The sequence below is a fragment of the Ammospiza nelsoni genome, chromosome 2, assembly GCF_027579445.1.
Source record: "Ammospiza nelsoni isolate bAmmNel1 chromosome 2, bAmmNel1.pri, whole genome shotgun sequence".
Lineage (NCBI taxonomy): Eukaryota > Metazoa > Chordata > Aves > Passeriformes > Passerellidae > Ammospiza > Ammospiza nelsoni.
Window position 1 is genome coordinate 115,907,522 of NC_080634.1, and position 144,179 is coordinate 116,051,700.

The 144,179-nt window shown below is 42.9% G+C and overlaps 2 protein-coding genes across 5 annotated transcripts in view; both read right to left on the reverse strand.

Annotated features, from left to right (window-relative positions):
* Window positions 1-262, reverse strand: part of FAM3B (FAM3 metabolism regulating signaling molecule B) — an 11,223-nt gene extending 10,961 nt beyond the window's left edge. For 2 of the 4 annotated variants that reach the window (XM_059466370.1, XM_059466369.1), the window contains exon 1: window positions 196-262. In XM_059466370.1, the coding sequence (XP_059322353.1) occupies window positions 196-214 (19 nt within the window). In that variant the 5' untranslated portion in view covers window positions 215-262. Of the gene's footprint in view, window positions 81-195 lie in introns of those variants that run through there. The other 2 variants (XM_059466371.1, XM_059466372.1) reach the window with 2 other exon arrangements.
* A 6,429-nt stretch (window positions 263-6,691) lies between these two features.
* On the reverse strand, window positions 6,692-66,380 carry BACE2 (beta-secretase 2). The gene is made up of 9 exons (XM_059465997.1): window positions 66,044-66,380; window positions 39,086-39,174; window positions 32,051-32,267; window positions 29,913-30,041; window positions 28,526-28,660; window positions 25,682-25,783; window positions 21,259-21,408; window positions 19,841-20,009; window positions 6,692-13,042 (listed from the first exon to the last, which is right to left on the reverse strand). The coding sequence occupies exons 1-9, from the start codon at window positions 66,362-66,364 to the stop codon at window positions 12,789-12,791; spliced, it is 1,566 nt and encodes a 521-aa protein (XP_059321980.1). The 5' UTR covers window positions 66,365-66,380; the 3' UTR covers window positions 6,692-12,788.
* Between the last annotated feature and the right edge of the window lie 77,799 nt (window positions 66,381-144,179).

Here is a 144,179-nt window from a genome sequence, read left to right on the forward strand (position 1 = left end):
ACACACACCCATCTGCACACAGCTAGGCTTGAACACAGGAAAAAAACTAAAAAAGGACAATATATTTAAGACTCGAGCATGACTTATTCCAGACTAAGAGCTGGGTTTTGAGCCGGCATCAGCCCTCTCGCCCCTTCCCCTTGGCCATGGGGGTCTCATCCCGCCCGGAGCGGCTCCGGGGCGCATCCTACTCACAGTGCCGGGTCAGCTTCATTATTCCTCCTCTTCCTCTTCCTCCTGCCCGTCCCTCTCGCAGCCTTCCCCTGCCAGCACCGGGAAGACAGCGGGAAGGGGAGCGGCTGTCTGTAAGCGCCGCACCGCCCCGTTAAACAACTTTAAATTACTCTCCGCAGAGAGCACCCAGCTGGCCCGCGGGACAGGAGAGCACATGTGCCACTCATTTCCTTCTTTTTCCTTTTCTTTTTCCCTCATCTTTTCCTTTTCCTTTCCTTTCCTTTCCTTTCCTTTCCTTTCCTTTCCTTTCCTTTCCTTTCCTTTCCTTTCCTTTCCTTTCCTTTCCTTTCCTTTCCTTTCCTTTCCTTTCCTTTCCTTTCCTTTCCTTTCCTTTCCTTTCCTTTCCTTTCCTTTCCTTTCCTTTCCTTTCCTTTCCTTTCCTTTCCTTTCCTTTCCTTTCCCTCTTTTTTCTCTTTCTTTCCTTTATCGCTTTCTCTTTTTCTTTCCTTTCTCTCTTTCTCTCTCTCTTTTCTCTTTCTTTCCTTTCTCTCTTTCTGTCTTTCTTTTTCTCTCTTTCTCTCCTTGTTTCTCTCTCCCTTTCTCCCTTCCTTATTTCTTCTTCTCCTTTTCTTCTGTGCTGTGGGTCCTCACAGATCATCTGCTCCCAACCCCACTTCCATGGCCAGGGAACGTCCCCCTGTATCAGGTTTCTCAAGCTTTGGACACTTCCAGGGATGGGACAGTGCCCCACCACCCTCTCAGGGAAGAATTTCTTCCTAATATCCAACCTAGACCTACTCTCTTTGAGTTTGGATCCATTCTCCAGGTGAACCAATTATTTTTGAGTCTGCTGAACCCAACCCAGGGCTTTTTCCATTGGAGACCCCTCCTCCTTTTTCCACAGCTCTGGGATGACACAATTTCCACCATGAGCCCACCCTTCCTTGGCTCATCTTTTCTTGTGTACCAGGTGTTGTGCACCATCACCTGGGGGTTTCCTTCCTGCTGGGGTAGCTGGGTCACTAATTTTCATTTAGAGAACTGTGGCAGTACCAGTTGTGGGTTTCTCTGGGTCTGGATTGAAGGCACTTGAGATGGTGTTTCGTGTTCAGACTCAAGTGTTTATTATTTCTTATCAGTAAAACAGTCTCACTGCTGTGAGTTCTGCAGCTTTTCATCAGAAGGCACAAAATGGCAACAAACTCTTGGTACAAGGGCTTTTAAGACTAAACTATCCAATGAAGAACTGACACCTGGATTATTTTCCCTTTTACCCCAATAACTGATCCCACAGAGCTGCAATGGGGACTTTTCTGCCCAATTACAAAATGCCACCCAAACCCATGGAGAAGGAGGAAGAAGCAGCATGAAGAGGAAACCCAGGACAACACCCTGTGCCCTCCATCTTGCTTCCATCCACAACATACTAAAAACCCCAAAACCTCAATTTCTCACCAAGTGATACACCTACACTGCTCTCTATAATCTATTTCACACTTTTGTGGATTCTGGTCTATCTTGAAGTCTGGGAAACTTTTTCCATGGATGAGGGTCAAAGTCCCTGAGCACTGGGTTTCCACAGAAAACCACTCAAACTACTCTGTGATTCTGCAGTTGCCCTTAAAACCTCTCAGATTTAGTTTCCACTAAGCTCTTTCATTCCCTCTGCCTCTAATGATGCACAGGAATGATGTTTAGCTCAGCAAACAAATGAATAAAATCCTGCAGGAGGGCTCATATAGGAACTGCAGCCAGAGTGGGGCTTTTGCATTCCTCCCAGGGCACTGCTGAAAGCTGTAAATGTTTGCAGTCCCTGCAGGAGAGGTGTTTCTTGTCCTTGTCTGTGAGTTGTATATTATAATACCCTGTAAATTGCAGGTAAAACCTAAGGGAGTAATTGCTGCAGGTTATTTTCAAATGTCCTGGAGCTTGCAAATGAAAAAGCAACGTCCCACAAAACCTGGGTGTGTGAATAATTAAAGAGGTAACATGGGACAAATAAACTTAAGCAATGAGAAGCATTGGACAGAAAGTAAAAAGAGTTATGAGGTGGCAAGAGGAAGTTAAGGACAACACTAGGCTGACATACTTTTTAAAATATGCAGTTACTTCTGCAGGAAGTGTTAACCTGCATAAGAAAATGATGCCTCTGTTAATAAATGATTGAAACTGCTGAAGACTGCACTTCTAGCCCTTAAAGTAACAATAATCCAGCTCTTAACCCAAAACACTGTATGGTAAACAAATGAAAAATTCATATATTTTTATTAAAGCAAGGAATATTAACTAGGAGTTGGGATAATTTAGTTTTGAAATAAATTTATTGTTTGAGTAGTGGTGGGTCACAGATTCCATAGGGAAAAATTTTAAGCCATTAGGAACTTTGTCACCACCTCAATACAGTGAAAAACCCACTTCACTGGCCATCAGTGTCTACAGGAAAAAATGAAATTTTGCCTGCTTTTACCCACAAGAAAAGTGTAGCAGTATCTTTTTCATTACTGCCTAAACTACATGGAACTACACCCGGGCATTTGCTCCAAATCCTGGTTTGCTGGCCTGCCAAATCCCAGGGACCCAGTGGCTGAGGAGATTTTAAGTGCCTAAGGAAGAGGAAACTCTAAAATGCTTTACTTCATGTATCTCTTTTGTATCTGCAAAAAAACAAGCTACACTTCTTTCTTTAGTGATTAATCAAAGATGCGAGGTGCAAAACCCTTCTGAAGGATCATTTCTGATTGAATCCTGCAGATTCCTCTAAGATTTCAAATTCATTCTGTACTTTGAAATCTTAGAGGAAAAACTTACAAAATATTAATCTGCACTCTCAACTCCTGTGAGGCTGTGAGACCCTTTGGTGATAAGCAGGACAGGAAATCTACTCAGGAAACAAATGACACCGAATGGAGCAGCTGAGTGCATCTACAGGGTCTTACTCTTGTCTTATCACCACAAGACCCAGTCAGCAGAGGAGGTTTATGGTCTGACCCAGTTAAAACTGCACCAGCCAGTTCCTGCTTGCCCTTTGAGCCGTGGCACCAACAGAGAGATTTTCTGCATCCACCTCACTTGACTAACAAATGAGCAGAAGTGTCATGCCCGCCCTTGTAAGAATTTAATTTGTGTTTTCTGCTTGCCCACAAATGGCCAGCAGTGGATTTTCTGTCCTGCCAGGACAAGTTCAAAGAATTTAATGATTTAAAAGGAAGGCAGAGTTAGCAAGGCAGGGGGAGAACATTGGACTAAATCTTTGCTTGTAGAGATCAGAATAACTAAGAAAATAGATCTCTTACATAAAATGTGCAACTGGTGTCTAATTTTACCTAAGACTCGGGGCAGACAAGAACATGCGCATGGACAACAGGGGCAGCAGTGTGGAAAAGCAGTTATTTAATTCACCCATAATTCACCATGTGCCTGTGCCATAACTCAGCATCCTGTGTGCTGGTGACATGAAGGGGAACATAGAGAAATAGAGATGTAAATGTGTATTGTATTAAAATTACTGTTGATTTTTGTTTGATTTTTTCTGGTTTTTGTTTGTTTCTTTGAGTTTTTTACCCTCCCCCCTTTTTTTAAATACCTTCACTGTCTTCATGAAACCCAGGACTATATACTTAAAACAAGATGAGAACTTTTAGATACTTCTTTTGTGGATATAAAGGATTAAATTCACCTTCCCCAAGATAAGCAAAAATGGGTCATTTAACAAAGGGTAAAAAGCAAGCATTGATTACTTTCAGCTGATAAGCTGGAAAACCTGTAAATTTGTGAGTCTGGGGTATTTCTGGCCTGCTGAACAACGAAGGTGGGGCTAATTTGTGTGTTTTTCTTCTGCTTTGTTAATCCGGAGAAACATATGGAGAATATATTGAATTGCACTTGATCCAGATAGAGGGGATACATCAGCAGTCAAAAATAAATCAGCAGTTAAAAATCAGTATAAACGACAAGCCCAGAGAATGTTCAAGCTGTCCAACAATAAAAACAATCTCATTCAATAAGAGTACAGAAAGATGAAAGTAATGTTAAATTTACAATTAAAAAGCACTCAAGGGAAAAGTAAATAGCATTCTTACTCATAGTACTTCAGAACAATTCTGGGTGCATGAAAAGAATTTGAAGAAACATAATACCTTGTCTATTCATAGAAAGCAGTCTCATCTAGCTAACAGCTGTAAAAATCAATACTCTAATATTTGTGTAGGCACTGGCAGCAGAGATCCCTGTATTCTTTGCAATAACCTGTATTTCTTGGGAAGAGCTATTGAATTCCCTAGCCAAACAGATGATGAGTCAAGGTGTAGGCAAGTGGTACTTGTCAGCCTCTACAAGGAAAAAAAAAAAAACCAAAGAAACCACAAGCCATTTATTTTTAAAGAGTTTGTTTTGGTGGAGAAAGGGGAGAATAGTAAATGTTTACTGTTTTAGTAAATGTTCACTGTTTAAATGGCCATCAGAATTACACATTGTACTGGAAATTACACAGAGCACTTACATTGCCAACCTTCACGTATTCGTGTACACTCCACTGTCATTATCAAAAAAAGCTGTATTCTTGCAACAAATTCTTGCTTTTGTGTTTCACACACAAACTTAAAGGCTGTTTTGTCTAAACAGGCCAGTTTTCATGGGCAAAGATGAGCAAGGGTGTGGTGGTGTTCACAGGGGTCCCAGGATGAGGGAAAAGAGGGGAACCTCGACTCCATATTTCAGAAGGCTGATTTATTATTTCATTATATATATTATATTAAAAGAAAATTATATATTAAAACTATACTAAAAGAATAGAAGAAAGGATTTCATCAGAAGGCCAGCAAGGAATAGAAAGGAATGGTAATAAAATCTTGTGACTGACCTGAGAGTCTGAGCCAGCTGTGATTGGCCATTAATTAGAAACAACCACATGAGACCAATCCCAGATGCACCTGTTGCATTCCACAGCAGCAGATAATCATTGTTTACATTTAATTTCTGAGGCCTCTCAGCTTCTCAGGAGAAAAAATCCTAGCAAAAGGATTTTTCATAAAAGGTGTCTGTGACACAAGGGAAGTGTGAACAAACAGTTTTACAGTTTTGGATTCAATGAGCCTGAAGTCCGAGGGCGCTCTGAAGATGATGGTAATTCCAAAAGCATAAGAGAATTTTAAGCACAAGAAAAAGAATGAAAAGTTATGAGCAGAGTTGTGTAACAATGGGATCATGGAATGGTTTGGAAGTGGATTTTAAAAATCATCCAGTTTTGATGTGGGCAGGGACAATTTTCTCTAGAACAGGTTACTCAGAGAGAGCCCCATCCAACACTTGAACACTTACAAGGATGCAGCATCCACAACTTCTGGGGGACACCTGTGGCAGTAATGGAGAAGCTTTGCTGAATATCAAGACAGAAATAAGCAAAACCTGCCAGCTTTGAAGGAAAAATATTAAACAGTTGGTGCCACTTCTTGTTACTTGACTAATGCCCTCCATTTGCAATATTCACAATAAATATACTGTGCTGCCTGTAGAAAGCTCAGGGCTTAAAATAATGGACTTTGTAAAGAGGTGTTTAGGTGGGGGGAAGAGGGAGATGATAAATGAACAGAAGACCCTAAGCTAAGGACGTCTGAGGATGGATATTCAAAAAAAAATGAAAGGAACTTTTAAGGGAATTCAGACAAAAAACCAGAAAGTTCTGAAAGGGCTTGAGGCCTTGTGCAGGCTGCCCTAGAGCAGAGGCTGGACAGAGCTAAAGAATAAAGCAGGGATTTATTAAAATGGATGCACCTTGGGCAGCAGCAGAGCCCAGCCAGGGCTGCACCCAGGATGAACCAAAATGGCCCCAAAATGCACGGCCGGGCACGGGCTCTGTCCCTGGGATCAGTTCTGCTCCATTTGCACCTTGCAGTTCATTGTCCCATTCCAGCTTTAGCCCTGCAGTCCCACCCTGCTTGTTTTTCTCTCTCCAGCCCACGGGGTTTGTGCTCCTGGGCTGAGATTTGGGTCATTTGTCCTTGGTGCCCAGCTGGAGCAGGAATTGTTTTGTCTCCCTGCTCTGTGCACAGAGCTCACCATCCCGTTTAGTGTGCAGAAGTTCACACTAAAGCAGCTCAGAATTTGAAAATAGAAAAGTTAAACCTGAGGTTTCGAGTTTCCAAGAGCTGGAAAACGCCGCTTGGGCTCCACCTGGTGAGGAAAGAGCGCGGAGCAGGGATTGGGGACAGGGATTGGGATTTGTGTCCCTTCCCCATCCGCATCCAGGGCAGGAACAGCCCTAAGTCTGACCCGAACCCATCAGCAGCTCCACCTTCTCAGCTTCACGCTTTCTCTGCTCTGCTCTGCCCCGTACTGAAGCAGGATTATCTGTAATTCGGGAATAAACAGGAAAAATCACCTCGGAGCTAAACTTGGCTGCCTCCCCCTCCTGCCAGCATCAGATGGGATCTACACAGCCAGAGAGTCACAGGAGGAATTTGGATGGATATAATTTATCAGCTTTGAAGTTCTTCTTAACAGGATTTTAAAAGACACAGGATAGGTTGAAAGAATTAATCATTTATTTTACGCAGCATAAAATCTGATTTTTTTTTACATAGTGTTTATCTGAAAATGGCAAGACCTGAAAGTACAAAGTATCAATTTTTGGAAAATTGAGTAATGAGGCTTGACAGTAAGTGGGACAGAGATCCTAACATAACCTGAAGATTGGATTAGAAAGACTATACCCCTTTGTTCCAAAGTTTGATCCCATTTTCTTTTCAGTCAATGTTAAAAACATTGTCTAATAAAAACAAAACAAAACAACAGGTGAAGAAATGCCTCTGTAAGTTGACCTTAAAGGTGAAATCCTTTCCACACTTCCTGAATAACATAACAGTTATTGTAGTGTTAAAAGCCTTAAAAGATCTCTGCATCTCCATATAAAATTTGCAATAAAAAAGGTGAACTGCCTGTTTTCAGGTAAGTCTTCAACACTGAACTTTGTGTAGTTTATGCACACACAGAGTATTGGCTACCAAAGCAATTTTCCCAGCACATATTGCAATAATCCATGCCTTTGTGCTATCAAGAAATTGTTAGCTGTCTTTTCATTACCTCTAAGCATTCTCAACTCTGGTTTTTATACCACAGAATTTTCCAAAGGACAACCATGCTGCAAATAAAGCCATTTAAACATTCAGCTCCATAAACCCTCTCTGAAAACACAGGAATAAACATGCCCTTTTCAGGTTTGACTTGTGAAAATGTGAAAATGTGAAAATTTCCCTCATCAGAGTGGGACAGGATGGGAGGATTGTTACAAACAATGTCTTTATTCAAGTGTTTTGCCTAAATACACATTGCTGTAAAATCAGACAAACTCCGTTGCTCAGATGGAGTTTTTAGGACAAAAAATGTCATGGATGGAGCTCTCAAAGCTCCTTGTGGTTCTGCTCTCCACCTCTGTACTTCCGAGGATGGAAAAAAAGAAGATACAGGACCAGGGCGTATTTCCAAGTGGGATGTGAAAAAAGTCCAGGGAATGTAGTCAAATACACAAAGGAGCTCTTGGCACACAGTAAAATTCAGGGACCATTGGCACAGGTAAAGTTCTGGCTCCAATTCTTCTCCTAATGGCACTGTGAGTATTTTCAACCTACAGTTAATTTTTAAAGCATTGAGGAACTACTTTAAAACAGGCCTGTGAATGGTAAATAAGAAAAACGTATTTTTTGTTAGAAAGCTAAAATTGGAAAATGGAGACCCTAATCTTTTAGCAACTTTTTTTTGGGGAGGGAATGAAAAGGGGTGAATGGCCTAGAAGACAAATCAGAAAAATCAGAGTTACAACCAGCAAATTAGTAGGACAGCGACCATGCTAAAATATGTTTAAGTGATTGTTATAAAATTAAAAAAAAAAAAAAGGAAGAGAACACTTATTAAGGGCTACTTCTTTTTAAATTCTAAAACTTACCTTTTGTGTTTTACTTTTTGCCTACCTCAAAAGAAATTCTGTGTGTGCCTTCATGGTCCAATCTAAAAAATTCCCAGTATTTCAAAGACTATCTGACCACAAAGATCCAGGCAGATACAAACCATTCTTATATTACCACTGCACAGTCATTGATATCAGTATGTTTTACGATTTCCTGTCCTGCTATTTCCCAGCTGGGGGGAAAAAACAGCACTGAGTTACACGGAGAGGGGAATATTCAGCAGCTGGGCAATGATCCTACCCAAAGATGGTTGTGTCCTGTGCTCACCTGGGAGGGGATAACTCCCAGGAGCACCAAAAGGCACCTTGGAGTGCTGGTTTCCAAAATATTCAGGCAGGTGGAGCCTTGCCAAAGGAAATGGGGGCTGTGGGATGTTGCACCTACAGCAGCTGCTGTCTCCATGTGGCTTTTGTGGTTTGGAGCCACCGCGCCCAGGGGTTTGGCTGAAGGCAAGTATTTCTGCTAGCATTCCCAAAGAGAGGGAATAATTCCCATAACCAGGATGCTGGATTACTGCCAAGCCTGGATTAACACCTAATTAAGCCTCAAAAGCCAGCAAATCGAACTGGCTCAGAAGATGGCGCCTATCCCGTTACCAACTTGTCTTCACTTCTCTCAACAGCAGCCAGAAATGAACAATTTATCAGTCAGAGTCAAGTCTGACAGGAACTAATGTATTGGTAAAAAGTACAGCCCTTTCTGAAAAGGATCAATCTCTTATGCTCTTGCAATTTTTAATAAAGCTAAAGGCATCCTATTTATTTTTCTCTCTGTAATTCCTTTTAATTGCACCTCCATAGGTCACTGTACCAGCACCTTTCATTACATCACTGATATTGCTGTTTCTGTTTGTGTCTGAGATGAGGATATGACAACCAACACCAGCCCAGTTGTTGGAAACCCTTATGGAAATCAAAGAAACTTCCAGCAGCACAATCATGTTTTAATATTGGAAAATTTAAGGATCTCTCTTTCTCTCCCTGGCAATGTGCAGTGCTATGCAACTCTCACAAGCCTTTTAATATTTAAAAGGAAAAGCTTGGTAGACAAATGGCTCATCCTTCAGTAAGACAAAGGCAGCCAATACACAGCAAGGAACTGGATCAGGGTGATTTTTTGCTGATGAATTTTACAGCTGTTGACAACAGGAGATACCAAAACCCCTTGATACATTGCATTTAGGATGACTCAACATGCACATCCTAAACACAATCCTTCACCTTAAAAACAGAACAATCCCCTCCACCTAACTGCTTTTACAGCGCCTTTTACAGCCTCATTAAAATGCTTCATCTGTTTCCCTTAGCATTTAAATTGCTCCAAAAAGCCCATGACAATATTTCTAAAAGGCAGCGGGATAGAATTAACCTATTCCCAGGGCTGGGCTCGGGTTTAACCACTGGAACTCCAACCACACTCCCTCCAATCCCTGGTGATGGCACCAATGGTTTTAAATTACCTGCAAGGCTGCAGCCAGGGCAATGCAGCTTCCTGACACTTTCCTGGGACGTGGTGTTACATCAGGGGAGAGCTGTGTCAGCAAGAAATATTGATATTTCTTGCAAGGGATGGTTTGGAGAGCTGTGATTTGGAGCATCCTGTCTTTCATAATAAAGGATATTTTTCTGTACCATCTTTATTCAATACTCTTTTTTTCATTCCCCTTCCCTCCTTTTTTTTTTTTTTTCTTCTTAAGGTGTGGTTTATTCTTACACCTGAAGTTAACAGGTAACAGGAACATAATATACCTCACAACATATATATTTTTTTGAAATATATCAGGGAAAGAGATCACTGAGAGTTACCAAGTGACTACACTTGGTTATGGTGTAGTCTATCACTGTGTTTCATCTTCCACACAAAACTGCTCGAGAGCATTATTTTTCTTAATGTGTTGTAGGCTAAAAATGAACCCTCAAGGGTTTCCATTGCTCTCCTTGTTGCCAGAGCAACAAAGCAATGCTCACCTGAATTTCTGCCACTGTAACTATCAATTTACAAGCCCAGATGAAGTTTGTGCTGCTCGCAGGTGTCACTCACAGCATTTTTACTACAAGCCACGTTTTTAGTGTGAAGGAATGCCAGGAAAACTCAAGAATATATCAGTATTTCTACTTGGTTATTGCTCCTCTTAATTCAAGTGTTTCCCTTCAAATATCTTGACCAAGGACATTCAAAGGGAAAGGGTAATACTTAAATCTTTTACATGAAATCCAGAAAGTCACGATGCAGGGTATTTGGTGGGATTTTCAACAAAAATTTGTTCACCAACTCAGAAGAAATCTCTTTAAAAAGCCTACTCAGAACCTTTCCCAATAAATTCCTTCCTAAAATTCTTTGTGGTGAGGACATAGGAGGTTCTGAGGTGAGGGAGCAGTGATGAAACTTTTTAAGAGCATACAAGTTGTTTTCACTTTCTGAATTGAAAGAGGGTTTATTGTTTAACACTACCCATCCAAAATCCATATGGTGTTTCTGTTTGAAACAAGTGACAGAAGCAGAACTTCTATTGCCATACTGTAGAAAAAGGAGGAACACAACTCTCGAGTTATTTGTTTCGTGTAAAACCAAAGCCAGGAGGACGACGTGGAACTCTTAATTAAAAGATATTAATAAAGAGATATGGAAAATAGAACACTGAGACAACAGTTAAGCTCTATGGCTTATTTCATGTAATTCACAATTTTTCTCCTCTTAGAAACTAAGAGGCAGAGGAAGAAGGAGACAAGCTCAAAATTCCTTCCTGTTTCCAACTTCAAATTCCACGAGAAATCATTTTCAGACGTTGGATCACAGCATCAATTATTTTACTCCACTGAGCCAAGCAATCTGAAAGTGCAAGAATTGAAAAGAAAACCACAGGCACTTCCAGTTATGACATAAAAGACGTAAGGTAGTTAAAAAAAAAAACCCCACAGTGTTTTATTTTCACACACTTGATGTGCACCTCTGTAAATGCACCATTCCTGAAAAAAAAAATTAAAAATCTTTCCTTATTCCATGCAGAGTCAGATGCAGAGGCAGTGTGAATCACAGAGCTATATGAAGGGATTTTGGGCAGAAAATTGTCTAGGCAAGGGATTGAGAAATTCAGAGCTAAGCTTTTTTTTTTATTTCCTCATTTCCCATACAGATATGCAAACTGCTCTGCTATCAAAATGAAAACAAATATTTTTTCCTTTTTTTAAATGTATAAAAAACCTCACAGCCTTGCACTCTTTTCAATCCAAACACTTAGGCCAGTGTTACAGAGAAGCCTGAAACTAGAGAAAAGAAAAATTGTCCTATCTGCAAAGAAAACACCTCATTCCTACCCCAGCATGAAGATCTGCACTTGCAGGATGGAAGCCTGGTCAATACACCCTCCCCGGCTCTCTCCCACTATTGTCTCCAGTCCCACCACGTGTTTGTTTTCAGGCAGGACACACACACACTTTTCATTTGATTGATGCCAAACTGAACATCTCAAGCTGAAAAACAAGCCAGCATAAAGACTTTCACTTCACAGCCTGTCCATAAAGACAGGTGCTTCTCCTTTGAGTTTCTAGGTTGCTGAGCTCAGCCAAATTAAAACAAACCAAAAAGTTGTCGTTCTTATTTTGTTTTCTTTCTGTTACACTCTCTCTAGAAATACAGCAGAACACAGACCTTGCTGTCTTGTCTGTCCATACATATGCAGATCAGCCTTTTCTAAATATCAAACTCAGAAAAAAAAAACAACAAAAACCCCACACAAGAGGGGGAAACTGAAAAGTTTCTTTTTTTTTTTTTTTTTTGGTGCACCAAAGTGGAAAGTCGTGAAGTATTGATTTTTATAAAATCCCAAAAAATTCAAAGCCAAGTAGTTCCATTTGGTTGTATGGAGCATCTTTTGTGCTTCAAGACCAGTTCTAATCCACACACTCACCAGTGGTAGCATCCTTGTAAATTAAGAGAGGTAGTCTTGTTTTACTCTAAGGCTGAACAAGTTTGTTTCCCAGTTTTCACCACCTTGGACTATATTTTGTTACAGCTCTCAGGGAGGGTGACCCTCTCAAGTGGCAGCAGTGATCTCGAGGGAAAGAAACCACAAACCAACACTTCTTCTGGATCTCCCTTGCTTTTTCTCTGCTGCTTAAGTCTGACTTTTCTCCCTCCCCCAAACCATAAGCACAGTTTCAAAATAAACTGATGTAAACAGAAAGCAGTATTCATTTAATGCAATTAATAAGAAAGATTATTATTTTTTTCTCTTTTTCTACAGTCAGGGCTCGATTAGTTAGAAAATACTGACAGCTCCTTTTTCTTTTGTGAAAGAGAGATGGACAATTGTGTTCAGACAGTGGAAGAACATCATGGTGTGGCTTTTTATCTTTTTTTTTTAACTTTTTTCCATTTTTTTTTTTTTTAAGAAGGTACTGTAGAGAGCATAAAGGCTCCTTTTACTGCAGTAACAAATCCAGTACCGTAGCACTTCAGAGGTGGTTAACAGTGCTTTGGTTCAGAACCGGTGTTAGAAAATAAAGCTATAAAAGTCACAATGCAGGGGATTTGGTGGGAATCTCAACAGCGTTTTCTAGGAACGTAGGAGGGACTGAGGAGGCATTGGCTTCTTCCCCTTAGCAGAGCTCTTTGTCCTTGGTCCCGTTTTTGAGTCTGTTTTTGGGATCCAGCCCCTCACTTCCAGCGGTGGCGCACGAGGGAGGACTCGTCGTTGACCACGTCGTTGTCGGTGTAGCGGTGCTGGCAGCGGGGTGGGATGAGCAGCAGCACGATCAGCACCAGCAGGATGGCCCCACACAGGCTCATCAGGGCGTAGGAGGCGATCCAGAGCACGGGCTCGTGGAAGGAGACGCTGGAGACGCAGTTGCTGGCCACGTCTGCCGTGGTGAAAGGGCCCTCGATCTCGGAGACGGGCGCACCGTCAACTTCTGGGGAGCCACAGAAAGGAAAGGATCAGGCAGACATCATTAAAAAGTACTTGTACATCCCCCTGTCATCACAAATCTCAATACACTAGAGTTTTACTGTCACAGACATCTTTTATGGAAAATCCTTTCCTTAGGATTTTTTCTCCTGAGAAGCAGGGAGGCCTCAGGAACAAAATGTAAAAAATTATTATCTGCTGCTGTGGAATGCAACAGGTGCATCTGGGATTGGTCTCATGTGGTTGTTTTTAATTAATGGCCAATCACGGCAGCTGGCTCGGACTCTATCCAAGACAGAAGCCTTCATCATCATTCTTTCTACTCTATTCTTAGCTAGTCTTCTGAGCAAATACTTTCTTCTATTCTTTTAGTATAGTTTTAATGTAATATATATAATAAAATAATAAATCAGCCTTCTGAAACATGGAGTCAGATCCTCATCTCTTCCCTCATCCTCAGACCCCTGTGAACACGGTCATATTTTACTACATTTCTCATTGCAATTAAAACGTGTCTTAGGTTGAAAATGGGTGTGTGTGTTCTATTCCTATCAGTGGGGCAGTTCTCTGCTGTTCCTGGGGCAGTTTTTCCTTTCTCTCTCCCACAGCCAACCCTCCCTGCAGGAGATCTCTGCTGTCCATGGCCACTGAGTGTCCCTGCAGGGCTGATCCAATCCCAGCATCCCATGGGGAGATGCTCCGCCCAGGGGAGGAGCCAAGCATTCCTGCCTGGATCCAATCTGGGCCTGGCACAGCACAGCAGCCTTTGCCCCCTGCATTGCCAGAGGAGCAGCTTTCTGCTGCCCTGCATGGCCAGAGGGAGCCCAGGCCCATCTGCAGCAGCCCTGGAGCTGCAGAGGAAAACTCCCCCCTTGTGCAGGATCCCTGCTGCAGCAGAGCCACAGCTGGCACTGCAGGAGGGCTGAGCCCCCCTGGGATGGGGCTGGGACACCCCCTGACACACAGGGGGCAGGGACTGCTCTGACTCTGGCAGGGTTGTTTTGTATTACTGCATTTTCATTTTATTTTTATTTTTTTCCTAATAAAGAACTGTTATTCCTATCCCCATATCTTTGCCTGAGAGCCCCTTAATTTCAAAATTATAATAATTCATAGGGAGGGGGTTTACATTTTCCATTTCAGGGGAGGCTCCTGCCTTTCTTAGCAGACACCTGGCTTTTCAATGCAAGACAAAACAAAAGAATCCCATGTTTATGAAAAGGGACTCTGAAGCATAAGGAGACTGTGACTCTCCCACATCTCCACAGGCTGTCCAGGAGAGGACAGACATTTCAATTAGTCAAAGCCCAAACCATTGGATCACTTTTTTACCTCTGCACTAATCATTCAAAAATATCCATGTAAATATCCTACATCCACCCTGCTGTAGGGCAAGGCTTGGGAAGTTTTTTGCTCGTTTCTGGCACTTCCAACAACTGGAAAAGCACCTCAGGTGAATCTTTGATCTGTGTTTGCTGTCTTCTTAGGGAGCAGCAGGAAGGTTCATCAGTTTGACAGATACCTGAAAGGACTTTACCCTGAACACAAGGTGCATTGTGGAAAGCAGCCCAGACCTTCTTGTGGATGAAAATCCAGAAGGAAGGGGAGGTGAGGCAGGAGAGCTGGGTGACAGATATCCACAAAAGGGGAGTGGATGAGAGGAAGGTCAGTGTCAGGAGTGAGGAACAGGCACATGAAGGAGCAATGGTGCTGGGCTAGGAGAACTAACCCAGCAACTCAAAAAATGATGACAAAGTTAAGGCAAGGAAGCAGTCATAATTCACTTCTCTAATCAGCCACTTCCATGGCACATCTGAATATTTTTTCATGAGGGCCCCAGTTTTAACTGTCCTGTCTATTTCTCACACATTTTACATACAGGCACACTCTTGCCTGATTGGAAGCGATCCCACTACTAAAAACTGCATCTCTTATTTTCACATATCTTAGTCACAACTGCTGAAACCACATTTAAAGAGACTACCATAAACTACCCCCTTGGAAGGAAGGAGGGAGCCTGGATTTTGCAAAGCTAACCTTTAAGGTTCTTCAGGTTTAAAAAAAATGCAGAATAGGTTGGTTCCTTTAGCTGCATAGATTTTGGTCGTCATTCAGTGCCTGGCCTCACAAGACCTTGTATTATTTTAAGATTTAGGTTTTGTTAGATTCAATTCAATTCAATTGTGGGCTGGTGTTGAAAGGGGCAATCCTGCACCCTCACTCCTGTCCCTCACAGCCCCGTTGGTGTTGGAGGAGGGAATGGGAGGCTGCAACTTGCAGATCAGATGGGACACCAGCCTTCACAACAAACAAAATGCCCAAACAAGGAATTTTCTGTGGAATCACTCATCTGAACCAGCCCTTTCTCCACCCCTAAGTGTGGGAAGGCTCCTTGAGCAGGAATATGCTGTGAGAGCAAACTGGGGGCACCCGAGGCTGCACCCACGAGGACCCTGGTGCTGGTGAATAACCAAACACCCACTCCCCAAACTCATTAGATGGTAAAAACTCTGCCTAGAAAGGTCTGTGGAAGAAATCCTTTTTGTCCAGAGCCCCAGGATTGCACTTTGCAATTATTTCTTGTGCAATTATTTCTAATGCAATTATTTCTTCTGGACATCTCACCCCCTCACACCATTGGTTTGTCTCTATGAAGTTCTGCAGCAACACCAAACTCAACCACATTTAACACCAATTTCAAATGCAAGGCCTAGATATCATTATTTAGTTGTATTTTGAAGAAGTGAGGGAGGAAAGCAAAAGCAGCACAATTTTCCACCTTGAAAATTACTTTGAACATAAACAGTCTCTAATTACTCATTATTTGGCTCCAGCACAATAATTACGCCTATTAAAGAAGACAATACAAAACTGTTGCCATAGTGGCTGACATTTTAAATTGCATTTTGAGAATGCTTGATAGCAGCACAGCCTCTGCTTTCTTCCCTCCAAAAGGGAAAAAAGTTTTCCCTCACACTCTTTCACCTTCAGGGAAATTGAGAGGAAATTTGCCTAAATTGTTCAAAGAAACCCTTAACATAAACTAACAGTCACACACTCAGCATATTGCACATTAACTGAATTAGAGGATTTTGATGTATTATTTTAGAATATCTGGTGGTACCTAACTACAGTACTTGTATAACCTTGAATAAATGAGATTTTCTTCATTGTTGGTAATTACAGGACAAAAAAGGTGCCTCTGGAAAAATGCTATTTTCTAACATTTGTGTAGAACTCAACACATGCTAGCTCACCCACTTGGATGGTGACAAAAGCAGTAAACCTGGAATCAGATAAAATTCATAATAGAATTGTGAACTACAGCTTGAAAGGGGCCCCTGGAAGTCACCTAGACCAGGATCCTACTCAGAGCAGGACTGTCAGAATCAACAGATCAGTTCTGCTGCAGGTTTATCCAGCCAGGCCTTGTAAAACCCCGAGGATGGGGACCCTGTTTCAGTGCTGTGCCACCCACCTGGTGAAGAAAAAACTCCTCATGTCCAATGTTCCTGAATGTCCCTGGTAGATGTTGCTCTTTCTTATGTAATTTCATTTTCACCTTCCTTAGCTTGCATTCAGCTAAGGGCCTACCAAACCCCAGTTCTTTTCCCACAGGGTTATTTATTTCTTCCTGATTTTTTTTTTTTCTTTGCTTGGAAAGGGACCTTAAAGATTATCTAGTTTAAATCCCATGCCACGGGCAGGGAACTTTCCATTAGACCAGGCTGTTCAAAGCCCCATCCAACCTGGCCTTGAACATTTCCAGGTTGCTTCACTAAAACCAACTCGTTGATCTGAACATCCTGTCTCAAGAAGGAACCTGATCCAAAAATCTGTCCTAGTCGTCCTGTAAATACTAGATTATCAACAGGCAACTCATAATTATTTGTCTGAATAAGCCTTAAAGGGTTTCATGTAATGAGTTAAAGGCAAATTTCCTGCTGCAATGGAAGAGCTTCTTGCAACTATCTAACTTTCCTGTCACAGACATCTTTTATGGAAAATCCTTTCCTTAGGATTTTTTCTCCTGAGAAGCTGGGAGGCCTCAGGAACAAAATGTAAACATTGATTATCTGCTGCTGTGGAATGCAAAAGGTGCATCTGTGATTGGCCAATGTTGGTTGTTTCTAATTAATGGCCAATCACAGTCAGCTGGCTCACTGTCTGTCCGAGCCACAAGCCTTTGTTATGTTATTCTTTCCTTCTTTCTCTATTCTTAGCTGGCCTTCTGAAGAAATCCTTTCTTCTATTATTTAATATAGTTTTAGTATAATATATATAAAAAAATAATAAATCAGCCTTCTGAAACATGGAGTCTGATCCTCGTCTTTCCCCTCATCCTTGGACCCCTGTGAACACCGTCACACTTTCCTCATTCTTGGTACATCCTGGAGAATAAAAATGATCAAAGGAATAATATTGAATAAGCCAGTTCTCAACTCTAGCCAGGCAACCTGGAAGTAACCTGGAAGTTCAATGAAATTAAGGTTTTTAGTGCTGTTCCCATAATTTGTATAATCATCATGTACAGCTCTACCACCTTAGAAAATCAATTGGATTTAATTTAATGCTCACACTAAGAAAGCAAAAGTCATTGCAAAGCCACACTGAACAGTCTTTAACATTCCTCTGTTCCTGAAGATTGGAGCCACCAGTAATTCAGTTTAATTTATGCTCACGAGCTGCCTAGAAGGCTCCCAATAAATGCCATGAACACAGTTGCTATGGAGGGCAGGGCTGGCCTCCACGGGAAGCTCCATCCCTCATCCTGCACTCACAGCCGTGGCTCTCTCATCCAAGGGCTGTTAAATATGGAAACCACAAGCTGTGAAGGAGTAAAACTCAGCATCACTGGCACAATCCAGCAAAATGTCATCTGCCTCATGTGAGTGGAATCTGGCAGCTCCGTGCATCTCGTCTCAGCTGATTCCTCAGGAAGCCGAGTTCCTGTGATGCTGGTGAGACATGTGCAGAGAACGTGGACAAGGAGACCAGGAGGAAATGGCTTGGAGCACCAGCTGGGTGTAATCCCATGTCCAAGCTCATGGAAATTCCAGTGGCAGCTCTGTTCAGCAAGCTCAGCTCTTCCTCTCCGGCAGAACTACCTGAAGTGGCCAAACTGTGCTTGCAGGGAGCAATACGAACACCACAATGTTGTTATTATGGTTCTCAGATTATTTTTCTCACCAAAGCAGTTCCAATGCACAGCAGCTCCCCTGCTGACCATGTGTTCTCTCTGATGCCCCTTCCTCCCCACACTGATGCCTGCAGCAGGATGGGGCAGGAGGCAGCTCCACTCTTGCTCCAGCTGCAGTCAGGAGGCACCAGGAAGAATGAAAGGCAGGGAAACCTGGCCTGCAGCATTTGTCCAGTTACACTCTCCTGCCAGATGCAGTCAAAATGTGTCTTTCATCACTGCCTGGCACCTCACAGAAGTGTCCATAAAGCAACTCGTATCAATATCCAGATTTTCACTGAAAGCAAGCTGAAAGCCAACAAGTCTGAGCTTGTTAACAATGGCGAGAGAGAGAGAGAGAGAGAGAGAGAGAGAGAGAGAGAGAGAGAAAGAAAGAGAGAAAGAAAGAAAGAAAGAAAGAAAGAAAGAAAGAAAGAAAGAAAGAAAGAAAGAAAGAAAGAAAGAAAGAAAGAAAGAAAGAAAGAAAGAAAGAAAGAAAGAAAGAAAGAAAGAAAGAAGAAAGAAAGAAAGAAAGAAAAAGAAAGAAAGAAAGAAAGAAAGAAAGAAAGAAAGAAAGAAAGAAAGAAAGAAAGAAAGAAAGAAAGAAAGAAAGAAAGAAAGAAAGAAAGAAAGAAAGAAAGAAAGAAAGAAGGAAGCTTTAAAACTGCCCTAGAGCTGCAACTCAGCCTGCCAGTATCTCTGTTTTTCCCTTCATTAAGCACTCCAGTTCTAACTACCTTTACCTTCTCTAAGACCTTAAAGAAGCACTGCCACCTCCAGTCCTTTGTCTCACCTGAAGTTTGCATGAGAAATGTTTTTCAGGGCATAGACCATTCCTGTTTGGGACAGAGACCTGAATATGGGTGCAGATCCTTCCCCTCATCTCCCACTTGTGATGTCAAAGCAATGTCTGAACAACAAGGGGAAGAAACCCCAAAGCTTTTGGGTTTTAGCTGCCTTTGGTGAGAAAAGAGAAATCATGAAAGTTAACCAGCACAGTAAAATCAGCCAGAAATGATGAGCTTCCTCACAGCTAATTGATAAATTAATGGCTTTCAGCTTACAATGAGAAAAGTAATTGTTTAGAATTAACACAAACACTACACAGTCTTAATGTGAGTCCCATTTTCACCTCAGTTCTTTCTTTGCCAATTTCTGAGGGGCTGAACAGGCTGAATTTACATTAAGAGAAAAGTGTGAGCAAGGCACTTCACTGCACACTTCAAGAGTTGGTTGAAGAATCCATTTATGCACAGCTCAGAGCAGGAACCAGCCCAAAATGAAGCTGCATTAAAAAAAACCAGGGACTCATCTGATCTAACTGTTGGGGAAAATGCACACACAGACAGATGTCCCAGAAAGATCATCTCTGTGAGAGGGAAGAACCCAGCAGATACCCAGAGCTGAGCCTGATTCACTTCATGCCAAAAGATATTGCAATAGTTTTCGGTTTTATTTATTCTTTTCTTTCCCCCCTTCCTTTGAAATGTGAATAACTTGGAATTTCTTCAAAACACACCCTTCACACTGCAGGAGTACCCGCACTTTCTGCCAACAGATACGTGGCAAAGGTGTTTCTCTGATTTTCCTCACTCCCCAAATCCTGAGAAATTTTCCTCTTACCTGCACAGGGACTCACTGCGAAGCCCACTCTCCTCTGGGCTCTGTCAAAGATGACATAAAATCCTTCCATGACTGTAGCACCAATGACCAGAGCGTTTGTGGAGGAGGAGATGCCGAATCTGTAGCACTGCAAATTATCCCCTATCACGAGGATGGGTTGAATGTAAAGCTGTTAAAAGGAAAATATAAAAAAAATATATTACATATATTATAAAAATAAAAATAAAGCCAGAGTATAAAAAGCAATACCTTACAGCAGGTAGAAGTTCAGACTTTTTCATTTTTATAGTTCAGGCATGAAAATTCCACTGGAAATGGAGAATGGATAGGGGCAAACAGATTTTTGTACATGATTTAAAACTGGTCAAAGCTAACAGGCAGGTAAAGAGGTAAAGCTGGTGGATTCTAAAATGAGTTTGAACACAGTCAGTCGCTACATGCAGGTCAACAGCAAATTCTCAAGATTCTCACTTTTTACCATATTTTCTATAAGGGAAGGATGGCTGAGGCAGAGCCTGGGAGATGAACTCAAATTAGAGAATTAGTTATTAAAAGAATTATTAGGATGGAGTTGATTCAGAGAGCATTCACTGTCAGCTGCAAGGTTCTAGATTTTATAAATTCAAGTCACATTTCACCCCCTGTCTCCTCGGGGAAGATGAATGATTGTCAAGCTACATGATCAATACAGAAAAAGCTTATCATAAGGCTTTACTATATTTCAAGTTAAAATGTACTTAATAGGTTCATTCTTTCCTTTGCTCCTGCCTGTCCCTTGAGGTAAAAGAATGTATTAGTAATGTTAGACAATACCAGCCTGTACTGCAACTGACACTGGGAGGAGAAGCCAGAGAAGAAAAACAAAAGTGGCACATTATACTCTAAATATAATGGAATAGATGGAATATTAATAAAAGATAAACCAGGCGAGTTGCAGAAACTGGTGAAGAGCTCACAAAGGGTCATTGCCAAGATTTTCATATTCAGAAGAAGTGCTCCAACTCAAAATGCCACGAGAAACAAATCAATTCCCTTTCCCAAACGAGAAGATCAAAACGAGCAGAGACATTCTGTATTGACATCTGATGTGGCCAAAGCTCACGAAAACAAAACAGAAAGTTGCCTGTTTTTCCAGACAAATTGAAAAAAAATCATTCCCAACTAGATGGACTGCACTGAGAGGGAAACTGTGCTTTGTCCCTTTCTTTTTTGCTTTTAGGTTTGAGAAGTTTGTTATTTTCCCTATTTAAAAATTGATTTTTAAAATTTGATTAAAAAAGGTTTCCCTTTGCACGCAATAAGCCAGTTCTCTGTTAATGCTAAAAATAGCTCTTATTTCTTAAGAGCATGTGCTTCATAATACTATTTACTATTTTATAATAGTAAAAATAAATGCAAAGATGAATAAACAAAGAGACCTGTGGTAGGATAGAGATCCGAAACGACCTACTGGAGTTTTCATCCCTCAGGTAAATGGAGAGTTTGGGAAATAAGGACCAGGGTTTTTCACTTCTATCCCAGCATGCAAGCTGTGTGCCAGTCCAGAATTCAGAGGAGAATTCTTGTATCTGTAAAACAAACCAACCAAACAAAATTATGCTTAAAGGTTACAGCTATTTTGATAGGTTTTTGTGAATCACTGCCAGAACACAAATCTGAGCTGCTTCTTTAAGGACCAAGGCAAAAACCCAAACCCCAACACCCAAACTGAGATGTGTCATGACCCAGCATGACCTGGAGAAGGGGGAAGAGGCAAAAGCAACTTTAGCTCTCCCTTCCCTCCCTGTTTTTGTCCCATTATTTCCTCTACAACAGTGAACACGTGGCCTCCCTGAGCAATCACTTCCACAATGGGATTTTACTGCCTCCCTCCCTCCCATCTGACCAAGCACCAATGGTTTTGCATTTTACATTCTATAAAAAACACAAACCAAAGCACAAACCACGTGAATGTGTCATGAGATAATGAGGTCACCTCCCTTCCTCATGCACCTACAGCTTCAGAGCTTTGAAGCCAAGGGCTAAGCCAAAAATCTCCTGGCATCTGAGGGAATCAAGGTTTGCTGTAAAGGAAAGAAACACACCCTCTGTCTCTTCTGAAGCCCTGTCACTCCCTACCAGTACAACCTGGCATGCTTTTGAAATAAAACCGATTAACAGCATTTTGTAACACATATCAATGGAACTAACAAAACAAAAAGCCAACCCCTACAGAGATTGTTTGGCTAAGACAAACATCTTGCTCAATGTTCCTGCTCCCTGAAGCTGACCTGCTGCCAGATCTGAGCAAAGCCCTTCCTTATTTTACTGCATTTCTTTGGCTGGTTCTTGTTCCCCCACAAGGCAGCAGAAAGGAGGAACTTGGTCTGAGGCTGCACAGCCAGAGGCTCCCATCTGGATGAAGGAAATAATGGAACCCAGCCTCTGCACTCTGCTCACTTGTATTTATCTGTGAGATGGATCATTCTGTAAGCATCAGCTCATTCATTAAAATATGGCATTTTACAGGTGGCAGGCCCTCACCATTGCCACACCAGCCAGTGAAGGGTTTGTTAGGGCTGCACAGAGACTCCTGTTGGGAATTCTGCTGGTCAGAGTGACCCTGAGGAGAGTTGGAAAGTCTCTTTTCTGAGCCTGGCACTTGAAGAAGGAGTCAGGGCTCTTCATTTCTCTGTCTCAAGGCTGTTTATTCTATCTTATCTATAAAAAAGTTTTCTCCTGCCCTGCCGTGGTCCATCCAGCAGGACAGTCCAGGCACTCTGCCTGCCCCAGGGCGGTGTTATCTTTATATACTAAAAACTACGTGTACAATGCTTACAATTACTTTCCAATACCTATCACCTATGTTAGACAGTGAGCTTCTACTCCAAACCAATCTGAAAGTGCCAAACATGACAGCAGAAGATGGAGGCCCAGAAGAAGAAGGAGAAAGGCTGGTCATGCCCAGATTCCTCCATCTTGCCCCTCTGAATCCCTATTCTACAAACCCAAAAATCTACTTTTCCACCCCGTGATAACTTCACTGTTATTCTACCTAAACTGTTGTGGCTTGCTGATCTTCATCTAAGGTTGGTAATTTGCTCCACGGGTCATAATCAGAACCACAGGGGCATCTTGGGCTCTGTGCCAGGGTCTCTGAGCCCCTGGCAGGGTCTGGGCTGCTCAGCACAGCCAGAGGGGTGTCCTGGGTTCCCACAACTCCTTCCCATTTCCAGGTGCTCTGCTCTTGGGCCTCAACAAGCAGAGACTCATGTGAACAAGGAGATTTCCCACCATGAGAGGCCTTTTACCCTGAGCTCTCAGCTCCTGCTGAAGGGCATCCCTTGGCACAGAGCAGAACACTCTTCCCTCACAGCTGAGTCCCAGGCCAAACCTGCTGAGAAATACAGTTCTCCTCTCTTTCCTTTTGGTCTTGAAAAGCAGATCTGAGAAAAATTGCAAGGTACCACCCAGCCAGGTCAGGCCAAGCCTACAAAGTGCTCTGTTTTAAGGGCCTGCTTTAATTTCCCAGAATGATTGCTTAATGCACTTCATTTCTTTCCCTTCCTTCTGCACACTGCAGCAATGCAGGTGGGAGATTTGAGTGCATGATCCCCAAAAGGCTGTTAAAATAAAGATTTTAGGATTATCTGAGCCTTCCTGTGTTTAACTTTTTAATTGAACATTGTATTCCTGCTGTCCTGACCTCAGCTCAGTGAGGTGTAGTAGGTGTAGTATCTGCCAAAATCACCACCCTTCAACACCAAACTGCATCATGACAGCTGCTCCCTGAAAGCCTTCAGTCCAGATAATTTAAGTTTAAAAAACCCATCTGCACCACTGAAGAGCTCACAGCCTTGTTTTTGAACTGAGCTGAATAAAGAAATGTGTCACACACAGTTATCCCAGTTTGTCTGAGGGGGAAATAACACCTGGCTGGGTGCTCATAACAAGCTATGAGGAGCAGGAACTTGTTAACCTGGCTCACCTGTGGTCAGAAAAGTGTGTCTGACCACAGCAGATTATTTTATTGTTTTTTTCAGTGGTACATCTCCTGCTAGAAGCACAGAGCTGCAGTACAATTGCTGAAAATACCCATTTTCCTGACATTGCTCCTACACAGCTGGAATCCCATCCCTGCACCCCATAACTACTTTTCTTATTTAGCAGACTATCTCCTTTGTTTTGAGCTGTCAAGGTAAATTCTGGGCTGTGTGGAGGGAAAGGGGTCCTAGAGATTAAAAAGAACTCAGAAAAAAACGCTGCTTTATGCATTTTTAATAGGAAAAAAAAATTAAGTAGAGTGAATGTTTCCCTTCTAATACCTTATTGATCTATGCACTGTTTCCTTGGGAGGTGGAAGGCCCCAGTTCAAATGTCCTGACAGCATCAGAGGGGGGTGTGGATCACTGTGACATTCCCCAGGAGGATTCCTTATCCACAGGGTGACATTACAAGAGTTCCTGGGCTGGATTCTCTCAGTTCTCCCCCCAGGGACTGAAATTGTTCCGGCCAACATTTGAGTGTTGTGCAAAGAGGAGAACTCGTAACTGGTACATTTATTTCAGATCCTGGACATCTGCAGGCAGTGAAGGACACTTCATGCCAAATCTCTGCTCTCCATCAAGCAGGAAAAAGGATCTCAATCTTGAATTATCAGCACACAGGCAAACACTGTCTTTGGGGAAGCTGCTTTACTGTGTTCCCTGTGATTTGCATCAACAACCACTGGCTGATTGTGTGCCCATGACAAAAATATCAAGTTTGTTCACACTGAAATAGCTGGTGTTTATTCTTCCTCTTTAACCTCCTTGGTGCTGTTGCTTGTATTGAACAGAAATTTATGAATAGTTTTTATTAAGCAGAAAATGCTGCCTCAGCCACTCTGCACACAGAGAACTCCACCATCCCCTGGCCCTACTGCTAAAGCCCACTCTGTTCCCAAAGAAAGATGCTTTTGAACATAAATAATTCAATAATGAAGGTCAAAAGCAGCTTTATTGATATGAATAATCCTAATGAATGGCATTTATTCTAGACAGCACTAAGAATTATACTTGGAAAGGAACTGCTTGCAGCAGCAGGTTCTCCCACTTTACAAACACTCTGTTTTGAATGAAAAGACTGAGTTTTGCACTCTTAATACTTTGAATCAGAGCAATGGGGATTATGTCTGTGTTTCTGAAATACTTAGAATAAAATACACCATTTTTGCCCTATTTCTGATGCATTTCCACACTCACACTTCTTGTCTGCACTTGTGTGTCACAAATATCTTCTCATGAAAAAATCCTTTCCTTAGGATTTCTCCTCCTGAGAAGCTGGGAGGCCTCAGGAACAAAATGTAAACAATGGTTATCTGCTGGTGTGGAATGCAACAGGTGCATCTGTGATTGGCCTCATGTGGTTGTTTCTAATTAATGGCCAATCACAGCCAGCTGGCTTGGACTCTGTGTCCAAGACTGAGACAGAAGCTTTGTTATCATTCCTTTCTATTCTTAGCCAGCCTTCTGATGAAACCTTTTCTTCTATTCTTTCAGTATAGTTTTAATGTAATATATATAATAAAATAATAAATCAAGCCTTCTGAAACATGGAGTCAACATTCTTGTCTCATCCCTCATCCAAGAACCCCTGTGAACACTGTCACACTTGTGCCCTCCCTTTTTTTTCCACCTCTCCCTTTCCACTAAAGTAATTTCTGCCTTATTAACAGGGCTAGACAAGGGAAATTTCTGCTCCCCTCAGGTGTAAAACCATGACTTGCAAGCCAGGCAGCACAGCTGACACCCCTTTCAAAGCCCCTGTGATCCTTGAACTGGAATTTCACATTTCTAAGCAGGTCTCACGACATTTTCTTACCAGGGATGTGCGAGCTATTGCCTGCACCACAGCACTGAAGACTTTCTCTGGCAGTCGAAGCAGAGTGGTTCCACTGTCTACTATGGCTTTATCAGCATTGTACTGGGCAGGGGAGAGAAAAAAGAGAGAGAAGTTGTAAGCTGTAGTTACTGTAATGCAGATCCCAGTGTCTCCTGAGCAGAACAAAGCTGCTCCTTTTTGGCAGCTGCCTTCCCAGAACTGCATGTCATACTTGTCAGCAGCTCTCTCCAGCTGACAGCTTCAATTCCAGTGAAATCTGAGAGGAAAAAAAAAAAAAAAAAAAGGCAAAAAAAAGCAAGATACTATCAGATACTATCAGCCTAGACACAAGAGTGGGTTTATCTGCACCGGTCAGGAAATTACTGTGTCACCACAGCTGGTGCAAATGGCCTCACTGCTGTGAAAAAGTGGATTCTGGCCCCTCTCAGAGGGAGCAAAACCACTTTGATATTCAGCAGAGAGGTGTTAAACACCCTGATGCAGATTCCAAGCACTGAATCAGGGTCTCTGCTAGCATGAGAACAGCTCTAGTTTAAACACAGCATCCTCTTTTATTGGCTGGCATATCTAATATAAGAATAAGCAGAAAAAATTAGGTCTCATTACACATCTGTACTGGTTCAAGAGTAGAAATGTCACACCTTTATCCCTTGACTGCAGAAAACCCCTAAAACACAAAAAAAACCAAACCAACAAATACAAAGAAACTTGAAGTTTGTCTTGCTGCCTTAAAATCTGCATAAAAAACCACCCATAAGAGAGCAAACACCTCTCTTATTACTGTAATGCTGTTCAACCCTAAAATTAAGAGACCTCAGCAAACTTCAGGTACAGTCAATGAGGTATAAACTTTTAAAAGGGTAAATCCTTTTTCATGAACTCCTTAAAAACTATGATTAAATGTCGGGGGGGGGGGGAAGCAAGTAGCAGTGGCAGCTATTTGCATTAACTACATTTGCTGCCAGCTTAGGCAGAAGGATTAATATAACTGAGCTGTGAGATGTTTATGGCATAATCATAAGACACAGGATGATATACAGCCTAAGCTACTTAAGAAGAGGTCAAACAGCAAGTGAAATTTAAATACACTGGTTTGGATGTTATCAAGTCACATGGAGTCCCTTTAGGGCAGTGACAAAAATAAAACCCACCAAAAAAAGTCAGAAAAAAGTAACTCTTGACAGTTATTTCCACTTTTTTTTGAAAGAGCTGCTATGGGGCTGCCATACAGAACTGACAGAAAAGCAAACAGGAAATAATTTATTACACACTTGGGAATACTTCTAAAGAGTGGAAAGAAATGCCAAGGCCTTTTGGAGTCCATTTTAACAGGTTTGTACCACAAAATACACAATCACTGGCATCCTGGAATACATGGAAAAAATGTATTTTTACCACCCTTGGGGGAAAAAAACCAAAAGCAGTTATAAGGGTTGACCATTGATATAAACCTGTGCAAAAATCTGGGAGTAGTGGGATTGCTCACAGGGATACTGAGCACCTGGTCTTGCCTTCTTGGCTTTGCTGGTTAATATTTAGCTGTGCTGGAGTCCTGGACACATTCCCAGCACTGGACCAAGGGGACAGCTTTTCCCTGGCATGGAAAGGAAAGGAGCAGTCCCTGGTGATGGCTGTGAAACCAAAATGTTCCATTTCCTATGAAACAACAGAGAGGAGAGAGGGCACAGAGCTCCTCATCCCAGAGTGAATCATGCATCCTCTGCATGCTGCTCCTGTTTCACTGCTCTTCCTCTGAATTTCTCTGGAATTTCTGTGGGAAGGTCTCCTTTGATCCTTCTGCAGCAGTGAGAGCAACCCCTGGCTCAGAAAAGAGCAACAATTACAGGAAACCTTCCTGACACACCGCTGAATTTTTCAGCGAGTTGTTTTCTGGCAACTGCATGTATTAAAGCACTGAAGGGCTCCCCTTCAAAAAACATGCTGGCTGTTTTTTAAGGCAAGAAAGAAAAGCAAACATTTGTTTTAAGGGACCAGTGGTTTTGCTTTCCTAACTGCACAATAGAGAGAGGCATTTAAATAGACCTTGTTCTGCTTGTTGAGTTGAAAGGTGCTGTGACTCATTTTAAATAATTGATATGGCAATATGATTTCAATATTTTGCATGGGAATGCAATATTTATGCACATGTAATACTGAAATAATGAATTTCACTTAATTTATACGAACTATAAAAACTTTAAACTTATCACATCCCATTGATCTCCAACTAAGAGCATCAGTGTAGAATGAAATTAGGATGTCTAAAGAAATTGGGGCATAAAAAATACAGAACTAAACTCAAAACATGAATACCAACAAGCAAGAGTAAGAAAGAGATAAAGCACAAACATACACATATAACCTCCACAAAAAAAAAAAAAAAAAAAGAAATGCATTTGGAATAAAAATTGCAAGAGCACAGCCTCATTAGACTGATCTAGATACAGCAGAACATTATTCCTAACAGAAACAGAAAGCTTATCCATCAGGAATAATAACCGCCAGCCTCAAGAGAGCAAAAGTTGATTTTTACATAAGAATAAAAGAAGAACAAGAACATAAAATAAAAAAGGCAGCCTAGGATGAGAAGTTCAGGAAGCAACCCAGGGTGACTCCTGTCCACTGCCATCATGAGCTGTGAGCTCAGACAGCTCTACAGGGTCAACCCAAACCCTCCCGTTTCCCTTGTTTGACCAGAATTGCTTTAATTCAGTTCTCAGGACACTGCAAAGCACATCTGCTTGCCAAGACAAAACTGACCAATCAGTTTTTTGGTTTTTTTCCCCTCAGCCCAACTTGCATTTCACATCCCAGGGCCAGTACCTCTCTGCAGTCCAGCTGGAGGTTCTGTCCCCCCACCTCCAGCCTGAGGATTTCCACCTGGTAGTACCACTCCTCCTTGATGGGTGTGTACCAGATGTCCCCTGTGTACAGGCTGGGCTCAATTCCACCCAGCACCTAAGGGACAGGAGAAAAAAAGTCAATTTAAAAGAAGTCACATGTCTAGTTTTACAAGAAGTCACATGTTTAGTTTTGGGGCAAGTGCACACAAAAAGGGGGATGTTTAATTTGTGATACTCAGGGGCATCAAAGTTTTAATTTAGCACCATTTGTTAGGATTTTGGTGTCAAGTTCTCTGTCAATAACAGAGCAGTAAGAAACATTAAACAGACTGTTCTTCAAACAGAATTCCCACACTGGGCCAAATTATCAGCCAAATTATTTTTATCTACAACCTCACACTGATTCTATTATGAAAACTCCTCTGTTTTAATTTTAAAACCAGCATCTTCAGTGGATAAATCTAGGCAATGTATAAAAATGGGACAGAATAATAAACTTACATGTGAATAATTTGTTTTATCAGATCATAAAAACTTTAATACTGCCTAAAAAGATTTTATTTTTTCTTACACACATCCAAAATGGAATCTCATCCTGTCACTGCTACCACTTTTAGCTTCCATCAAAACCTATGCTGAGGAGGGCTGGGAGTGTTTGTGGATGCTCTGACTCTGAACTAAAGAAAGTTCTCTCTTGGTCTTCAGTTATACAAAAAACATTTACAATATAAGAATTCTCCTCAAAATAAGTGTTTGTGATCAGCTCCTGTGCTGAGATGTTTATTCCAGCATCATGTGGGAACAGTTATTCCATCTCCCAATTCCAGATACAGAATTCATGGGCCAATTCATGGTCCCACTGAAGATGATGGAAAGACTTCCCAGAGTAACAGCCAGCAGGAGATCTGATCTACAGATTCTTCCCTTTAATATGTTGTTGACAAAAAAAAAAAAAAAAGAAAAAAATAAAAGACCCTTGATTCCTCTCCCCCTTTTCACATCACATAAAACAAAAATACTGTAGCATTTTGATGAGATTGAACAAATTTATCAGCTGCATAAGGGACTACTCAGTTTGAGAAATATAGCAGAATCTGCCCTGAGGAAACACCACAACATTCACGTTTTTCTTTGTTAAAAGATGAAAGTTTACTCAAACTTGAGAGAGGAAAAAATAGAATTGAGAATGAAAATAAATAACAAAAATTTTGCCTAGGGGCTTAGCTTTTCTTTAAAAAAATACAAAACACATTTAAAATACGAAAATATCTTTAAACACTAAATTTGGCAGAAGCAGGATAGTCAGAGAAAAGAGGGAGAGAGATGAACAGAGATACATTTTCCCTCTCCTATTGACAGATACCCACAAGACTACCTCCGTTGGTACCACTTCCAGAAACAGGGAGTCCAGCACCACACATTTGCAGGGAGAAAATGTTGGGGATCTTTGCCTGCCTCACGAGGGAATCAAAGAATGTCTCCACAGAACTGGAAGGCTTCAAGGTGGTGAAAAGCAAAACAAACAAAAAAAAAGAATTTTAGGGTTCGTTTGAAAGTTACTTCGCAGAAATCAGCAAATCATTCAAACAAGGCCACTTTTCATGAGTAAATTGAATTTCTGACAAGCAGCTGATGAAAGTTCTAGACATAATAAGCCATTAAAACCCCAATATCTGTCATTTTTCTGTTTCTGTTTTCTTTAAAAACGTTTTTACTCTTGACCACTGTCAGTGCTGCTGCCACCAAATCCCTAAAACACAGGAGTAATGTTCAATTGCAGTTTCCAAACTCAAACAGAGTTTGAGCTTGGCAGAAACTCTCACTGATAATTTCTGTTTGGGAAGATCTTTGTGTTGTTAGAACACTCTTGCCTTTCAATCCTTCCCATGGTTAAAAAGCAGAATTTTAAAGTCAAGATTTTCAGTTTTTCAGCACTGTTGAATTCTAAGGAACTTTGAGTTGAGTGGCCCAAATTTCCTCTCTTTTCTCTTAAATAACTTCATTCCCAAGCACTTTCTCTCCAGCTGGGTGCTGGCCAGACACTGCAGGTCCTGTTTTCCTTTGCAGTCCCTGGAGTGCTGCAACTTCCCTCTAACTCAGATTGGTGTGCAGGGAGGTCAGAGGGGCCAAGTGCTCTCACTGCACAAAGCCCAGAGCAGCCTCAGAAGCCAACAACCCTGAATGCCTTGGAAGAAGGGAAGAACAAAAGTCCTGAGTACTCTGCTTGCCCAAAGCAGAGTCTGAGAACAGCTTCCCTTCTCCTTCTTTCTTCTCTCCTTTCTCACTTTGGGATGTGAAAGTTGCAAATGGTAACTTTGTCTTTTTCCAATCACGTTTTCAGTTTTAGATTTTAAGGTTATACATTTGGATTATTAACTTCAGGTTTTAATTGAATCGTCTGCCTGAATTTCCTGCCTCCAGAGGAGCAGGATGTGCTTGGTTCTGTGTTCCTGGAAATACTGTGGCTAATATTTGTTCTGAAATTATCCATCCACCTCTGTGGAAGCCCAGGGCACTGGGAATATTTCTGTGTCTGCTCTGGGGTGCCCTGACCCCCAGGGCAGCACTGACTCTGACCCTCATCCATGGAGAAAGTTTCCCAGACTTCAGGATAGACCAGAATCCACAAAAGTGTGAAATAGATTATAGAGAGCAGTGTAGGTGCATCACTTGGTGAGACATTGAGGGTTTAGAGATTTTAGTATGTTGTGGATGGAAGCAAGATGGAGGGCACAGGGTGCTGTCCTGGGTTTCTTCTTCATGCTTCTTCTTCCTCCTTCTCCATGGGTTTGGGTGGCATTTTGTAATTGGGCAGAAAAGTCCCCATTGCAGCTCTTTGGGATCAGTTATTGGGTTAAAAGGGAAAATAATCCAGGTGCCAGTTCTTCATTGGATAGTTCAGTCTTAAAAGTCCTTGAACAAGAGATTGTTGGGCATTTTGTGCCTGTAATGAAAAGCTGCTGAACTCACAGCAGTGAGACTGTTTTACTGATAAGAAATAATAAACACCTGAATCTGAACATGAAACACCATCTCAGGTGCCTTCAATCCAGACCCAGAGAAACCCACAGCTGGTACCCTAGCACACCTCAACTTTTACTAATGAACAGAGAATGTCCTAGAATGAACTGCTGAGGACTTTGCCTTGGACCAGTTTTCAGAAGTATCCTCAGAGCTCTAAAACCTCCCTCCACACACATCCCACAACCACACTCTGGTACTACAAACTCTGTAAAAGATTATTCATTCCTGAGAAGCTAAAAGCAGCATTTCAATCACCAAAAAAGCCAAAATCCTCACATGGAGCTGTGGTACCACCACAACCCAATTTATTCTTTCTGGAACAAAGGCAGAAGATCTGCAGGAAGGAGTGGCTGGAAGGGTGGAGCCTAATGCTGACAGATCATCTGCTGGCTTGATTTTAACACCTTTCTATTTATATATTATATAATAATATTCTATGATTATTCCATTTATTGTCCTTAGGGAGGAAGGGATGGTTTACCTTGGCTAAGGCATCGTAGGCAAGGCCCAGGATCCCGTGCCACTTGACCCCTGGCAGGAAGAAGTTCTCTGACTCCAGGATGGTGGCAATGTTGATGGTGTAGCTGCCATAGAGTCCTTTGGGCATGGTGATGACATCTGTGCCCAGCACTCCAGTCCAGCTGCCTTGGCTGTACTTCACTGTCACCTCCACCCCTTGAGATCTGTATGTGCTTGACCTTTAAAAGGAAAGGACACGCTGATGCACGGGCTGTTCATTTACAATGCAAGACAACAGAATATATTCCAACTCAATTTTGCCCAGAGAGGGGGGGAAAAAAAAGGTAAATTAAGTATGCAAAATATGTATTCATACTGCTCCTAAAATAAGGAAAAAGCAGAAATTAAAAACCCCAAAAGTCAAAGCCCCATTTTTATCCAGAAGCCATCAATAACTCAGTTCTTCACAATGTGTTTTTTAAAAAAATAAATAAAATATTTTATCACCTAGTGCAGTGTCCCTGACTCAGACTGGTCCATAGAAGCAACTTTTTAACTGGAGAAGGAATGTATCAAATGGCACTAGAAAATGGAAAGCTGCTGAATTCAAATCTGAACTTGAAATGCAAAGCTAACTGAATAGTTGTAGACTAATACTTCATTAATATTTCTAAAAGATCTCTTTTGGGTAAATTGGAATGTTATTGTGAGTACCAGCAGTAAGACAGAGGTTTCCTAAATCTGCAGTTTGACCTATCTGTGAGGAAGTAAGTAGAATTTGATATTATTAACAAATGATTCACTGACTTGGAGGAGAAAAGGAACCAATTTTTTCTAGACCAGGGAAGAAAAGGCAAAGGAGCAGGTAGGTATGGCAAGCAAAAGGAGGAACTGAATTCTGTTTAAAATGCTTTAAAAGCAGTAAAATCTTCAATAGATTTTTAATTTTAAAGACCCGTAATCCACAAGTTTTGTTATATCCCACACACATCTCTACTGAAGAGCTTCAAAAGTTCTAGATCCCTCACAATTTACTTTGGATCCTCTCCTTGGCACACAGCTTCCTCTTTTGGAGAGACAGATGATCACACTCAGCTCATCTCAAAAGACTTTTCACAGCTTTTAGGGAAGTAAATTTGGGGGGGGGGAAAGTGTGAAATAAATTTATAACAGCATCTTTACATGTGTGTAGAACAATAGAAAGGGCAAAGGTTTATCAGGCGCAGATACCTTGATCAATCCAGCTTTAATCTAACAGCCAATGAAGTGGCTTCACAGGCCCTGTGCCTGAGCTCACCAGCATGAATTTGGAAAATTAATGAATAATTTTCATTATTATGAGGAGCAAGCTTCAGATGGAAACATGGACAAGTCCCATAATTCAAACAGCTTCTCCTGAGGAACACTTTGGCCATGTGGACCATGCAACTGACTCTTCCAAGGCAGGAGGCCAGGCTCTATCCCTAAGCAGTTCTCGACAGTCCCAAGACTTAAACCTTCAAGGGTTAACATCCAAGGCAGCAGAAACATATGAGATAATATTTCAAAATGCAGAAATTCCAGGTAATAGCAGTAATACCTGCACCTGATCACTTCCACTGCTTCTGTGTGATTCTGCACTTGTGTGACACACAAAGGAACATCTCTGCTCAGGCAGGGTCCTCAGAACACCTCTGTGACACTGGCAGGACATTTTATAAATCAAAATAGAGTCTGAATAATTAGCAGCATAAGGGAAACTGCGGGGGCAATAAATGAAAGGGAGAATGCTTTTCTTCATGGAGAAAAGTGCCTGGCTGAGCAGCAGAAGAGGAAACATCTGAAATCAGAGAGAAAATTGAGTGCTGGGAGAATAAAGTGAAGCAAATCTGCAAATAGCAGCAGTGCATGACTAGAACAGCAGCACACAGCTCTTCTTCCAGAAGTAGGAAGAGCTCTGGACCAGGACACAGAAAGACTGGATTCACTTTCCAGCACAGCTGCTGACCTTTCCTGCTTCCTCACCATTTGTGCCTCAGCTTCCCCACCTGTAGAAACAGATATAAACACACTCATCTCATCTGTAATGTTCACAAATGTCATATTGAAGAGGAGACTTTATTACTGCCTTCAAGGAGCAAAATGGGTAACATGGGGAGGGATCTTGCAGTAAATTGTATTCTGTTCTGCAAAACCACTTCCCCATCCTCTTGCAGTTAATCAGCCACAGGGTTTTTTCACCTTTCCACCTCACTGATCTAAAGGAAGAAAACTTTAGAGGTCAAAACTAGAGACTAGTTGTAATTCATGGGCTGAGTGTTGTCAAACAAACACACAGCACAGGAAAGAAAATTACAAACAAGCTGTTTTGGCTGTGATGAGGAAAGAAGAAATTCACATCTTCCAGCAGGACAAAGTAGAAAGAGGCAAGGAATAAGGACTCCTAGATCACGGTCCTGTAGGGATCCTACTCCTTTCTCCCTCTCCTTCCCATCCCTATCTTCTCTCCAAAGCAGCCACCAGAAATTGGTCCTCAAACCTCACATGGATCTGGAGCCCCAGCTGAGCAAACCAGCAATGGGGTAATTTCCTCTTGCAGAGTTAATCCTCATTACCAGCACACAGCACAGAACAAAACACAACCAAAATCTTATTTCTCATGTCACAATCCCTATTGCAGCAAGCTCAACGTGGCAACAGCAAATCCCCCATGTGCACGAAGCCCTGCCTAACACTGACCTCACCAAACAACTTTAAGACAAAGCAAACATGAAAATACAACAGAAATTATTGATTTATAGCCAAGAAGTCCTGTCTAATCTGCAGGGCTTCCACAAAAAATTTTTTTTATAATTTTTTTTATAATTCACCCCAAGCCACAACCTGTACAGTGCACACAACCATCCTGGCAGGATTACACTGCAAAAGCAGCAAAACAAGCAGCAAAAGGCAGCAAACAAGTTTCTTTTGTTTGATGGTGTATAACTTATTGTATTACCTCAATTTATTGCCTGTATTTCTCTTACCTCCCTATCTCTTGGAAAGATCAACTCTTGAGCAGCTTGCTTTTGAAGCTTCAGATAGTGAAGCAGTAGTACTTTTTATTTATTTACTGAAATAAAACGGAATACTGTTCCTGAATACTGAAAGCCCTGAGCATGTCAGATTTACATACTGCTGCAGAGCCATCACCGATCACTTGGGTTCAAATGTAAAAATCCCTTTATTTGTCTGTTTAAGTAGCTCTTTTATCATAAGTAGAGTACTCAACAAAACCACTTGTTATTTTCAACAGCATGAGAAACAAACACAGTGATTTCTTTTCAGATCAGGACAAATCAGGTAATTTTGCAAAACCTTATACATCATGGTGACTTATAGAGCATGATTATCACAGCAAACTCAGAACTTTTTACAGCAAAGGTTTGTCAGAGCCACTCAAAAGCCCAAGTTGTAAAAGAGTGCGTGGTAACAGCTTTACTCACTTTGTAAAGAAAGAGGCAGATAATTAAACAGCAGGATTATATCACATAGATTATGTGATACACAACATAGTTTAACAAGTTAGTTCTGGAATTGCTCCAGGAGGATTCTTCCTGAAAAACACACTCTCTGGCTCCTTTGAAACAAAGACAATGCCTCTCCCATGCACCCCCCTCAATTTCAGTCAAAAAAGAATCATAGAATCAATTTCTGATTTTGATCATCTGAATAAAATTAAACTAAGAGTGTGGCACCAGGAAATTAAGCCCCATCACTCTCTGCAACACAACATGAATATTCTAATAAGCACACATCTATAACTCATAACCCATTGATTTAACAAATTACTAATCTTTCTTCCCCCCCTTGTCTTCAACTTGCAGTTTAAGACATCAGAAGCACTCCATGACAAATAGGGAAAAACTGCAGGACTGATTACCAGATGAGAGGAAACCCCTTTATCTAATCTCAAGTGTTCTTCCTAGGAAGGAATACAAGTGCCCACAGGTTGTTTTTCTCATTTACACGTGGGCAAAGGTCACTCTTGGGTAATTTTACAGATCCAGCTGATGTGGTATCAATGCCCCTTGTTTACCATCCCTCAAAATCATGACAGCCAAGCGTGCTGCTTTGGGCTGGGGATGGAGTTAATTTTCTTCACAGCAGCTAGCACAGGCTGTGTTTTGGATTTGTGCTGGAAACAGAGCTGAAATATAGAAATGTTTTTGTTATTGCTGAGCAGCTCTTGCACAGAGTCGAGGCCTTTTCTCCCTCTCACCCCACCCCAGCACTGCCAGGCTTGGTTTGCACGAGAATGTGGGAGGGGACACAGCCAGGTGACCCCAGGGATATCCCACACCTCAGCAGATACAGCTGGGGGAAGAAGGGAGAAATGTTTGGGGTTTTGGTGGAGGAGTGGCCGTGTGGGGCTGAGTTGCCATCAGGGTTTAAATCACAGTGCCAGGGAAGGTGTTCTGACTGCTGGGCAAAGTCTACTGTAAGCCAGTCTCAAAAAGAGACAAACAGCAGCACCAAGGAAGTAGCAGTGACTGGGCTGCACCTTCAGTCAGGAGAAGTCTCAGATAAAAGCTCCTGGAATCTGTTTCCAAGCATGTGAAGGACAGTCATGGAGTCACAGCCACATCACACCTGACCCATCTCACTCCCCTCTAGATCAGGACTGGAGGCACAGATGAGGAGAACCGTGGCTGTAGCACATCTTGGCTCCTGTCAGGCTTTGGACACCAGCTCCCATGGCATTGCCATTTGGAAGCTGAGGGTGTGGGGCTGAACAAGCCAGCCATGGTGTGGGCTGAAGGTGGGCCGCACCCCTGGGCCCAAAGGAGCCATTGACTCGTGACAAGCAGAGCCCCAGGGGTTGTGAGTGGAGGAAAAACTCCACAGTCTGGACAGAAGGAGGCTCAGGAGAGACTTTCCCACCCTTTACAAGGCCCTGGCAGGCAGCCAGGTGAGAGTCAGGCTCTTCTCCCATGCAACAGCAACAGGACAAAAGGACACACACCAGCTGTGCTGAGAGAGGCTCAGGCTGGACTCCAGGAGGAATTCCATCATGGAAATGGTTGCTAAACACTGCAAGGGGCTGCCCAGTGAGGTGGTGGACTCATCCACCCTGGAGGTGACCAAGGAAGGCCTGGAGGTGGCACTCAGTGCTCTGGGCTGGTGACAAGGTGGGCATTGGTCATAGGTTGGACTTGATGGTCTTGGAGCTCTTTTCCAACCTCAGGGATTCTGTGAAGGTCTTCATCAAGAGCCTACATGAAGGACAGACTGCACACTCAGATCTGCATCAAAGGGAGAGGCTGCCATGGCACCAGTTACATTTTTTGAGGTTCAGGTTGGACAACAGGAAATATTTCCTCCCCAGGACACTGTGGCATGGCACCCTGCCTGGACAGATCATGCGTTCTCCATCCTCAGAGGGTCACAGGCCTTGGCTGGGCCCAGTCATGGCTCACCTGCTCTGGTGACAGCCCCAGCTCATTTTAGGTGTGTGCCAGGTGACCTACAGAGCTTTCTTGCAACCAACGTTTTTAAAAGATCTACCTGATTTCACTGGAGCCAGGATCCCTCCAATTTATTTATTTAAATGTAGTTAAAATATTCAAAATGGAAGAAGCATGGTGTCCCCAGGAGTCTGCTAATGTTTGTATTGTGAGCCCACTGCAGGACTCCATCAGTGCAACCCGAACCAGAAACTCCTGCTGCAATTGCTCTGGACTTGATTGACTTTTAAGTAATGACTTAAAATCAAGTAATGACTTGATTTTGAGTAATTTTACAAAGCACCCTTAACTAAGTCTTTGGGGCCTGGACTTCAAGGTTTCAATATTAACCTTATATTAAAGTTCTCAAAACACAGCGTCCACTGAGAACACGACCACAGGCTGTAACCTTCACATGATTTCAGTCTGTCTTTCCCCACACACAAACTCTGCTGTTGCTGTTTCTACTGGTTTATGTTTCTGATGAGAGAGGCCTTGTCCTTCCAATCTCAATAACATCAATTAAAAGACAAGGGAGAAAGAATGCTTGTGCTTTTAAGTCTAGCAATTAAATTTTCTCTAGCCACTTCCCCTGGAAGGGGATAGCTGGCTGGCATGGAAAACCCTGCAGTAGTGCAGAAATAGCCATCAAGTAGTATCAGAAATAGCTCTCCAAGATTCTGGATTTTCCAGACCTATCATATCAGCATGATGTGAAATATCTCTATTAACATCTAAATATATGACAGGAGGTGAGGCTACTCCAGTAAGCAGCAGGGAAATAACAGATGTCCCTCCATTCCCAGTGCATCTTACTGGAAAAAAAGTGTAAAACCCTATGTTAAAACACATGTGAAGTAGTGAGAAGGGTGATACTCCCCAGTTTCCCAGCACTCTTGGTATTTTTATCCATAGACACTACATTTTGGAGAAGTTTACCTGAAATAATTGAAACCAGAGAAAGGCAGAAAGGAAGGAAGAAGTGTGATTCAGACAGACAAAGCCTGGCTGTGATTAATGTCAGCTTATGCTAAACACAGCAAATTTAGTGCATAACAAACACCAGAAGCACCAAGTTGTATTTTATAAATAACCAGATTCATCAGGGTCTGTTCAGATCACTGACTGATTGAGGCCTGTGGCCAAACTGAACAACTAATTAGGTTTTGACTAAGTAATTTTGCTTCTGGATGAAATGTCAAGTAACTGATACAATTACCAACTTTTAATTTTCGTTTTCAAACAGAGGCAAAGCATATTGAAACTTTTAATTCCTTGCAAGTCTATTCAGGTAAGAAATTGGCTGAAATTGGTGTGATTTTTGAAAATGATTTTTACCCTGTAATCATCTTCTCTTTCCTCCAGTTCTAATTAGTGCTGCTGATGTTCACTCAGAGCTCAGCTGTGCTGCCACCAGTGGGGCTGCTCGTGGTGTCAGGCATCAGGCAAATCCAAAATTCCCACCAGGCAGCCAAAATCCCACTCCCATGGGATGTCACAGGAGCCCCAGGAGCTGCTGCCTTATTATCCTGTCTTGCAGAATCCAAAATAACCCCCCTAATTTCCACCATGGGTGCAGAACAGGTACTTACAGCTCAGGATCGAAGTAGGATGTGACATCAGGATCAGGCACACCTGCTACAGCAAAATTGCTGCTCCCAGTGTCAACCAGAATATTTAACTGCCCAAAAAAGAAAATAAAAGAGAGGTGATTTGCATACCAAATTAAACAAATGAACAACAATAAAACATTGCAGTTTTTGTCTAAACTATCTTCGGTTTTAAAATCATGATGAGCATTGCCCTGGGAAATAAATTTAGTGTCACTTTTGGGAAAGATATGCTGCTGCAGCCCATCCAAAACAGCTGATCCTGCTGAAATTTTTTAAATAATCTGTTCCTGGAAGGGGGAAAATCCGCCAAGCCCACATTTACACAGCAGATGAATTCCTGATCATCTCCAATTTCTTTTTGGCCCAAGCCCACATTTGCACAGCAGATGAATTCCTGATCATCTCCAATTTCTTTTTGGCCCAAGCCCACATTTGCACAGCAGATGAATTCCTGATCATCTCCAATTTCTTTTGGCCCAACCCATGAGTCTTGGCTGAATTATGGACTGCTTAAAGTTCTCTTTGTCTTAGAGCTTGTGAGATTTCAAGGCAGGGGCAGAGTACAGGTCTGGACAGAGATAAGCAGAAGCATGGAGCTGTTCTGTGGGTTGGAAAACACAGGAGCAATGCCCAGTTCATCCTTTACCACCTTTAAAAATGAGGATGGCAGATATATTAACACCATGACTGAAAGGTGACCTAAGAGGGGGCCACTTGTTTGGTTGATTTAGGCTGAAAATTGCCTAAAAATGGACAAAATGGGACACCTCTTTCCCCCATCTAGTTCAGGTAACTAGGCTGGTCCATCACAGCTGCACAATGGCAAAGCAGGGTCACTTGTTTCAGCGAGACCTGGAAACCACATAGGTACAGACCATTAAATGGTAAATTTAAGTCAGTCAGAGACTCTACTGTGTCACAGACATGTTTTATGAAAAATCCTTTCCTTAGGATTTTTCCTCCTGAGAAGCTGGGAGGCCTCAGGAACAAAATGTAAACAATGATTATCTGCTGCTGTGGAATGCAACAGGTGCATCTGTGATTGGTCTCATGTGGTTGTTTGTAATTAATGGCAAATCACAGTCCAGCTGGCTCAGACTGTCTTGGTGAGTCCAAAGCCTTTGTTATCATTCCTCTTCTATTCTTAGCTAGCCTTCTGATGAAATCCTTTCTTCTATTCTTTTAGTATGGTTTTAATATAATGTATATCATAAAATAATAATCCTCGTCTCTTCCCTCACCCTGGGGCCCCTGTGAACACCATCACACTACTGCTACCAGATCAATGGTCACACTTTCCCCCTGTTCCTGGCTGGATGCCTCCCAAGCCTCCGTGGCAAAGCCACAGGGCTGTGATGCAAAGCATATCAGGTTCCTCACCTACAGATACCAAGAAAAAACAACAATCTGCCACACCAGACAGCAACACCAATGGATGTGGTAGGAGTAGATACCAGAAAAGGGGGATTCCCTCCCTTGGGGACAGCATGGCCTCAGATTGGCTTAAAAGAGCTGCTCCCCAGAAAAATATTAAAGAATTGGGTGTGGAAGCCCAGGGCACTGGGAACATTTCTGTCTGCTCTGGGGTGCCCTGACCCCCAGGGCAGCTCTGACTCTGACCCTCATCCATGGAGAAAGTTTCCCAGACTTCAAGATAGACCAAAATCCACAAAAGTGTGAAATAGATTATAGAGAGCAGTATAGGTGTATCACTTGGTGAGAAATTGAGGGTTTGGAGATTTTAGTATGTTGTGGATGGCAGCAAGATGGAGGGCACAGGGTGTTGTCCTGGGTTTGTTCTTCATGCTGCTTCTTCCTTCCTCTCCATGGGTTTGGGTGGCATTTTGTAATTGGGCAGAAAAGTCCCCATTGCAGCTCTTTGGGATCAGTTATTGGGGTAAAAGGGAAAATAATCCAGGTGTCAGTTCTTCATTGGATAGTTCAGTCTTAAAAGACCTTGTACCAAGAGATTGTTAGAAGGCCATTTTGTGCCTTCTAATGAAAAGCTGCAGAACTCACAGCGGTGAGACTGTTTTACTGATAAGAATAATAAACACCTGAGTGTGAACATGAAACACCATCTCAAGTGCCTTCAATCCAGACCCAGAGAAACCCACAACTGGTTCCCCCACAATTAGGAATTTTCCTGTAGGAGGGAGTGAGACATGAAGATTTGGTTGCCCATGGCTTAAAGCAGCCCCTTTGATCACTCCTTAAGATGGGATGTAGCTTGGGATCTACCACAGGAGGGGATATGGAAAGGGCAGGAGACAACATCAGGGAAACAAGTTTGGTGTTGACAAAAGAAGTGAAGAAAAAAGGCTGAGCTCAGAATTGAGTGCAAACACAAAGGAGGATAAAGCATTTTAAAAGATGTGCTGAATCCTTCTCTAATAAGACTGAGTGTAGACAAAAAGTGTGAGTCAATGTTTAAAAACATCTTTGGTTTGCTCATAGATGAGAAGGGAGGTGATGGTTACCCTTGTTTCACCCTTTTCATATAGCATGGGACTGAGGAACTCTGAAATTTAAACAAGCACACAAAACCAACCAGTAATTTCTGAGAATCTCTCCTGAACTGCAGACACACTCTGTCATTGGTATTCCCAGCCCTAATCTTGCAGAAATTTTAAGACTGAAAAGAAACAAACCAACAACCTTAGCCAAGCTGCATCCCAGATTTTAGATTAAGCAAAGACAATGCATTAAAATTAATTTTGCAACCACATGAGCTAGACAGAGTCATCTAAGAACAAAAGGACATCCACAAGTTCACTTGGCTCCAGGAGCCGAGGCTTTAAAAGAAAATAAGAATCTCTGAGGCTCTGCAATAAAATCCAAAGTTTGCTACATAGTTCATTTCAATGCTATCAAAAGCCAAACATTTTTTTCAACTACCTAACAAAGTGCAAACTATTCATTTCCCTCCCTTCTCTAGCATAGAAATCACATTAAAAATAAACAACAAAGAGCAGCTACAACGTGTGCCTGCATCTATCAGGACTGACAAAATTTGCCTCAAAGGGGTGCTGCAGGGCTTAAATTAATTAGCCTTTCTGAGGTAGTCTGTGATGCTTGAGCAATGGGCACCATACATCAGATGCATAAATACATGTAGGTGTTGCCTTAGCCTCAGCGATATGCATGGCACCATAAACGGAGGAGGACTTGGGGGAGAAAAAGAAAACCCAACCAAAACTAAACAAAAATCACTGAATATGACACACATGAAAGATATTTCACCCCCACACCTTAAACACGATGTTATCACCACAGAATTCACAAACCATCCAAGGAAAGGGCAGATTTACTACCCACAGGACGGAGCAAATCAAGATTTCCAGAATAAAATAGATATCCCCCACAAAGAAAGAGGGAAAGCACAAAGCTGGCTGAGCATGCAGGCTCCAGCCCACTCGGACACAGCAGAGCTCACATGACAGATGCTATTGAGGCTGACATTCTCCATCCACATGTTTGTGCATAACGAGATGCAGGCAGCCAGGGCAGACACTGATTTATTGTAGTCCTCACAATAGCGCCAGTGATTAGCAGCTCATTCTGGGCTGGGTATAACTGACTGAGTTCCCTTTCTCTCCTGAATTTTCTTTAGTGCTTTCATGTCTCATTAAGAGGAAATTTCATGTTGCCTCCACTGGAGCCTCCTTGATTCCTCATGGAGCTGCTGGGGCAGCTTCAGGCAAGCTCTGGAGAGTCCCAAGGTGGCCACTGAAGGAGCCAAGGTCTAGGGCTGTCCATCCTGTCCTGTCTGAACCACAGACAGCATAATGCTGAGAAGGATTTTGGGGTGCTGATGGGTGAAATGTTGGACATGTCCTCGGAAATGTCAACTTTCAGCCCAGAAACCAACTGTATCCTTGGCTGCATCCAGAGCAGTGAGAGGGGGAAATTTTGTCCCTGTGTCCCCTCAGGTGATTTCCCACCTGCAGAGCTGCCCCAGCCCTGGTCCAGCGCAGGGAGGAGCTGGAGCTGCTGCAGAGCCCAGAGGAGGCTCCAGGATGGGCAGAGGGATGGAGCAGCTCTGCTGGCAGGAAAGGCTGGCACAGCTGGCATTGCTCACCTGCACAGGAGAAGCTTTGGGCTGAGCTCAGGGTGGCCTTGCAGGGCCTGGAGGAGCCCCAGGAAAGCTGGAGAGAGACAATTGCCAGGGGATGCAGGGACAGCACACAGAGAATGGCTTCAAACTGCTAGACTGGGTTTAGATTAGATATCAGCATTAAAACCAATGAAAAACTACTTCCCTTTTGCTTTTGGAAGAGGCAAAGCCTTTTATGGGGATTTTTTTTTTTTTTTTTGTGGTTTCCAAGTTCAATTACAGACCCACACAACAGACACTAAGAGCAAATGCACTAAATTGTTTCTTCCCCTGTGGACAATGCACGTATTTTATGATTGGCTTTTCGCAAATATTCAAATGAATATTATATGTGTTGTGTTAGTAAGTAATGCTGTATTAATTCTCTTAAGTAGGGTGTTAAATATAGTTTTAAGTTATAACAAAATGTTAAAATAGAAACGATGCTATGTAGGATATTTTTTTTAAAGAAAGGACTTGCAGTGAGACAGCAGCCACAGGACACCTGAATCTTTTAGAGAAAGATAATTTATTGCTCCATTATCAGAAGAAACAAACTTCTTCCTTCCTCAAAGGTGCGGTCAGGATTCAGAGGAAGAAGCTGATGATGACCAGACAGAATCCTATATTTGAATGGAATTTATGCATCATGTATGAAGTGTATGAATATACAACAGGCTATTGTTTTTAAGGGTTAATCCTTTGTTAATGTGTGTCCTTTTTCTGTTGCCCAGAAAAATGTACCCGGACTGTCCATAACTCTTTGTCTTTATTGTCTCATATTGTCCTAATTCAATTTGTCCAATTTATTTTTACTCTAATTGTATTACTATTTTTATAACCATTTTATTACTATTAAAATTTTAAAAACAAGTGATTGGCATTTTTCACACCCCCTAAAGGTCACCTTAACCTCAGCTATGGGACACAAAATCTGCACCTGGTAAAGTACCTGGAGATTATTTTGCTGTCTGCTTTTCCTGTATGCAAATAGAGCTGTTATTATTAACAGGAGGCACATAAAGATCCCTATTTTACAGTAAGCAAGACAGAAACATCCACCTCTGCCATGACAGACTCACAGAGGGAGCCTGACACTATCTGTATGCCATTAGTTCGTGGTTATAAAAAGAAGCAAATCCAAACTTGTTTACTGAAAGTCATGAACACTGAAAGCAGAAGCCTCAGAGGTCATGCATTTTACATTTTTTTCTATTCTGAAGGGGTAGAGACACTAAAAAATCCCCAGTCCCAATGATTTCTTTCAACTGGAAGTCAAACACTTTGTCAATACTTCAAGGATCCCTTAAACTTTCCAGTGCTTGATTCAGCAGCAGCATCAAATAGCACTTACTGCATGCTACACAGCTTCAATAATTTAACTTAACACTGTGTCTTTAAAATTTTTAAGCCTTACATTGCTAAATAGTACATGCTAAATATAGAAATATTACATATATGTATATGTAATATTACATATATATATGTTTTATATATATATATAAATATTACATGCTAAATATATCAGAAAACACCAAAAATTGCATAATGATGTGTTATCATTTTTTCACCCAGCAGAGCTTTGGCTGTCTGTGGTTCAGGCACCTGCCCTGGTTCAGCAGGTGATGTCAATATGACACATCCCCATTAGACTGGCTGTTATTCATGCCTCATTTAACTGCCTGGCCTAAAACAATTTGCAGTTATCCACCATGCATTCAGAAAGTGACTTCCTTCACTTTTCAAGGGAAAGTGAGAGCAGCAATCATTCATTTTTTTGTTGCAGAGAGGTTGCTCCTCTCCCTTAGCTGGGACAGAAGTTGCCTCTGTTCTGGTACACACCTGCTCAGACTTTGCAGAAGTTCCTCTTCCCTGTTTTAGTCTGAGGTTGGGAGGTTTTGGTAACTTCCAGAAAAATATACTAAACAAATCCCACAGGCTGAAAGTACAAAATGGATTTATTTGAAGCAGCTGTCTGTGTGATTTAGCATCCACAGCCTTTTCCAGGTGTGGAATCCTGGGGCTTGCCTGCAAACCTGCTGCTTTTGATGTGATTCCCCAGGTCACCCACACTGAACAAGGGATACTCTTCATCATTCCCACTAAAGACTGGTCCATAGAAAAATCCACTGTATTTTTTTTTTTCCAAGTACACGGGTCTGATCAATCCTTTTAGGTCAAGCAATAAAGTTCCACCACTAGACAGGCTAACTTTCTACAGCTACTTAAAAGCAGGTTGGAGTGAGCTGGTGTCAGTCTTTTCTCCCAGAAAAAAGTGACAGGATGAGGGGGAATGGCCTCAAGCTGCACCAGGGGAGGTTTGGGCTGGATATTAGGGGAAAAATTTTCCACAAAAACTGTTGTAAAGCACTTGACCAAACTGACCAGGGAAGTGGAAAAGTCATCATGCCTGGAACTATTAAAAAACCATGTGGATATGGCATTTGGGAAAATAATTTATTGGTGAACATGGTGGTGGTGCTGGGTTGATGGCTAGACTTGATCTGAAAGGTTTTTCCCAGCGTTAACTGTTGTCATTATATTACAAAGGCTCCATTGTCATTGCATTGCAAGGGTTCCATACCTCCTTGATGTTTCTTGTAGGCATCGCCTCTAGGCACTGACTCTTCCTTGTCCTCACAGCAGCCAAGTGACTCCAGTTCCCCTCAACCAACCAATTCACTCTTTTGTAACACTCTTCTCATTGGCTACAGCTGTGGCCTGTTAAAATCAGGCCTGCTCCTAATCCTTAATAATTGGCTCAGCTGCAACTCTTTAGGGGGTAAAATTACTTTCTATACCACCTTCATTCACCCATCCTGTATCCCCCTACAATCCCCCCTCTCTCTTTTAATTACAGAGTTGCAGCATTTCTACAAGTACATATTCAAATAAATTAACATTATGACACATTCATATATTTCATTTAGAACTAAGAGCTATACAAATGTTCAGACAACATATAGTACAAAAACATATATTTCTGAGTGTTGGTTCAGTTTTGCAGCTTTTTTCAGTTTACAAAGTAAACATCTTCAAAATCTTTTATACTCATATTTAAACACTAATAGCTGCAATTAATATATTTTACCAATAGTTTATTTAGTATTCAAGTCCTTTTCCCCAAATCCACGGGATTATATAGTCGAATCCTTTTCTCCTGAATCTGTGGGGTCATATAGTTTAGCATTCGAGTCCTTTTTCCTGAATCATGTTGGGGTCACCATTTGTTGTCATTACAGCGCAAGAGTTCTATTGTCATTACATTGCAAGGGGTCCGTATTGCTAGTTTTGTACCTCCTTGACATTTCTTGTAGGCAGCTCCTCTAGGTACTGACTCTTCCTTGTACTCACAGCACCCAACTGACTCCAGTTCTCCCTCAACCAACCAATCCACTCTTTTACAACCAATCCACTCTTTTATTACACTGTTCTTATTTGCTACAGCTGTGGCCTGTTAAAATCAGGCCTGCTCCTAATCCTTAATAATTGGCGCAGCTGCAACTCTTTAGGGGGTAAGATTACATTCTATACCACCTTCATTCACCCATACTGTATCCCCCTACATTAACTATTCTGATAAAATGATTCTGGAAAGAAACCAGACTGCAAATGAAGCACAGGGAGTGGGGAAAAAAAAATGGCCTTATGCACACATAAGGCCATAAATACAGTAAACAATCTCATTCATCCTTACATTTACTCTGGGGTTCAGTCAAAACTTTAGTGATAATAGATAGTTTCCTTCACAAGGCAGCAAAGCAAAGAGGGGGCTCTGTAAGAATTCACAGAATCCCAGAATGGTTTGGGTTGGAAAAGACCACAAAGCCCATCCAGTGCCACCCCTGCCATGGCAGGGACACCTTCCACTGTCCCAGGCTGCTCCAGCCCCAGTGTCCAACCTGGCCTTGGGCACTGCCAGGGATCCAGGAGCATCCCAAACTTCTCTGGGCACCCTGTGCCAGGGCCTGCCCATCCTCACAAGGAAGAATTCTTTCTAGTATCTACTCTAAACCTACTCTCTTTTAGCCATGATATCTCTTTTCAGGATGAAAACTACAAGCCATCATGCCTCCTCCGGGATTTTAACTTGACCCAAGGGCCTCCCTTTCTTTTCACTTTTCTCTTGTCCTCAGTAAAGAGCACAACCATTCCACACCAGTACCATTCATGTGCCACTCAAAATCTTCTCATACTTTCATGATTTCTCCCAGAGCACCCACTCTAAAACAGGGTTTGTAACTCTATGTGCTTGCTGGAGCATGTCACACAGTGAACTATGACAGAGTAAAAAAGTTTTTATCCCCATGCAGAGGCCAGAAATAGGAATCATCCCCATTACCTGCTCAGGAGCTGTTACCACACATCACAATACAGAGGTAGAAGTCCACCCCATCTCACCCCTGAGCTTGTACCATCTCTTAATTCTCTTTCTTATTTTGTCCCACACATAATAAACCCTCCAGAAAATAATCTGATAGACAGTGCTTCAAAAAAAGAAAATTTAAAGAAATGCTGCTTCTTGTTAGGGATTAGCAACTAGAAATTATTTGGGTAACAGCTCTTCTTTTTCAAGCTGGTTAATAGATAGGAAAATTAGTTGGCAATTTAAATGCTGCCTCATTTAACACAATGATTCCTAATTACATTATCAGCCCATCTGGCAAGAATTGCTTACAACCATCACACAGAAAAGAAAACACCAGTAACTATATGCTGTGTTTGCCCACAGTTATTACATGTTATTACTGGCACTGACTGTCACTCAGGTTATTTCAGCAATTTGTTTCTACAAATTAGTAATGTTACAATATACAGTGGCTTTTTAAGCACAGACATTCTGGATGTTTTTTTTCTCCCCTGTGTTACTTAGAGTTAGCATTTACAGCCAATAAAACTACTTTCCAATAAAAGAAAAAAAGTATCAGAAGGCTAGGCTTTAATATAGATTCTTCATCTGTTCCTCTGAAGATGCAGAAATAAAAGCAATTTAAAAGATTAATCAAGAGAAAATTTTGGAAGCATTTCTAGGTGTAGAAGACTGCAAAGTCAGACATAAACCTGAAAAGCCTCCACAATGACAGATTTCTGCTTGTAGAATTTTGTGCACCTTGTTTAAATGGTAAGACTGAAAAAAAAAATAGGTAAATTTGTTGGACTGGCACATTGCCCATGAACACAGGCAGGGATGGATTCTCCCATTTCTCTGCTCACAAGCAGTGCCTGCACTGGAGGAACACCTCACCCCAAAGCCAAATGATCCTCTGCAGCTTGGATGGAATCATACTTCACCTCAGAGGAAGAAGAGGAGGAGGAAGAGGAAGCCAGATGCACATTTTACACCAAGTCCGGGAAGGGTATTTCCAGTGAAGTCACCTCACCAGAGAAAACAGAAAATCTATCTGCTCCTACCTCCAAAAAAACCCCTCCCATGGTCACAAGAAGGGTTCACCCATGCAGCCAAGATAAGAGAGGCATTGTGAGGAAAGAAAAAAAAAAAAACCAAAAAAAAAGAATGAGATTAATTTCTAATGACGTTTGTTCAGCAGGTGGTGCCCACGTTTGGCTGCAGCCCTGGGGATGCAAAGGAAGGTGATTTATTGCTGCACGACAACATGGGCAAACCAGAAGGTCAAGTTTATCACCAAAGATAAGTCCTGCTTTCACAACAGCAGAAGTTTGTCACAGAAGCTGTGCAGTGTTTGCAGTCTGGGGAGTTAACAGCACACCAGCAGCACACCAAGCTCTCCAGAGAGGGTTTGGCCTTTGCTGCCTTTCCCCTCACTGCATTCCCAGGTGGTGCCAGGACCTGGATTTACATTTACTGCCTATCTTCACATTCCCTCTCTTCCCCAGCCACTTAAAACATCCATTCCCAAACACTCTCACACCCCCAGAAGAACACCAAGAGTTTTCCCCCTCCATCTCTCCATGATCTGCACTGCTAGACTGGAAGGAATATTTCTTTTTTCCTGCCTGGAAAGCAATAATCTCTTTCTTTGCCAGAAGATTACAAAGTACTATCTGAATTAGCCAATCTATCCGTGTTTAAGAGCACTGCATGCTTCTGTAGTGGAGATTTGTATAAAAAACAGAAATGCTAAAATGACAGATTGCTCTGAAGTATAAACTTGCTAAACTAAATTGTGAGTTGAAATATGAGCATCTGACTGTGGGACTGATGAATAGTCATTTTGAAGAAAAATATTACAGGAAGTGCTTTATATATATTATCATTTTGACAATAAGGGAAGGCTATTATGGTTTAAAGACAAAAAAAAAATAGTCAGCCAATCAATCCTGGTAACAAAACAAAATATCTATTCTTCATTTCTACGCTCTCCTTCCTGCCAATGCCCTCGGTTCCCTGAACATTAGCATTCTTTCTGCACATGCCATCTCATGTGCTATCTTATTTTTCAGGCTGAAATTTATTTGCTGTGTCTAGATTTATCATACAACACATCCATCCTATTCATGCTATATGAACATGCTTTGCTGTTGAACATGAGCCATTACTTGCTTATCTTAGAGCTGTGTGAATCGCAGCAATTTTGTCTCATTGCCTTTTCAGAAGAGATTAACCTTTTTTCCCCTCTTTTTTATTTTTTCTCCCCCCAGATATGAGTCTCTCTCCCACCTCACACCCTATAGCAGACAAAACCAAGTGAGTGAAGCAATCCTGTAGTTCACATAAACCAGCTGCAGCTGAACTCATGCTCTACTCTAAGCACTGAGTTTTAAGGAAAATTTGGACTAATTACAGAGTAATAATGATAATCTAGAGGTGTAGAAAAAAAACCACCTGTAAATAAGGGTTGACTGGCTTTAAATGGCTTGAGAAAGACAAAGGAAAAGTGTGATACAGAGAACCTCAGGGAGCCAAACCTTTCAGAAAGAAGGGGTTGCATGGAAGCCAAGAGGTGCCTTCATCAGCCACCAACCCTTAAGCACAAGCAGAGTTAGTGATTACTGAGAGCAGCAGAAATCCCCCCAAACCTGAATGAGGAAAATCTGTGTATCTGCTGTGCTTACACGACACACATTCTTGAATGGAAAGATAATGAATGCCTAGACAAATGGAGGATGAACAAAACCCCCACAAACACTGAAATTCAAGAAGGAACGCATGAGACATCAGCTATTTGCACTTAAGTGCACACAAAGCTCTTGTTAAACCCAAAAGACTGTTTCCACCTGTTAGTAGGTGTAAGGCAACTAAATTAATCAATTTTCTGGTAATTACAGCACAGCACTGATGAGACAGGGAGGCTGTAAATGCCACTGGGAGCAACTCTCACATTTAACTGCAAGCCTCGAGAGGAATCCCAGTGCCCACGCAGCCTGGGTTTAGAGACAGCCTAAGCCCAAGCCCTGTGTCCTGAATTAGCAGGAGTCTCATGCAGAGCTCACCCCTCCCTCCCTCCCTGGAGAACAGGGTGACTTAAGGTGCTGCAGACACAGCTATTAATTGAATAATTCCATAGCTAAAAAAGAGCTTAACTCTTTGAGATGTGCTTGTGAAAGGCATCACCCATTTCACAGGCTCCTTCTCAGCATAAAACTCTTTCTCACTTGGAAACCAGAGAGTGTCACTGTTGGAACCCAGGACATTCCTCTGGCTGCCCTGGGGGACTCCAGACCCTGGCAGGGGGCTCAGAGACCTTGGCACGGAGTCAAAAACACCTGTGCCTTTGATTTTAACCCATGGAAAAAACAATTACCAACTTGGTGTGAGGAGTTACAAAGCCACAAGGGTTTGAGTAGAATGATAGTGAATTTACCACAGGGTGAAAATGTAGAATTTTGGGGTTTTAGAATGGGGGTTCAAGAGGCAAGATGGAGGAATCTGGGCCTGTCCTGTCTTTCTTCTTCTTCTTGTCTTCCATTGTCACAGACATCTTTTTATGGAAAATCCTTTCCTAAGGATTTTTCCTCCTGAGAAGCTGTGAGGCCTCAGGAACAAAATGTAAACATTGATTATCTGCTGCTGTTGAATGCAACAGGTGCATCTGTGATTGGCCCATGTGGGATGTTTCTAATTAATGGCCAATCACAGTCAGCTGGTTTGGACAGAGAGCCCAAGCCACAAACCTTTGTTATGATTCCTTTTTTTCTATTCTTAGCTAGCCTTCTGATGAAATCCTTTCTTCTATTATTTTAGTATAGTTTTAATGTAATATATATCATAAAATAATAAATCAGCCTTCTGAAACATGGAGTCAGATCCTCATCTCTTCCCTCAACCTGAGACCCCCGTGAACACCACCACACTCCATCTTCTGCTGTGATGGTGGCACTTTTGGACTGGTTTAGATTAGAGACAGACTGTCTAACATAGGTGATAGGTATTGGAAAATTATTGTAAATAAAGTACATGTGTTTTTTTTAGTATAAAAAGCTAACACCACCCTAAGGGCGGTCAGCATGCCTGAACTCAACCTGCTGGACAGATCTCAGCAGGTCAGAGAATGAATGTAATAGATAAGAGAAAATAAACAACCTTGAGAACCAGAGCTGAGGAGTCTCGACTTCTTCTTCAGTCTCTGGGCTGGGAAAAAGAGACTTTTTAATACCTCAGGAGCCATTTCAGCAACACCAAACCTGAGATGTCACCACCATTACAGAGTGTCACCGCCACAGGAGAGACATGCTGGGCACTGTCCAGCAGGATTTTGAGCTCTTTGGGACACCAGATGGAGCTAAGGATGCTGTAGCAAGACCTGAGGAGGCTGAGAGCTTCCAGCTCCACAAAACACAGGGCACTCTCCGAGGTTAAATCTCTGCTGATCTGCTCACCAGCACTGGTTAGGGCACGATCTTTCTAAAAAGTAAAATAATGTCAAAGAATTTTAGAGGTTGGGCTTTTTTACACAAAAAAAGTCAAGTCACCAAAAAAAAAAAAAAAAAAAAGAGAAATCATGCTACTACATTACCTCTCAGAATACAATATTATTGAGGGCTTTTTGCCTTTTTTTTTTCCTTGGGTTAAGGAAATGAAATCAGTAAGCCTACATTAATGTATTATACCCGGTGAATGATTACAGTTAGAAGCTGCATTCAGTTCAGAATTTCAATTTTCCGAGGCTTTTGCTCTCCGAAATTAGCTTCCAATTTATTTTGTCAGGTCATTCTTTTCTTTTCCTCTATTGCTCATTAGACTCAGTGAAACTGCTGTCAAATAAAAAAAAAAAAAAAGCATTTTTAACTCTTCTTCTCTACCTAGCTTCAGTAGTCCTACAGTTAAAAAAAGAGAAAAAAGAAAAAAAGAAAAAAGGTTGTTTTGAAACTAAATCAACTGCAGTAAGGCCAAAACAGTTTTACATCTATGCACACAGCCAAGCCATGCTAGGCAAACTCAAGAAGGCTTGAAGTCACTAATTATTAAACCTTCCTCACCCTGTAGGTGAGTCACTGCCCATGTTTACTGTGCCATCTGGAAATAACAAAACTCATCAGGGAAATGAAGCCCATTCCTAATGCTCCTGAGCTTAGGCTAGGAGGCGTCCCCAGCCTCATGGGCACTGCTATTTTTTTGTGCTATCCCTTCTGCCAAAGATACCACAGTCCCCTTGTCCTTCAGCAGGAGGCAGAACCCTGCAGGAGAGGTTCAGTCCCTCTCCTGTGTTCCTACCTTCTTTCAAAGGTCTCCCTCATACTTCAAACTCAATTTTAAATAAGATTCCGGCTTTCAAATTGCATTGGAGATGTGAAACCAAGTGCCAAAGCTGTTTCTTCAATACTTAAAAAGGTTTTTTGTTTTGTTTTGTTTTTTAGAGATGTTATTTATAAGAACATGGGGAATGGCTTCAAACTGGAAGAGAGTAGGGTTAGATGGGATGTTAGGGAAAACTTCCCTGTGAGGATAGAGAGGCCCTGGCACAGGGTGCCCAGAGAAGTTTTGGCTGCCCCTGGATCCCTGGAAATGTCCAAAGCCAGGTTGGATACTGGGGCTTAGAGCACCTGGGACAGTGGAAGGTGTCCCCGCCATGGCAGGGGTTGGAACAAGATGATCTTGAAGTTCTCTTCTGACCCAAGCCATTCAATAATTCTTTGATTTGAAGGTAGTGAATAACACTGAGAAAAGGCTACATTTTGGAGGCAAATAGAAAGAAAATGAGACTTGCAGGACAGCAGTGAGACAAATCAGCTTTTTCAGGAGGCTGCATGCCAGGTCTGATCTCTTACCTCTCTTCCCCCCTTCACCTCACTCTTGTAATGACACGATTCTTTCCAGGCTTTTTTTTCCCCTCTCCTCTGTCAAGATGTTAGTTTTGGAGATGAGTGTTTGTTAGCAAAGGTTTTTCAGAGCCTGGAGAGCTGTGAGGAGGAGAGGTGAAAGCAGGACACCCCTGACTCATCAAGTCTATCTGTTTTCCCTGGAATGAGCTCTTCCCAGCAGCGCTTCCATCCCCACTCTGTGGAGCACCACTCATTAGAGCATCCTCCTAGCTGCACTGGCTGCCTACTTTCAGGAATTCCTCCTTGTGCTTTTTTAGTGCTCCTCTTCAAGGACACTGAATGCTTAGAGACATTTTCCAGTCTGTTCTCCTAAAATGTTCTAACACACCCAAAGTGCAGAAGTTTTCCCTGGGTTTTCTCTGTCTGCTTACCCCAACAGTGAAGCAACCAACCTTGCCAAAACATGGAAGTCGATGGATATGATGGCATGGGAACACCCAGCTTGGCTGCTTAAGACAAGTTCAAGGCTGTTGAAGATTGCAATGCAAGATGTTTTCCATTACCATCTGTATGGCAGGTTATCTTTTGTCAAGTGGGCAGTTTGCCTTATCTCTCTCTTTGAGTGACCACAATCACACTTCCCTTAGCAGGGGACATTGCTGATAACAGCTATTGAATGTCACTGCATGACTGATAAGAACTACAGCATCCCATTGGGAGTTGTGAGCCCAGAGGGAGGAGCCAAGCATTGCTACCCAGATATAATCCAGAGGTTTTGAGACACCAGCATGGCTTCTCCACGGGATTCCCCACAGGAACAGCAGCTGCCTCTTCTCCCACTGGATGTTCAGAGGAAGAATACATCCTTCTCTACAGGATCCCCTTGTTCCAACAGAGCCAGCCCTGACACTGCAGGAGGGCTGCAGCCACAATTCCAACGGGGCTCTGCCAACACCCTGACCCACAGGGTGTCAGGCTGGGTTCTGACTGTTAGTGTTGTTCTAGTGTACTGCATTGCTTATTTTATCCTTTTATTTTTTTCCTTTTCCCTATTAAAGAACTGTTATTTCCTGCTCCCATATTTTTGCCTGAGAGCCCCTTAATTTAAAATTTATAGCAATTCAGAGGGGTGGGGAGGGTTTACATTCTCCATTTCAGGGGAGGCTCCTGCCTTCCTCAGCAGAATCCTGTCTTTCCAAACCAAGACAAGGGCTCTGAAAGCAGCCTGTTCTCCTGGAGGCCAGGAAAGTTCAGACAATGCCATGTTCACCCAGTGAGATCCCTGGATTAGCTGGGATAATTAGGTATGGAGAGGTAAATAAACAAGCACACACCTTGGAAATCCAGCTATGAACTCCCTGTACTTCAAGGCATGATCTCTGCTATAAAAATGCCATGACTTGTTCCTCAGGCCTGGCTTGCAGCACTGCCAGACTTTATTTAACACAAGATCTGGGTTGTGTCAGCCTGAAAAGGCCAATCCCACCCTCCTGAACCACCTCTTCCTCACCTGTCACAGCAGCTCCCACCTCTTTTCCTGCCTTTCTGCCCAGAAACAGGCACCATCCCACACTTTCACACACCTGCTGGGCTGGCAGGATGGGAAAGGGACATGACTGGATCTGCCAGGGCAGGCCAGGGAAGGGAAGGAGGGAAAGATCAGGATAAAACCCACGAGTTCATCTGTGTCAGGCACAAAGACTGGAATGTGGTAATTGTGACCGTGTTCCCTGTTAGAAAAGTTGTGCCATACCTCTGGGGAAAAGGTGTAGGGCCAGGCAGCTCTCCAGTGCTCTGTGCCATCTTTGGTGGCCACAGGAATGTGCACAGGGAGTCCCAGGTCCCAGAGCACAAACAAGGTGATGCAACTCCAGTGGTTTTATTTCCCTGGCAATTAATAAAGGGAATACAACAGATGGAAGGCTTTTGCTCCCCATTGCACCTGACCTATTTAGGATATTGCCATGCAGAGTTTGATTGTCATCATGGGTGTTCCTTGGAATTATACAAGGGAGTTCAAAGGCACAAACAGAAATCAGCTTTATGCTCCACATTAGCAGGAAGGACTATTTGATTGGGAAAAGAAAAAAAAAAAACTAAAAAAAAAAGCAAAAAAAGTGTTAACCAATGTCATAATGATGTGTTTGATTAATTAAAAATAAGAATCATGCTTTTTATTCCTATTTGTTCTAATGCTTCTACTTAAAAATTTGGCAGGACAATTTAAAAGGCGGTTTTGATTCTCAAGTGAAATATGATATGCTTTAAAAAGAAATTCTCTTTTTTGAAAGCAGCACTGTTAGAGAACAGCAGCACTGTTCCTCCCCTGCTATTGGAGTAGTTTATTTCTCTCTCTCCTTCTCAAACATTCATACTTTCCTCTTTCCCCTGGCTAATACTGGAGAGGCAGCAGCTCTGGGAAATGAACCAGCTTCGCCCGTGGCTCATACATCATTACAATTGTTAACCAAGTTCCACTATAAAAATCTTGATTACACAGGAGAACACAGAGGCATGCAGGAACACAGCTTCATTTCCAGATACCAGATTGAGTTTGTAGGGCAGGAAGTTAAAAGACTTTGTTATGCTCTCGGGTTGATAAAGTCTGCCAGGACATGCCATAACAGCAGCTCCTCACAAGCCATTCCTCCCATTCCTTATTCCAGTGCAGGAATAAGCTTCTTTCTACTCTGGCCAGGGCTTACATCTCACTGTGTGATGATGGATGTGTGACAGGAGCTGGAATCAGGTGGTCTTGAAGATCCTTTTCAACCCAAACCCTTCTATTCACACCACTGGAGCTGATGGCGCTCAGGGCACTGGAATTGTGGAATTTTGCCCACTGGCAACTTCAAATGCTGTTGTGCAAAGCTGCCACGGAGAAAAGCTCCCAAACCTGGACAAAGAGCTGCATCTGGTCACTTGCCAATGACCAAAGGTTATTCAAGGTAAACCTGAAGGCTCAGCAGAGTGCAAATGGAAGTTAATTTTAGCTAGAAAATGTAGCATGCAGCAGCGCTCATAACCACAGCTCCTGAGAAATTCTGTGAACCCTCCCCATCCCCCACATGGTTTATCTCAGCGGTTCAAATGCAAAAATCTGGCACTTTGGATCATGTGAAATGTTTGTGTTATTCCCTGAAGGACTTTGCTGCTGACAAGTAATGAGAAGATTATTCTCTGACAGTTAAGCTGAGGCACTGTGACTGCATCAGATGTTGCACTGCCCCAGCAGCTCCCAGACTTTTGGGAAGTGTGGCCACCTTTGAACTCCTCTGTCTTATTTGCAACCCAAGAGTGACTGAGAAGAAAAATGAATGAATTAAATAAAAATCTCTTTAGTCAGAGAAAAGGTAGGATTGATGAATCATTTTTTCTGACACGCCTCACACTTCACTCTTTGCTGTAGCAGACATCTACCAGGCAGCACAGTGAATAAAAGCACAGCCTTTCCAAACCATGCTCAAGCAGCACAGTAATACTGCCCTGAACAGCTCAAGCTGCTGTAGTGTGCTCTGGCTTGAATCATGGAATGGTTTGGGTTGGGAGGGACCTTAAAAATAATCTCATTCCAACCCCTGCCATGGGCAGGGAACCTTCCACTAGACGAGGCTGCTAAAAGCCCTGTCCAACCTGGCCTTGAAAAGATGCCACAACTGCTAATTTGTTATACTGCAGACACTGACAGTCAAGGTTTCTGTATCAACAGGTGTCATCGTGGAATTCTGGAAGTAAAGTTTCCATTTACATAGATAAAAAAGGGAGGGAAAAACCTCCCTTGAGTGTCACAGACATCTTTTATGAAAAAATCCTTTCTTTAGGATTTTTCCTCCTGGGAAGCTGGGAGGCCTCAGGAACAAAATGCAAACAATGATTATCTGCTGCTGTGGAATGCAACAGGTGCATCTGTGATTGGTCTCATGTTGGTTGTTTCTAATTAATGGCCAATCACAGTCAGCTGGCTCGGACTCTGTCTGAGACACAAGCCTTTGTTATTCATTCCTTCTTTTTTCTATTCTTAGCTATCCTTCTGATGAAATCCTTTCTTCTATTCTTTTAGTATAGTTTTAGTATAATATATATTAATATATATCATAAAATAATAAATCAGCCTTCTGAAACACGGAGTCAGATCCTCATCTTTTCCCTCAGCCAAAAACCCCTGAGAACACCATCACACTGGAGATTTCACAAAGTCACAATTTTGAAAACAGATCCAAATCCTGCAGTCAAAACAAAACACCCCACTATTTTATTTTCTATGCCAAAACTATCTCTGCCAATGACATTCTTCAAATTCTTTTCTTCCCAAATGCCACAATAAAACGTTCAAGTTGGCACATGCAGGACCCAAGCTCCCATATGATGACAAATTACATATTATGCCTTTTGTTCCTGTAGAAACCCCAAATCCTGATCCTCTATGGTGTGAAGCTTCTTAAGGAAGCAAAGTAGGAAGCAGAAAGAGCCTGGGTGGTGAAAAAACTCTCACATCTGGCCTTGACCTGAGCCTGAGCACTAGGTGGGCTCCAAGGTGCTCTGCTGAGAGCCACTCTCACAGGCAGATCCACTCACAAATATCAAGGAATTATCTGAGAGATGGCTGACAAAAAGCATCCAATTATTTCTCCCCTGTCAAATGGCAGGAGCTGGCCTTTAATCCCTCCCTCAAGTGGAAAGGTGACTCTCAGTTCTTGAGTTGTCATGTCTTTTTCTTTAAAGCAAAAACGACAGTTTTGGATCCCTAAGGATGGATTCTTCTCTGTATTTAGGGAGGAGAAGCTTACCAAGTGTTGCTGCACCCTTAATACCTTTCCTCTTTTAAAATAAGGCCAGACCAGGATGTGAGAGCAGCATTTTCCCTGAACACATTGCAATCTAGCTTAATAGCAGTTTTTGCTAGTAAATAGGTACAAAAATAAGCCAACCATAAAGCCAAATAAAATCAACTAATTTTAGTACTCGCAAGCTGAGCAAAGAGGACAAAATCTACAAGTAATTTGTTTTTCACAATATCAAATTATTAGTAAGCAGTGGTGAGGGGAAAAAAGGATTGCAGAGTGCAATTACTGTCTTAACAGATTCCCTTCAAAAGGGCCTAATTATGACACATTAATTGTATTCAGTGAATTGTAATTTTCACTCAAATAAGATCTTTTTCCCCCATCTAGCTTGTTTTCCTCAACTTCCCTCCCCATGACACTCCACAGGTTTCATCTGCTAGAGAAAGACTCTTAAAAAATAAAAGTCTAGAACATTCACTCCCAGCTTCCCTCCTTGTAAAATACTCTTAGACATAAAAAAGGCAGCGAGAGCAGCGGGAAAGAGGCAAAATGAAGAATGAGGAAAGAACTCTGAGGGAGGAGTGAGACCAGGGGGAAAAAGGTGCTGTTTTATCAGCCTTTGGCAAAAGAGGGAGCAAACATTGACTCTGGCCCGAGGCTTCCTGAAGGCTCCAGGGCTGACTTTGCCACGTGGCCGCTCTGGGATGTGCAGGGCCAAAAATCCATCAGACAGCCACACCTGGGGCAAGGCTGCTGAACTGGCTGGGCCTGTGGGCAGCACAGCTGCTCTCAGCCTGAGGAGGAGAAGCTTTCAGAGCTCCTTGGTGAGGCTCTTCAGGTGATGGCATCTTGGGACTTCTGCTGCTCAGAGTGACTCCGAGATACATTACAAAGTCTCTTTTCCCAGCCTGGCAGTTGAAGAAGGAGTCAGAACTCTTCAGATCTCGGTCTCAAGGTTGTTTATTGTTTCTTATCTATAAAATTCCTTCTCTGGCCTGCCAAGGTCCGCTCAGCACCACGCAACCACAGCATCATCCAGCTCCCAAATCCAGAGGGCTTCCCCATGCACCCCACAGATCCCTCGGGGTGTTGTTGCCAGCCCGTCTCAGGCCACTCTGCTGCCAGCCAGGTCAGAGATCACCAACAGCCACAGCAGCTCCAGGCTGCACCAACCCCACAGCTTTGGCTTCTCTGTGCTGGCCCCTGCTTGGCACAGCGAGGGATGCAGCAGCCTGGCATTGTCAGAACCCAGGAAATCCCTCTGGCTGCCCTGGAGGACTCGAGATCCTGCCCAAGGGGCTCAGAGACCTTGGCACTGAGCCCAAGACACCTGTGACTTTGATTTTTAACCCATGGAGCAAATTACCACCTGAAGAATGAAGAATTACCAGTCGAGAGAGTTTAAGTAGAATAATAGTTTGTCACAGGGTGAAAAATAGATTTTTGAGGTTTTTAGACTGGAGGCTTGGGGTTCCAAGATGGAGGAATTGAGTGGGCCCTGTCCTTCCTCTTTCTTCTTCCTAACCTTCATGTTCTGGGTGATGGTTGCACTTTTAGATTGGTTTAGAGTAGAAGCTCACTGTCTAACATAGGTGATAGGTATTGGAAAGTAATTGTAAATATTGTACAAGTAGTTTTTAGTATAAAGACATAACATTGCCCCAGGGCAGGCAGAGTGCCTGGACTGTCCTGCTAAGTAGACCTCAGCTGGACAGGAGAAAGAATTTTATAGATAAGATACAATAAACAACCTTGAGACTGAGAACTGAAGAGTTCTGACTCCTTTGACTGCCTGGCTGGGAAAAGAGACTTTCTAACGTATCTCAGGGTGATTCTGAGCAGCAGAAATTCTGAGACCCCAGTGAGCCGTGTCTTGCCAGCCCAGCTCCTCAGCACCGCAATGCAGTCGTGCAGAGAGCTGTGATGGAGACACGGGCAGAAAGGAAAGTAAGATCTATCTAGTCCTGGGCTGCTTCAAGTGCTTTGAAGGGCACTGAGCTGATGGACAGAAATTCAGGTGTAAAAGTGACCTTAGAAGATGTTCTGTGTTTGCTTCATCAGCTTGGATCTACAGAGCAAACCCAGGCTGGGAAGCAGCAAGACAGGCCTGTCAATAGCAGGAAAAAACACTTCCTTCTTTAAGGCAGCTGAGAGCTGCCTCCTTTACTTTGAAGATTTGATCTCCAGCCCTAATCTGTGCTGAAATAGAAGCAACAAGTTCCTTCACTTATTTACACAAGTTGTTTGTATGATGAAATCTGTATTTTACAGCCAGTAGGAAAAGGGGCAGAGAGGTCTGTCTGACTCCCACTGGAGAGGCACATGTGAGAGCCATTGTAGCAGCTTCCTTTTTCAAACAGAGCTGTACTTGACAATGACCAGACAACACTTCAGGCCAGACTGAGTGAGGACATTTCAAAAATTATAATATGTGGAGGCAATGTAATAGCTAAGGTGTCCTCACACACTCGAAGTCGTAAGAGCTCTTCAAGGAAATGAAGACCTCTGCAAGGGGTAGTAGCTTTTAAGTCTGTCTTGCCAGATGCAATCCCTAGAGCTCACAGTCCTCTGGTTAGAGAGGGGGGAAAAAGGGGGAAAAAAAAACCACAAGAAAAGCGAAAGTAAGAAGAGAAAGATTTCTTCCTTAATAATCTAAATGAAACAAACACATGGAAATTCCCCATGGGCTTTCTTTCGTCCACTGTTTCATTTTCATCTCATTTCTACTCCAAATCCCAACTAATTTACACTTTATTCAGGGAAAAGAGTTATTTGCATGCCCTCTGCTTTCCTCTTTCCACCTTTAACTGATGCTTTTTCCTTGATAAGGAACGAAATGCAAAGTGGTAAAAAATGTGAGCCTGGCACCTCTTTCCACGACTTCTGCTCCTCACAACATCTCTCCTGCCCTGACCCACCAGGATGTGAATTCAGGATTGCCTCAAGCAGAACCCCTGGATAATAAAGCTTCCATCACTTCTCTGAAGAGGAGAAAGCTCCTTTAAAGGAACAGTTAGTGGGGCTCTAATCCCTAACTCTGGGAGAGAAGAGCATCCTGAGGAATGACCATGGTGAGCCTCTTCCATTCAGTGCAAGCAGCACTCACATTTTGGGTTATTTTATAGTACAGCCTCTACTACTCCCACACAGCCTCTTTTGCCAGGGCTAATTTTGGATGGAAGAAGGTGCTAAATTGCTAATTTGTAAAGGCAGGGGCTTTTTGGTCAACCCAAACTTGGTATGTTTGCTTGCTTGTCTTGGGTCAAAAACACATCACAGCCCACAGCTGTTCACTGGGTTAGTCCTGAATTACAACTGCCAGGTGCTTGTCCTTTTTATTTTGCAGGTATCCAATAACAACAACCACCAAAATAGACTCAAATCACCATTTAGAAACAGGAATATTTTTGCATTTCAATACTATTTCCACTAGACAGATCTGGAGGGATTTTGACACTGCCACTTCAAAACACTCCAACGCACCACAGAAATTGTCTTTGCTTCTCAGGCTTTTGTTTCTTCAGCTTTCATAAAGAACTGAAAAATAAATACAAAAGACCTTAGTAATTACTAAAAAAAAGAAGAAAAAAAAAAAGAAAGAGACCTGAGATGCAGCCTGCCTTCTGATATTTGAACAAAGAAAGATCACATTTTAAAACTCCTTGTGTCTAGAAATACAGTGAGCCCCTTTTCAGCAAAATTAAGAAAGTGGAGCTGAGCATGTTGGGCAATAGCACAGCACCAGAAATCAGATTACAAGAGCAGCTGACTCTTTCCTCACATCTTCATTCCTTTCAACACTCAGAGAATGAGAGCTACCACCAATTAAGGAATAATGGCTGCAAGTTCAGAACTTGTTAATGTGCGTGTACATCACCCTCAAAACACGAAGCCATAAATTCTGACTCCACGACACACTAGAGTTATTTAATACATATCCTTCTTTATCATTCCTCTCTTTAATAGCTGGAAGAAATGGAAGGGAAGATAACCTCCCACCAATTATGTGGGAACTGAAGTTTGTGTTTTGCAGCGGGGGCCGTTAGACCCAACATCCACGCTGACCCTAAAACTTGGGAGCAGGTTTATAGAAGGGGTTTTTGCTCACCCCGTGCACAGAACAAACTGCCATTAGGATAAACAGCAGATTTAAAAGCCTCTTCATGAACAGAATGAAGAACTGACACTGAAAGAAAGGAGCTGTGGCATTCAGAGCACAAGTTGGATCCTTGTGTGGTTAATCAGACAAGAGCTCTCAGGGGCTGTACACCTGGTATCTCTTTCACAGAGGAGTAGCAGGATTAAAAATTACCTGTTCTTAATAAAAACACAGCTTGGAGATGCAGTGGGATCACCAGGACTGCCACCACCTTGTACAAGAGGCAAGATGAGGCAATGGTACTGTCCCTGCAAACATTTAATGCAGTCCAGATGGACTTCAAGAAAGCTGTGAAAAACATGAGTTTTTTTAAAGAGTTTGACTATTCTTTTGGTCAAAAGCTTGTAGGAGAAACAAAATTAATATGAAGAGAACTGCAGTGAAGATAGCAAAAAAACCTAAATGATCTTGGATTCAGTTTCTCACAGTTCTTATAATCTCAGGGTAGGTAAAATAATAAAAGATGGAGCAAAGGAATTCCATTGGATTATTTAAAGGAATAGCTGAGAACATTGCACACAATTCATATTGGGCTCTTGCCACCTCTTAAATCTGGAACTGGAAGTGCACCTATGCAGACAGGTATAAAGCCCATAATCCATCAGGAGTAGGACACATAATTATACATCCATGAAATAAGGGACAAATACATCACACCCTTCAATACAACAGACCGTTCTCACCTTTCACATAATTCTTAAGTAGGTCTACATGTGAATGAATAAGAATTAGTGGGAGTAATAACACTTGACACCAACCTGGTAACTGGTCTGGAGATCTGATAGGATTAGGAAGGATATTGTATCATAAAACTGGAAATGATCAGATACACTTTGGCTGCAAACACTTTGCAAAACTGGATTGACTGCATTGAAGTTTCCTGTCTTGGAAATAAAATAAATTTTGACTTCACACAGCTGCTCTATTTTTGTACCGTCAGAACAAGTGTTTCAGAACTGCCATTGTGAATCGCAGCTCTGTGCTCTGTTTATCTGCTATATGACAAATCAGAATTGGAACGAAAGCCAAAAAGTATGCCTTAAATGACCTGAAAAACGAAATTCTGTCATAGTAGCTTCCTTCCAAGAACAGGAATTAAAAAAGGAAAATTTCTAAAAATGCAGCTGAGCAGCAAAGCAAGCCCTGTAGTGCTGAAGCCTTTCACAAATGTTCATTCCCCGTTCTGGCGCAGCAGCTTCCAACACTTGACGCACACGCTCCCGAAGCCACTGGGCACCAACACTGCTGTAACCACCACATCAAATCTGCTTTCTCTTCTCACAGCCCGCTGCTTGGTCGTGGTGCACCACTGCCCTGGGAGCATTTCCCCATCTCTCTGCTCCTGTGCAGAGCAGCAGCTGTGCCGTGCACCTTTCTGCTCCGCAGCCGCTCCGGCGCTCCTGGCTGCCAGCATCCTCCTTCCTGCTTGGCAAAATGTCAGGGCAGCTCCCAGGGCAGCTCCCTGGGCTGGCAGCGCTGGGACGGGCCTGGCTCGGGCAGAAAGCTGGGAAGCCCCAAGTTGGAGGGGTGCAAGAGCAGAGCAAGGTGTCCAAGCATCGCTTCGCAGCGCGGCTGCTGACGTGGAGCGAAGTCAGGCTGGGAGGAGCATTTAAATCAGGAAAAGATTTTCCTTTTCTACACCATCATGCACAGCCCACTCCCAACTCCAGCAACCGCTTGCCCAAGGAGCTTAACACAATCCAACGCTTGGCACTATCCAGACACTTGCTTTTAGTAGCAGCATGTGAAGCATTCAAGCACCAACAGTAGCAGCTCTGTGGCTTTATACTACTCGTTGCAAGGCAGAAAAAGCAGAAAGTACATTTGTGATCTTTAAGTCTTCTGGTTTCAGGCAGGGAACGAGCTAACAAATTCATCCTCATCAAAAGTACAGAAGAAATTCTAACTGCACTCCACTGAGTCATTACACACCAAGATCTGGTTTGGGAAACAGAAGCATTTATAATCTTACTTACAACCTCGGTGGGTCTACTTGTGAATAAAACCTCACATGTGCTAAACCAGTGGTAGTCTTTAAAATAATTAACTTTGCAAGAAGTCAGAACTAGTTCAAAATAGTAAAAGCTTTGCAATCAGATTCAAAGCATGGGTTTTTTTATGTGGAAAAAAAAAAAATCCGAGGCAAGTCTAGCTGAAACCTTCCATCACCTGTAATACAAGTGATACGAGCTGTTGAGCATAAGTGAACCCTGTGGGTGTACTGAGGGCAGCACATTTCTCCCTCTTAGACCTCCAGTCATATTATGAAAGGCCTGTCACATTTTTCCCCTCTCCATTTCTTCCCATTTCAGAATCCCCCTAGACATGTAAGGAGATAATATGCCTGATAGTCACTTTTCCTACCTGAAGTTTTTTTTTTTCATCTAGGACATGCTGAATTGGGTGATTAGTCCAATCAAATCTGGTGCCTCAGTTCTGGCAGAAGCCAATATTGAATGTTTGAATGTTCCCTGGAGTTATGAAGCACACACCACACCACACCAACAGAACTAGTCAAATATGCATCACTCAACAAGGAGGAAAAATTATTTCATGGCCTCCATGGCTACTGGGCCACACCTTGATATGTCAGACCTAGTTATGTTTTTTTTTTTTAATTTTTTAATCTCTATTTATTGATCATAAAACAATGCCAGCCTTTCTCAATGCATGTATTGATCCCAGTGTGATACCTTTTGATTAGAGAGATGATGTGGCCAATCCTCTTACACTCGAGGGGCAAAAAAAAGAAAGAGCTCGCAGACATCCAAAAATGCAATGACGGCTGAACACTCCCCACGGGCTGCGCATTTTGGCATTCACTGGCTTTTTATTACGTAGGGGAGTTAAGCAGAAGAATAAAGATTTTTTTTTTTTTTTCTTTCTGTCTACACTGGGAACCTCAGGACCTGAACTCCTGAAGCAAACGCGAAGTTCTGAAGGAAAGCCCCGAGGGCTCTCAGGAAATTAATCCCCACTCAGCTGACCAGTCATGCCACGCGCAGCCCGGCTCCGCTCCTCCTGGGATCTCATGACACACATGAAAGAGCAACGGCAAAAAAACCCAAAAAAACCCAAAAAACATCTCGAAACAAACTTCAGCCACACTGGTGGAGGCAGAGAGGGAAGATTCAAGGCAACACGGTTTGTCTGAAAGCACTATTCAGAACACACAGGTTCTTTGCCCCGTTGATGAGCAGCACATGGGTTCCCGAGAAGGGGCTGGTTGTGCCCAGCCATCACTTTAGTTCAGCAGGAAGATGCCGAGCGATTCTCCCGGGAGCACCGGGAAGATCTACCAGAGCACCCAATCACGACGCAGAGCAGCTTAAAAAAGCAAAGAATAACCAAAAAAGCATCCTCTGTCTCTAAAACACGGTCAGTTCGGCTGGCAGAACAACTCGCTTCGCCGTGACAGAGCCTACAAGGAATCCTGGGGACCAGATCCGCAGATTTCCCGAGCAGGGGCAGGACAGGGGATGCTTCTCTCCTTTCTCCCCTCCCTGCGGGTCCGCGGAAAGTCGCGCCGGGCACCGGCCCCGTCTCCCGGGGAGAAAGGGGAAGGGAGGAGGCGCCAGCGCCGAGCACCGGGACAAAGTTGCGTTGGAGCCGGAGGGGTGGGGGCCGAGTCGCTGCCACCCCGGAGAAGTTCGGTCCCCTCCTCCCCATCCATCCCTCCCAGCGCCCCCAGCCCGCAGCCCCCGGCCCGCTCCTACCGCCTGCGGCGGGGTCCCGATCAGCATCTCCAGGTAGTAGCCGCGGCCGGAGTCTCCCTGGAGGTTCTCCACCATGGCCAAAAAGTTGAGGGTGCCGCCGGGGTCCGAGGCCAAGGCCAAGCCGTCCGCAGCCCCAGGGGCATCCTGCTGCCGGCTGCCGCCGGCCGGCCGCAGCACCACCGGGGCGGGCGGGGAGCCGGCGGGGGCGGCGGGGTGGGACACGCGGAGCGGGAGGGAGAACAGAGCCCGGCAGAGCCCCGCGGAGCCGGCCAGCAGCAGCAGCAGCAGCAGCAATCCGGGAGCCGCCAGCGGCGTCCCCATCCCGGGGCCGGGAGGAGTCGCTTCCCAAGTGCGGCGGCTCCGGCCGGAGGCAGCCTGGCTGCCAGACTGGAGCAGCCGAGGGGGGAGGAGGAGGAGGAGGAGGAGGAGGAAGGAGAAGGGAGCGGCTTACCCACGCCCCGGAGCGGCTTACCCACGCCCCGGCTCCGTCTCCCCCTCCCCCGAAGCGAGCTCCTCCTCGCGTTTCTCCCGCTCGGCCCCGGGGCAGCCGGAGCGCTCGGAACTCCGTGAGGGGAAAGTTGCTCCGACCCAGCGGCCTCGGGAAAAACTGCTCGGCTCGGCCCTGCTAAGGGAGAGGGCGGCAGGGCGGGGAGAAAAGTTTCCGAAAGGCCTAAAGGGAGAGCGGAGAGCGGGGAGAGGCTCCGGTCCCCTCCCGGTACACGGGGCTGGGGGCTCCGGCATCGCCATCCCCCGGGAGCGGGGCTGTGCTGGGCAGGAGGAGGTGGATATGGGGATGCGGGGTCACTCGGGGATGCGGGAGTGTCCCCGCGTGCCGCTTCACACCGTTGGTGTTTGTGTGTGTGTTTGTGCGTGTGGAAATTCAGCTGCTGCACCGGCTGGAGCGAGGCACGCAAAGGCGTCTGCTTGAGAGAGTATGCGAGGCTTTAAATGTCTTCATCATGCACGGAATTAATAACGGCAGCCAAGTGAGGCCTTTTGAAAGATGGGAACACTTAGGGTGGAATTAGCCTCGACATCTCTGGAGTAATGGCAGTGCCCTGATGGATCGCTGGATGGAGCGGAGAGTCCAAAAAACCTTGAAATGTAACACTGGGCAAGTCTAAGCAGAGTCACTCTGTGGCTGTTTCTGGCTCTTCCCCCGGTCCTCGGCTGTAGATGAAGTTGAAAAATATCCAGCTGAAGTCATGTGTACTCTGGGTGTCCCCTGATCAATTTGCTGTCCTAGGCAGCCACCTGGTCTCTCCCTGTGTGTAAATCTGTGTAGAACTCTGTGCACTGAGATCCCTCCTCTGCCAGAGTAAACTGAAAGAGCTCCCCCCTTCCCTTCCTGGAGCTGGAGTAATCGTCCACAAGATTTCCAGGTGTTTCGCAGGTATTGAATGAAGTTTTATTAAGAGGCAGACAGTGTTCATTCCTGGGAAGGCTGTTTGGGGTAAGGCTGTTAACTGTAGTCATTTCTCAGAATTGCTTGAAGAGGATAATCCTTAAAAAGAAAGTGGGAGCCCACCTTCCCTTGCTGAAGGAAAAGAAGTGTTTTCACATTTTTTCACTGATGTTTTTGTTACTCTGGCTCTGTCACCTCAAATCTGGAGCCCTTTGTAGGGCTTCCCTTGGATCAGTTCCGTGCTTCTGGTGCAGCTGGATGCTTTTCCTCCTGCATCCATGGCAGGAGGGGGATGCAGACCCTGTCCTGGCTGGTGGAGCCCTCAGCAAGAAGGAAAATGCTGCAGGGGAAGCCTACAAGGACCGTGGCCTGGCTAGGGGCTGGAGGAGAGGTTATAAATGAAACTTCCTCTCAGGAGGTGGTTGTGCTTGTGGGGAACCACACACCTTGCTAAGAAGTGAAATTGTGCAAAGTTCCCCTGCTGCACAAAGCTTTCTGTTTGCCTGACAAGTAGGAAGGTGAAATATTGCAGCCCTGCTCTGTCTGGTCTCACCTGCTCCAGGCAGAGGGAAAATGCAGCTGAGCACCTGAGGGAGGGGCGGCCAGGCTCACACAAAGAGGTTATCTCCGGGGCGCTGCAGTAATGGCTTTTCCTAACGTGGCTGGGATGGTGACAGGCTGCATTGTAGGGCCTGCCTAGTCACAGCTGAAGCCAAAGGGGAATTAAAATGCTCGGGGGCTCTTCATGGGTGAGCTGAAAAGTGGAGAAATGCCCCCGCCCCTTTGGAAAAGGGAATGGGAAAAGTAATCAGGAGTATAATTGAACACCCCCTCAGAGTGGTAGGGATGTATTTAGAACAGTCAGCAGCTATGTGCATTTTGTTTTAATTCTTTTACAGTACAGTAAGTCTTCCCCCTTGCTGCTGTTGCTAAGATACATTACCACACTCCTGGCTAAAGCAATTCCAGCCAAAGGAGTGCATAGTTTTCAGAGCATAGAAGATATAGCATAGCCTTTAAGTGTTGAGGAGAAAACTTCTCCTTTTTTGTTCATGCTGTTTGGTAAAAGTTCTCTTCCTGTTTTCCACAGCCCTGGATGAGTCTCACAGTAAATGCTCATCAGGCAGCTGCTGTGTATGAGATGCTGTGTGTGAAACCTTCCTGCCCTCCCATGGCATCATCCCAGCAGGGCTGGGTGTGCAGAATGGGGTGTCTGCCTTGCTCCTTTATTTATTTAAGTATCTGAGAAGAATTAGGCTGTGCCACGTACAGGTGAGAAGTTCCAGTGCATTTCTGAACACTGGCAGGAATGGGCCTGAAAAGTGCAATGTGAACAGCTGCTTGGGAAAGGAGATGTAAAAAAAGTCCTCCCAGAGAGCCAAATGTGACTGCATCCAAGATGTTCCTCAGAGGGGAAGTCATCTGTATGCAATGAGTGCCACAGTCAACATGCACATTTGGGTTTTTTTAATGTATCACATACAGAAAATAAATGAAATGCCAGAAATAGACTCAAGTTTAAGTGTCTGTACACTTTGTGTTCTACAGTATTTGGTGAATCTTGTTTTTCTCTAGTTTTGTGATTCCAAATATGTGTTCTTTGAGTAAATAATAATAAAAGTATTTTTAATATCAGTCTCTGTGAATAAGCCTTTTTTTTCCCCTTAAAGTCAGCTGTCTAAATATAACTTTTCAGGTAAATCTTGACTTTAATCCAACTCTGTATTAATCCAATTTGATGGCACCATGGTGCTTTAAAGCCACTTGACAGTGAATTAACATTTGTGTCTATAACACAACTTTCCACCAGTATTTACAGAATACAGAGCATCACAGAAATACTCTTGACAGTGAATTAACATTTGTGTCTATAATACAACCTTCCACCAGCATTTACAGAATACAGAGCATCACAGAAATACTCTTGACAGTGAATTAACATTTGTGTCTATAATACAACTTTCCACCAGCATTTGCAGAATACAGTATATTTTTTTCTTTTCTTTCTTACAGTAAATATTCTTTGCAGAATGTTTACTGTAAATACATCGTAGAAATGCAGCTGCTCTGTGCTGTGGCCAAGGTGTGTGAACTCAGTCAGAGGGGAGAGTTGATCTGTGGAGATGTTAAATCAGGCCTGCTGAGAAAAGCAGCAGGAACAGAGAAAGCATCTGAGGATGCAGAGGAAGTGCTGGAGCTGATCTGAGCAGAAGGAGCTGTGTGTGGCTAAAAAGAGATCTCTCCCTCCCCAGGAGGAAGCTATTAGGGGACTGCTCAGATCGAAGTGTTTCTGTGCCCAGCTTCTGAAGGAGTCAGGCTGACCTGTGCCAGTGTTACACAATGGTGAGGGCAGATGGCCACAAAGGCTTCTGTCCTAAAACTGCTGCGTCTGCTTTCTGTCTTCTTGCTCTTAGCATAATCAATACTTTGGTTTTAAGAAGAGTGATTGCTCCTTACTGTAATTCCACAATGCTCTGAAGGAAACCCAGCTGCACCTGCAAAGGGTTAATTCACAGAATTAGGTAGCTGGAGGAGAGGAGGGGTTTTGTTCTTCCTGGATGTGACTGGGAAAAGGTCTTCTCTGTCTGTGGCTGTCTTGCAATCAGCTTTGTCATATTTTAGGCCTATTCTAGTGGAACATTGCTTGTACAAGATGAGTGTAAACAATCAAGGGGCAGCAGAGGCCACAGGGTCTGGCTCTGTTTGCCCTCAAATGAATAAAACAGCTGGCCCATGGGATGAGCAATGTTCCCCTCAGGAGAGCTGTTCCAGTGCCATTCCTGGGGCTCTGAACTGCCTCCTGCTCCAAAGGGGGGAACATGGACGCTTCTGGGACTTATTAAAGGATGGAGTGTCTGTGCTGGGTGTAGAGCTCATGCAAGATGTGGCTGAAGATTCTGTGCTTGGGGATGTAGCTGCAAATCCTTATCACCATCCAGCTCTTTATTTTGGGTAGAGGATCTGTGGGTGGGGGTGCCTTCTTTGGTCACTGAGCAGTGAGTTTTCTGAATGATGGTATGCAGTTGAACATGTGAGGTGTTGTAGAGCCAAGGTGTCAGAGGGATGGAGCTGCTCTCCTGTGAGGAAAGGCTGAGGGAACTGGGATTGCTCAGCCTGGAGAAGAGAAGCTTCAGGGTGACCTAATTGTGGCCTTCCAAGAAAGACGGGGAGAGACGTTTTACAAGGGCATGCAGCGACAGGACAAAGGGGAATGGCTTCAAAGTGACAGAGAGCAGGTTTAAATTGGATGTCAGGAAGAAATTCTTCCCTGTGAGGGTGGTAAGGCACTGGAAAATGCTGCCTGGAGGAGCTGTGGCTGCCCCTGGATCCCTGGCAGTGCCCAAGGCCAGGTTGGACATTGGGGCTTGGGGAACCCTGGGACAGTGGAAGGTGTCCCTGCCATGGCAGTGGGGATGGAACTGGATGAGCTTTAAATTTCCATCCAATCCAAACCATTCTGTGATTTTATGATCACTTTTTCTCTAACAAAGTGGCATGTTGTTGAGTTTGCAGGGGTCCCCAGGATGAGGTGAGAGATGAGTGAATCTGACACCATGTTCTCAGAAGGCTGATTATTATATTATATTATATTATATTATATTATATTATATTATATTATATTATATTATATTATATTATATTATATTATATTATATTATATTATATTATTAATATAATATAATATAATACATAATATAATATGATATAATATAATATTTATTATATAGTATATATAATATTTATTATATAGTATATAGTGTATGTTATATGTTATATATTACATTATATTATATTATGCTGTACTAAAACGATACAAAAGAAAGAGAAGGAAACAGACAGAAGGCTTAACAACAATGATTATGAAAAACCCATGACTGACTCCTCAGAGTCCAACACAGCTGGTGGTGATTGGTCATTAAGCAAAAACAATTCACAGGAAACCAATCAAACCTTCACCTGTTGGTAAACAATGTCCAGATCACATTCCAAAGCAGCAAACACAGGGGAAGCAATCAGACAATCATTGTTTTCATTCCTCTCTGAGGCTTCTCAGCTTCCCAGGAGAAGAAATCCTGGCGAAGGGATTTTCCAGAAAATGCGACAGTGACAGAGTGTGACCAGTCAAAGGGCAGGGATGCAAAGTGCTCTTTGTTTTGTGCTTGTGCCAGTGCTAGGGCAGAGGGGCTGTGCAGGAGCCAAGATCCCTCCTCCGTGGAAAGGAGCAGGAACCAAGGAAGGAGAGGCACAAACAGCTGCAGGTCCACGTAGAGCCTGCTCAGACCACACAATCTCAAAGGGCATCAGAGCTGAGGTTAAGAGAAGGCTCATGAACACCCTGGTGCTGCAGCACCATCGGTATATTCAATATTACGTTTACTTTGAATGTTTATCACCTTCTGTTTGGGTATTTCTGGTCTGGTGTAACTCATTGCTGCCTGGGGAGCTCCTGCCCCACATCTGAGCTCGTGATAAATGCATTGAGCACTCTCACACAAAAGTGTTATTTCTCCTCATAAAGTTCTGCAGGCTTCCTCAGCTCCATTCTGCATCTGGCACCAGGGAAGAAATAATTTGTGGGTTAGACCTTCAAATGATCCAATATCGACCTCCTGATTCCAGACCTTCCTACACCACAAACAGCAATGGTTATAAATTCATAAACTATGAAAAATTAAACATGCAGTGAACTACAGCAGGGCTTTAAAAACAACACAGGGAGAGCTGGCACTGCTGAGAGTACCCGGGTATAAACGTGGGGCTGCAGCCTACTTGCCCAGAAGTGGTGGACTATTCATTTATTTATAGTAAGAATTATAAGAATAGTTTGTGGCTGGGAAATCACTCAGCTTGGTTAAGACTTTTCAGAAGTGCTTGGACTCCACAGCATTTACTTGGAAGTGGAGGGCTTGGGATAGAGAACCCTCAAGGAATTCTAGACAATAGCTGTTCAGCTGGAAAGTTCAAGAAATTAAGGAGCTCACACAGGGCAAAATTAATTCCTGCAGCCTGTCTTTATAATCTGCTGGGTTTTGTGGTCCCCCTTTCTTGCTGACCCTCTGCAGACTGGTAAATTTGGTCATAATCTATGAAAATCTGCAATTTCCTTAACTTGGGGTCCTCAACTCAGTGACTGCCACCTGGGCAGTGAAATTCCTTCCTTTCCTCTCTTCCTGGGCCAGGACATTTCTGGATTCTGGTTTAGATATGCTGTAAATTCAGTAAATTGTTGTAAATTCAATCTGAAATGCTGAAGGCTGAGCACAAACCAGGTTCCTGAGTGATGCTGGGATGAAGGAGAATTAAGAGGAACAACCTAAGTACATGTAATTAGTGGGATTAATGAAGGATTTTTTTAACGACCTGGGTGGTTTTTTTTTTTTTTGATAAAAGATTATTTGCAACCTGACAATGAGTTATTGAGTTTTCATTTTTGGATTTTTGGTTCTTGAAATTAGACTTTTTAAATGAATTTTTTGGGTTTTTTTTTGGTTTTGTTTTGGAGGTTTTTTTGTATTTTTTGGGGTTTTTTGTTTGGTTGGGTTGGGTTTTTTTGTTTTGTTTGTTTGTTTTGGGTTTTTTTTATTTGGTGGTTTTTTTTGGTTGGAGTTTTTTTTTTTTTTTTTTAAATTCAAATTAGTAATAGAAAAACACTGGAAAAAATTGTTACACTCTTCCCAGTGACCTTGATCAAAATAACTTATTTTGTATCCCATTTCTTTCAAATTAAAAAACCAAACCCAACAAAACCCATTTTAAAAAACCCCAAAATTGAGCTCTGTTTTCCCAAGATTCTTAGAAAGGTCGAAGTTTCTCAGTTCATGCATGTGAAGACAAACACGTGCATGACAAATGAAAATGTCACCAGCAAAGCCGTCCACAGGCACAGAAACATTCCTGGCTTCTAAGCCATGGGGAAAACCTGCTGTACCAAAGAGAGGTTTGCATCCATCAGCTTTGCAAAATGAGGTCTTGTTGTCATCCTGCTGGGCCTCTGGAGATCTCTGAGATGCCAGGGGAAGGTGGAATGGAATTGTGTTTTACAGAGTGAACTTCCAGTTCAGGATGTACCAGGGTATATTTAGACTTCTGAGAGTCTGCGTTAATGATAAACCCAAAATGCTACTTAAAACTCTCACATACTCTAAAAAAGAGTGATAATGAACTGTTTTCAGTTGTGAATGTTGGGCTTTCTGCAGGATAGAGCTGAAAAATGGTTTAAGTAAGTCAATAAGGAAAAGGACTGTTACCCTGCATTTACCTGGTAATGACAGTAATGAAAATGGTCCAGGAAAAAAAAAATGTCCTGAGGCAACACGCTCTGATCCGTTTCTAAAAAAAATGAGTAAAAAATTGTCAACTTGGAAAGTTGATTAAGTTATTAATGTGCAAAATGCTACATGACTTTGCACTTCAATTGTTCTGTCTTTCCAGCAGTTCATTATTCCCCATCAGACACAGAGGTCTTCTCATAATTTATGTCTCCTGCCATTTGTTTCCAGCACCCAACAATGAGAGTAATTATGCTTGCCTCTTGGAATTCTTTGTTTTCAGGAAACAATACATCAGGGAGGCTGTTTCAGAGCTGCAGCCTCTGCCAGGCAGCCAGCCAGCCAAAAAGAGGCAGAAGGCTGAAAATAAAGCCTGAAAAACTTCAGGTGATTCTTCCCTCGTTTGTAATGGCAGGGCTCACCGAAGTGAACCAGATTGATCTGCAAGATCTGGTAATTTTACTTCAATTTGTCTTTCCTTCTTAAATAGTTTGCACATTTCTCATGTTGGGCATCAGAAATATATTTCTTGGAGTTGTTTGCATGATTTCTGATTGATAATGCAGAGAACACTGAATTAGAGAAGCTTGTAACTGCTGAAGTCAGGGGCTGAAGTCTTTTGGGCTGAGGGTCCACCAGAGACTCAAAAATCCTATTTTCTGCAAGTTTGTTCCTGGCTGTTCTGAGGAATGCACTGGAGAAAAGCATATTGTGCTCTGGCTAAAAAAAAAAAAAATAAAATAAAAAAAATCAGTTAGTTTGGGGTGTTCATGTGTGAGAAGCAAATCTGGCATGTCCAGGTGCTAGAAAACAAAACAAATAAACAAAAAATTAAAAACAAAAACAAAACTAAAACAAACAAAAACCAACCAACCAAAAAAAAAAAAAAAAAACCAAAAAAAAAAAACCAAAAAAACCCACCCAAAACCCAAAAAACAACCAAAAAACCCCCCAAAAGCCCAAACCCCCCCCAAAAAAACAAACAAAAAAAAACCAAACAAAACTAAAACCACCAAAAAAACAAAACCCAAACCCCCAAAAAATCCAAAAAACCAAAAAAAAACCAAACAAAAAAACAAACCACCAAACAAAACAAAAACCACCAAAAAAACAAGACCCAAAAAAACCAAAAAACCCCCCAAAAACCCCAAAAAACAAAAAAACCCAAAGAAAAAACAAACACAAAAAACACACAAAAAAACCCAAAACAAAAACCACCAAAAAAACAAGACCCAAAAACCCAAAAAACCCACCCAAAAAACAAAATAAAAAAACAAAAAACAAAAAAACCCAAAAAAACCCCAAACAAAACAAAACCACCAAAAAAACAAGACCCAAAAAATCCCCAAAAAACCCACAAAACCCAAAAAACCAAACAAAAAAAACCACAAAACAAACCAAAACAAAAACCACCAAAAAAACCAAAACTCAAAAAACCCAAAAAAACCGCCCAAAAACCTCCTGGAAAAAAAACAACAAAAAAACCCCCAAACCTCAAAGGAAATCAGCCTATGAGGTATATATAACAAACCAAATGTGAGCATGGTTATTTTCCTACCAAAAAAAATCAGTTTCCATGCGCTCAGTGCAGCCCATCTGGCAGCTCCTTTCCTCCCTTTTGCACCAAATCCCTCTCCCGGCTGCTCTGCACCCTCAGCCTGGGGGAAGCTCCTGGGTCCTGCTGCGGGGCTGGGTCAGAATTTCCTTGGAGCTGCTGCTGGGCAGAAATCACAGGAGTGACAAGGGACACCGGGGACAGCGCAGGGAGGGAGGCAGCTCCAGCTGAAGGGACCTGGAGAGATCAGGGGGGCACAGGGGAGCTGTGACAGCACAAAGAGAAAGGGACCTGCACGGTGACGTGACTTGGAGGAGAAAAAGGGCCCTGCTGGGGTGGGAAAAGGGTGTTCCTGCCCTGCTGGGGTGGCAGGATCAGGGACAGGAGCACAGGAGCTCTGAGCACTTCTCCCCAAATGAGGAATGTGAGCGCAGGAATCCGACGCGCCCCGGATGAAGCGGTTTGGTAACCAATTAAGATTTTCCATGCAGGAATCTGCTCTGTATTATTTTGAGAGCAATGAGACCTTCTGGATTCTCAGAGGTCTTTTCCTTCTCAGTCTCTAAGTTTATTGACTGCATTTTAACTGTTTCTGAAGTAGCACAAAAAAAAACCCCCTCAGGGTTTCACCTTCTACTCTGGTCCCCGTGACAAAGGTTTGGGTGGTGCTGCTTTGGAATATGATTTTCAGGATTTAGTACTGGAAATCCTATTAGTCTCTTTAGGAAATGAAAAAAAAAAAAAAAAGAAATAGAAGCTGACTCAGTGTTGGAGGTAATCTCCTTTATTAGACTTGTATGAGAGAATACACTTTCCAAAGAGGAAAAGCACTCAGGAATTTCTGCTTCATCTTTCCAGGGTCTCTTTCTTGTAGGCTGAATATAACATTTGTGTGAAAGGACTGAATAATTTTTTGGTTACCTCATATTAGCAATACCCTTATCCATCTCCTGCACTCCATTAACACTTGGGCAAATCTTACCCCTTTTTAAAGAGAGCTACAACACATAGTTTGGGTTCACTCCACCTTGTATAAGCAGGCTCAGCTTTAAATAGTTCATAATAAGCGTTTGGATTTGAAGGGGAATTGGCAGGAATGCCTTCTGCCAGGTGACCTTTGCAAATATGTCTGCTGCTGCTACATGTAGTACCTAAGGAGATGGTGTTTACTGCACTGGTTCTCTCCTGGGAGCTGGGAAAGAGGACAAAGCAGCTCTTTGAGGCTTGGCAGAAGATAATCAGAAATGTCACTCCCCACTCCATTCCTGCCAAATGCAATTAGGACTTTTGCCGGGGAGAAAATCATTTAGGGGTTGCACTCAAATCTTAGAAGGCACATGTGAAAATGCTTCATTTTCAGCAGCTGATGCTGTAAACAGAATGTAGATACGAGTAATGGAGTAGAATTTGTTTTTGTGTTTTTTTTTTTCCTCGCAATGAATGCAAGGTATAAAGTGTTTATTGACTTAAAAAGAGAAACTGAACAAACAGAATAAAGAAGAAAGCATTCACGGCTGCTTTGAAGGAAAGAATGTTTTTATTTCATACTTTGAAGAAATTGTTCAAGTAGTTCAGCCGTGTAAAAATGTGACCCCCTCTAATGCTGCCAAGGGCAGTGAGATCAGGGATAATCTGCTGAGGAAATGCAGCTCACGCAAGCCAAAGGCAGTTTTAAACTTACAGCACCAATTTTTTTTTTTTTTCCAAGAGGGAAGCATGGGCAGAAGGATTTTTTTTTTTGCTTCCTGAAGTATCCCATTACCTGTTTTGATGAATGTTCTCTCTTTGCTGCAGATGCATGTGGATGTGAGGCACAGTCTGACACATCTTCTCCCTCCATACCCCCTTTGTCTTCCCAGTTAAAAGCTCCACAGAAGAGTAAAGGGGCTTTAGGAAAACTGTATAAAAGTCACCTTTCATCTTGCATTATTCTTCTAAAAGAATTGCAGAATAAGTGCTAGAAAAAGTAGACCAAGCTTGTGCTTTGCAGAACATTTATGTTAAGCAGGGGCACCTTCCACTATTCCAGGTTGCTCCAAGACTCATCTGACTTGTTCTTGGACACTTCCAGGGATGGGGCAGCCACAACTTTTATGTGCCAGGGCCTCACCACAGTCACAGCAGGGAATTTTTTCCCAATATCCAACCTAAATCTGCTGTGTTTCAGTTTAAAGCTGTTTTTGTGGCCACAGAGAGATGAATGCTCTCATCATTGCTGTGGTGAGAGGTGATGTGCGCACATCAGGCTCATCACAGTTCTGGGATGTGCAAATTACTCTTCATATTTTACTCTTCACATATACAGTGTGGTGCTGTAGTGCCCTTGGACACTGCTGCCTGCACCCTGTGATTCCCAGTTTGTGCTGGAAAATTTTGGCAGTGCTTCATCTCCAGAGGAAGAATGGGTGGAGAACTTTTCCTCCTTACCTGTCCCTTTGGTGTCAGTGCTGTGTCTTAGGCTGGAAATGGGGATATTCTGTTGTCATCTGTCAGAGCTGGGGCAGTTCTCTGCTGTTCCTGGGGCAGTTTTTCCTTTCTCTCTCCCACAGCCAACCCTCCCTGCAGGAGATCTCTGCTGTCCATGGCCACTGAGTGTCCCTGCAGGGCTGATCCAATCCCAGCATCCCATGGGGAGATGCTCCGCCCAGGGGAGGAGCCAAGCATTCCTGCCTGGATCCAATCTGGGCCTGGCACAGCACAGCAGCCTTTGCCCCCTGCATTGCCAGAGGAGCAGCTTTCTGCTGCCCTGCATGGCCAGAGGGAGCCCAGGCCCATCTGCAGCAGCCCTGGAGCTGCAGAGGAAAACTCCCCCCTTGTGCAGGATCCCTGCTGCAGCAGAGCCACAGCTGGCACTGCAGGAGGGCTGAGCCCCCCTGGGATGGGGCTGGGACACCCCCTGACACACAGGGGGCAGGGCACGGTCTGACTCTGGCAGTGGTCGTTTGTATCACTGGATTTTTATTTTATTTTTAATTTTCCTAGTAAAGAACTGTTATTCCTATTCCCATATCTTTGCCTGAGATCCTTTTAATTTCAAAATTATAATTTGGAGGGAGGGTGTTTACATTTTCCATTTCAGGGGAGGCTCCTGCCTTCCTTAAACAGACACCTGTCTGTTCAAACCAAGACATGCTGCCAGGTCTGTGTGGTGCTGTGAGTACTGAGAGGGTGTCTGAAAGATGAGTTGTGACATAGGTGGTCCTGAAGTCCTTGCATTGACACAAGAGAGATGAAATATCCTAGAGCAGGTCTTTAAAATTAGAGAGAGTTACCACCTCCAACACTCTGCTTCTCCTAAAATGTCACTGACTTCTTGTTCCTGGAATATCATAATATCTCTCTTTGCTATTCCTGTTGTGAGAAAACTCCAGTGCAATTGCTCAGTAGTCTCTCGCAGTTCCAAATATAAAGTCCTATTTAAAACAGGCTGCTCCAGGGGGCCTGAACCCCCAAAGAGTTTTTGGTGCAGTGAAGAGGCACCTTCTGGCCATGCCCTGGGTTGGGTGTTCAGGGTTGCTGTGAGTGGATGGACTGTGAACCTGACCTTCAGGGTGGTGTTTCCTAGGACAGGGAGGGTGGAAATGTTCAGGGCACTGGTGAGGCCACACCTCGAGGGCTGGGCCCAGTTCTGCTCCTGCAGGAGAGCCCTGGAGGGGCTGGAGCGTGTCCAGGGCAGGGAACGGAGCTGGGCAGGGGCTGGAGCCCCAGCAGGGGCTGAGGGAGCTGGAAGGGGCTGAGGCTGGAGCAAAGGAGGCTCAGGGGCCCTCGTGGCTCTGCACAAGTCCCTGCCAGGAGGGCACAGCCGGGGGGGTCGGGCTCTGCTCCAGGGAACAGGGACAGGAGCAGAGGGAGCGGCCTCAGGCTGGGCCAGGGCAGGCTCAGCTGGGACAGCAGCAGCAATTTGCCCATGGAAAGGGAGCTCAGGCCTTGGAATTGCCCAGGGAGCTTTGCAGTGCCCATCTGTGACCGTGTTCACAGGGGTTCTTGGATGAGGGAAGAGACGAGGATCTGACTCCATGTTTCAGAAGACTGATTTATTATTTTATGATATATATTACATTAAAACTGTACTAAAAGAATAGAAGAAAAGGTGTCATCAGAAGGCTGGCTACGAATAGAACAGCAAAGATTGATAACAAAGGTTTGTGGCTTGGGCTCTCTGTCCAGGCCAGCTGACTGTGATTGGCCATTAATTACAAACATCCAACATGGGCCAGTCAAAAATCCACCTGTTGCATTCCACAGCAGCAGATAATCATTGTTAACATTTTGTTCCTGTGGCCTCTCAACTTCTCAGGAGGAAAAAATTCCTAAGGAAAGGATTTTCCATTAAAGTTGTCTGTGACACCCATCCCTGCAGGTGTCCCCGGGAGGTGGCACTCAGTGGTCTGGGCTGGGGACAAAGTGTGCATCAGTCAAACTTGGACTTGATAATCCTGGTGGTCTTTTCCAACCTCAATGATTCTGTGAATTCTCTTTCTCTATGCATTTCCTTGTAAGATTAAAATGTTTCCCTACCATAAAGCTGGCACCCACATTTGCCTTAAAGCAATGACATCTGAAGCATCTTCCTGTCCTGTGGACAGAGGCTGCTGCAGCCTTTACATCTTCTTCTCATCCTTGCCCTGTAATTTGTTTTGGCTGTGGTCACTGAGCACTTCCATTCTCTTGTTTTCAGGGTCTTCCCTGGTGCTGCTTATGCTGCAGCTGAAGCCTGTAAGGTCAAAATATTCATTTTCTTGGGTGAGCAGCGCTGCTGTAGCTGCTGTAACACAGAAAAATGGTGGTGTTAAGCTTCTCTGCACGTCAGACTTGGTTCCTTCACCCTCCTCTGTTTCTGCTTTTCCCCTTCTGGGAAGAGAACCCCAGACACAAGTCAGTGGAATTTACCAAGTTAGGAGTGCACCGAGCTAGAAAGAAACGCTGCAGGAAAGAAATGTACCCTTAATGATAATCCCCAAGCATCAAGGGATGAGCTCTCTGTAGCACTTTGCCCTTCAGTGCTCTTGCTCTGTGTCCTCCTTGCTTTGCCCCGGAATCACATCCCCAGTGCTGTGTTTGACCCAGTAATTTGTTCCTTCTTCTTTTTCATAGTGTTTCACCTCATTCCCAGCCTGGCTGCTCAGGTTCTTGGCAGTTTTGAGGTGCTGCTTTTAGCACTGTGCCCAGGGTATTGTTTTGGCCTCGGTGTTATCTCTATATTTACACTATCAGCAGCACTTTTGCTCCTGGCCAATGATATTGGTATGCTCACAGCACCCAGGTATGTTCCTTCTTTCTTGTCTGCACACGTACTCATCAATAATTCTGTTTCTGCCTCCCTTATCTCCCTCTTGGAGAGATACAACTGCTTTAAAGATAACAAAACCCAGAAATTCTATTCTTCCCCTCTGATTCTCACCATTCATCTTTCTCCCCTCACTAGCAACGCTTGTGTCATTTTTGTTGTTATTGCCAAGAAAATACCTTTTTGAAAAACCAGTGGTGCTCAGCTTTGGACCTGTCTCACCCACACTATCAAAACATGGCATGTGTATTTTTAGGCACAGTTCACCACAATTCTTAATTTTGGTTAAGTGGATAAGCCCTTCCATGTGTCTTTGTTTTGTGCCTCTATATCAGCCATATTATCTATGATTATTTCTTCATTTCCATACCCTGCACTCTCCTAAAGCTGATACAAACTAGACTGATTTTTTTCACTTTTTTCTGTTCCTCGTGATCCCCGTTTTTCTGAAGAGCACCTTTTGTAGCCTGATATTCTCACCTTATGCTTAGTACAGCTGTTCTGTTTATTTTCCTCATCTCCTTCATCACTTGCCCATTCACTTTTTTTTTCAATTTTACCATTTTCATTCCTTTTTATTTTAGCACTTTTCTCGTTCCTTCCTCTTTCTACATCAAGCTTTTTTTATTTTTTTACTTTAGAATTTATTTTTATTAACTCCTTTTACTTATTGTTTATTTCTAAAGTTTAAATCCCTTCTTAAAAGGACTTTCTGTGTTTTTCTTCTTAATCCCAAGCATATTGTCTCTTATAGATCAGCATGACTTGTTTTCTTTACTAGGCTATATTGCCCTGGAAGATATTGAATTTGCCTGATGTTTTTATGTTTTTGTTGTTATTTGTTTCTTTACATAATCCTCCTCCAAATGTCATACTAGAAACCTTTACAGAGGGTATGGACCTTTTATTCCTACTTCATCATTATTCTGTTTTTGCTCAAAACTAGCATAGTTTTAAGACTATATTTGCCAGAAAGACAAACATATAAGGAGGCTTCTTTTCAAAGGAATCAAAGATGTAAGAACTCACAAACAACTTCTTCAAGAGCCTGAAAAAATTACTGCATTGAGCAATCCAACTGTGGAAGGGAAAGGAAAACTTTGGAGAGGGTTCAAGGCCCAGCTAAATGTAAAATCTTGGGCTGCAGACAGTTTCTTGGCCTTTTTTTATCCGATGTATTTTCATCCCAAATGCCAAACACAGTTGGTCACAGATTCCTGAAGTGCTGAATGAGACACAAGGAGAGAGAAAAATCCTTACAAAACTGTGCTGGATGGGTGGCTGTAAGCCTGGAGGCACATCCAGCTTTGAAAGCCAGAGAAAAATGCTTCTGGTTTGGTGATTCAATGTGTTGCTTAGGGAGCTGATTCCATCTCAAGTCTCTCTGTATTTGAGACAATGTTCAGCTCCTGAAGATGGATACTTTTGGTGCAATTCTCCTCTTTCACTGGAAAAAAACCCATTATCTATCCTTTACATCTCTAGGGGAAAGAACATTTGATGTGTCTGTGTCTGAAAGATTCATAAACCAGAACGTGCATGAAGTCTTCTAAGAGTAAAAAAAAAAAAAAATTAAAAAAAATCATACTGTGGTTTTTAAATCCATCTTCCTGATTTGTGGGACAGGTGATTTGTCATTTTCCATCACAATCAGAATACAAATACCTCTCACTGCTACCAGAGGTGGGGAGATGTGGAAAGATCAATTCCTTCAGTAGGCCTTTGTGAGAGGAGGTACAGTGGGGAAAAGGAGAATTTCCATGGGAAAATCCTGGAAGCTCCATTTATATGACACAATACATGATGGGAAAAGCTCCATCGTGCACAAACTGAGGAAACTGGGAGACAATTATGAGAAACTGTTCCATGAGGGGCCATGCCTGGCAGGGTTATGGCGTCTTAAAATGCTCTTAGCTGCACCTAAGCCTGGATGGGCTTGCACCTCTGTTTCAGAGGTGTGAGGCTTGGAGATGTGTAAAAAACTCAGTATCTTTAGGGACCTGGAAGGGTGGTGCTGTTCCCTGTGCAGTTCAGTGATGCACAGCTGCAGGGATTTAGACCAGGCACTGGATTTCCTGCCTGGCTTGTAGAAACCAGCACAGAAGAGGTGGGAGAAGGTGCTCCTGAGAAAGGAAAAGGTTGTGCTTTGGGGAAGGTGTTGGGAAGGATGAAAGTTTCACAAGAAAGTCTCGCAGATGTGTGTTTGGCAGAAAGATTCTTGAATGTAGAATCTGATGAAGGAATAGAGATGGAAGCAGGTTTTGATATAGAGGAAAAAATTGCTGACCCAGTCTGACTGGACAACCAAGGAGGCAAAGGGTGTGTTAGATAGAAGGGGTTTTTATGGCTTAGAGCAAAGGATAAACCCACCCCAAACAAGAAGATGTTTCTACCAAGCAGAAAGAGAGCACAGGCAAACAAGTTAGCAATGTGGCAAGTAGAAGAAAGGTGTCAGAATTTTCCACTGCAAGAAAACTGAAAAACAACTTCCAGCTTAAACTGTAATGTACTAACTTTTAGTGATTGGAGAACAGTAACATGAATATGGTAATTACAGTAGTTATGATAGGCTATAGATAATAGTTCAGGTATAGATTGGTTCTACTGTATGAAGATGCTCAGCAAAGAAAAGTCAATAATGCATTGTAACCACAACCAAAGGGTGTCCAGGCCTGCAGCTGGAGCTGACAGCTGTGGGCACAGCTCTGTCACCCACCACCCTGGACTGCTGTGACCTCTTGGATGGAATAAACTGCATTTTGGAGAGTGCCTGGAGTCCTGCATCCCTCATTTCAGCTCTTACAGGGAAAGGAAGATGGAGGGATCCTGCTCTTCATTGCACAGAGCTGGGCTTTTTATGGAGGAGGACAGGAGGTTTGTCATGATCCTCCCTGTCCTGGAGGATGGGAGCAGCCTGTGGCCACTGTCAGTGTTATCAAACAGAGGGTCTGCCTCAGGGGCTCTGATGGTGAATATTCTGCTGCCTCCTTGGCACCCCAGGGCTGTGCTGAGCTGCAGGAACAGCTCTCAGGGGAATTCTCTGGAATGCCAGACTGCACAACATGGATTTTGGGCCTCAGCCACAACGTGTAGGTGCTGCTGTGCTGAACAAGGCAGATTTGTTGGTCTGGGGAACATCTGCTCAGTGGTCTCCTGGAAAAGTAAAGGCAGATCGGCAACTTCAGGATGGATGCAGATTAATGAAACTGGTCTGAATCAATCAGGTCCTCGTGCTGGACTCAACATGTGGACCCTTTTCTGTTGCCTGTACTGCAGGGTATTGTATTTTCCAAAAATAGCTCTGGAAGGAATCATTGTCCAGAAGAAAACCCTCTGAAGCGTGTTTTTCTTCCATGCTATGAAAAATTGTTCCTGCAAACTCACACCTGGGCTTTATTTTATCAATAAATCATAGAAATTGGCAGTAGTCTGCATGGGCTGATTTGAGTTTGAGGGTGGGAGGAAGAGATTTTCCTGTGCTTCTCACCTAGCTGCAGCAGCATGGGAATATTTGTGTTGATGTGGGAACCCAGGACATCCCTCTGGCTGCCTTGAGCAGCCAAGACCCTGCCAGGGGGCTCACAGACCCTGGCACAGAGCCCAAGATGCCCCTGTGGGTTTGATTGTGACCCATGGAGCAAGTTACCAACCTTAGATGAAGATCAGCAAGCCACAACAGTTTTGGTAGAATAATAGTGAAGTTATCACAGGGTGGAAAAGTAGATTTTGGGGTTTTTGGGATGGGGGTTACGGAGGCAAAATGGAGGGATCTGGGTGTGTCCAGCCTTTCTCCTTCTTCTTCTTGGCCTCCATCCTCTGCTGTGATGTTGGCACTTTTAGATTGGTTTAGAGTAGAAGCTCACTGTCTAACATAGGTAATATGGAAGTAATTGTATTGATAATTGGAAAGTAATTGTAAATATTGTACACATAGTTTTTAGTATAAAAAGATAACACGACCCCAGGGAGGCAGAGTGCCTCTGACTGTCCTGCTGAATGGACCTCAGCTGGACAAGAGAAAATTTTTTATAAATAAGAAACAATAGACAGCCTTGAGAACGAGAACTGAAGAGTTCAAACTCATTCTTCAAGCGCTTGGACTGGGAAAAGAGACTTTTAACAATCTCAGGATTGCAGCAACCAGAAAGACCCTGAGATACTGAAGTGTCTCACTCCTCTCTAGGCAGAACTCACCGTGTGGCACTGCGATAGCAGCAATGCATTATTATTTTCCTCGTTGTTTTCTCACACAGACACATTCCAAACCCATGAAATCCTTATGTGGATTTTAGGTCCCAGCCATGATCTTGAAGACCTTGTTACCTTATTAACTTGTAGACTGCTGAGGGTTTTGTTTTTTTTTTGTTTTCTCTTTTCCTCTTCCCTGGAATTTTCTCCCCTGAAATATCCCTGAGTGATTATCTCTGCATACATAGAGACACAATCATTTCAATATCACAGAATAATGGAAAGATCTGGTGGGAAGAGACTTCTGGAGGGTGCAGAGATCAGATTTCTACTTGCAGTGAACCCCAAGCCCAGCTCCTCTCAGCTCCTGTGTTTGTGCACCCTGAGCTGTCTGGTAGCGCTCTGCCTGGCCCTCTATGCCACATCCCTGCTGAACTGGGTTCCCACAGGTTCCCCAGCCTGTTCCAGGTGTGATGTGACCCATTCTGACCAGAGGGGAAGGGTCAATTCCTTGGATGTGTTGTCCTGGCCCTCCAGATGTGGCCTGGTGAGGAGTTTGCTGAGTTACAGTGCTGGCCCTTGTGACCATGTTCACAGGGGTTCTTGGATGAGGGAAGAGATGAGGATCTGACTCCATGTGATTTATTATTTTATTATATATATTATATTAAAACTATACTAAAAGAATAGAAGAAAGGATTTCATCAGAAGGCTAGCTAAGAATAGAATAGCAAAGAATGATAACAAAGGTTTGTGGCTCGGGCTCTCTGCCCAAGCCAGCTGACTGTGATTGGCCATTAATTACAAGCATCTAACATGAGACCAATCAAAGATGCACCTGTTACATTCCACAGCAGCAGATAATCAATGTTTATATTTTGTTCCTGAGGCCTTTCAGCTTCTCAGGAGGAAAAATCCTTAGGAAAGGATTTTCCATAAAAGATGTCTGCGACACTCCCCTGGATTCAAGCTCTGACATTCAGCATGTGAATTTCTCCCCTTTTCCTGGTACTCAGGTCATTTTCCCTGATTGTCCTGGATTTGCATAGATGGCAGACAGGGGTCTTGCTGTCACATCAGCCAGCACTTCCAGCACTCCTGCAGCTCTGACTGAGCTTTTCTGTACAATTTGCAACCAGTTGCTCTCCCACTGTTTGCTGTCATCGTTTCCAGACTCCATCTCCATGGTAAAACACAAAGGAATTGAACAAGAGTTTAAATTTGAATACTGAAGGGGAAAAAAATGAGCATTGAGCACGCTGCCACTTTCTGCATTGCCCATCTGTGTGCCTTTTGCTGAGGTGCATGCTGAGGTTCCTGCTGTCTGTGCAGGCACTGTTGGGATGTGCTCAGAGGGTTTTGAGGGCAAACTGCCCGTGGTGATTTAGAAAATAATACCTTTGCATTGCAGCAAATTGGCCCTGTTTGTAGTACTCAAAACTGCCTTCGCTGAGGTTCTGACAGCGTGTTCTGTCTGAAAATGTCACTGAAAACAGCTCAGGCAGCCTTTACTCTGATGAAACAATTGTGCTCTACAACTCCATCTAATGCAGAAGAATGAGTGCCAGTGTTTAAGCCTTTCCCTGAGGATTTGTGTGGCTCCAGAACACAGGAATGCTGCTGTAATGGCCATAGTACTTGTGATTTGTTAAGGTGCAGTGGGATGAAATCCCTGGAGTGCTTTGGAGGGGGCTGCACAAAATTAATGGGGTGGGAGGCAGGCTGGTCTTCATTCTCAGGAGATTTGCTGTGTTTGGGGTATTTTTGTATGAGGACAAAGGCAACAGAGCTGTGTGAGGCTGACATTCTCCTTTGTTTTATTTCTACTGATAGGCAGTGATCCAAACAAGAGTTGGCCAGGTCAGTCTTAGAACAACAGAATCCTGGAGTGGTTTAGGTTGGAAGGGACCTCAAAGATTGTGTAGTTCCACTGTCCCAGGCTGCTCCAAGCCCTGTCCAGCCTGGCTTGGACACTTCCAGGGATCAAAGGCAACCACAGCTTCTCTGGGAAACCTGTGCCAGGGCCTGCCCACCCTCACAGGGAAGAATTTCTTCCTAATATCTAAGCTAAATGTCCCTTCTTTCAGTTTGAACTCATTACTCCTTGTCCTGTTTACAGTTACGGGTAAAGAGTCCTTCTCTTCTATCATCCGAAACAAGAGAAAATCAAATTATCAGAGAGATTAAAGGAGTTTGATGAAGGTGGTCCAGAACTGCAGGCCGAAGCCACACTTGTGCACAAGAACCTTAAACACAGTGCTTGTTTAAACTTAACAAACAAACATAACTTGCTGAAGTGTTCAGATTAAAAGATTAGGAAACAAGCCTCTCGTTTTTTTGGGTTTTTTTTTTCTTTTCCCCTGAAACTCTTTCCCACTTCAAAGAAGGAGAAGTTTCCTCACAGGAACGAGAGGCGGTGAGTTGATAACAAACCAGCCAAGCCACAAGTGCTTTGTGCAGCAGTGATGAAGGGCTCCTTTCCTTGTGGGAGCTGAGGGTGGCTGGGGAGAGGCACAGGACCACGAACCTCCTGAGCTCAGAGCCTGGCAAAGTTCCACCCAACGCCTGGCTGGAGCTGGAGCAGTTTTGGGGAAGCTCCAGGGGCCTGGATCTACCAACCACACCACTCCCTGTTGTGTCCCACGTGCCAGCATCGTCTCACTGGGCCCTCCCTCAGCAGGGTGTGGGAGAAATGCCAAAAAAAGGCCATTGTGTTAGCTTTTCCTGGTGGAAAAGGAGCCTTGTGTGAAGCCTCATGTTGCCTCGTGCTATTTCTTCCCTTCCACAACATCAAAAAATCAGTGGTCCATGCTAAAAATACAGCTGGGAGCAGAGCTGATGTTTAATATGCAGAATTCAACTCTCAGGGAGTGCTTCCAGTCACAGAACTAAGCTAATGTTGAGCTTGTTCTGGGTTTCTGTGATGGTGTTCACAGGGGTCCGAGGATGAGGGAAGAGATGAGGATCTGACTCCATGTTTCGGAAGGCTGATTTATTATTTTATGATATATATTACATTAAAACTATACTAAAAGAATAGAAGAAAAGATTTCTTCAGAAGGCTAGCTAAGAATAAAAAAGGAAGGAATGATAACAAAGGTTTGTGGCTCGGACTCTCTGTCCTAGCCAGCTGACTGTGATTGGCGATTAATTAAAACAACCACATGAGACCAATCACAGATGCACCTGTTGCATTCCACAGCAGCAGATAATAATTGTTTACATTTTGTTCTTGAGGCCTCTCAGCTTCTCAGGAGGAAAAAATCCTAAGGAAAGGATTTTTCATAAAAGATGTCTGCGACAGGTTTCATTTTCTCCTTGGGAATACCTGAAGTTTAGTATTGTCACAAATGCTGCACCTTGAATCACAACTCTTCTCTTTTTACCCATCTAAGTCTGTATAAGTGTGTGAAGGTTGCAAAACACTTCCATCTCTTTAATAACTAAAATTTCCCTAACTTAATAAATGTCCTGCAAATCCTCTGTGCAATTAATGTGCTGGGGTATTTCCTTCAAGACAATATTGTGATGATTTGTAGTGCCAGACTATCTCATCTGAGGGTGAGAATGCAGCAGGCTCTCACTATTTTTTGTCACCCATGCACATGAAGAAACCCTTGCACCTAAATACCTGGTAGTTTTCATATCTTTAAACAAAAGATAATAAGGAATAATGGTTCAAAAAGTGAACATCCTGAGTACTCTGAAAATACTTTTTGCTATTCATGAGCTGTTTATTAACTGTAGCTGGACACTGCAAATCTGTTCAGTGGATAATATAGATAAACAATTGTCAATTTTCATGTGCAAACTATCTAGTTTGACTTTTTACCCTCTTTGATATAGTGCTAGTTGTGTGGCTACATAGCTTTCATGGACTGGAGAAGAGAATTTTTAGGCAGTGGAATACCAAATAGCAAATATTTGTGCTGCTGCATTGAAAAACTCAATTATGTGCAGGCATTTTGCAGGGAATAGGTATTTTTCAAGCATTCACATGAATCAAAAAGCTATTCACTGGAATGTTTATGAACTTCAAAGCGGTGGTACATGAACAGAAAAGAGCATAAGAGTGCTTCAGAATTCAAAAAGACATTCTTAAACATGGCTTGGCAGTGCCAGCCTCAGGCCAAGTGTCAATGCTATCTCCCTGTTTACTATTTATTATTCTGGTGATATATGCACGGAGCATTTGGGATGGCAAAGTGTTCTGAGCTTCTGTTTTGCTTAAAATATTTTGTGTCAGCGAGGGGTTGTAATCCAGGGAGCTGCAGGGAACCAGGAAGGGGAATCAAGGCTTTAAATCCCACTACCACTGTTCATAAGAGACAAAACTTTTGTTCCTTATAGGATACCTGGGAACTATATGACTGGGTGAATGATCATGGGATTAGGGGGAGTGTGGATAAATTTTCATCTGCTGGTTGTGGAGGGACTCCAGAAGAAGTCAGGGGAGGAGTATTGGGCTGAGTTTTGGTTTGGTCACATGGGATTTCCAAAGCTGCACCAGCCCACCTTGGAGAGGCAGAGAAGAATAGGAAGTCACTTGAAGTTGGCCACTTAACAAACCAGGTATTTTGGGCTACAAATATCATTCTTGCAGCACTGTGTAGTGTGACCGTGTTCACAGGGGTTCTTGGATTGGATCCAAGAGATGAGGATCTTGACTCCATGTTTCAGAACGCTTGATTTATTATTTTATGACATATATTACATTAAAACTGTACTAAAAGAACAGAAGAAAGGATTTCATCAGAAGGCGAGCTAAGAATAGAATAGCAAAGAATGATAACAAAGGTTTGTGGCTTGGACAGAGAGTCTGAGGCAGCTCACTGTGATTGGCCATTAATTACAAGCATCTAACATGAGACCAATCAAAGATGCACCTGTTGCATTCCACAGCAGCAGATAACCATTGTTTACATTTTGTTCCTGAGGCCTTTCAGCTTCTCAGGAGGAAAAATCCCAAGAAAAAGATTTCTCATAAAAGATGTCTGCGACAGTGTAGCTGTTTGATTAATAAATTACCTGCAGATTTGTCCCCTCATGGATCTTTGGTGAAGGATGTGCTGGAATTCCGGTTTCCCACACTGGAGAGTGGTTCAGTAGTGGAACAGGTGCCTGGAGATGGCTGTGGGTATCTGCATCCTGGGAGGCTTCCAAAACCCTTTTGGATGGGGGGCTGGATCAGCCTGATCTCACTGTGAAGTTTGCCATGCCCCGAGGAGTGGGGTGGAACAGAAATCTCATCCAACCTGAATTTTCTATGGCTTTAGGTGCTGAGAGAGGAGTCCTCAAGGAAAAAGCAGAGGGAGAAAGGCATGATCTGTTAATATCTGTTCCCTATCTGGGCTGCAGGGCAGAATTCCAAAGAGTATAAATGGCTGGGATCTCATCTCTGTGCAGTCAGCCTTGCATGGATTCTTTATTCAGCCTTGATATTTTTCTCTTGTGGATTTTATCTCATCTCTAAAGTCATGGGAACTGAAATTTCATGTTACAATTTGTCTCCTCTTATCAGAGGTGCATTGCTTTGTGTTATGTTATCTGTCTTGTCTGCAACCATTTTTAGCTTTTTTTTTTTTTTTAAAGCATAAATATTAGGAAGAGAATTATTGTGTAATCAGATATTACAGTATGAAATGAAGAGGAAGTTTAAGGGCAGACAACAAGGAAGTGTTTCATTCCAAGACTTCAAGGGAAGTGGCAGCATTAAATAATTTAAAACAAGTCTGAACAACTTTTTATGAGACTAAAACTGTGGGGAAATATCCAAGATTTCTTGTCTGGAAACTACTGAACTCTTCAAGTCCAGTTGTAGAGGACAAAGCATATATTCAACTCCAGCCTTTCACATCTCAACAATTTCCACAGTAGCACACCAAAATTACTTTATAAATAACATTAAATTTTTTATGTGCTGGCCCAAACTCTTAGTTTACTTATCAGAAAGGACTTGGGGGTATCTCAAAGCTCAGCTGACTCTTATATCTGCAGACAGAGGGGGAAAAGCTTGGCAGTGTTTGTTTCTATTGGAATACAAAATAGGAAAATGAGCTAAAAACTTTCTTTTTTGGGGGTTAGACCGCAATTGCCAGATTGAAGCTAAAATATATTTAAGGTATTTAAAATACAGAGCTGGCTACATTCTCATGGAAATAAAAAAATTACGAGATGGAAAATCCAGGTGGGTTCCCTCAGCCAGAACTGGACAAATAAGGGCTGGACTTTGTGCTGCTTCAGCTGCTGGAAAAGTGAAATTATGAGAGCAGAGCTTTGGTGTGACCTCTGATCCCCTGGGGGTGTGCAGAGGGTGGTCAGCACCTCATCCAGTGGGGTTTTCATTGGGTGATGAAGTTCAGGAATGTCCTGATCCTGTGCTTGCTTTATAAATAAAGCTCAAAGGCTGATATTTAGAGTTCTGGGTGGGGCCAGCACATGAAGACATAACATTCCCTCATAGAACCATTGCCACTAAAAAATAAATTAAATTGGAGGTAGTGTCACCTTGTATTTCAGCCTTGAATAATGTTATCAGCATTTTTAAAAGAACACCCTGGAACTCCGTTTTACAAAATATATGCAACCAATGTTCTTGACCAGAGAAATAAATTAATAAATAATTAAACACTTCCATAGATCACAACATGTTCAAAGCAAGGGGCCCTACTTTGAGAGGACAGTCATAAATTGTACAGAAAACTGATGAGAACTGGGCTTAAACTTAGGCTGGGCTAACTCTGTGATCTATGAGAGTCCTTCAGTGTGACAGTTTCTCCATGACTGTGCCAAATATGCTGATGAAGCTTTGAGGGGTTACCAGCCATGCATATTCTACAGATATTTGTATTACTGAGTGAATCAGATGTGAAAGATAGCTGTTGTAGTCAGGGAAATGACTAATGAGCAAGGTTACCAGGAACTTTGCATTTTAAAGCCTTCTCAGTGAAAAATGGAGGGGGAGACTGAGGTTCCTTGCATGCTGATGTGTTGGGTCTCCCACCTCAGCCTCTCATTCAAATAATGAAATTTCCTCTGACATTGCTTTGTTTGATGAGCAGAATGTTGTGTGCATTTCCATTCCTGGAAATGGAATATTTCCCAGTCTTTTGCTGGGATTTGTGAAGCAAGATTTGGTTAAAGCTTTTGTTGAAGATTTTGTTTAAGAATTTGTTGAAGACTACCAGAAACTTTTCATTTTAAAGCCTTCTAAATGAAAAATGGAGGGGGAGACTGAGGTTCCTTGCATGTTGATGTGTTGGGACTCCCACCTCAGCCTTTCAGTCAAATAATGGAATTTCCTAGGACAGTGCTTAGTTTGATGAGCACAACATTGTGTGCATTTCCGTTCCTGGAAATGGAATATTTCCCAGCATTTTGTTACATGCTGGGATATGTGAAGCAAGATTTTGTTGAAGATTTTGTTGAAGCTTTTGTTGAATATTTTGTTGAAGATTTTGTTGAAGATTTTGCTAAAGCTTTTGTGGAAAATTTTGTTGAAGATTTTGTTGAAGACCATCAGGAACTTTGAATTTTAAAGCCTTCTCAGTGAAAAATGGTGTGGGAGACTGAGGCCCCTTGCATGCTGATGTGTTGGGTCTCCCACCTCAGCCTCCTGTTCAAATAATAAAATTTCCTAGGACAGTGCTTTGTTTGATGAGCACAAAAAGATTTCATACCTGGAAATGGAGTATTTCACAGCATTTTGTTACATGCTGGGATTTGTGAAGCAAGATTTTGTGTAAGCCCAACGAGGTGTCAATGAGTTGATACAGAAGCTTGAAAATTGGTGAAAATTGTGATGGTAACAGAGGACAAGGCTGGGCCAGTAAATTTCTCACTGATAAAACCTCCAGAGCAGCAGGAGCATGGCCTGATATCAGGTCAAGAGAGGAACCTGATATTCTTGTTGTGGTGTGAGGTGGTGAAGTGCCTGTGATCCTGAAGATGGGAATTGAGACCGTGGTCACAGGGGTTTTCAGGGTGAGAGAGAGGCGAGAATGTTGACTCCATGATCAGAAGGCTTGATTTATTATTTTATGATATATATATAACATTATGACTATACTAAAAAAGAAATAGAAAAGAAAAGGCTTCTTCAGAAGCTGGCTAAGCTAAGAATAGAATGGAAAGAAAGAATGATAACAAAGGAGCTCTCTCCAACTTTGTCCGAGAGCTCAGTCCTTGATTGGCCATTAATTAGAAACATCCAAAATGGGCCAATCACAGGTGCACCTGTTGCATTCCACAGCAGCAGATAACCATTGTTTACATTCTGTCTCTGAGGTCTCTCAGCTTCTCAGAAGGAAAAATCCTAAAGAAAGGATTTTTAGTGAAAGGATGTCGGATGTCTGCGACAGGAAATCCCACTGCCAAACACCCTGAACACGAGAGCTTTCAGTTGCCAACACTGTGATGATGGGCATGGAGGAGATTATAGCTCTGATCTTGACTTTAATTACAGTTGCACAAGAGTTTGCTCTGTCAATTCCTTTCCTTCTCCCTGGAATGGTGAATTCTCCCAGTTCTGGTCTTTCTGACCACTAATGGTCTTTCTAATGGAACAACATCATCATGTAAATGAGACAACCACTGATGAAGACCTCAGACACTCATCCCATAATCTTGTCCTTGTCACTCAAATGCTTTATCTTTTAGATGATAAACAGAATCCCAGAATGGTTTGGGTTGGAAAGGACATCAAAGCTCATCCAGTGTCACCCCTGCCATGGCAGGGACACCTCCCACTGTCCCAGGCTGCTCCAAGCCCCAGTGTCCAACCTGGCCTTGGGCACTGCCAGGGATCCAGGGGCAGCCACAGCTGCTCTGTGCCAGGACCTCACCAGCCCCACAGTAAATAAAATATTGTATTTTTTTAAATGTTTATATCTTGCATAATATATGAAAAAAAAAATTTAGTTCTGATTGCACCTTGAAGCAAGCTGGCAAGGTAGGTATAGTCCCTTTTGTTAGGGTTTGATTCTGCAAAGATAGGAGCACCAGCCTCTGTGTGGAAAAATGTTTGTGTTTGTGCGTTGGTTCCTCATAAAAATAAGGAGTAAGCGTTATAAAAAATTCTATTTGACTAATAGCCACACATCCTGTGTGCATTTAATCTTTAGCTGTGCCTATTTTATTACAAAAAAAGAGATAAAAAATCCTCTCTAGACTTCTCTAAAGATACATCTATTTTTTGTTAAAAAGAGTCTAATTATAAATATTATAATATAAATATTTTCACTTTCTGCTCACACATTGGCCCTTCAGGATGCATTTCTGTCTTCAATAAAGCAGCCAAGCTCTCTCACAGAGGCCCATTCATGCTCATGGCCACCGGGTGTCACTATGATATAGATAAAAAGCGGCTCCAGCACAAGGAAAAAAAAAAAAAACAAATTCCAGCTCTGCAAAGCTTTTCTGACAGGATTTAATAGTCGTGGCAGTCTTGGAAAGCACATTCATCTCCTCAGGTCCAGGATAATGGGGTCTGTAAGGAGCAGGTTGGACTCTGGTGGTGCTGGCACTCGTTCAGGATGCTAAAATCCTGCCAAGGTCGAGTCTCTGATTCTGAACCCAGGGCAGAGTCTGGAGTGTTGGGATGTTCAGGAATTGGGGCATGTGCCAGGCAGATGAATTATTGAATTTCTTTATGAGCATCGTGGGGTTTCTGGTTTTACTGGTTTTCATTACACATTCCTGTGGCCAAAATGTGAGGGGGAAAAACCCCCCAGCACCTTGCTGCTTCATCTCTCCAGCACCCCGCTGAATTTATGTCTCTGGAGCTGTAATGACACTCAATTGGAACCTTTTGGCCTTGCAATGCTCACATTTTCCAGTTTTTCCTGTGTTGTTCCAACTTCTCTTTGCCCTGCCTCCTCTCTGAGGTGGGCCTGAATCTGAAAATGAAGATACAGCTCTGGGAAAGGCATCAGTTCCACGTGGGAACTGCTGCTGGGAGAAGGAAGGAGGAAGTTATCTTGAGGAATCACTTGATTCTTTGTTTCTTTGATTTTTCTGTTTGCTTTTCAGCCACTTTGCCCTGTCCTTGGAGTCCCTGAAAATTCCTGAATTCTGCCCATGTGGGTGACAGCAGTGCAATTCAAGGAAGGTGCTGCTAAAAATAACATTTTTACTAAAATACTGGGGTTTTTTTCTGCATGGGACACTATTCCTGTTGGCTGTGCCTGGAGTTGGTGGTCGGACATTTACTGTGGGACACAAGAGAACTTTATTGCCCTCCTTGCCATTTGTTTTTCATGCTGTCTAGGAGAACCTGGCTGCTGTTCTGCAGCCTCAAACAGCTTTAGGCTCCTGTGGCAGGTCATGGTTAGAGGTGGAGATTCTTCACCTCCTTCCCACCAAGCTCCATTTGTCTCTATTGTTGCAAGGTGGGATTGGAAAGGTCCAGGCAGGTCCATCTTGAGCTAACCAATCTCTTGCTGGCAAACCGCAAATGATGCAAAATATTTCAGACATCACCAAAAAAAAAAATCAAAGAGACAAATGCCTATTTCCTGATCCTAGGAAGGAGTTCAGGGTCTTCTATCTGGAATCTATTAAAGGAAACACTTCCATCTACTCTGCCTTGTGGGGAAGGAGAAAATCCAGAGGTGTGGGCAGGCTCCCTCCAGCTCAACCTTGGATCTGCATCTTCCACAATCCCAACCAGAGCCTGATCCAGCTTCCGCAGCCAGCCTGGGCCAGGCAAGAGCAGGATGGCATCCCTTGTATTGTGCAAACTCTGACATTCATTTTCCAAAATTACCAAGGAGTGTTGTGCAGCAGGCTTTTTTTATCTGCCTCATGATATTTTTTTTGGCTGGTGCATCGCTGGCTGCCATACGGCTCAATATCAAAATCTTTATGGGTATCTGCTGTCTCTCATAATACAGAAAGTTATGTTAATTAACACTAATTAAATCAATCTAAAACATATATGAAACATAGCCACACAAATTAGATAATTGAAGGGAGCTGGCCAAGTCCTTAGAATTGTGCTAAATGCTGCTGGTGCCTCATGAAAGCACTGATAACACTCCTGCCCTTCTGGTGCTGTGCTGACATTCCTGTGCAGATTTCTGAGTTTTTTTATTCTCTGGAGATGCAGGAACAGGAAGGTAAATGCCTGTTGTCAATTTGAACAAAGCTGGAAACACCAAGCTGCATTTCTTGCTGTTTCTCTGAACTTTTTCTCAAGTCTGACATCAGTGGCCAGTTTGGATTCACAGCCTGAAACTGGGCTATGGTGTAACAGATTCAGCAGGGCTTAATTTAAAACCTGGGTTAGGGAGTAGGAAACAGAAGGCAGGTTTGTTTAGGTGAAAGAATCTGGAAATGTTTTCTGACTAATGAGGGAACATGAAGTATCACAGGCAAAATGTCTCTACATAAGGAATTTCACTTTATTTATTGTAATTTGTCATATAAAATATATTTATCAATATAATCAATGGATATAATATATATTATATTTAATACACATAGTATATAACATACAACTAATATAATATAATATAATATAATATAATATAATATAATATAATATACACAATATATAATATGTAATATAGAGTATATAATATATACAATACATAATATATACTATATATTATATTATATTATACTATATTATATATTACATATTATGTCTTATATATTATATGATATATGATATATTTTGGATTTATTATCAATATATGTAATATATTATAATATATTGTATATTTATCAATATAATATGTATTTATTAACATAATCAATATGTCATATAGTATCACTATATATAATATATTTTAATAACTATTTTATAGTATATATAATACATATAATATATATAATATATTATCAATATATATAACATATTTTAATATATAATATATTTTTCAATATTCTATATTTATCAATATAATCAACTGTCATTTAACATAAGACACAAATTGCTGATTCAGATACTGAGATAAGATGGAGAGAGAAATGATTAAGCACTTAGGAAAACACTTTTCCTCCCCTTTTTCAGGATCAGCTTCAGTCCAGCACCTCGCCTCCTTCTTCCTTCTCCCCACATCCCTTGTCCCTGTGTGCCACTGTGAGTCCCCATTGTGGCTTTCCTTTGAGCAGAGGGAATCTAATTTTGCTACTTCTGTCCTTCCAGAACTGTGCCTTCAGCCCTGTTCTAAGGAGCATCTTCCATGTGCCCCTTCCATTTCTCCAAATCTCTCTTTTCCCTTTTTCTTCTCAGCTTTCCTTGGCACCCAAAAAAGGTGCTTTTATCTCCTTTGTATCCTGCCCTCTTTGCTTGCCCCCATTTCTTAAAAATGTCTGAGCAGAGGAGCCAAGTGCTCCTCTGGCTGGTTGAAATATTGAGATTTAGGTTGTTTTCATGTCTCAGAGCTGTCTGGATGTGGCTGTGATCAGCCCAGGGCAGTTCATGGCCTCCTCCCACACAGGTCACTCCTGCAGTTCCTCTGCTGCCCAAATCCTGCCAGTGATGCCCGGCACAAGTATTCCCAGTGGGGTGAGAACAATGTCCTCACTTGCTCTCCAGGTTCATATAAAGCAATGAAACACAGCTCTGTTATCCAGAAAGAAATAGCCAATACAGCAGTTGAAACATAAAATGTGAAAAAAGTTATAAAATAAGAAAGAAAAAAGTGTGGTTTTTTCCCCTTTCCTTTCCTTTCCTTTCCTTTCCTTTCCTTTCCTTTCCTTTCCTTTCCTTTCCTTTCCTTTCCTTTCCTTTCCTTTCCTTTCCTTTCCTTTCCTTTCCTTTCCTTTCCTTTCCTTTCCTTTCCTTTCCTTTCCTTTCCTTTTTGTCTAAAAGATTTCTCCAGCTTGTTTATTTTCTTTCAGATTACTTATTTATTTTAAGGAATAAAGTGTTTGCTGACAGAGGCATAAGACCTTTTATAGGCTAAAATAACAGCAATCTGTCTCCTCCTGTAACTCTGTGACAGCTACTAAATCAATGACAATAAAGCATCAATGGTTAATGCTGTACAGTTCATTCTGGAAAAAAACAGCTGGGAGGGTGGTTATGGTTATCCCATAATCATGGAAAAAAGGGAACTCAGTCTCAAATTGGGCACTTGGCATCTCCTCATGGAGGAAAACCTGGCAACTCAAACCAGGAGGGTTAGATAGACCCAGATCCAGATAAAATGTTTGGGCTTAAGGGCAAAATTCCTGACCTGGGCACTGCTTTCCTGTTTGACCTTGAGGAATGACTTCAGTCTTTGATGAAGGCAGGGCTGCTGGTGTTCTCCCATTGGTAAAATGAGAATAGCATCAGTTTTTTAGCAGTTTTGAGGGTGCCTGATTGAAGGCACTGAGCAGGTATTGATTATAGGAATTCAGTTCATACTTTCTCCACAGGAGCAGGAGGGTCAGCATTGTGAGAGAACTTGCACGTAAAAGTAACTTGGTTTTCTGGTTTGAGTGGTATGGGTTGCTTACAGATAAATCCTAGTTTGGAATGAAGTGAAAAAGTGAAACAGCTTTTTTTTTTTTTTTTTTTTTTTTTTTTTTTTTTTTTTTTTTTTTTGCTAATAATGTTACTTAGTAGTAAATTTTAATCTTTGTTGTGTCTCTGAAAATAACAGAAAGTATCAGTTCTGAGAAGTTCTAATAAAATATTGCGTCTGTTTAGATTGGCCTTTAAACAGGATTACTTATTAAAAGAGACACGTGTACATTTCCTGAAACAAGACTGGTTTAAACACAAGATAGAATTTTGCCAACAATGAAAGGAGAAGTCATTTTAAAAACTCTCCAAATTAAAAATCAACAATGTTGCTTTTTTAGAGAAAGGAGCTGGATTGCAGAATTTGTTTGGGTTCAGAAAAACATTGGTGGTGAGGTGTGGAGTGATGGGCAATAGGCAGCATGCCTGGAGCAAGGTCACTCATTAAGGTTATGGTTCATTTGCAGTTATAAATGACATTAGTGTTAAGTGTAGGACACAGGTGGAACTCCAGAGCTCAGCTGGTCCACTGCCCTGAAGAGGATCTGTCGCAGACATTTCTCCACAGAAATCCTTTCTTTCAGATTTCTGCATCTTCTGGAAGGCAGAGGCCTCAGAAGAGAATGTAAACAATTGTTATCAGCTGCTGTGGAATGCAATAGGATGCACCTGTGATTGGTTCATGTTCCCATGTTTATAATTAAGGACCAATCATAGGAGCAAGCTGGGGACAGAGTCCCTGGACACAACTTTGTTATAGATTCTTTCTTTCTTGCTATTCTTAGCTAGCAGCTCTGCAACTTCTCTCTCTTTATTCTATTTAGTATAGTTATAATGTATTATAGATCATATATCAATAAATCCAGCCTTCTGATCAAGAAACAAGATTCTCGTCTTTCTCTCACCATGGAGACCTTCGACAGGTCCCTGTAATAAGGATCAAACAGACCTTGGTGATTTCTGACACATTTCTCTAACATACTCTTAGACCTCCAGTGATGGAGAGATGGCTGCAGCAGGAATTCCACTGTCCTCCTTCACCAGGCTTTCCAGTAAAATGTTCTTCCTAATGTTTTAGTCTTCCTTGCTGTGAATTAAACCTTCTCTCCTAGCTACTATTTCCACAAAGAACAGGTTATTCTCATCCCTATGTTAGGAAAATTAATCCACAAACACCAGAGGTTTATGTCCAAAAACGAGACAGAGGGGTCCTTTTACTTCATTGGAATAAAGGAAGAGGCCATGGGGCATTGTCCTGAGGTCTCTCCAATTTTTGGAGGACACAGCCTCCTTTTTATCCCAATTTCCCGGCTGCATTTCCCTTCTCTCTTTCCCCATTGGCTGAGGTACTTGAGAGGCACAGACTGCCCAGAATGCCTGATACCAGAGATTGCCCTCTAATGCATAACCCTCCCTTTTAATTTTTAATTCTCATGGAATTTTGGGGGTTTTCTTCCTCATTATTTCTTTCATCTTTCAATGTCTACTTTCATTTATCAGCAAGCCTAAAGTTTATTTGTAAAAGCAAAGATCTTTTTCCATTCATCAATCAGTGAAATCCTTCCCATTGTTTCTTTTATTTCCCAGTGCTAGTTTTATCTACCAGCAGACCCAGAGCTTGTTTGTAAAGACAAATACACAAATCCACTATTCCTCTCACTCTGTATGACAGTTTCTATCTGAAGATGGCTACCTGGTACATTTTCCTCTGCTTTCAGCTGCATATCCCAGTTCTTTCAATGCTTCCTCCCCTTTGGACTATTTTCTTTTACTCCACACTTTCCTGGAGTGCAGTGTCCAGCCCAGCTGTGTTTTTGCAGTGCTGGGTAGAACAGAAGGATTGATTCATGTCTCAGAAACCTCATTTTTGTTTCTGTATCTCAGTGTGACACTTGCCATTCTCACAACGGTGTGACACTGCTGACTCATGCTCGGTTTGTCATTGGCTGTAACACCTACACCCATCTTTGCAGAGCTGTTACCTAACCTGCTTCTCCACATCCAGTATTTGCCCTGTCTGCTGAGTGTAGGATATTGCAATTGCATTTTTTGAACTTCCATTCCCCCCTTATTTTGCTAGTTTGCACACATAATTTATGTTCTATCCCCATGTGCCTCTAGTTTCTTCCAGCTTTATTGCATGGTTGTATTATTATTATGTATTATATTCTTCCAGCTTTATTGCATGGAACTGTCTATGTAGACATAACCTAGATTCAGTCCAGTTCTGTGTTTTCATTCATGAATGAGAACACAGAACTGGAATGAATTTAGGTTATATCTACATAGACAGCTCCTCCTCGACTGGGTTTTGCAACTTGGTTGTGTAAATGTTATATCAGATCAAATAAAAATTGTTATTAAAGTCAAAAGAGAGGTCACAGCATAACAGAATCACAGAATGGTTTGGGTTGGAAGTGACCTCAAAGCTCATCCAGTGCAACCCTTGCCATGGCAGGGACACCTTCCACTGTCCCAGTGTGAGAAACAATTCCTCACTTTGAAAATTTAAAAATGTTTATTAAACCTTAACAAAGATACAACAAAGGACTACATAAGGAAAAAGCTGCAGTGCTGGGAACTGCCCCTCATGCACACCACATCCCCAGTTCATCTTCAGGATGGATGCTCAGGCTTTTATACCCCTGGGGTTGCATCAGCCAGCCCTGGCCCCTCCCAAAGTCTGTCACTCAGCTCTTCTGTGCCATTTATCAGTGCAAACTGCTTTCTTGTCACTGGATTGGAGCTCAGCTGTTGCCATGCTCACCCCCTGAGCACCCCCAAGCTTTTCCATTCCCAGCTGCCCCATGCAAGGGACGCCTGTGCAGCTTCTTTGTACCTGTCCTGGACAGCCCAGGCTGTGTGATGGCAACAATACAGGGGGAAAGGGAACTGTGGGGAGAACAGAGGACATCTAAACCACAATAACATGACTACACATCACTAAAGCTTTTATTAATATTCACACAATAGTTATCTTTTAATTGTGAGAGCCAATCATCTCATTATCCATCTATAACACCAGGGTGATCCAAGCTCAAATGTCCAAGTGGCTTTGGGCACTGCCAGGGATCCAAGGGCAGCCACAGCTTCTCTGGGAAGCCAGTGCCAGGGTCTTACCATTCCCACAATATAGAATTTTTTTCCTAATATCCAATCCAACCCTACTCCCTTTCTGCTGGAAGCTGTTCCCCCTTGTCCTGTTGTCCTGTCACTACAGGCTCTAATAAATAATCTCTCTCCATATTTCTCATCTGTCTCTCCTAAATTCAAGATCCTCATCCTTTCACAGTTAGAAATGAAACTGACTTGAAGTAAAAATGTTTGTTCCCACTTTTCCAGGGAAGATTTGATGCAAAAGGGGTATTTACCATTGTGGTCCTCTTGACTGTCTTGTGACAGTCACTTTCCCTTCCTGTTAAATAGCAGAGTAACACTCTCCTTGCTCATAGTGAACAAAGCTTTTCTCACTCTCTATTAGTGTATTTATGGAATGTTTCTTGTTACCCTCTGTGTCTCCTAATTATGGCTTTCTCCTTTATCCTTATGTGCTTATGTTTCCCTTTTATACTTGTCCTTGGCAATCTGATTTAGTTCCCATTTATTGCGCTCCTCTGACTTCTGTCTGACATCAATGTGCAGCTCATGCTATATCTTAATTGGCCCATTATGCATGGTAGCAAAATGAAGGATAAACAGTCTCAGCTCCTGATAATTTTTGCCCAAATTGCTGCTGTGCAACAAGGGTCACTCACTGTGAACCTTTATCATTCATCATTTTGGGAGCTTTGACAAGGTGAATGTCCAGGACTCGCTTTTCTCCTCTCACATTTTCTCTCACTGCAAAATCATAACAAATGCTTGTCCAGAAGTTCCTGGGTGTGATTAGAAGTAGGGTGACCTATGGTTTATCCTGCTGCTCTGCAGAGACAGACCTCTGCTAGTGCTCTGTGTCCAAAGAGGTGCCAAATGTTCCATTCATCTTAGTGCCTCATAATTAACAGGCACTGATCACTGAGCTCTTCTCTCTGTCACCAGGGACAGGGCCCAGAGAATGGCTGGAACTGTGTCAGGGCAGGTTTAGGATATTAGGTTTTGGATATTAGGAAAAGATTCTTCCCCCAGAGGGTGTTTGGACACTGGAACAGCTCCCCAGGGAATGGTCACAGCACCAAGCCTGACAGAGCTCAGGAAGTGTTTGGAAAATGCTCTCAGGCACAGGATGGGATTTTGGGGATGATGCTGTGCAGAACTGTGATGATCCTTGTGGGTCCCTTCCAGCTCAGCATGTTCTGTGAATCTATGATTAATAACAGCCCTGAATCAACCCAAGAGCTGCCTTCAGTCTGTGTTTTGGTTTTAGATCCACGTTTGAACTTCCAGGGCTCAGTGTGGTGAGATGATCGCTGTGGTTTCACACTAATTATGATCATCTGCAACTCCCACGGGGGTGAGCAGAGTGGTTTTTATTGAGTGCTGCAATTCAGCATCTCATTGTGTATGAAAATGAAAGAGATTAGTGCGTTTGTGCTGAACACATTACCACATCAGTAAAGCGAGGGTGTGGTGGCAAGACAGCTCTCCAAAGCCAATTAGCTGCAGTGAATCCCAGAGATCTGGTCCTGTCTTGTCTGAGGGATGTCACACAACTCTGGAACATGTGTTCCCAGGAAACACAGAGCCTGATCACGTCAGGAGCCCTCCAGGAACCAGGGCTCACTCAACCTGCAGATCCCCTGCCAGCAGGTATGCGAAGGGAAACACGAGGCAACTCAAGAGAACCCATTTGCAGGGCTTTAAATCAATGCAGCTCATCAAAATCCTCCAACAGAACCCTTTTAAAATGAAAATAAAAAGAATATGACCTTAGATGACTAATTTCATTAGTTTGACTAATGCTCGTCGGGGATTCTGGAGATTTAAAGCACCATATGAAGCTGAGTATTCTTTTAGACTGCTGCAGGGTTGGATAAATGATCTCACATTTCTCACCTGCCCACACTCTGTGTTTCCACCCCCTCTGCTCACAATCTGGGTTTTGCTACTCTCTCTGGCCTAATGTCTCAGCATGTTCTGACTCCTCCTTCTGGGTGCCAAGACGTTCCCAGGAACCGGCTAGAAATAAAGGCAGAGGCAGATTTTTGTTTGCTTTGTGCCTATACTCAGGTGTTATGCAATTTCTATGGCTCCTAATAGATGCAGGAAAAGACACATTTGTGTCTTTTGTGTCACATTTGTGTTAGGAAAAGACACTGGAAATATACATTCATTTTTATGTTCAGAGTGCCTGATATTATTATTTTATTATTTTTATATATTATATAAATAGGTATTTATACAATATACAATATACAATATACAATATATAATATATAATATACAATATACAATATACAATATACAATATATAATATATAATATATAATATATAATATACAATATATAATAATAAAATAAATAATATATAATATGTAATATGTAATATATAATATAAAATATATAATATGTAATATATTATATATTATACATATGATATATTTTATATTATATATTATTATACATATTATGTATATAATAATATATATGTAATATTATTTGCATATTAATTATTTTATCACTTACTAAGAACTAGTATTTAAATTCCATTTTACGCATCCTTTTTTTTATCTTGAGATTTTCTTATTTTTTTGTTCAAATAATTAAACTATATATCCTTACATTATCCAGATCACTTGTCATCAATACACTTCCAATTAACCTTCCTCTATATTTCCTAATATCAAAAACAACAATCAACCATCATCATCACTCTACAACCACCCCCAAACAGACATAGAATTAACTCCAGAACTAACCCCGCCCAAAAAAACCAAACAAAAATACAAACCATGATGATAAATCATTTACCAGTCACCCACCAAATTTTACATTCTTGTAGCTTATAGAAAGCATGACACTGAAGATGTCAAGATATCCAAACACGAGCTGGAACTCGTGCTTGGATATTTTCTTGGAGAACAGTGCCCAAAGCAAGGATCAAAACAGTCCTTTGTACAGAAGAGAGGGTTGTAACGGAGATTTCTTGAACATTGTTGTTAAACAAGCAGGAGAGGGCTTAAAGCCCTCTTAAAGCCCTCATTTTGCAGAAAAAAAAAAATAATAATCCTGCAAGGCCCCATAATTTGGTTAACTACTCAGGCCTGACACTGAATCCTTGGAGACATCATGAAGAGGCCTTCATTCTGCAGCAAACAGATTGGCACTGCAGTGATGATAATTGTAATTATCATGAGCATAATAAATAAATGGCAATGCATTTTCTAGCTTTAGGAGACTGAGTAATCTGGCAAACAGCTTGCTGCACTCTATCACACAATAATGATATTCACTGCCAGCCCAGGAAGTTTACCTAGGGGCTGTGACTCATGTTTGTTTTGAAAGGCACAGCATTAAAGGCCTGTGAGTTATGTCTGTTGTGAAGAACACTGCATTTAAGTAATTACAAATGCAAAACTAAAGCAAATCCACCAGGCAGAGGAAAAAAAAAAAAAAAAGAAAAGGAAAAAAAGGCAAGCTAATTGATCTCTCTGCTTCTCACACGTTCAGTTCTGGTTTTTCTTCATAAAATTTTTGCCACTGGGGTGGTTTTGTTGGGATGGTTTGATTTCTGCTGCATCTTCTGGGGTCACTCTCTGGTCACTGTCTGGCTTTCACTGTAGCATCAGGGTTGCTCTGACTGGGAGCCTGCCCTGGATGAGCCTGAATGTGGGGAATGCCAAGGCTTTTCCCTGACCTGCTACTTGGGCAGATAAACTGTGACAGAAAAGGGAAGTGAATTCCTGGGGATGTAGCAGGGAGATGTCAGGGACACAATTAACATGCATTTGTCTGAGAAATTACTTTTAGCTTTTTATTTGAAGATGGGTTATTATAGGAATGGTTTCTCCTGTTGTTTCTCTCACCTGGAGGTTGCTCCATCAGCAAACAAAAGGTCAATTTGGAGTTCAGAGCATTTCCAGTACCAGTGTCCTGCAGTTTTTCCTGCTGTAACAAGCCCAGGAAGAGTCCTTAAAAAAAGGTGCAAAACCTGTAAAGACATTAAAATCACAGATAAATAGTTAGTCAAGTATGAATGGTAGAAGAGAAATGCTTTAGTATAGACTCTAATAACCAAGAGGAAAATATAATTCTAAGTCTTTTTTTTTTCCTTTTTCTTTAAAAGTTGCTCCCTGAAAAATTCACTTTTGTTTCTGATCCTGCAAACAGTGGGGCAGGCACTTAGTAGCTTTCCTGAACTAGGACCAGAGCAGGGAATAAAGGATAACTCCAGCCATTCCTTGTGTGCTGAACTGTAGGTTTTCCTGCTGTGGTTCCTGGAGCTGCCATGGCAGAGGGATGCCTGACCCATGGACTCATTCCAGCAGCTTCTCCTCCCTGCTCTGTGCTCCTCCAGCCCTTGCCACACCATCCAGCATGCCTGGGATTTCACCAGGTGCATGACTTTGCAGATAAAATGGGAGATTTATTTTTTTTTAAATCAGCAAACCTTGTTACCTCTGCCAGCCTTCTAATTTCTCACCCAAATGCTGTTTAGAATTACTGTCAACCTTTGCTATTGCCAAGCTTTTAGTCAAGATGAGTCAGGCTAAAATAGGCATCGAAGAGCAAGGCATAAGAGTTTGGAAAATAAGTTAGAAATCTTTCACATTTGCCTTCTAGCTTTGGAGCTATTCACAGCACATTTGTTTTGGCTCTTCCCTGCAAACTTTGAGGCTGGAAATCGCTTTGGAAAAAGAAGTGAGTGAAGGAAGTGTTATGGAATCATAGAATCCTAGAATGATTTGGGTCGGAATGGACATGGAAGATCGTCCAGTCATGCCGTGGGTAAACCTTCCACTAGACCAGGTGAAGTAAAGCCCATCCAACCTGGCCTTGGACACTTCCAGGGATGGGGCAGAGGTTACCCACAGCTTCTCTGGGTAACCTCTGCCTCACCACCCTCATAGTCAAGCATTTTTTCCTAATATCCCCTCTAACCCTGCTCCCTCTCTGTTTGAAGCCTCTCACAGACATCTTTTATGAAAAGTCTTTCCTTAGGATTTTTCCTCCTGAGAAGCTGGGAGGCCTCAGGAACAAAATGTAAACAGTGATTATCTGCTGCTGTGGGATGCAACAGGTGCATCTGGGATTGGTCTCATGTGGTTGTTTCTAATTAATGGCCAATCACAGTCAGCTGGCTCAGACTCTCTGTCCGAGACACAAACCTTTGTTATTCATTCCTTCCTTTTCTAGTCTTAGCCTAGCCTTCTGATGAAATCCTTTCTTATATTCTTTTAGTATAGTTTTAATATGATATATATCATAAAATAATAAACCAAGCCTTCTGAAACATGGAGTCAGATCTTTGTCTCATCCCTCATCCTAAGAGCCCTGTGAACACGGTCACAGAAGCCTTTCCCCTTGTCCTGTCACTCCAGGCCCCTGTAAATATTCTCTTCATCTTTCTTCATGGCTCCCTTCAGGCACTAAAAGGCCACAATTAGGCCACCCCAAAGCTTCTCTTTTCCAGGCTGAGCAACACCAATTCTCTCAGCCTTTCCTCCTTGCTTCCTAAACTTGAGGCATGGTGCAAAACCCCCAGGCTGACCAGGGCAGGCTGAAAGCTGCTCTGGATCTGGGTCCCCCAGTACCTCTGACATTGACCACAAACCCCCATCAAAGAAGGAGCCTGTGGCCATGGCCCAGTGGCCCCATTTCAGCCCTGTGACCTGTTCTTCTTCCAGGTCTTTGTGATTTCTCAAGGTCTGAGGTGGTGTGTTCCCTTCCTGAATGAAGAAAGATACTCAGAAATCCATATGAAATTTTTTGTGCATTCTCACATGCTCAAAACTATGTTATATTAAAATGTTATATAAACTATATTATACACACTTTAACTATGCTATTTTTTTTTTCCTAGTGCTTTAGAACAATTAATTTGGTGCCACATATTAGGTTAGGTTTAATTAGAGATGTCCAGTGTTTGGTATGTGCAGCCTTCCTTCTCTCAGAGAGGCTGACATGAATCTATGGGAATGCTTTCAGGAGGATGGTATGTTATTATCATTAATGTGTGATAATGATAATTATCATTAATTCTGCATATTGCATTATCTATGCAACATCTTATTCATTTTGACTGTATTCATTTAATATAAAACACTGAGAAAGTTTAAGAGTTTCACAGGTTAATGGCTGCAGTAACCACTGGAAGTTCACACAGAATAAGGAATTGTCTCTTGCAACCAACGAGTGCTGTCTGCTTAACTGTAGTGAATGTGGAGTAATATGTTCTAAAAGCAATAGTTCAAAAATACATTTCCAGTTTATTGGATGGGAGCTCAATAATAATCCCTTGCTGTGTGTTTTGATTCACTGTTCCATTATGGAAACTGCCAATTTCTCTGCCAAAGTCTTGGCTCAGAAGATTCACAGTTGATCCCCGTGAAAAACAGGTGATTGGATTTTACTCTCATTATCTTGCCTCTAGTTGTGTTGCTTTAAAAATATGATTCTGGCAAAGAAGGAAGGAGAAAGGATGGAGTTTAAAACCACCCTTAAGCATCAGAAATCAGAAAGAGAGTGCTTGGGCAGGAAAATGGCCAATATTTACCTCTGGAGCAGTTGATGCTGGCCACTGTTAGAACCCAGAGGCTGAAACAGGAGGGCTTTGGATCTCATCAGATTCTTTCTTCTGGTAAAAGAATTATCAGAGGGATAAAGACCTCAACCCATCCCTAAGACATCTGGGTAAATACAACTGAAAGTGGAAACAGTACAGGCTGGAGGAGAAGCCAGAGAAGGAAAAAATGATTGGCGTGGAGAAGGGATTTAAGGAGGACAGCTTTTCATTACCTGTTCATGTGGAAAAAACCCAAACCAGACAAATTAATGACAAGAGAAAGAAACAGCTGAAAATGCATGTGAGTGTTCTTTAGTTTGTTGGCAAAACAAGAACTGCCTGAGACTTTTGATAACATTCACTGTAGACTTTTAGCAAGAAAGTTGCAAAGTACTGAAGAAGCTAATGATATGTTAATTTTTATAAACTTTAATAGGTTTAACCCCAGAAACTTTATACTGGCTCATTCATTTGATATAAATTCCAGGAAGATTTCCAGAAAACTTTTTGCCTCACCTTGAGTAAGGCAAAAATTAAAATGTGGTTGTGTAATGATGTCTCATCCAATATTCCCTCCAGGCAGAATGAGTATTCTCCAACTTCACAGTTTTTAATAAAGCAAGAAGTCACTGTTGATGTGATTTACTCTGATTTCTGAGAGGTATTTGAAAGGTGCTGTGGTCCCCTTTGATAAAAGAAACACCAGCACAAAGGCAGCAAACCCACAAAGGTGGGTTAAAATTGTCCTTGTTCTTGGAATGTGGGAGTTGTATATAGGTTGTAAGGATGTTATCATCAGGTTTACAGGTTGTAAGGACGTTATCATCTTTACAGGTTTACAGGTTGTAAGGATGTTATCATCAGGTTTCTCCAGGAATCTGCTCTTGGTTCAGTCTGTTAAGTATCTTCAGAGCTAATAACAACAAATCCCAGGTGAGGACACAGCCATGAATAAACAGAAAAGCAAAGAGCTGGTTATGATACAGCCTTGCCTCTTGAGGAGCAGCATTCATCTGAACAACATGGATTTTACAAATGTGACATGCCAGGGCACACATCCAGGGACAAAGGATGTGGCAGGAGGATGGGGCAGCACATTCCCCCGGCAGCAGCTCTGGAGAGGAGCAGGTAATCCATCCAGCATGAGCTGTGCTGCAGAGGCTTTGCTAAACAGCAGTGAAAGGAGGAGGCAAGGGGCAGGACTCCTGATTATCAGGGAGATCACCCTGGGAATGCCATCTGCTGCAGTGTCAACACCTCGGCAAAGGGATGTTGACAACTCGGAGGTGATGAACCATGTGAGCTCTGTGCCTCAGCAGAGGGGAAGGGGCAGCTTTCAAATATTAATCAAGATAATAATAAAAAAAATACAGCATTTGGAGTATTAAATGCTTCAGTCTGTCAAATGACTTGAGGTTTCAAAGGTACAGAATTCCTGTGGATGCTATGAGTATAAATCAGATTTGCAGGTGCTCCGTGCCTCTCGGAGCATTTATGCTTAGGAGCTCAGACATGAAGCCAAGAACAGGAATTTTATTGACTGGCTCTGAAATTCCTGTTAGGAATCAGGGAATATCCACAGCAAGTTTTGTCACACACCTTGAAGCCACCTCAGAAGAATCTCCCTGTTTTTCAGCTAAAGGCACGTGGGATCCTGTTGCAGTAAGGTAGAAAAATCATAAAGAAAGGCTTCACAAAATCAAGCCTGCTCTCCAGGAAATCAGTGGCTGGCCTTGTCAAAGCTGGCATTTTGCAAGTTCCCATGTGAAAGCAATCCTGTTTTGAGCAATTTGTTAGTATAACACTCTATTCCTGGCTAAAAAACAACTTGCACCTGCATAAACTCTTTTTACACTGTTAGATAGAAAAATTAAAATTATCTTTCCCAAACAACTTCCCTACACGTATACACTGAGAGTTTGAGTGACCAATCAATACAGAATAACAACTTGTTACTAACCAATAAAGTAATTGGCAAAAAACTACTGACCAATTGGAGTCCCCCACGAGGTCTGTAAAACTGGATAAAAAGGATTATGTGAATAAAGAAGGGGCTTTTTCCACCACGAAGAAAATGGAGTCCTGTGTGATTTATTCTGATAGGATCCTACCAGTCATCCTTGCCTCAGCTGTGTGCACCTTTCCACAGAGGGACTGACCTGTTTGCTCAAAAGCCAAGCATCAGCTCCAGCAGAGCAATCTGCTTCCTGTGCCAGCTTCCCAGCTGAGCTGAACCCTGCCACTGCAGCCTTTCCTCTGTGCTCTGCCCAAATCTGGAGCTTTCATCCAAATATTCCTAATTTTGGGGAAAAGCATATTTGGCTTGGGGTCCCAAGATGTCTCAGAGTCTCTGGTGTCAAGATGACCCCGAGGTGTTAGAAATTCTCTTTTTCCCAGCCCCACAATCCAAAGAAGGAGTCAGGATTCTTCAGCTCTGGTTTTCAAGGTGTTTATTTTTCTTATCTATCACATTCTTTTTCTGATCTGCTGAGATCTGTCCAGCAGGTTGGGTTGTGGCACACTGACTGCCTTGGGGTGGTGTTAGCTTTTTATACTAAAAACTACATGTACTTTATTTACAATAATTTTCCAATACCAATCACCCGTGTTAGACAGTCTGTCTCTACTCTAAACCAATCCAAAAGTGCCACCATCACAGCAGAAGATGGAGGACAAGAAGAAGAAAGAGGAAGGACAAGGCATGCTCAAATCCCTCCATCTTGGCTTCTGAACCCCTATTCTAAAAACCCCAAAGTTCTACTTTTCTACCCTGTGACTAACTAACAATCATTCTACTTAAACTCTCATGGCTTGTAAATCTTCACACAAAGTTGGGAATGGTTTCCATGGACTTAAATGGAAGGCACAGGTGTTTTTGAGTCTGTGCCAAGGTTTCTGAGCCCCCTGCCAGGGTCTCGAGTCCTCCAGGGCAGCCAGAGGAATGTCCTGGGTTCCAACACCAAGCTAGCATCTTTGAGATATACTTTGTGAGGATATCGACTTATTAATATGGCAGAATAACTGACTATGTTTCCTCCCCTCCCAGCACTAAGCAACCAGACAAGAGAAAATGTCAAGTTTTTGGCCAGATTTGACACAGGAGTTCAGCACAGCTTTCTGATTATTTTTTTCCCCTTCAGATACATTTAGCAGCATCTATTCAAGGAGCTGTGCAGAAATTCTGTGAGTACTTTGGCATGTTCTCCTGCAATCCCAACACTGCTCTTTGAGGGAAAGGCACCACAGAAATATTTCAGGTACCATGCTGCACATGAATCATGCAAAATGCTCTCGCTCCAGTGAGAGTTTCTTTTAAACAGTGGGGTTTTTTTTCTTGCAATCTTGGACTCTTAAGTGCTTTTTGGAGTTCCTGGTCATGGAAGGTCTGTTCTTAAAATAATATCTGGCAGCAGAAGTGCACACAGAGCTCTCCATGCAGCTGGTGACAGGTGAGCAGTGACACCTGTGCTGAAGCCATCTGGGCTCAGTGGCAGGGCTGGGACCACACCTTGGAGTGAATTGAATTTCCCCATTTCACAGAGCAGGGGTTATAAAAATGGCAAGCACCATTGAAAGCAGAGAAATCTTTTATTCAGCTGCTTTTTCACTCATGTCAGGGGTTGTCATGCATGGAGGAATTAAGCCACACAAAGCAGAAGAGGACATGTCACCCACTGAGGCCACCATAGTGTCACATCTGATGCCTGAATGTACCCCCCGGTGGGACACACTGAGGAAAATCAACAAAAATGTAGGGAGATTGCTAATGAACCACTTGGAGGGAAATGCTAATGAAAGAATGAATCTTTGGTGGCAGATCTGTAAAAAGAGGAATAAAAAAGTCTTGGCAGATCAAAAATAAGAAGTGATCCCAGCTTAGACAGTAATTTTTTTTTCTTCATAAAATGATTTTTGTGAGAAAACAACTTCTTTTCCTGCTGTTTTTAATTTCCTTTGAGGAGACTTAGGTTTTTTCTAGAACTTAAATTACAGGCAAGTCTTTTCTGCAAATCTTTCCATTTTCAGCACCGAAACCTTTCCTTGCCGAGCGAGGAGAGAGAACATGGAATGAATAGAAATCCAACTTGCCTAAAAGTTTCCAGGTGAAGAAAATCCACAAAACAACCATTTATTCTGGCCAATTTAGAAGATAAAGTCCTTTTCTCCTCCCTTGCCCTCCCAATTTCCAAGAGCAAACCTGTACAAGCATGGGGTGAATCTTTTGGGTGCCGTGAATGTGACAAAGCTGCAGAGGGAGAGACACTGCAGGGACACTGTCCAGGAAAAGGGGCAGGGAGGGTGGAGGAAGGATCATCATCATCATCACCATCATCATCTTCATCTGCAATTACTGAGGAGAGGGAAAATGTTTTTTAGGAAAGAGGGCAACAAGATGGGAGCTGTACTCTGGAAGGAGAGAGAAGTAGGACTTAAACGGGAAAACCTCAGGAGAAGAATGGGAGTTGTATCATAATAAGAGTGGGTGTTTCAGCTCTGGATAGTTATTATTATTAATTATTTATTATTATTATTATTATTATTTAGTATTAGTATTTAGAAAAATAAGGTACTAGAATTAAAATGTTTCTTTGGGTTAGCTGAACTCCACTATGAGACACTTTCTATTTTTTTGGGGGGTTGTATCACAATGAGAGTGGGTGTTTCAGCTCTGGGTAATAATAATAATAATAATAATAATAATAATAATAATAATAATAATAATAATAATAATAATATAGTAATAGAATTAAAATGTCTCTTTGGGTTAGCTGAGCTCCACTATGAGATGCTTTCTATTTTCTTTTTTTTTTTTAAAAACCTTTTTTTTTAAATAAACATTCAGAACTGATATTTTAAAATCTCCTTCAGATGCAGTGGTTGCTTTCCAAGCCCCAGGAAATCCTGTGTGCATCTTTAATGTCTGCTAACAGCCAAGTAAGGGAGCTGAACACATTTTTCAGGTGAGGAACCATCACCAGGATATCACCAGGTAAAGGTGAGCGGTTCAGGCAATCTGGGAAGACTCGTGAAAGTACTGATTCAGCACGGTAATGTTTAGGTAAGTGCTACAACTGCTCTTTAAAAGAGAAAAGGGAGACACTTCTTATGTATGACTCACTAATCACTGTCTGTGCTGTGGAGCCTGGAGTACAAATTCCTTTTGTCATGAAAATGCTTGCTCCTTTGATCCCCACAACATCATTAAACAGTTCTAAAGAGTAAGTAAATCTTTTGGCACATTCTCTGCGAAATAAGCGTTTCAGGATTCAGACGCATGTGGGTGTGTTTGCGATGCTGAGGAGATTGATACCGATACAATTTTTAGCAGCGGGTGCAGACTGTGCTCGTTGCTTTGGCGAGGGAAAGAGGGAGAGAGGTTTTTCCAGTTCCTTTTCCAAAGCAAATATGTCAAAAATTGAAATGTGCAGGGCAGCCATGCGGGATTGCTGCACAGGATTTGCTGGTGCAAATTAAACCTATTTAGCCTGGCTGTGGATGAGGACCTTCCCTGTTGACACGTGGAATGCTCTTCCCAAAGGGTTTTGGAGACTTTTACCTTCATTCTACTTCATTTTCTTCATCTCATTATCTTCATTTTACCTTCATTCAACTATCAACCTGATATTTCAGGTGAAATACATAGATGGTTTTTCTGGAGACCCTGATGCTGTTAAGGATATCATCAGAACATTTCTAGGAAAAACCAGTGTTACAGACTGCTGGAACACACACTCTGGGCTGTCCTTGTCTCTTTGAGGAGGACCCAGTGCTGAGGGCATGCAGCTTATATATAATATAATATGTTATAATGTTATAATAACATGGAGGTTATTTCCCTTATCAGAATTGTGCATTTTGGTCAATTTATCAACTTAGCTGCTTTAATACCTGGCAATTGTGGTTTTTCTCTGGTCCTGTGCACATCAGCCCAGTGTCTGGACCTGCTGACTCTTTGGAGCTCTGCATCCAGAAAATTTAAGGGAGAGGGGCACATTATTTATCCATAAAGATTTCACCAATGGTTCTCTGGTATTTATCTATTAACTTCCCAAGGCTTTAGCTAAAATGGGAAGAGCTTATGAGCTTACTGAAAGAATACTGGGGATCTGAACCATTCAAAGACACATGACTGTTTAGAAGTGTAAGAACAGCATTCTCATGCCACACAGCACTCTGTGTGAAATGAGTTTGTACCCTTCCAACACGCCATCTGGCAGCAAACAGCACATTGGTTTGCATCCCAGCCTGTGATCTTGCAAGGAAAATGAAATCATATGTAATAAAATGCACTTTTAAAAGTCAACATTTTCATAATGATCAGCGGAACTAATGGACTTAGAAGCGTTTTCAGTTTTCTGTCAGAAAATGTTTTGGTAAACAAGCGTCTGCCCTCAGTGGTGATGTGCATATGAGTAAAAGGGATTTGTGTCACACTCGGACACGTGTTCTTGGTGTGCATCTGCACCTTGGAGTGCTCAGAACATTCAAATTTGCACTCTTGCCTGAGCCATTGCAGTGGGAGGAATCAGATTATGGGCTTTCAACTGGTACCCAAAATATGGGTGGAAGGAGTTGGATGTTTGAGAGGAAATGGGGCAAGTCTGTTGATTCAGGAAATGAGAAGCGGGTTGGAGTGAGATGCGATCACATGCCTGAGTCCTCCTAGAACTGCATCCTCTCTCTTATTTTGATACCTTGAAATTTCAGGGAAGATGATTCATGTCTGTGTTGGGTGAGGCATCTCTCCAATTTAGAACATCTTCTTTCCCATCACTGTGATATTTCAACGTGAAAGGAAGCAATAGCCACTTGCTTAAAATTCTCAGCAAATCAGGCAAAAAGCTTTCATGTAGTTGGATAATGGGCAGATGTGTATCTTGGAAAACAAACAAGATCAAATACAGGCTGATAGACCTGTTCTTATTAGGTTTTATATGGGGAAATTAGTCTGGCCACTTGAGAGATGATGAAATGATTAGGAAGAACCTTCTATCTAGCTGCACACATAGGGTTGTAGAGATTTGATTATATGAAAAATAACAAAGGAGGCTCAGCTTTTCAGGGATGAGGATGGGTTAAAATAATTTAGGGAGAAATTGCTGTAATTAAAACCACTCTAGCTGGCATTCAGTCGGTTTGTCTCCTTCCATTAAGGGTTCATCCTCAAGTTTGCATTAATATTCTCTGTGCCTCATGGTGTTCTAGGAACTCTTTCATTTGCCACTCCGTGCAAATTTCAATTCCAGCCTCCCAGTCAGTGTTTTGAAGCACTGGGATATTGAGTAAGTATATAATTCTTAGCTTAGACACTGAACATCTGTTGCCATTTGTGTCCAATTTGTAATTACAGCAGGGGGAGCTGGACAATCGGAGATTAAAAAGATGCTGCTTAATCTTCCACCACATGTTTCTACTTAAAAAAAATAACCCACTGGAGGAATCTCATGGCAGCTCGTGGTGTATCTTCTTCTCCCCTTATCCTTACTCAACAGATCAGCTTTTATTTGATCTCTGTCTGAGATTGCCACAGTCCTTCTGTTTGGACCTGGGAGTGTGTCCACTCACTCCTGGTTTTAGGGTGTGTTCTGAAGGACTCCATTCCTGGTTTTCAACAATTAAAATATTGTGCCTTGTGGCATTCCTTTGGCCTCTAATAATATCTTAAATAGAGTGAATTTTTCCTGCCATTTGGAGGGAATGGGCACTAGGAGAGCCTGTTGGGATGGATAACACAATCCTCCCTCAAGATTTCTGCCCGTGCCATGGAGTGTGCTGGACATCAGACCAAAAGGAAAGTGTGTTGTGTTTTCCTCCTTTCTCAAGATCAAGCTGTAGATTTTCCAGTGGGACTACTCAAATGCTTTTATAGGAGAGCTAAAAAGAGCAGCAGTGGTGCAGTGAAGGCAGAGCATCAGGAAAAGTGCAGTAAGCAGAGGTTATAGGGTCTTAAATATGGCACAGTGTGCTTTGTCTTACTGCAAAGCAACGTGACCAACATCCTTTGCTAAAGTTATTCATGCAAATGTTTTACCTAAGAGCTGCTTCCAGACAGTGACATTTAAGAAAGGGCAGGAAGGAAGAACTGGTTGCTCTTGAGCAGGCTGGATGGGGCTCTGAGCAAACTGGTCTAGTGGAAGGTTCCCTGGTCACATCAGGGGGGTCTGAACCAGATGATCTTTAGGGCTCCTTCCAGTTGAGAGGAATAGTGGATTTGTCTTTACAAACAAGCTGTGGGTCTGCTGGTAGATAAAACTAGCAGTGGGAGATAAATAATGGGAAGGATTCTACTGATTGATGAATGGAAGAAGATATTTGCTTTTACAAATAAAATTTAGGTTAGCTGATAAATGAAATTAGGCATTGAAAGGTGAAAGAAACAATGGGGAAGAAAAACCCCTAAATTCCATAAGAATTAAAAATTCAAAAGGAGGGTTATACATTAGAGGGCAATCTCTGGTATCAGGCATTCTGGGCAGTCTGTACCTCTCAAGTACCTCAGCCAATGGGGAAAGAGAGAAGGGAAATGCAGCCAGGAAATTGGGATAAAAAAGAGGCTTCATCCTCCAAAAATTTGAGAGATCCCAGGGGAATGTGCCATGGTCTCTCCCTTTTTTCAAATAAAGCCAAAAAGGACTCCTCTGTCTCTTTTTTGGACATAAACCTCTGGTGTTTGTGGATTAATTTTCCTAACACAATCCAAACCATTCCAGGATTCTCTCTGGAGCAAGAGATGACGTTGCAGGAACAGTGGGAGAGGGAAGGGTCGCAGCAGTGACGTTCTGCAGAGGAAGGAGGGAGGGAGGCTGAGGGTTTACATCCTTTCAGGAGCTGTGGAGACACATTAAAGGAGCCCCTCTGAGGGTGCTGCCCACATGGACCGGCTGTGGGTCCCTCCCACGGGAGCCTCGTGAGATGCTCTGGGGGTGGGTGTGATGCTGAGTGAGGAAGCTGTGCCTTTTCATTGACTGGAAGAACTTTCTGTCCTCTTTGAATCTTTGAAAAATGCAAATGCAAAGTTGTAAGAGATTGACAAAACAGTTGCTGTGTTTCAGTGGAAAGTGTTTCACTCATTTTGTACTTGGGAGGGGAAAATGATTTTGCTGCTGGTTGGAATAGCAATATACAGTGAGATGTGCTCAGTATAGGAGATATCCATTCTAAACTAATACAGTTTTCATATTTGTGCTGTTGGCTTGTGTGCTTTTCCATGTACATCCTTCCAGTCTTTATTGAAACTCCAGAAGGTTGGGGTTTTCAGGGTTTTTTTGCTTGTTTGTTGGTTTTATTTTGTTTGTTGCTTTTTCTTTTTTCTTTCTTTTTTTTTTTTAAGCAGCTAATCTAGCGAAAAATTAATTTTCTCTGATTTTCTTTAGGACAAAACTGAAATTATTTTTTCCCAAAAAAGAAAATTAACTTGCCTGTCACCTCAAAAGAATTGTGATTTTGTTAGGAATGGGCTTTGGCACTTGACAGGATTTATTGAGAGATATTTATGAGACACTGAATTTCAAAATGTCAGATGTATTAGGTTCAGCCCTTAATATAATGACATGGTAAGGTGGTCTGCCAGATTTAGAGGGTTTTGCTCAAACACTGTGTTCTTTTAGCTGCTTAATTGGGACAATTAAAGAAGCACTATTTACTTGTTCACTTTAAAATATAAACACAGATATACCATAAATATCCTCAGAATTTCTTTAGATGTGAAATTAATAACAGTGCCATGGATGGGGGAGTGTACAATGTTGGGTGTTGGAAGACAGTCAGAAGAAATGCTTCCCCTTTCCAGTTTAACTGCATTTTACCCCCTCTCCTAGTGCATCTTTAATCCTGGAAAAAGCAAATGAAGGTAGGAAAGACTTGAGCATGGACTCAAGGCTTGCAGGAAGCAATGGGAAAGAGTTCCTTTGGTGTGACCTTTGGCTTTAGTGTGGCCTGCTGTGATCCCTGCCCACCCATGCGCTCAGCCTCTCTGTGCCTGAGGTTTCTGTCCCTTCCTTCCTTCTCCAGGCATGGTCAGCACCAAGGGCCTGCACAAACACCTCCTTGAGCTGCTGGCCCTGGAACAATCCACTCAGAGAATCATGGAATCACAGAACCACTGAGGCTGGAAAAGACCTCCAAGATCATCCAGTCCAACCTGTGCCCCATGGGTACCTTGTCCCCAGCCCAGAGCACTCAGTGCCACCTCCAGGGGACACCTGCAGGGATGGGCACTGCAAAGCTCCCTGGGCAGCCCCTGCCAAGGCCTGAGCTCCCTTTCCATGGGCAAATTGCTGCTGCTGTCCCAGCTGAGCCTGCCCTGGCCCAGCCTGAGGCCGCTCCCTCTGCTCCTGTCCCTGTTCCCTGGAGCAGAGCCCAACCCCCCCGGCTGTGCCCTCCTGGCAGGGACTTGTGCAGAGCCACAAGGGCCCCTGAGCCTCCTTTGCTCCAGCCTCAGCCCCTTCCAGCTCCCTCAGCCCCTGCTGGGGCTCCAGCCCCTGCCCAGCTCCGTTCCCTGCCCTGGACACGCTCCAGCCCCTCCAGGGCTCTCCTGCAGGAGCAGAACTGGGCCCAGCCCTGGAGGGGCCTCTCAGAGCCAGCACAGAGGGACAATCCCTGCCCTGCTCCTGCTGCACACACAATTCCCCATCCAGCCCAGCTGCCAGGGGCCTCTTGTCCCCCTGGGCACCCCTGGGCTCGTGCCCAGCCCCTGTCAGCAGCACCCCCAGGGCCTTTTCCACTTCCCAGCCATTCAACCCCGAGCCTGTATCATGAAATTAGAGCAACTTCAAGGGGCTGAAATGGAAAAATAACAGTATACAGGGAGTTCTGGTTTGTTTCAGACCACTTTAGTGAGGGATACATCAGGGAAGCTGTTCCTCACAAGCTACATTCTTTGTTTTCTCCTTCCAAGATAAACACCAGACCCTTTGACATCATGAACCAGCCCTAGCCAGGTGAGTTTAAAAGCCTGTGGAGCATTTCTTGCCTGAATCAGTTCTCTGGTTCCAGCAACACAGTGTGTGGAGCAGCAAAATGCAGACATTGAACTTGAAGATGACAGATTATTTACAGAAAATGTGTGGGTGTGTGGCTGTGTGTGTTTGTCTGCAGTTTTTGTGCTGCTGAAATGCCAGTGGCCGTTTCACTACATTTATAAACTTTGCAGAGCGTTTAAACCATCCACAGGAAAACAGGGAGAGGTTTAAGAGTCAGCAAATTCATGACCTGCATGGTTCTGCATGTAGCTGGCATGGCTCATTCTCAGCCCTTGTTAAATTTGCTTTCACAGTCAATACTGAAAAAAATATTCTTTTGTTGCACCATTGTTGTTTTCTTGGTTTTCTAGTTATTCACTTTTTGACTTCTTTGTTTTTTGTCGTGCATATTTTTCCCAAGAATCTCCAACCCACCTGAATATCACAGAACTCTGCCTCAAAAATATTTCAGGAGTTTTTGCTGCAAGCTTACATTTTTTAAGGGGTTGTATAATACATTTTTCCATCTTCTCTGGCATCTTCAGAAAAACATGTCAGGAGAAACATACTTAACACAGTAGAATTTAATTATGCATTAAAGTGCATCAAAATCCATGTCAGCCTGAGGACCAGAATAATGGTACAAGCATCTTCACAAAGATTTGCTGGATTTTGCCAATATATGTTTCTTAGAATAGCCTGTGCTACTCTGTTTTGGACATGCATGAAATCTTTATTTGTATGAGTTCTTCAGTCACATTTACTCTGTCTGATATAAACAAATGAGAGCATCCCAGCAATGTGATTTCTTGCATTTATCTCAAATTTATGATGAAAATTTGGTGACAGAAATATACCTAAGTATTTCCAGAACAACAGACATTATTGGAGCTTGATTGCATTTTCTTCTTCCTCTTACTTTAAAGACCTCCTTGTTTTAGTGATCTGTGATTTTTTGCTTCAGTGATAGTGATTTATATTACAGAATCATTTACTGCCAGTAATGGGTATTTAGGAATTCACAACCCTTTTGATCATTCTAAGCTGAAGAAATCCTCTCAGTGGAAGATCACAAGGAAAAATCACATTCTAGTTTTCCATGGATACATCTGCCCTCACTAGGTGGTGGCCTGAGTTCATTTTATCTAAAATTGTGCAGAAAATTTGTAGCCAGAGGTGGGCTGGGACCCTGAGTTTTGGTTTTCCATGTTGCCCACAGCAAGGTTGTCCTATGGAGGGGCCCAAGGGTTGTGTGGTTGTGTTATTTCACAAAACAACTGTTTCAAAATGATAATATCCTCTGTTTTTATGATTAAATGGGCCCAGTTTTTAAAGTGTAGAATGTGTTGTTTGCCCTTCTTTTCTCCTAAAGATGCTTTTAGAAAATGACTGCAAATTCTTGCAGAGCGATTATAGAGTGACAACTGCAGGAAAGCTTCAGCTCTGCACAAAAATGATTGATGGTCAGTGGTAGACACCTGCATTTTGTGCCCCTCTAGAAATGCATTCACTCAATCTCAGAGGCATTCATTTAATCTAAACTGCATTTTGCAAACTTGAGCACACTGCTCAAGTTGAAGGGAAGTAGGTTTTTTTTTGGACAGTATTCATTTGTGGGAATAGTGTATAACATGGAATGTGGATTACTAAACCTGTCTCAAAGTAGAAAGATCTGGACATTTGCTGAAGATGAGATGTACTTCCCAAGTCCTGTTCCTTAAAATTCAGGTAAAAATAGCCAAGCTCTTCCCTCACAGACACCACTTAATTTGTTCACTCTCAGTGACAGTCATTTAGTATTTCAGGGGCTGCAGAACCTGCAGCTTGTATCTCTTTGGAGAAGAAAATTTTATCTTCTGTCTCATTAGCTTCCTTCCAAGTTCCTAATTTTTTTCCTGTGCCAGGCAATATTTGCAAAGCTTCCAATCTCAGAAATTCCTTATGGCTTTCACAGTGCTGTTGCTGTTTCAGTGTGTTTTTCCATTGACTCCACCAGGCTCTGCATCAGGCCAATAATGGCTGTTTGTCAGTGTATCCAGGAGTTCTATTGACCTGTACCATGCCAAATTCCATCAGTGTGTTTGCAATTCCCAAGCTTTTTGGCACGGTGAGCGCGTTACATAGTTGCCGACACTCTGAAATTACAGTTTTGTGGTGCTGGGAAAATAATCATAATAATTGTATATTTCCTATCTGCTAATGGGAAACATGAAGTTATTTTAATGAATCCATAGGCTGCTGTTCTGATGGGGGCATTTGTCTCTCCACCACCCCCCCCCCCCCCCCCGCCCTAACAAAATGGATTTTCTGACATTTCTGTGACCTCTTAGAGAAAGAATTAGGTGCACAGTTACCAAGCAACAGAAAGTCAGGCAACACACTTTCGAAGCCCTCTAATTGCCCATAATGGTAAGAGCAGCATCCACGTTCACAAAAGCTTCATATTCTTGGTACTTACTCTGCTGCAGGAACTCATTTACCTTTTATTGCCAGCGTGGTGTTGAGCTGTAACCGCCAAAGGAGGAGGTGAAAGTCTGAAGGCTCTGGAGCCTTGGAGCTGCTGTGCACATAGAGGGCCATAAGGATTGTCATTTTCACAATTCATGCCTCACATTTCACTTATCCAGAATATTTTAAGTGCTTAAGTCACAAGAGAGAAGGCACATTCATCTCTACAATACTAAAACCAAAGTGAAGGCAAAAAACCCCCAAACTTACAAAGTCTTTCAAAGATTTAAATGAGAGACCAAAGAAAGGCTTTAAAGCACAATGTATTCTGACAACTTATCCTCTAAGGATTTAAAATGACATGTTTCATGAGTCACACAATGAAATCTCTATGGGGGGTGGGGGAGAAATACGTGAATACATGTTTGAGACTTTGAAGGGTTTTTGGTTTTCTTCTCCTCCAGCTTGTGCCCTGACTGCATGTGAGGAGTCAAACTGTCCCCTCCTTGCATGGCATATCTGGGCCACTGAGTGCCACTCCTTCCTGAAGCTCTTCCAATCTTTTCAATTTTATCCAATGACTGTAGCAGTCTCCATCCACTTTTCACAACCCACTTTCCTCAAGGGGGATTCAGGATGTGTTTTTCTACAGGCATTGAAGAAAAGGAGACCATCAAGAGGGGACAGTCCAAGTCTTTGCCACTGGATATTTTGGCTTCCCTGTGAAGGAATTTGCTGGGACAAGTGACAGTCACTGACTCCTCTGTCCTGGCTAGGAGAGGTGGTGTGTCTGTTTTCTGGGTGTCAGTGAAGTGCTTTTTCTCCAGCAAGGGGTAGTTTTTGTGTTCAAAAAAGGGCTTCTTGGTACTTCTGTGTGTGCTTTCATTTATTTTCAAGCGTACACACATTGTTCATCACAAACAAATAAAGCTCTAGAGCTTCCTGCTCATGTCATTTGCACTGGAGTTAACTCTGGCAAAGTTAATCTGTGATGGTGTTCACAGGGGTCCCAGGATAAGTTAAGAGGAATTTGACTCCCTGTTTCAGAAGGCTGATTTAGTATTTTATGATATCTATTACATTAAAACTATACTAAAAGAATAGAAGAAAAGGCCTTCATCAGAAGGCTAGCTAAGCTAAGAATAGAAAGGAAAGAATTATAACAAAGGTTTGTGTCTTGGACAGACAGCCGAGCCAGCTGGGCTGTGATTGGCCATTAATTAGAAACAACCACATGAGACCAATCACAGATGCACCTGTTGCATTCCACAGCAGCAGATAATCATTGTTTACATTTTGTTTCTGAGGCCTCTCAGCTTCTCAGAAGGAAAAATCCTAAGGAAAGGATTCTTCATGAAAAGATGTCTGCGACATTAATCGACATTACATTGGCATACATGAAGACAGGGCCAGAAACTTCAGCTTTTGGTCCCGAGACATGAAGAAAACTGTGAGCTAAACTTGACACTGTGAGCTAAGCTTGGCACTGTGAGCAAGAAAGCACCTTGCACATGAGCTGTCCCTTCAATACATTTTTTTTGCCTTTTGCTTCTGTCCTCCAGCAGAAATGAGGTTTAATGGAGAGGTATCATGGAGTGGAGGTGAAATGGCCAAGGGCTCAGCCATGCAATCTGTCACAGGCTGCAGCTCCAGCCCAGCAAAGCCCAGAGGCATCCAACAGCTTTCAGAGAGCCTCACAAAATGATACAGTTCTTCTAAATCAGCCATGAATTGTCAAGAAATGTGCACACAGGGTAAGTGGGGACTCAGAATTTTGAACTTAGAGACAGTAAAATGCAGCTGGGGTTAAAGTATCTGCATGTACAAAGACATTTGAGCTGTATTTTTCTATTTAGGGCCTTTTTACTTCAGTGACTGTGCAATTACCACCATTTCCAGTGGAGTTACTTTGGAACTACTATGTAGCTTCTTGTATCTGTCTAATTAACTTGTCTCATGACTGTGAGTGGAATGTACCACAATTTCCAATGCGGAAAGAGCTTCTTTGGAACCATGTTCTGACAATTCAAGAATTTTTTTGCTGATTTCAGTTCTCAGGGTGGGGATTGTTTGGAGACACACAGTCTGGAGGTATGAGAGGAAAGTGAGAATTGTTGTGTTTGCCCAATGCCTAAAATGAAGCTATTTTTCCTGGTTTTGGCTAGCCTGTTTTTAATAGGAATTGATCATACTGTGAATTAGAATTTCCATTACGAATTGCATGTTAGAAAAGTAGAAGTAGTTCTGGTTGAATTTGGACTTTTATCTCTATAGGGTCTCTTAGAGCATGTTTAAGCTGAGTCTTGCTGTTAATATGGAAATATAAATTACAATTATACTAACTCCTTAAATCTTACCCACCTTTCTATTATTATAAATTTAAATATTAGCAATGTAATCAGCACTACTGTTGGTAGATAGATCAAGATATAAATATCAATAATCCTCCATATGAGCCAGGTTGACAACTGGGAATAAGATTGGAAAAGCAAAGTTGTTGTGGAAGACTGCAGAAAAGTTCCCATCCTAATATTTTTTAAAATTTTTTCCCTATTATTGCAAGAGCTGTGGAAGCAAAGTTGTTGTCCAGAATGTCTCAGCTGAATTTTGTATAACACTCTGCTATCAACAATAGTTGTCTCAGTGTTTTGATAGCAGAAAGCCACACAGATGTGGTTCTCTAGGAATGATAAGCCTTCACAGGAAGTTTGCTTTAAAAACAGGTTCATGGGCACAAGCATCGCTTGCAATACCCTAATGAAGGTGAAAAAAAAAAATCCTGATGAAAAAATTGCTCTTGACTCCAGGGCAGTGAGAGAGTGAGAGAAAAGTGTAATAGTGAGATACCTTCATGACAGAGGCACCCCTGGAGAAAGATGCCATGGTTCTCTCTAATTGGGCATGGTTTTGTTGGTATAAAGATACAGACCAGAAAAAGAAGGGTTTTCTATTGGAAACGAAGGGAAGATAAAAAAATTGGATTTTCATTTCTCATTCTTCTCCCCAGTCCAAAGGACACAGACATCTATACATGTAACCATCCACATGTGTTTTCTCCAAACTCTTTGTGAAAGCTTTGTAAGCTCAAACCACTACTTTCTCCCTTTCTCTCAAGGAATAAGTCCAATATACCTCTGATTTTTTTCCCTCTTAGTGGTTAGCATTGGACTGCACAGCAGAATATTAACCATCTGCCATGAATTTTCTTTATTATTATTCCAGCTTTGATAAAGTCCCTGAAAGATTATTACTGGAACTTCAATCCCCCCAGCTCACATCCCTGGACATTTCTATGTAGGTTACTTCAGAACACTGAAATTCTCTGTTCCAGCCAAATTCTAATTGCAGGGCTCCACTCTACACCACAATAAATTACATGGGCATCTCTCAGTCACCTGCCTTAGGAAAAGGCTAGAGGAAGTGATCTCTAGGGAGAAATTCCCTTTTGTGGTGCGTGTGGGGGGAAACAAGAAGTGCATCATTTGGAAATGAGTTATCTGCAGGGTTAAACAATTCCTTTCTTTGGGCAGCAGTTGTTCACTCTGTCCTCACAGTGTTTTCAAGGAGGAGCAGGTCAGACCCTCATCTCCTTTGCAGCACAAACCCACCTGGGAAGTTTTCTAGCTCTGTCTGCCACCTTGAGAACCTTTGGCTCTGATCTAGACACACCCTTTTAGTCCCTCTTCTATTCAGGGTGGAATCTGGAGCTGACAGTAGAGAAAAACATGAAAATATCTGTCATTCTCAAATTCCAATCTCCTTTCTGCTGATGGCATTTCTGGATTCTGGACTAGCAGCCCTCAGCATCTCATCCTGTGCACGCTTCTTCTCTCAAAAATAGAAAGTTGCTCTGGGATTTTTCCTGGAAGGCACCATGAGTCTGCAAAAATGATTGCTGCAGAGAACCTCAACTGAATAGCAACCCTTATGAATGTGCTCGAGAAAAAAACACTCCTATATTGCTGTGGAGTGTAACCACAACTGTACTTTATTTATTTCATGAATACCATGCAATATTCCAGGCAGAGATTAGTCAGTCAAGTCAGATGTGGGTGGCTGGGGCTTTTGGCACTTGTTATGCAAATAGCAAACAGCAGTAGTAACTCACTCCTAAAGGTAATGACAACATATATCTGCTGCCTTATTTTGTCTGCTCAGTCTGCTCCTCAGAGCTGTCTGCACCTTGGGGCGAGTGTCAGGGGAAGACTTACTAGTTCCAGCCATGCACATGTAATATTAAAAAGCCAGGGAGCTGTGGATGGCATCTCCCTGCTCACTGCCAGACCCTCCTCCTGAATGCAGTCAGAGCCATTTCACAGAATTCACAGAATCCCTGGGTTGGAAGAGACCTCACAATCACAGAATCTCAGAATAATGAGGTTGGAAGAGACCTCTGAGATCATCGAGTCCAACCTATGCTCTGACACCTCAACCAGACCATAGCACCAAGTGCCATGTCCAGCCTTTTTTTAAACACATCCAGAGATGGTGATGCTACCCCTCCCTGGGAAGAGCATTCCAGTACTTTATTATTCTTTTGGTGAAAATTTTTTTCCTCGTATCCAACCTATACCTTCCCTGACGTAGCTGGAGGCTGTGTCCTCTGGTTCTGTCAGAGACTGACCCCACCTGTCTGCAGCCTCCCTTCAGGAAGGTGTAGAGAGCAAAGGAAGTTGTAGAGAGCAAGATCATTCTCCAAGATCATCACCTCCAAGACCATTGAGTCCAACCCAGCCCCAACACCTCAACTGAACCCTGGCCCCCAGTGCCACATCCAGGCTTTGTTAAACACACCCAGGCATGGGGACTCCACCACCTCCCTGGGCAGCCATTCCAGAACTTTATCACTCTTTCCATAAAAAGCTTTTCCCTGCTCTCCAACCTGTATTTCCCCTGGTGCAGCTCGAGGCTGTGTGCTCTGGGTGTGTCAGTGCTGCTGGAGCAAGAGCCCAGCCCCAGGTGAGCACAGGCACCTTTCAGGAGCTGTGCAGAGTGATGGGGGCAGCCCTGAGTCTCCTTTTCTCCAGGCTGAGCACCCCCAGCTCCCTCAGGGCTTCCTCACAGGGTTTGTGTTCCCAGCCCCTCTCCAGCCTTGTTGTCCCCTCTGGATGTGGTCAAGCGAGGAACAGCAAGGAACAGCTTTGTTATCCAGCTGGGAGCATGGCAGCAACACAGCTGGGACTGATGGCTGCTTGTCTTCATCTGCTCGGCCCCAAAACTGCCACACTTTCACCCTCTGATGGCTGGGTCCTGCCACAGATCGTCTTGGATCTGGTCCTAACTCTTGATGGGCAGCTCATGAGTAATTTCTGTGTCTGGCTCTTACAGACCCACTGCTGGAGGTGTGATCCTGGGAAGAGGGTTTGGGCAGGGGTTCAGAGAAGCTGAGGCAGCAGGGGACTGTATCCTGGAGTGACATTATGATGCTTGTATCCCCATTCGTGTGTTCTGTTTATGCTGGATATTATGTTCTGTGCCTTCAAGACTGGCTCTGAAGAGTGAAAGTTTTGTTTGATTTTCTTATCAGCTGAACTCTCATGGCTGGCAAAACACAGAGACGGGGCAGTGCATGGTGCTGCTTTTGCTTTTTTGCTTTTGCTTTTTGCTTTGCTCTCGCTCTTGCTTCTGCTTGCTCTTGCTTCTGCTCATTAGCTAGTGTAGCTAAACAGTCCAAATTTCTTCCTGGACTGTTTCTCCTTTCCTTTTTTTTTTTTTTTTAGACCTACTCGAGCCTGCTCTGGGCTGGGCCCTGGGAACACCGAGAGTTTGCACCCTGTGGCCCAGCGGGGCCTACTCTGGGCAGCAGCTGCCCCAGCGCCGGAGGGACTGAGAACAGAGCAACCACCCCCAAGAGAGACTTTCTGAATTTGTCATCTTTTTCAGAGCAGTGAAAGAGTGGTGTCATCCAGTATTGTTAATTTTGTGCTGGGGGTGCTGTGCCTCTTAAATAAACAGGTTCTTTCCATTTCTCTCTGAAGAATTCTTCCCAAACCAGTTAGAAAGAAGAACCATGTGATTTTGCTTTCTAGAAGAGCCCTCCTTTAGAGATTCTCTCCCAAATTTGCCCTAAACCAAGACTGACTGGCTGAGGTCCTCTCATCTGCTTCAGTCACTGCAGTGAGGAGCTGTCCCTGGTCCTTGCGGGCTCTGCAGAGCAGGGGTGAGGGCTCAGCGCAGTGCTGGGCTCTGGAGCTGTATGGAACATCCCTCTGGAAAATGGAGCTTTAAAAGGGAAACTTTGGGTTTGATCACCTCAGGTGTACCTATTCCTGGTGGGACACAGAGCCCACAGTGATGGAGGACTGGCCTTTGCAAGGGAAGGGAACTGACACTATTTCCTGGAAACAGTTTTGTTTTAAAAAATGAAAGCTGTCTCTTCAGCCAGGATGAATGAAGATGAAGGGAAAGATTTTTGTATTGGAGAGCAACATTCTACAAAGTCTCCATTCCCAAAATTTTTTCAGCTTTGGCAACCAAGAGGCTGGGTCATCAGAGTCAGAGCAGAAATAAAATGGGAGAAAATCTCACACTGAGGAGCCTTTCTTTTCCCTTCTGAACTTCCCTTGCTTAGGCAGATGTGGTTCTGTTTAGTTTTTTCTTTTTAATTTTTTTTTTTCATGAAAAGAGTTAAGCAGCCAGCTTTTTAACTTTGACTTGGTTTGTCCTCAGTGCTTTTGTCTGCTCACCTCAGATCCTTACCAGTTATCCCTGTGTACTCCCTGCATGGGCTCAGCATCCCTGTCTGGGGACTGGATTTACAGAGCATTTGCTGCAGACCAGGCCTACAACCTTTCTGGAACATTCCACAATCATTATCCAAGCTCACAAAGAGACCAGAATGCCTGGCCCTGTGAATAAGGCACCTTTACCCTTTCTCACTACATTACTTTTCCTGAGGAAAATTGCTCCAGCCTTCATGGGCAGCAGCTTTGCTGTCCCTCAAAGGTGACCTTCAGTGCAGGTTTGGTAATTTTTGTGCACAAGCTCTTGGAGAGTGCAAGCTGTCACAGGGTGACCAGGTTGCGAACTCCTGGGTGCTCCAAATTAGTTTTTAACACTTCAGACAGACTCTTCAGGTGCTTCACTCAGCTGTTACCTCCATCTCTGAGATTTTTCTGGAATGCTTTGCCAACAGAAAGTAAGATCCTCTAAATAACCTTTCCCTCATCTCCTGGAAGGCCCTCTAGGTAAGAGAAAATTAAAATATCATTTCTGATGTAAATGTTCTCTTTCTGGATCTGCTTTTAGATTGGATACATCTAATTGTCATATTTACCCACAAATGAGAATGAGGCCAAATCTGATCCTTTCCAGAAGCAACACAGGTTTGATTTTCAGGCTCACAATGACTGCATGCTCAGACTTGCTGGAAGCTGGGAACATTTTGTAGGAAAGAGATTCTGCAGCAACTCTTCCTCCTGAAGGCAGGGTAGGATCTGTTATAGTGTGTTCATGGTCTATTGTCGCAGAGATCTTTTTATGAAAAATCCTTTCCTCAGGATTTTTTTCCTCCTGAGAAGCTGGGAGGCCTCAGGAACAAAATGTAAACAATGATTATCTGCTGCTGTGGAATGCAACAGGTGCATCTGTAGTTGGCCCATGTTGGATGTTTCTAATTAATGGCCAATCACAGTCAGCTGGCTCAGACAGGAGTCTGAGACAGCTGCCTTTGTTATCATTCTTTCCTTTTCTATTCCTTGCTAGCCTTCTGATGAAACCTTTTCTTCTATTCTTTTAGTATAGTTTTAATGTAATATATATCATAAAATAATAAATCGGCCTTCTGAAACATGGAGTGAGATCCTCATCTCTTCCCTCAGCATAAGACCCCTGTAAACACTGCCACAGTCTGTAGCAGAAATGAGTGGTTTGATCCATTCTGGATGAGCCATTTCATTTTATCCAAGAGAGATGCAGAGTTTATTTCTTGTTTCCCCACAGCAGAGAGGGTTGGTGCACTGCCCATTTGCAGGGGGTGGGACAGTGCAGGATAATGTGGGGACAGGGACAGGCATGGACCTTGTCAGCAACCTCCAAACCTGCCCCAGTCCAGTGAGGCACCATAGCCCAGTGATATTCCACTTCAAAGGAGAGCCAGGGCTGGAAAGCTCTGCTAAAGGCAGCTCCTGCATCCTGCTTTCCCAAGAGTGTGTGCTCAGCCCTGTCCTGCTCAGAGAGCTCATAGATCAGGGTATGTGACTGCATAATGGAAGCTGTGCATGAATGCAGAGCTAGATTTATAGCTTCACATGGTTCCCTTTTGTTTGACTTTTTAAAAAATGTTTGGTTGAGCAATGCAATGTTTTGAATGTAGTCCTTTGAAAAAGAGTCCTGGAAGATTGAAATCAAATCACATGAGACCTTAGTGAGTCCTTTGGAGCAGTTGTCATTAGATTCCCAATTCAGGTCTCAACCACATAAGCCCCATGAATGTCAGGGAGCAGTGACTGCTTTTCCTTCTATCTATTATCCACAAAAATAAAAGTCTGGAAGACAGACATTGCTGTGGGGTCATACAGCTAGAAATGTTTGAAGGATATTTCTTAGATTTTATTTGTGACTTTGGGGAGTGTGGTCACTTAGAGATGTCACTGACAGGGACATAAACTTCATACACATGTAGAAAGACAGGATGAGTCATTGGTGGAGGCCTGAATCTGCCACCTTACAGTTGAAGTCATAATTTCACATCTGCAGGGAGTGAAATATTCAACTGGCAAATGATCCCACATCTAAAATGGGCAAAATATTCTATTGGCCTGCTTCTCTTGTGAAGGTTTGAGACACAGTCCTTGTCCCTTGACTGGAATCATACACAGGGAAGTGACAAGGAATTCCCCTGTTTGTCTGGAATTTCTAGGCAGGAATACAATTTTTTCAAACAGGAGCTGATGTGTCTGCATGCCCTGGACACTGGCATGGCCAGTGAAATCAGCCCACAAGAGAGATGGAGAGACGCTCCTTACAAGGGCCTGGAGTGAGAGAAAACAGGGAAATAAATAATAGAATAATAAATAATAGAATCATGGAATCACAGAATGATTTGGGTTGGAAGGGATCTTAAAGATCATTCAGTTCCAATCCCCTGCCATGGGAGGGACAACTTCCACCAGACCAAGTTGTTCAGAGCCTCATCCAATCTTGCCTTGAACATTTGCAATGTTCATTTCCCATCCCTTTCAGGGATAAGTCACCCAGAGCTTGTGGATTTGGGCAGCCTGTGCCAGGGCCTCACCACCCTCACAGGGAAGATTTTTTTCCTGATAGCTAATGTAAATCTACTCTCTTTCAGTGTGAGGCCATTCCCTGTGTGCTGTCCCTGCATGCCCTGGCAATTGTCTCTCTCCAGCTTTCCTGGGGCTCCTCCAGGCCCTGCAAGGCCACCCTGAGCTCAGCCCAAAGCTTCTCCTGTTTAGGTGAGCAATGCCAGCTGTGCCAGCCTTTCCTGCCAGCAGAGCTGCTCCATCCTCTGCCCATCCTGGAGCCTCCTCTGGGCTCTGCAGCAGCTCCAGCTCCTCCCTGCGCTGGGACCCTGGAGCTCTGCAGCTGGTATCTATTTGCTGTGTCATACTAGAAATACAATAAATATCTGACCATGCAAGGGTCACTTGTTCCTGCCCCTGACAAATGGTTGCTAATTTTGGAGTCTCTAGCAGCTTCCTGGATGAGCATATACTAATAAAAAGTGAATCAGAGCAAATATGGGAATAAAAATTCAAGGCAATGCAAAAGAATTCCAAGCAATGTAATTCAGAGGTTGAGAATGAAACCAGTCTGTGAGGTTTATGGGCAAATGGGGGGTGGGTGCTGCAGATTCACCCACTGGCACTGACACTGATTTGGCATGAGTGGCATTTGGTCCAGTGCTTTAAAGGTCTAATGACATCTCCTGCTGTCCCAGCTAATAAACAAGAGAGGTGTGGACTGGCTGTGTGCTGATTGCAGTTTATGAAATGAACAGCAGGTGGGAGAGAAGCAATAGGCATCCTCCCAGACCTCCAGCTAACAATGCCACATCTGACAGAGTGCAGCCTGCTGGACTCGAAATCAAACCTTTTACACCATGCTCCTTGGAAACGGGGAGGAGCAGAGTGCTGGGCTGGAGGAAGTGGGAAGGTGGAATAATGGGATTTGTGTACGAGATTATTTTTGGTTTCGCTCTCTTTAGTCCTTCTTTTCCCACATCATACTCATATTTCTCTCTTCCCTGAGAGTTTTGTCATCTGTTGGCCTTTCCTGAGCAGTCTGCCTCCAGATGATATCTGCCTACCTTGGTGGCAGGCACCTCCCTGAGTATTCATCTGTCTCTTGCCTCCTGCCTTTATGTTTTGTCAATCTGTTTATTCCAAATCCATTTATCCGTGCCCCGTCTTGCTCCCGTCCTTACGCCTATCCATCTATCTCCATTAAAATCTGAATATTGAATATCAATAAAAATAACACAGCCTGTTTGGGGAGGAGGTCGTTTGTGTGGTGCTTTATGATTGACTGTTGATTTGTGGTCAAACTCCACGGTCATAAAAGGGCTGAGCATCAGGCAAATGACATAAAACGCACACATCAGCAATTAAAATCAGCTGTATTATCTGGGCACCCAGCAGGGCTGCCTAGTTAAGGCCCTGCCAATGTTTTGATTATTACAACTCTGTACAAGAATTCACGCTGTTCCTCTCTCCTTACCCCCACCTCTGATACCTGACCCTTCCTCTCTTTCTCTGCTGACCCTGTGTTGGATTTCCCCCTGCACCACGGAGCTTTCCTTCCCTCCCTCATCATCGCAGTGCCACGCAAAATCCCCTCTCTTCATCTCCTCCCTAAATGCTGCATTTCTCAGTGCATTTTCTCCCTTTCAGCAATGCACTGTCAGCAGCGATGTTTTCCTGCCCTTCTGAATGCCTGATCTGGCTGAACCTCACCTGCCTCTGCCTCTGTCTGTCTGTCTCTCTGTCCCTCTGTCCCTCGGTTCATGCCGCCCTGGCTCCCCCCTTGCAGGGCGAGGCATTCTCATCCCCTGAGCGCTGCAGGCTGCAGCAGCACCTGGGATTGTGCTGGGCTGCAGCAGCACCTGGGATTGTGCTGGATTGCAGCCACACCTGGGATTGTGCTGAGCTGCAGCAGCACCTGGGGTTGTGCAGAGCTGCTGGGCTGCAGAGGAGCCCCAGCTCTGCTGCCTGCAGCTGCATGGACAGGGTGATTTCTCCATCACTTTCATGCTCGCTGTATGCTCTCACATCCCTCCTCTCCCTCCTCAGCCTTTCCCCCTGCTGCCTCTGCCTCCCTCCCCCAGGCTCTTCTCCCCTACCCTTTCAGTCTCCCTGGATATCAAGCTCCACCACAGGACAGGAATATTCTCTGAAGGTGCTGCAGTGTGTTTTTGGAACCACTGAGCCAGCTACCACTTACAGCATCTATTGAAAAGACCTCGTGGTGCACAGACTCTGTGGTTATATTTAAGCACTCACCTGTCTTTGCATCACTGTGCTATTCTTTAATTGCAAACACTTGGGCTGCTTTTAACAAAATGATTTCAGAGTGGAAGCCTCAAGGTAGTATTTTATTTAGTGCTGTGGGTTTTTTTGGTGTCTGGCCAGTAGACACTCTTTAAAGTGATTCTGCACCTCTCATTTTTCACCATGATGATGGTCAAACACTGTCACAGGTTTCCCAGACAAGTTATGGATTCCCCATTCCTGGGAGTGCTCAAAGCCAGGCTGGATGGGGCTTTGAGTAACCTGGTCTAGTGGAAGATGTTCCTGTCCATGGCAGGAAGCTGGAACTGGATGATCTTTAAGGTCCTCTCCAAACTATTGTACAATTCTAGGATTTTGTGATGTAATTTCCTTCTGGTTGAGCAGTTGCAAAAGGGGCTGGAGAAAAGTACTTCCTGCACCCTCTTTGTGGACATCTCTGGTCATGCAGTGAATCAGGGATGGTGTCACCTCACCACAGGCAGGAAATGCCATTTGAGACCCTCCAGGGTATCCAAAACACCAGCCAGCAGCTGGAAGATGTGAGGCAGGCCCTAGAAGGGGCATCTGAGGGGACAGTGACTAAATGAACTCTTGATGCTGAATATTGCAGTGAGTGTCAAAACCAGGCTGTCCTGAGGACACAGGAATCTGTCCCAGATCCCATTCCTCCTTCTCACCTGGTAAGGAATTCTCCTGCAAGGTGCAGGAATGGGCTGATTTAAGTTTTCAGTTTTTTTCACTTTATTCCTCCATACTAATTATTTGCCTTCCAACTATGGTCCAAGATTATGAGAATGCAGAGAAGGAAACCTTTGATGTTTTGACAGTCTTTGGATGGATTAGGAGGAAATCTGGAGAAAAGCCACCTGCCTCCCAGAAAAAACTTTTACAGTCTATGAGATTTTAGCCTTCATAATGCCCTGTTAGCTCTCACAGTCTTTGTTAAATGATGGTCATTCCTGCTGGCAGACCAGGAGGAGAGATTTCTCTCCAGGAGGAGAGAAAATTGCACCAGCTTGTGCTGCCCCCACAATGCATGAGGAAGAGATTTTACTGGGTGTTTTGCATGAAATGCAGATTTTTGCATTAAAGGATACAAAATAATATTTTTAAGTGGTGAGTTCCAAACTTTCAACTCATGATCTGGCTCGCTTTAGACATATATCTTACCTAACACATGGACATAATTCTCTGGTAGAAGTTTTAGAATTGTCCCTAACACCTCAACTAGACTAAAGGTAATTGAAGGGGAAAAAGATAATTAAAGAGAAAAACCAAGGGAAAGAAAAACCTTTTAATTCTCCTTTTCCTACTGTCTAGCATGCAAAGAAATAAAACCACCCAGGCAGCTGCACACCCCTAACTCTGTAATTGCTGGGAATGGGTTCTGCTTACCTAGAGCACTGCTTCCATTTCCAGCCACTTGTGGCTATCCTGGCCTTGCTGGAACCAGTGACAAAATTCTAACTAGCTACAGTACTGTTGGCTCCAATATTCATGGCAAATACTTATGCTCCAGATGGTTAGGAAGATTTTCATTTTCCATGTGCATTATTTCCATGTTTTGTAGATTTACAAACATATTTTGCTTGAATCTGTGGTATTTGTTTTACTGTGAGAGTGAACAGATTTTTGGGTTTGGATTGAAGGTACTTGAGATGGTAGTTTATGTTTGGACTTCAGTGTTTATTATTTCCTATCAGTAAAACAGTCTCACTACTGTGAGTTCTGCAGCTTTTCATTAGAAGGCACAAAATGCCCAGCAATCTCTTGGTACAAGGGCTTTAAGACTAAACTATCCAATGAAGAACTGACACCTGGATTATTTCCCCTTTTAACCCAATAACTGATCTCACAGAGCTGCAATGGGAACTTTTCTGCCCAATTACAAAATGCCACCCAAACCCATGGAGAAGGAGGAAGAAGCAGCATGAAGAAGAAACCCAGGACAACACCCTGTGCCCTCCATCTTGCTTCCATCCACAACATACTAAAAACCCCAAACCCTCAATTTCTCACCCAGTGATACACCTACACTGCTCTCTATAATCTATTTCACACTTTTATGGATTCTGGTCTATCTTGAAGTCCAGGAAACTTTCTCCATGAATGAGGGTCAGAGTCAGTGCTGCCCTGGGGGTCAGGACACCCCAGAGCAGAGAGAGAAATATTCCCTGTGCCCTGGGTTTCCATGAGCTGGAAGGGACCTGCCTGGTGAGGCAGGCAGGGAAGTGACACTTGGCAGGGCTGTGATCAGCATGCCAGGCACGAGTAGGAGCCAGCAGCAGGGTGCTTCCAGGAAACTTGCCTGTCTCTGCAACCTTTAGCAGCCTCACCTCCCCTCCGTGGCAGGGACGTGAGGGCTGTGCTGATGAGGGGATGCTTGTGCTGATTGGGAGCTCTGGTGCTGAGACTCCTCTCATTGGTGTGCAGGTGCCTGGTAATGCTCCTGGCTGCTGCTTGGGAAGGAGGTGTTTTGCTCTCCTTTTAGTTCAGAGGGGTGGCCAAACACAAAACAGATTTAACATCAAAAATGTGTGTTGGGAGGATCTGAGTTAAGCTAACAATAGCTGGGAAATATGGGGCTACTTTTAGTTTAATGCTGTGATTCTTACCAGCCTGGGGAGAACAGGGAAAAGGGTAGTCCCAAGGTCACTTGAAATTACAGGGCTTTGTGAAGCATTGCTACTGCTAGCAGAAGAGTTGAGCTGGCAGAGGAGAGTTGCAGAGGTACAGGCCTATAAAATGCATTATTAAAGAAAATCTGAGTGAAATGGCAACCAGAATGGAAAACAGCAAATAATACTTACAGCATTAGAAATTCATTTCAGTTTTATGGCCTATAGCTCGGGTATAAATATAAAGCATTGCATTAAAATTCATGATAACAGATTATAGTCTTCTCCCCTATCTGCACCACTGCAGGCATTGTGCTTGCAAGAGAGCTGTGCTGAGCAATTTGGGGACAGGATTGATAACTCCTGTGGCAGTCAGTGGTGGCTTCCCCCATTCACCCCTTCAAAAGCAGCCAAGAAGCAGTACCACCATGCCCAGTGACAGCCATCCAGGCAATCCAGGCTGACACCAGGAGTCAGATTGCTGCAGGTGCTGAGGGATGCTGAGAGGAGCTGTGCTGCTGCACGGCAGTGGGGGACAGGGAGGGACACGCCTGCCTGCCCTGTCACTGCCAGCTTGTTGATCTTCTGCAATCTTCATGAATTATTTCCTACAAATGTAATGTATTCTAATTCTCTTTAAGATTATTCCAGCTGAACTGGACATGTAGCAATGTGAAACAGAAGTAGCAGCAGCACGGCTGAGGTTTTGCCACAATTTTCCTTTTAAAACAGCTTTATTAATCTACTAATTTACTAATTTCCTGGAAAATATCATTAAAATTATCAAGGTGGGATGGGGATGGATGGTGTAACCCAGTATGTGGAGGGCAGGGATGGATGTAGCTGTGTTTCCTGTGGCCCCAAGTTTGAGAAGCAGTCACTGTTCCTAACCTGTAAGGGCAGCAGGGGTAACGTGTTCAGCAGCCTCTGATGGGACAGCACTGCTCAGTCAATTGACAGCTTGGAGAAACTTGCCTGAGGTATTTATTATGTTTGAACAATATTGTAAAATATGTTTTATATCCCCAACTTCATGATTACTGGCCCGAGCTCCAAGTTCATGTGATGTTTCTTGTGAAGCTAATGTGCAGCACAGAGCTATTTTGTATTAGAATACTCTTTGATTTAGCAGTGTGAGCAAAGTGATGCTGTAGGGAATACTGATCTGAGGAGTTATCTGAGTTTTCTTTCTCTAAAAAAGACAACAGGTTTCTTCAAAAGACAATGAACATTTTGTAGTGAACATTTTGTGAGACAGGAGTGGCATTAGCATTGTGATTTGGAGAGAGGAAAAACTCACAGCTCTGATTGTTGTGGTTTAAGGCTCTGTCCATGCCTTTACACCTCCAGTTTCCTGTCCAGAGTTGCTGGCAGATTGCCCAGAGAGGATGTGGAGTGTCCCTCACTGGGGATATTCCAGACCTATCTGGACACAATCCTGTGCTGCGTGCTCTGGGATGGCCCTGCTGGAGGAGGGAGGTGGGACCTGGTGACCCAGGGTGGTCCCTCCCAGCCTGACCCATCTGTGATTCTGTGACTCTCAGTGAATATCAACACAAGAGAGCTCCAAAGAGTTATTTAGTAATTTAATTTTTATTTAGTTCTCACAGCAGGCCACTGAGGGTCCCTGGAAAGCAAAGCAGCTCTCTCCTGCCTGATGTGCATGATGTGCCTGCACAAAGCTTTGTGTCTTTGAATCAGTGTTTGATGTGATAAACCCACATTGATCCCTGTCAATTCATGCATTTTACTTACTCCATTCACTGAGGAAACTTCTAATGGTCACCAGTTTTGTGAGGATGTGTTTAATGCCATAAATAAAAATATTTAGCAGTGCTCATCAGCAGGATGAGGATCTGAGTTTCAAATGGACAGCAGCGTGCTGAGGAGGAGAGAGTGGAAATGCCAGCACTGGCTCCCTTCCTGGCTGTGCAGCTGGGTGCATTTCACACTGGACAATGCTCCTTTCTGGGACAGGGACAGGGAGTGAGCTCATCATTCAGGGGCTGCATTCAGCAGCACACAATCCCCAGTGAGGCACAGCTGAAGTGATGGCAGGGCAGGAAATCACAGCTGCCTCCTGTGCAGTTATCAAATATTCCCCGCTGCTGGCAGACACAGCCTCCACCAACACCAGCAAGAGGTGATTTTTACCCTCTCCTTTGTCTAGGTCTGAATCTAGCCCAGCCTACCCCTCTATCTGTACACAGAGATTTAAAAAAATATTACTTGAGCCATGTGTGACTGGTGTGGTGACAGCTCCTGTAGGCAGCAGCAGCAGCTATGCCCAAATTAATCTTTTGGAACTTGGAACCTAAAGTTTGGAAAATGTAATGCAGCTAATTTCACTGCTAATTAATTTAGCAGAAGTATTCAGTTAATATAGTTATGTATTATTTAACTATATTTTATATATATATATATATATATATACATACATACAAACATACATATAACTATATTATATATATAGTTATATAGTTCTGTAATCCCAAATAATTTTCCTGGACTTTCCCAAGGGCCTCCCAAGGATAATGTTCTTTGATGCTAAAAGCTATGGTTTTTCTCCCTTTCACTTGCAACTTTGATTGTGCTGTTCTGCATTCTCAGAACAAAACTCTGCAGCATGCAGAACACTGATGGTATAAAGCAGGATGAAATAAATTAAATTTATGGCAGTATAGATAATACAGTGGACACTGCATTAATTTATTTCTTTACATGTTTAATTTTTAAAAAATCCCTCCACTGAGATTATCTGATTATTCTTCTCTGGATTTTGTTTTTTGGTAGTCTTTTGTCAGATTTCTAGTCTAGTTTGCTAGGCATACATAATTAAATGAAAGCCTTAATTATAGTGTTATAAATGAAATAAATGTATTTGAAGCCAGGTCTGGGGATAAATTCAGAAACACAGCAAAGTCTCCAGGAGGGGCAGTGACTGGATGCACAGTCTGGGTCAGTAATCTGGCTGTGGAGGGGAAGCTGGGCAATATGAGCCTTTCTCTACCACTCCTATATGAAAATGTACAGATCAGCTTCTCTGAGGGCCTGGGTGAGAGGAGCTGCCCCCACTGACAGACAAATTCAAGTGATGGGAATGACCTCCACACCTTCTCTGGCCCTGAAGCTCTCCAGCAGAAGTGGCATTAAGAACAAGCCTTTCTGGACCAAGGGTTTTGTCCATTTTGGGGTGACTGTACCCACTGACCAGGAAATTCCCATAATTTTGAGCTGACTCAGCTTGCACTGCAGCTCCCAGAGCAGACAGAGGAGCTGAGAAGTGGTTATGAACACCTGACCTTCTGGATTCTTCATTAGTGAGAAACAAAGGCTTTGTTTTACCATGATCCTAGGATCTTTTGATATTCCTTCACAGAATCCCAGAATCCTTTAAGGTGGAAAAGACTTCCAAGATCATTGAGTTCAACCTTTGACTGATCTCCACCTTGTCCCCAACTCAGAGTTCTGAGTGCCACATCCAGGCCTTCCTTGGGCACCTCCAGGGATGGGAATGCCAAACCTCCCTGGGCAGCCCCTGCCAAGGCCTGAGCTCCCTTTCCATGGGGAAATTCCTCTGATGTCCAACCTGAACCTCTCCTAGCACAGCTCAAGGCTATGTCCTCTTGTTCTGTCACTGCTTGCCTGGGAGAAGAGCCTGACCCCCACCTGGCTCCAACCTCCTTTAGGGTATGAGCAGAACCTCTATAGATTTGTTACCTTCTGTATGTTTTTTTCCCAGTGTTCTGCAGAAATAGGTAGAGAAAGAGAGAAAATTAATTTGCTGGATGTTTGTTTTGAAGGAATTGAGATCACCTGTCAGCCTGATAAAACAGCTTATGAATCAAAACTGGAAGTTTAAAGAGGGGAAGCAAGTGTAATGTCATCCCATATTACACAGATGGACTAAACCCAAGGAAATGAAGGGCTCAGGAGCACAGCACAGCACGAAGGAAGTGCTGCAAAAATTGCAGCTGGGACTTTTTGGATGATCAGACAGGAACAGGACAGGATGGGTATGCACACACACTCTGAGCCTTAAATCCTCTCTTTTAATCTTTATCAGATACAACTATTTACTGGGAATGAAGGCACTTGGTACAAAGAGAAGGGTGACAGGACAGGAATACCTGTAAGCAGAAGCTGTCATGTGGTTTTGATCATTTTGCTGCTGTAAAAAAGCCCCACACCTTGATGCATCTTGTCTTTCAGGAAATAACCATAGCTGTGTCTCTCATTCTGTCTAGTTGCTTGTTAACACTCACTTCTCCACATCTTTGTGCTTTCCAGCTGCTACAGATGAGATAAGCTGTGGTGCCAGGCAGCCTTTGCATGTTTTGGGCTTTCCTGTATGGAAGAAAATAAATTGAGCTACAAATGAGGAATATATCACAATAGGGTGGGACTGTGGGGTTGTTGGAGAGGCATTTATTGAGTCTTAGAAAGTGAAATTGTAGGAACAAGCCATATTCTTCACATGGATACTGGATTTTGGATTTCCAATTTCTTTTATTACCCAGTAGATCTGGAATCTTTTAGAAAACCCAGAGAAATCATCAGGCTCACCAATCCAAGAAGCAGTTTTTTATAAACATGTCAGATGGTGACCAAACTGTGTTCAATTGCAAATGCACCCAAGGAAGCAAGAACACACCTACGAGAGAAACCACAGGCACCATCTGTCTTTATTTAGGAAGTGCAGTCTTCCCACTTCTTCCCCTTTCTTTCCACTCCCTTCCTCTCCAAATGACTTCCAGCTATCAGACTGTCCTTGAATAAAGCTCTCTAGTTCTGTCAACAGGTTTCAGTGCAATAACAACAAAAAAGCCTCATATTTTTTTCCCTGAGCATTCTGAAGTTATTCAGCTCCTGAAATGAAATGTCCACCTTTTGCATGCTGTAAATTCCCTTTTTCTTGGTGGAGAAATGATTTGTGGGGGACAAGGATCACAGCCAGTATTTCTTAGAATTCTTATTATTCATTAAGCTGCTATTAGGGATCAAAACAAGCTGTTATTGTTAATGGCAAATAACTATTCAGAGAGCACACTCACTCCAGCAGAGGACTTGCACCATCACAGAGCAGACAGCTCCCAGCTGGAGCAGAAGCTCTGGGGCCGTTTACCCAGAAGCAGAGGGTTGTACTGGTGTCCTGTGGCTCATGTGTGCACATGTCCTTGAGCAAATGCAGCAAATTCTTGGTCCTGTGTTTATCAATTCTTGCAGGTTCAAAAAAGGATCATCAGTCCCCAGGGCTCATCACTTCTCAGGAAGCTTTCACTCCTTAAATTCTCAGCATGTAGTTTTATTTTTGGCATAATGTTGCCTTGCAACTTCTTTTTCCACCCAAATTTACAGGCACCTGTAGTACCCACTCTCATGGAAAAGGACTTTATGCTGCTGAAGCTTTACATTGTAAAGTTTGCTGAATATTTTATTAACCTTAAGAAGCAATATATTAATGACATGCAAGCGAAGAGAAATAGTGGCAGGCATCACATTCATCCATCAGCTCTGCCAAACACTGTGCTGCAAGAAGCAGCATAAGCTCATAAAACATTTCTTCAAGCTGTGCCATGTCAGTTAAGTTCCTGCAGGTTTGAACTGCAAGATCAACCCCCTGGCTGCTTTCAAGGGGCTGGAGCTCTTCTGGGTGAAATGGCCAGAAAAAACAGATCCACCATTATCCCAGCATTTTTCTCCTTCCTTAAAAGTGAATCAAATTTTAAAGGTTAAAATAGAAGAATTGATGTGAAAATCCGGGCATAAGCAATAACATCTGCCCTACCCTGGTGATACTCAAATATTGAAAATTGAAAAAATTGTTACTAGACAGAAAAATTATGTGCTAATCCTCTCTGAATTATGGAGTAAGGATTGGTTTTGCATCTTTCCCACTCCCACAGATTTTCCCCTGTGCTTGGCACTGGTCAGGCTGCACCTTAAATCTAGTATTCACTTTTAGGTCCCTCCCTACAAGAAAGACATTGAGGGGCTGGAGCCTGTCCAGAGAAGAGCAGTGGAGCTGGGGAAGAGTCTGGAGCGCAGCAGGAGCAGCTGAGGGTTCTCTGGTTCTCCTATTGGAGAAAAGGAGTCTCAGGGGAGACCTTATTACTTTCCACGACCGCTTTGAAAGGAGGTTGTATCCAGGAGGGTGTCGGTCTTTTCTCTCAGGAAACGAGTGTCAGGATGACAGGGAGCCAGGGGAGGTTTAGACTTGATGTTATGAAGAATTTCTGCATGGAGAGGGTGAGTAAACTTTGTAACAGGCTTCCTATGGAAGTGATAGAGTCACCATCCCTGGAAGTGTTCAAAAACACATGGATATGGTGCTTGAGGACATGGTGTATTGGTGAACATGGAGGTGGTGCTGGGTTAATGGTTGGACTTGATGGTCTTGTTTAGAGGTCTTTTCCAACCTTATCATTTCTGTGATTCCAAATTGCTCCATTCCACATAGAAAACTACTTCCTTGTCACAATACAACACAAAATGAATGACTCTCACACGCTGAGATGTCCAAGGCAAAAAAGGCGCGTTTATTTCTGGACCTCGATATTTATAGAATTCCAAAAGTGACCATGAATTGGAGGATGAAATTGCCACCTCTCCAATCACACTGGTCAAGTTAACAGTCCATCAATTGTCTCCTCCTCCAAAAAGGAATGCAAAACAATCGTTATTTACATTATTACATGAAAAGTGTGTGAGAAACTCTATTACAAAAATGTAAACATCAGAAGGCTTAGAAGAACTTTAGAAGAACAGGGCGACATTTCCTATGTGAAAATGCTTTTCCAATCATCACTGTCTTGACTGGACTTCCTCAACAAGAACAGAAAAGTAAAGGTGATGTTCAGGAGGCCAACAGGCTGACTTTCCATGGCAGAAACACTGCACAAGGTCAGAGAAAATTTGTTCAAGGATGAAGTGATTCTGATCTGGAGAAGCCAGGCAAGAGAGAAGCAGCCCTGGGTGCACATAACTGCACCCCAAGCCATCCTCAAGATTATTGTGGAAACTGAGGGCAAGGAATGTTTGCCTTGTTTGTCATGATGCTTATGGTGAAGGGTGGCTGTACTGGATAACCCTGCAAAGTACAAACACAGCAACTTTCTCCAAGAAGGTCCTTGAAAGATAGACTTTGTGCCAGTGTGTACTTTGGATTGAAGAAAGAGGGAAAAGTGTGCCTGTTTCTCTGCTGCTGGGGTCTGCACACACCCTGGTAGAAGCCACTAGTCCTATTTCTATGACTCTGTGTCTAGGAAGAAAACCAGAGAAGGCAATTTAAGAGGCACTTCGGGAGCGTTACTGGAGAAAGAGAAGAGCACATTTGTCTACAAAATAAAGGTGGTACCTGGAATTGGAGAAAAATGCCCCATTAAAGCCTGGAAAAACAAAACTCCATGGCACATGTGTGAGTAGCTGCTATGTTTGGTGAGTACTGAGACATGACTGGTATCATATGTTTTCCCAGAGATTTGAGTGACTACTCCAACAACATACGTTTCACTGTCCTTGTTCATCAGCAGAGCATCTTGATAGAAGGATGGGCTCCAAATTCAGTTCCTCCCCTGTTCCTCTATTATGTGGGACATGTCCTCCTCTGCAGTTTTAGAGTCAAAACCTAGGCAGTGAATGTGGAACCCACTGCTTTCCTTTTAGGCTTTTTCCTGCAGTGTGTTTGCACATCCATAGCCTCCTACTTTTTCTCCTTGTGAACTGGGGTGCCCCAGCTCAACAGAGTAAATTCAGTTGTGGTCTGACTTGAAAAAAAAGGAGATTCATAAGTTCCTTCAATCCCCTGATCTTGCTCCTCCAATGCAGGCTCGTGGCTTGTTTAATTTGGATCGAGGCCACAGTGGTGTGTACCATGACAGCTAAATTTCAGCTGCTGCAGAGCCAGTTGCTCCTCGTTTGGTACTGATGCACGGGGTTGCTCCATCCCAAACTGCTTCTTCTTTAACCTCATAAGGTTTCTCTTCACCATGACTACAAGTTTTTCCCAGCCTCTCTTATGGGAGGACTACAAGGAAGCCAGACAGGAACCCTTTTTCAGGAACTGTAGTGAGGGGACAAAGGGGAATGGGTAAAAAGTGAAGTAGGACAAGTTTAGATTAGATACTGGGAACAAACTCTTGACTGTGAGGGTCGTGGGGCCCTGGAACAAGAGAGGTTGTGACTACTCCATCTGGTAGTGGAGCCCTGGAAAAAGTTAAAGATAGAATCTAAAATGTTAGGCTTTATGCTTTCCCAGATCAACTGCACCTGCGTAAGCAGTATGATAAATTATATAATTGTTAGATGTGATGGTTGTTTAGTAATTAAATTATTATATAACCATAAGAAGAATAATGAGAAACTATGTTGGAAATTCAGAGAGGGGCTAAATTTATGTATACAATAGAACAATATAAGTTTAATAATTAACATGAAAGTTATATAACGATAGAGTATAAAAACATGATCATTTCGGATGTATGGTCGGGATCAGATTTGGGTAATACCCCGATTCCCAGAGCTCTTTAATAAAAGCACCGCATATAATCCCCTGTGATTATGTGTTTTTGAACGCTAACACATCCCTGGAGGTGTCCAAGGCCAGGCTGGACAGGACTCGGAGCAACCTGTGATAGTGGAAGTTGTCCCTGCCCATGGCAGGGGGCAGGAACAAGATGATCTTTCAGGTTCCTTCCAACCCAAACCATTCTGTGATTCTGTGATTTCTCTCCTGCCCACACAGCCCTGCTGTGGATGGGGGTGGCCGGAAAGGGGAATAGGAAATGTTCCACATCTACTGCATCCCTCAGAAAA

What these genes read in the sequence shown, in the direction of transcription:
- BACE2 (XM_059465997.1), bottom strand. Translation starts at nt 66,364, where the DNA reads ATGGGGACGCCGCTGGCGGCTCCCGGATTGCTGCTGCTGCTGCTGCTG. An exon ending in TCCAGCTGGACTGCAGAGAG is followed by an intron (nt 25,784 to 28,525) that starts GTACTGGCCCTG and finishes TCCCCTGCCCAG; the next exon opens with TACAATGCTGATAAAGCCAT. An exon ending in CAATAGCTCGCACATCCCTG is followed by an intron (nt 21,409 to 25,681) that starts GTAAGAAAATGT and finishes TTTGTTTTACAG; the next exon opens with ATACAAGAATTCTCCTCTGA.